The sequence below is a fragment of the Serinus canaria genome (genome assembly GCF_022539315.1).
Source record: "Serinus canaria isolate serCan28SL12 chromosome 7 unlocalized genomic scaffold, serCan2020 HiC_scaffold_29, whole genome shotgun sequence".
NCBI classification, from domain to species: Eukaryota; Metazoa; Chordata; class Aves; order Passeriformes; family Fringillidae; genus Serinus; species Serinus canaria.
Window position 1 is genome coordinate 1 of NW_026108147.1, and position 144,179 is coordinate 144,179.

The window sequence follows — 144,179 nt, forward strand, 5'->3', positions numbered from 1 at the left end:
CGCAAGTGTCCCCGAGCGCCCCTTGCCGGGACTCGCTCCCGGCTGGCGCCGCTCTGCGGGGCGGGCGGCACGGGGACGGCCACTCGAGCCACGGGAACGGCGGCACCGCGCCCTAGGGCGGCCCGGGGATCCCGGCACACGACGGAGCGCGGCTCCCGGCAAGAAAGCGGCTCCTCCGGCACGCAGGGGCAGCGCCGCGCCGGGAGACTTCCGACCGCTCCCCCCTGCCCGGCGGGGCCGGCACCGGGCCCGGGGACCCCGGCGGCGCCCGAGCCCCGCGCCCGGAGCGGACAGAACGGCCGGCACCGGCCGGGCCGGCGCAGCGCCCATGCCGCCTCTCCCGCCCGCCGGCCCGGCAAAGCTGCCCTCGACTCCGCACGGCTCGCACCGGCGCGTCCCACCTCCACGCCGCCCCGCCGGGATTTCCGGCACGCGGTCGCTTCCATCGCCTGGAGAGGGCGCGCGCGGATTCGGGAGGGGCAGCCCTGTTCCGACGCCGCTCGCCCGCCCCCGCCCGCTGCCCCCGGCCCGTGGAGCACTGCGATCGCGCCCCTGCCGCCCGCCGAAACTGGCCCCGCCGGGCCGCCCTCGCCGCTGCCATTCACCCCAGTCATCGCGTCCCGTTGTACTCCTGAATCTCCTTCACCCCTACCCTCTATTTACAGACACCGCCACGCTCGCCGCTCGCTCCCGCCCCTCGCCTTCCCTCGATGGGCAGCGGTCCTTTCCCCGCCCCCCCGGCACCCAGCGGCGCGGGGCAGGGCGCTGGCTCGGGGGGCTGCAGTACCGCTGCCTGTCCACAAGGCGGCACTTACCGGGGCAGGGTGTTTTGGATTTTCCCGCCCTTTCCTCCGCCACCTCGAGAAGGTCAAGCGAGTCCGCGACAGTAGCGACACGCCACTCCCAACATAGCGGCCGCAAGAAGACCCGCAGCAGAGAGAGACGTGGGTGTACTGAGGATGTGGTTGGTGGCTGTCAATCAATCGGGCAGTATTGATTAGTGCCAGCTGGGGCATTGATTAGGGAACCTATAGGGGTATATATTAAAAAGAAGAAAAACTGTATGTGCTAACCCTAACCCTTACCCTTACCCCTGACCCTAAACCTAACTCCTAAACCCTAACTCTAACCCCAACCCTAATTCTCTATTACATAAACACAGAAAAGCTGCTTTCTGATAAAACAGCCTGGAAACTTGAATTTTGTTCTCTCTTTCCATGGCAGAAGCCATGGCTAGATGAAAGCCTAGCTGTGAAAATGCAGCCTGCTATAGCTGCAGGGCTGTGGCAGAAAAGCATGCTGCTCCTAAGAGCATCCCTGAACTGCACGGGGCTTGATTGCAGTGTTGCATTTAAAACACAACTGTGACCTACTCCTGGCTGCAAGAAAAATCATGGCATTTTCATCTGTCTGCTCTCCAACACACACTGATGTGCCTCTTCAAAAACACAGAATAATAACTAAAATAAGAGGACATTATTTTGACGGAAGTGGTTTGAAAAAACCAGCTGTATGTTGTCCAAACTGAAAATTTTGTGATCTTAGTCACTTCATTGATGGTCATCTCTTCTGAAATGTGGGGGAAAAAAAAAAAACCAAACACTAAAACTCATTTTTCCTCCCACATCTTTCACCTGGTTTTCTTTAAACTTGAATCCATTTCCAAATATATATATTGAAAAAACCCCAATATGTCATTATCACGAATCTGGTATGTAGCAGAACAATTACTGCCACATCTGTTAATATTTAGTTTTCCCCAGCTCTTCATCTTGTCCCCCTAGATTATGGTTTCTTTGATATGAGACTAATTTGTTATGATAGGTTTTCTCTTTGCAGGTGTTCCTATGATGCCCAACACACCTTGATTCAATTTTCTTAGAGCAGGCAACCTTTTGGTCATGAGGAAAGTTCTGCTCATGGTGATTACATGTGTAATGCACTAAATTGCTCCAGACAGCAAATTAGCATACTTAACAGAAATCATCCAATTAGAGGAACACTTAAGTAACCCCCCATTTTGGTTCTGCCCCCCACTGAAGCTCCCCCACCCCGCCCCAGCTTCTAGCCCCACATTTATTATGCCTACAGTATGTGGAAGAAACCAAAACGTCCTTGGTTCACTCTAGAGGAAAGACTAATTAAGATTCCAGGAAGGTTACCTTGCTGTTTTAAAATCTAAGAGAAAAGGTAGGAAAAGTACTTGAGTTAGTTAGGAGCAATATAACTATACAATAGTAGTCTACAGAGCTACAAGTTAATGAAAAATGTATAAATGTATAAAACTAAAAATCTTCTGGGCATCAACTTCACCTAGAGAGAAGACAACATATGATTTGTAAACAAACATCCATGGCAAACATAGCAGATGTTTTTAAACTTGCTCTTAGTGCAGTACATCTCCAAATGATTCTGTAGTGTGCATTTGGATTGTGCTTTTCCAAATAAATACTTTAGCTATGACTTTATCATAAAAGGGTTGAAAACTTTTAAAGCTAGCTTCTTATTCTGCTAATGTGCTTTTGTTTGTTTGCAAGGAAATTGTCTCCAAGGTCCAGATGAAGGCTACAATAAGTTTTTCTTCACAAGAAACAGAATAGAGAATGTGACTCTATTAGAATTGGTAACCTGAGGGAGGATGACATTCCTTTGTCATGGGAATTATAGTGATGACAGAAATACCTTTAATGATATTTTGAAAGAAAGTGTTGAGAGATGTCCCTACAAAACATACGTCTTCAAAGATAAACAAATAAAAATTTAGGCATTGATAACTTTTTCAAATTTTTATTATATTGCATAAGCTGTAACATTTTACTAACCTTAATTACATTTTCAGCAACAGAAACACGGATACTGTAGTAAATACAGAGATGAAAAGACACCTCTGACAAAATATAAAAAGGTAGAAATACTTAAAACCAGGATGCCGAATATCAAGAATGTTTTACATAAACAATATCCATTCTAGAGAGTTTTTGAAAATAATTGCTGAGGTCATGAAGCATTTGTTGAATATGAGGCTCCAGAATTCAAGGTGGTGAGTACAGTCAGGGCCGTGAGTTCACCTGCCTTGCAACACCCAGAGCCAATCTTTGCATGAGTAACATGCTCTAATGAGCACTAAAAACTGCCTTTCTACACAGTGACATGTAAAAATAGTACTGTTCTAACATGGTCTGAAGTGCGACAAGTGCTTCAAAGGAACTAAATCCATTACCTGTGGAATGGTAAGTACCAGGATGTTTTGGGGAGGGGGAATATAGGAATGTTCAGTAAGTCCTGAAACTGACTGAAAAAATTCATTTGGTAAAACAGTTTTCAGGCTGAGAGTGCTAGCAAAACAAAAAATGGCAGAGTTTTGCCCTGCCAGTCTTAACAAAAAACCTGAAGCTTTCTATTTTTTCAGAACACAATGAATACTGCTTTTAAAAGGAAACAAAGCTCAGATTCAAGTCATTTAAATCACCTTTCATATAAACTCTTTAACACAAATGTAGCTGCCTACTGCTAGAAATATGGCACAAATTAGTACAAATTACTATAAAAGAATGCTCACCTTTAGCTCTGTAGGCATAGTACTGTGTTCTCATAATACCACTGAATTAAAAAAAACTAAAGAGCTATTAAAGACCAATGCAGATTAGGCTCCAAATTGAGATACAAATTGGTTCTAGAAAATAAGAATCATATACCCATCTCCATACAATTTCTGCTGCTACTGACAAGCAAAGTTAGCAGCTGAAAAAAGGACTTTTATCATTAAAAGTGTTTATATATAAACATAAGTTATTTCATTTTTGAAGTTAATATCCCAGTCAGTTTCATACCTGTAAATCCAGTGACTTCAAGATGCTTGCACTTGACACACAAAGTTGAATCAGATCCCATATGAGCATTTTTAAAAGACACTACTGTTCAGATTGCTAAAGATATATTTTTAAAATTTCTTTTCAAACATAAAATATCAAAACTAGGTTTTACAACAACTACCATTATCATCGACATGCAGAAGTCAGTATTCCAACATAAAAAGCACTAGATCTGCCTCTTAAAATATTATAAAAGCTACATAATTTTATGAATTCAGGGGGTTTTGGCTAACAGAAAATAAAACCATAATGTGCTTTTCAGATAGTCAGGTGTCCCACTGAAAAAATAGGTCAGATGAAAGAGAAAGGCACTTCAGCAGGCTAATTTATCTCCAGAATTTCCTAATGTAAAGCACTAGACAACAGATGTAGTGCACTGCCTTTTCATTTGCACAGTGTTTGATCAGTAGTGTTGTGAAACTTTGTCACTTTTTAACTAACAAGAATTTATACTGGTGCCAGTTCATTTTATCCTCTTTGGTACAAATTACTGCATAAAAACAAAGGAGACAACTAAACATTCCTACATCCTGGATTATTTTTGGTGCGTCCCCTCTAGCTTTATGGTGGTAAATAATGTTCCTAATCAACACATAATTTTTACTTTCAGGTTTGTAATACCAGAGCTCTATTTCCCGATTGCACTGGAAAGACTTTTTTCTCTTAATCAAATGTGATTTTTAAGTGATTCCCCCACCTTTTTTTTTTTTTTATCTATAATATCTATCATTTGGTAACAATCTAAAAATTACTGTCAATGAGCTTGCATTTAAAACTATATGTACACAAAAAATGTCTTTTCTTGCAAAAGCTGACAGCTCAAGAAGTGCCTTGTGAAGAACTGAGACATAAGTGTTGCAAACATTTGTGTTCTTCAGAAAGAACTGATTCCACCAAAGCCCAAACACATATCAGTTTATAAAATAGCATCAGAAAGAAGCTGTATCCCCTCTCCTGTGTCCTCACAGACATTTCTCCCTTCTTATTCTCAAGGTAAGCAACCTCCAGATTCAAAGAAGTGAAAACCTCTGAATATTTCTTCACCCTTTCCAAGAGCTGTGTGCCACGAATCCTTGCTAATTTTTGTATAGGCCTAATTCTGGCACCAGCATTTTAACTGTCTGTTAATGCCACAAAGAGCCAACAGAAAAAAAACCCTAAAAATAAATTCAGTGATTCCTATAAATTCATATGCAGAAATCATATAGAGAAATATAGAAAACCATTAGTTTGTGACACTTCACTGTGACATTCTGTCTTCTCCACATGTTAGACATCATGTAGAATGCTTTGTGGAATTAAAATTTGTAGAGCTCAGTATAGTCAAACTCCTTCTTTAAATTATCTAAAGCCAAAAAGAATTTTAATCTCTAGCAGGCCACACAGGTTTTCCAGTGCATAAATTCTAGCATACAGCTGGAATGTGAAGACTGATATATTTGGAAATATTCTGTATGAATATAAATCATAATAATTTTAGAGTTGGATTTCTAATCCTTTTTGTTTAACAACCAGATACTTGTTCTGTCAGAGAATGAAAAGAACGGAGTGCCAAACTTGTTTCCTTTGAATTCACATAAATAAAGCCATTTATAGTAGTCTGTATTTTTGATGATACAAGTAAGTTTGAGAAATTAGGTCTTTTGGTATATACAATGAAAAATGCATTAAAAATCTGAAATATTACTGTAGGTGAACAAAATTTAAAGTAAAGGCATATGAACTTAATATGAATTCCTCAAAACCATTAGCTTGTCAGGGATTTTCTATTATGTTCAACAGAGTGCATAATAATCTCTTGTTGAAAAGGGAGCCATCAGGACCAACGCAACTCTGCAAACAGGGCAATATTGAATCTCAAGGGCAGCTTTCAGAAGAAATGTGCATATATAAATTGATTCCTACTAATGTATACAACAAAGCAAAGGATGAAATTATCATTATATGGGCCTAGAAAGTCATATAAAAAAATCCAGTAGGACTGTACATTAAAAAAAGTTTTTTGCGAAAATGTATTTGGTGCTGGAAAACAAAATGCCTGTTACCTAGAAAGAGAACCAAAGGCATGCTAATATGACAAGCCATTTTCAAATCTGAAATAGATGAATCAGAATTAAACCTCTTTTAGGTTCTTGAGGCCAATTTAATTACAGACTTATTTACACACTGTAGTGGTTTGGCCCTGGCTAGATGCTAGGCACCTGCCAAAGCCACTCTTACCAATCCCTTCCACAAAGTGGACAGTGGAGAGAAAATCCAATTAACTGAGGCAAGGACTGGGAGAGATCACTCACTGAATACTGTCACAGGCAGAACAGATCCACTCACCTTGGGGATATTAACTGAATTTATTACTGACACAACCAGATCAGGATAACGACAAGTGAAATAAATCATAGAAACACCTTCCCTCCACCCCTCCCTCCTTCCCAGCTCTGCTTCCTCCCCTCAGTGACACAGGGAGACAGGAATGGGTCAGTCCATCACGTGTGGTTTCTGAGACAAAAATGGGTTTCTGAGACAGGAATGGGTCAGTCCATCACACATGGTTTCTGCCAGTCCTCAAGGACTGAAGTTCTTCCCCTGCTCCGGCACAGGGTCCCTCCCACAGGAGACTCCTCTCCATGAACTTCTCCAACTTGAGTCCTTCTCAGGGACAACAGTTCTCCACAAACTGCTCCAACATGGCTCACTCACTCTTCCACAGGGTGCAGTCCTTCAGGAACAGCCTGCCTCCAGTGTGAGTCCCCAACAGGCCCACTGGTACTTCCAGGATACCTGCTGCAGCAGGGGCTCTTCTCTCCACAGCTCCTGCCAGGAGCTTGCTGTAGCACAGCTTTCCCATGGGTTCACAGCCTCCACAGGCTGCAGGTGGATATCTGTACTCCAGGGGTTGCAGAGGGACAGTTGCTTTACCATGTGTATTGGGTTTGGCTGGCCAGGGGAGTCTACTGGGGTGGCTTCTGTGAGAAGCTGCCAGAAGCTTCCCTGATGTCCAGCAGAGCCAATGCCAGCAGCTCCAGGAGAGAGCCACTGCAGACCAAGGCTGGGCCAGTCAGAAATGATGGTGACTGTGGTAACAGATTTGAGAAGGAAAAGAAGTTACTGTGCAGATGTAATTGTGGCCAGAGAAGAGCACGATGAGAACATGTGAGAGAAACAACTCTGCAGACACCAAGGTCAGTGCCAAACGAGGAGGAGGAGGCGCTCCAGGCGCAGGAGCTGAGATTCCCACCTGTGATGGTGATGCCCATGGATACTGGGTGTGGCTGAGGATGAGTTCATTCCCCATAGCAGCCTTCCCAGCGCTGTGCTTGGCCTTGGGAGCTGGAAAGGTGTTGATAACACACCGGTGTTTTGGCCACTGCTGGGCAGGGCTGGCACAGCATCAGTGCTGACTCTCAGCATTCCCTGCCAACCAGCAGGCTAGGGGTGGGCAAGATCCTGGCAGGGGACACAACTAAGCCAGCTGACTCAAATTAACCAAAGGGATATTCCATACCACATAACATCAGCTCATATATAAAAGCTAAGGAAAGGAGGAGGAAGTGGGGATATTTGTTACTTACAAGGTTTGCCTTCTGGAGCAACCACTACAAGTGTTGAAGCCCCACTTCCCAAGAGGCAGCCACACATTGCTTGCTGATGAGAAGTAGAGAACAAACCTATTTTTTTTCCTCTTTGTGCACATGCAAACTTTTGCTTTTGCCTTACCAAACTGCTTTATCTCACTCTAGGAGTTGCTTTCCATCTTATTTTCTCTCCCCTGTCCAGCTGGGAAAGGGGAGTGACACAGCAGCTTGATGGGCACCTGGCATCCAGCCAAGATCAACCCACCCCACACACACACACCTATCTCAAACTTAATTTGCACTTCCATCCTCATGAATTCAATAGGAACATTTTGTTTGTGAAGCAAGTACTCACTTTGGAATGATGCATGATGCATTGCTGGTACCATCCTGGTTACCTTCCATATTCTTCTAGAAACAGCAACAGACAACTGACAATCCCAACATCACAGACATATTTCACAGTAATATTTCCTGAGTAAATATTCCCAGAAGCCCAACTGCATAGGATACTTCCCAACTCTTGAGCGCACTACAGGGCAGACAACCAAGCACCACTCACCTCACAATTCAAATATAGGCATTGTGTGTTAGGATCTTGGTACAGACCTTTAACCAAGCTCTAGGGGAAATATTTATAAAGCCTTTTTAGGATGATTTATAATCAAACTGCTAAAGCCAAAATGCTGGAACTTATTTCACCAGGAAAACAGCCTCAAAGCCACAGAAATACATTCTGTTTACTATATGAAGCACATTAAGAGATGCATCCATTTTTCTGTTAGCCAAAGTTCAAATGATCACTTTGACAAGATGGGCATTAAAATTTAAGAATATTCTGTTGGCCTTTCCTTCCTCTATACATATCTTAGTTACAATTCATGCATTCATGACTTTTGGTAAATTTAACTCTAAGATGAGTCATAAATAGTATTTATATTGTATTATAAACCAAATTTTTGCAATCTGCTGTCTCATGCTCATAACCCTCCCCCCCCCAACTTTTAAAGCCTGTTTAACTCCTCTGCAAATCTAGACAAAAACAGCTCAGGCTGGCAAAATGTAGGCACATAAACCTCGAATAATCTCCCATTGTTTTAAACATAAAATAAAAAGCAATGGTGCCAAGCTTTCCTGCTCAAGAAACTCTTTCCAAGGCATAATTTGTCTAATCCTGCACACTTTTTCATCATGGGCCAAACTCTTAGTTATAAATAGGCAGAGATTCAAGGCTCTATTCTGGAACACAGCTGGCCCAACAGCATAGAGAAGAGAAGATGTTCACTGACAAAGAAACCAAAATGAGACACTGGGATCAGGAGTAGCTGCAGCTCCAAATGCTACCAGAACCAGTCCTTTTCTGCTGGACATGGACCCTTCATAGCCCATGCCAGTCTTCAAAATCCACGGGGCATAACAAAGCAGGTCTAAACAAAGCAGATGGGCAACACCTTAAGGTAGTGGGGACCATGAACTGCAGTGGCCACACTTGTAGACTTCCCTTTCCACCAGTGTTGTATGGGATTGCACATGGATGGACACACAGGGAGGGCAGTAATGCTATAGCGCTCTGCTGATAAATCCAGCAGAGCTCATCTGCTGGTGTCGTGGGACCAACGGGTGAAGCATTTCACATTGTACAAAGGAGTAGTAACAGATAGCTAGAAAAGTTCACATATAAAATACTGTACAGATGGTCACGTTGATTAGGAACAAGGCTAGGAATGGCTTTAACTAGGCTACCATTGAATTAGCAACAAGTACAAAAAAATTAAATCATGTGCCTACATTTCTCATTGTGCGTTCCCAAAGGTGTGTCCAAGAATGACAGGCCAAGTGAAATGTGGGCCTTCCTCATACTGTTAGTAAAATTAGGAACTGGAAAAGTTTAATAGTAGCATTTCCCTATTTTCAATTCACATGGAATATCAGTTGCCCAGCTGAAGTTTGGTAACTCAATCTTTACATTAAAAAATGAAACTTTTCTTGATACTAGAAAGCAACATTTCCCTTGTAAACCCAACACTGCAGAATTACAGAAGCAGGCAAGAGATCAACAACCAGCAGGGAGAGCAACAGCACAAAGCACACTGTGTTTTAATTTATAGGAATAAGCGGCCTCTCCTCTCTTTTCTTCCAGATATTGGTTTTGCTATCTCTTTTCATGAGAGGTGGTCTATCCCTTTTTTTAGCAGAAGGGATACAAGATTCATGACTTCCTGGCAGAGATTTTTTCCTTAGACCTTCCTCATTATGTTGTTCTAGGACTGCCCTGTTCCCTCCTTCCATAATATGTCTCACCACCTGGTCCTCTGGAGTGCAAACAGTGGTCCCACTTTCACTGCTACTCAGATCCACATCTTCCAAGTAAAGAATCTTAGAATGTGGCATACTTTTAATGAAAGTTTTCTCTCTCTCCAGTTTCCTGTTAGGATGATGCTCATTCATGTCCACACCAGAGTCCAGACTGGTATCATTACTCTCAGTTTTTTTGCCCTTTTTCAGATCTATGAAAGAATGCCTCACTTGAGCAATTGGCTTTCCATCCAAGGACACAAACCATGCTCGAGGATGCGGAGATGGTTTTCCTTTAGAGAGCTCCAGCAGCGTTTGCTCTGAAATCCCTTGAAGTTCAGATGAAAATGGAGTCATTACAACTGCTTCATTCAGTGTCCCAGGAACAGAGACAGATTCCAGTAAGCTGTTGGTGTACCTGCCCCAGCTGGATGCCTGGGAAGGCAAGCCCTCTTCACCATCCAGGGCACTGTTCTCATCTCTGCAGGCAGAAGGCTGGGGATGAGAGTGCACTGGCATTTTGGGGAGTGTTTGCATGTAACTGTCCCGATTCATGGGCTCCGTCATGGGGCCATACACCAGCTGCCCTTTCCTTGGCAAAGTTGCTGATTTAGCAGGATGCAGTTGTTCTGGGGAGTGGAAAAGGTCTGAGGTTTGAAGAATAGCAATAGGCTGATTGTAAATATGCATTAGATGTTCTGGGATATGGGAAAGGCCGTACATCTCCTCTTTCAGTGAAAGGTACCTGTTTTGGTCTGAAATGTCCCTGGGAGCCTGGGAAATAGTACTGTTACTGTGCTTTGGCTGCTGTAAAAGCCTCACTCCAGCACTAGGCTCCACTGAATGGGCTGAATTTCCTACCTGACCAGTCTGACAGGATGACTGATAAGAAGCATCCTCTGAGTAGATTTTAAAATTGTCTTGTGATTTTCCATCCTGTGTGTCCATGGACAGTCTCCTTTGAGGGCTGTATGAAGAAATCTTCGGTGTATATAACTGTGACTTATCCTCCACCTTTAAAGACCCTTTGACAGCACTGATGTGATTTATGTGAGTTGTTGACGTTGTCTGGTCTTTTTTTATGACCTCCAGCTTGGTTGAGTTTTTTTCCTTCTTCTGTGTCCGATGACATTTATCCCTATGCAAAAGAGAAGCAAGGTGATTGCAGAACACATTAGGAAATACTGGACTGTTGACTACAAAAGCTGGAGGTTGGACTTTGGTTAAGAAGTTGTGGTGCAATTTGACATCAGAAACTTAAAATTAAATTCTGTAACAACTGTAATTTAAAAAAAAAATTAGGCTGTACATTACAATTCAACTAAGAAAACAAGTCTTAACCTCAAAAGACTATTTTATCAACCTCAAATTCTATTCCTAATGAGCTCACTGGAACTTCTTTTGCTTACCTGCAGTAACAAAGAAGAACAGCAAAAAATCCAATGATAATGACAACAGTTCCTCCCAGTATGGCCGTAAGGAACACGGTGTGATAGGCTGTTATGTCCTTGGAAACAGCACTAATAATGGATTCTAGATTACCAAACAAAACCAGACAAGCATTAGTTCTTAAAACCAAATGACATGCAGAGCTAATGAATTGAACAGTACTTTTCCAGTGATTTTGTGTTCCAATGGCATTATGTTCATCCTGCCCTTTTCACCTTGCTGTTTCAGCAGGATAGGTGAAAGTGACAGGTTCATCTGGAATACCAAAGGCTTACCGTGACATCTACTTCATTCCAGACAAATTATGTTTGTATTAATTGTCCAAACTAACTTAGAAAATTGGTCTACATTTTCTACTTAGCACTCTGTTAGAGAGTGCTATGTGTTTCTGCAGTTTGCCACACTGTTTCTCTGACAGATCCCTTCATATGAATTTACAAAACATGCAAGAAAATCGCTGTAAGAGCTCAAACAAAAGTTATCCAGGTGGTGAGGTTGCATATCACTTCTCCCTTCCTGCTGTTAAATGAAGCAGTCAAACTGACAGCCTTATGGGGCATTCATAAGGAACTGCTTGGCCAGTGGTTGCCATACCTCTTGCTCCAGGCAGTGGAGCTGCTATCCAGTAGCCCAAGTGCTGAGCAGTGTATGTCCATACTAACTGGCCATCCACTTCCTTCACCACTCCTAGCCCACGGTTTACCCAAGCACCTGGGGGAAAAAAAGGACAAAACATTGCACATGCCATGCAGGATTCTTCTATACCTCAAACCATCAGCAATTAGTCCATTATCAAAAATATACAAGGTGACAGGAAAAACTGAAACTTCTGAGAGCCACTGTTTATTACACAGCTTTAGTTAAATGGGCAAACTTCCTCTCCTGACAATTTCATTTCAAACATCCATCTGCAGCTTTGAAACATTTACTTTGAAACAATGCATCAGCATTACTCACCCGCAAAGTAAACTTAATATGATTAATTTTCTATTGATAACTCTCTTTCACATATATGCACATAAATAATTTGAGAAAACCTATTATAAGACCTTCAGCATGCATGAAGGCCAAGACTAAAAAATGAGGGAGCAGGTAACTGATGCATATGAACACAAGTTCAACATCAGCTAGCAGAACTTATTGGGAAAACATTTTAATCTTATTAAGCCACAATAGGATAAATTATGTTTGTTTTGAATGTTTCCTCCTCCCTGCCCCCAGGCTGTAACGGTTCAGTTAGCCCAAGGAAGCATTATTGTTAGGACACAGATTCCACACCATCTGTTTGGCAAGGCAAAGGAAAGGTATTATGGTATGCCAGCTCCTACAATTAATAAAGCATCCATTAGAAGAGAGAGAATTATACTTAACTCACTTAAATATGTTTACTGTGGGCCATTTTTGAAATTCTAAGGACAGAAAACAGCCTCATGTAACCAACCTTCCATATTCAACCTGCAAATACTGAAAGGCAGAGAGAACCACCAGCTTTTTTAAAACACCAATAATCAAAGTATGAAAACAGTATAACTCATGTAAGCTGGAGCTTATATGAATTTCAATTTGATTTACTTTCAGCAAAGGAAAAGTAAATATCTCCCAGCCAGGAAATAATGGTAAGGATGGACACCTACTACAGATGCAGAGAAAATAAAGCATTGGCCTTCTCCTGGTGCTTGTGATGGCTGGCAGAGGGGAAAGGCAGCAGCAACCACCCAGAGCTCTGAAAGTGCTTTTTTAGCCACCTGAGAAATCCTGTCCAGAGTCAGGAGTAATACCAGCAAACCTTGTATAAAAGGCAAAAATCATTTCTAGATCTCCAGAATTTCTATCTTGACTGAAAAAATTCACAAGAAGCTACACAATGTTTACTGCTCTTTTCAGGAAATTAGATCTTCCCCACTATACTAGATAGAAAATACATGGTATTAAGGAAAAATATTAAAATGTGATTCATGAGTAAGACCATTTTCTCTATGGTTTACTGCCATTCAAGCAGAAGGACATAGTTCTCAATTTAATGTTGAATGCAAGCTTTCTGGTTTTTGTAATTCTATTAAAATTCACAAAGTACTTTTAGCACTAATGCAGCAAAATATTTCGTAAGAAGGAAGCCACACTCAATACAGATGAACAAACTCTGCATTTACAGCAGCTGAGTACAATAACCAAAGCTCATTTTCCAGGAAATCTCAGTACTACTCCACTTGGAGTAAGCCCCAGGAGCACTGCTCAGGCAGACCTGTGAAAGCAGTTTCTATCTTTTTCCTGCTGCATATGGGTCAGCCCACATCCCAGCACACACAGACCTGTTCCCTTGCCACTATCGCTGCTGACATGGGAGCTCTGATTACCATCATAACACATTATCCAAGGACTTCAGAGTTAAAAATTGTGTCAGTGTCTTGCTGGGGACATCCCACATGCAGCGTCTTGGAGACCAGAGCCTCATTACTGAGTGCAGCGGGAGCTCTGCACTCAGCTCAGATGGGGGCCTGCTGCTCCTTATGGATGCTCTGCAATGCCTACTGCAGAGCTGAGGTGTTCAGCTGCCCTCAGTCACCAGAACCTTGACTAAAACACACCTTGCTATTACTCAGTTACCTTGGGAAAAAATAATTTTGCGTGTGTCGGATCAAAGTAAAAAAATAAAAGGAATATACTTAAGAATAAACATCCAGAAAGCGAACACAGTTGCAAATTTTTATTGTTGGAGAGGAAGAAATGGGAGGAAAAGCACAAGTGAATTTATGCGCCAAAAGTTGCTGTCCTTTTTCGTCATCCTTCTGTCCCTCTCCTCAGCAAGCAGCAGTGAACAGTACACCTCAGAGAGCACCCATTACAAACAGCGTGCCTTTGTGGAATCTCTGTAAAGTACATCCCACTGGAGAGGAAAAAACAGCTGGTTTTACTGGGGTTTGCATCAGCAGGCCATACTCCTGGCTCCTGTTTACTCCCAAGGCCAACAAGCCTATGTAGGGATGCTGAGTAGGACCCTCAACCCCCACATAAACACCTCACACTGGTTTGTATTCTAACCCCATCCTGTGCTGCTCCAGTTCTGTCAACTCCTTGTTTAACAACAGTGTTGATTTAGCTTTGTTTAGGGAGGTAGAAAAGCTCAGCACAGGATGAGCACAGGAGCTGGCTGTGGCAATGGCAATAAGAAAAGTGGCTGTGGCAATAAGAAATTTAAACCCTGGGAGATATTTTACCACCTCAGACTAAAACCCTCTAAAATGCCATCTCTTTCCACCAATTACCCCTCTAAAGTCTTCTAGGTGTATAGACAGACCTAATCTTCTATGCCAAAACTTATCCTATTTACTTTTCCCCCACAACACAGCCTAGCCAAGTTTTATTAGCACATCCTTCATTCAAATCCATGTTCTTCAGGTTTTTTTCATTAGGGTGATAAGTTTCTTTCTTGAATGTGTAAACAACACTTTGTTAGAGCCGGTGTTCCTCTCCTGTACTTCCAAACACTGTACAAAAGCTTTTTGCCTTGATGAGGAGCAAGATATGACCTCACTCACTTGCATACTTCAAGCCTGTATATTCAATATAAATTCATAATTCAATGGTGATGGTGACTGTGAGGTGCAATGCAGGACAATCAGGACACTAATGCACCACACCTAATACAGGTCAGCTAAATGGGTTACATGGACATAGCTCATTACTCACTCCTGACTAAAATTAGATGTGAAGGGATGACAAAAGGTTTAGAATGACTAATCCCCAGCCTCCTCTTTGCATACTGGAAGAACTATGTTGTTCCCTTGGATAGCTCTTATTTCACCTTCATTTCACTTTCTGAATTTTTTTTTTTAACGGAAACAATATCTATTCCAGTTCTAGCATCAAAGGATCTTTAGAGCTAGGAGACAAAGCATCCAAGCCTTCAGTTCAGGTTTGCTTTCTTCTAGGAAGGAATTCACAAAATTACTAGGCTTGATATTTAACATCACCTAAAATATATGTTCTGTGAACACTCAGCCTCCCATGAAAATAAAATCCAGTACATTAAAGGCAGGCGAGAGGAATGCTAATGAATTTTACTACAGCTTTTTGAACTAATGAAAGCGGGGAAATACCTTTGAACAATTCAAGCTGGTCCATTAAAATAAATGACCACCTATTGACCATCACCTCATAGAATAATGCCATCGCTGTTCCATGACCCACAGTGCCATGTGCCCAAACCTACAGGCATGTGCTAGAAGGCATAATAACAAATAACCCGCTTACCAATTTTCATATCAAATGTCCAGGCAGGTACAGCATCTCCTGATTTTACAGCAGTTGTGGGAAGAGGAAGGGTAATCTGAATGGGACCCTTTATGTTCAGTTCTTTCCCAGCCAAAAGAACATTTACACATATGGCAGCAAGAGGAGTTAATTCCATGCTTTTGAAACCTGAAGGCAAGAAATATCTTGTAATTCTTCTTTCGCAGTTTATTTTAAAAGAAATAAATGAAGAATTAAGCTACTAAAGGCAAGTCCTCATCCACATCCAGGTACACAGTCAGCTGTTACCAACTTGGTCAAATAAAAATCAACATTCCTTCTGAACTTTTAACAACTTATGATTAAAAGAAAACAGAGTCATTTCTATAACAATGCTATAAGAGAAACACGTTTGCAAAATCTGGATTCTGTGCTGACCACAGAACTAACCATGAGGCAAAACTTGGTTTGGGGTGGGGGAGGAAGGGTTTTTCCCCTCAGATCATCAGATTACAAAGCCCCTTACTGATGTGAAATACAGATCATACAAGAATTTTGGTATAATCACAATGTGCATAACATTGAATTAAACTGAAAGCATATGGAACCTGTCCTGTAAGGTATAATTTCCTAATTTGACAGCCAGAATTAACTGAATAGGTAATCATGAGGCTTGTCAAAGCACTCAGAGGAAATGTTGCATTTACAAGGCAGCCTGAAAGTTTCTTTCCTTTGTTTTCTTTTCACCAGTTTGCAAATGCTCCAGAATGCCCAGTATGACAGGATGGTGAGAGAGGCTGAAACAGAATTACTAAGTAGCAGAAAAATGTTAAATCTATGCAGGCTGTTAGAAGCTGGTTGTGAGAGAACTCCTGGCACATCAGATATCAATTAGCTTCCACCTGCCCTAAAAGGAAGCCTATTCCTTCAGGGGTATATGAATAATTTAAACCACATGCCAGACAGATTGAAGGGAGAACTCAACAAGGATAAACACTGCTTATTCTCCTTTGCTTCTTTCCTTCTGCCTTCCATTTAAAGAGGTGAAATAGATAAGAAGGATTTTAAGATATCTTTGTCAAAATATCAGTATATATGCTGCCTTTAAGGAATGAAAATAAAAGAATAGGGTATGATGACTTTAAAAAAGCCATGTATTTCCCTCTCCCTGCACCACGATGAATTTAAGAGCCTCATGGCTTCAGATCCACTGGGAATAGAAAGAAAAGAACAAAAAAAAGATTGAACTGCACACAGTACAACCTACCAGAGATTACTGTACCTATGCAGATTAAAAAACTATCTGATAGAAGGACAAATACTAACAAAACCCAACAGTAAAAGAGCAGAGTTACAACTCATAAAACCACTTAGTGCTTCTCCAGCAAAACCGATGCACAGAAAACATTATTCCAGCTGCACTCTGTACCCACAGGGACCACTCGGTCCCAGACTTGCCCAGCCTGACTGACTGTGAGCCAAGAGGGATTTCCATGCAATCTTTCTGCTGGGCGCAACCCCTAGAACCGATCACTTCGGTGAAAATGCAGGAACTCCACAGCTGAAGTTCATTGCTGCTGTTTCACTGATTTCTTTAGCTTCACCTACTGTACAGTCTGGCTATAATTGCATTTTTAAAGTGTTTACTAAACCAGTTCCACAGTCTCATGAAATCCTGAGCATAATAATCCTGAGCATAAACACATATACATACATATAGATGTAAAAAACAGATTCTGAAGTTGTATTTCAGTGCAGCAAGATATGTTCTCATGCTGCATGGGCCAAAATAGAGTGACACTGATTACTCACCTGATGTGTTTATAGCTCACTCCTGTGGAAAAAAGCTTTCTGATCTAATACAAGAGAAGCAGTTTCAGGCTCTCTTAAATTAAGCATATGTTTTTCTGAAATACTGTGCACTCATATGCATTATAATATTTCTTTATACGAATTCCTAACCATCATATTCACATACCTGATTTATTTAGAATAATTCCTGTTGTATACAGAAAGCTGTCCACTTTCAAAAATTGCTCTGGCACTGTCAGATACGCTGTAAGATTTGCAATGTGATTTGTTGGAAGCTTCATTAAAGATTTTGGAAACTGAACACTTGGTTGAGATTTGGCATCTGTAAAAGAGTAATATTTTGTCTTAGCCACAGTAAAACAGACAAACAGTATTTTTATCACCCTTCAGAAATCCACTTAGCATAACAACCTGTTTTCACCCATTTTCTCCATGATTTCTGTATTTCCAGTCTAGCACTTGTCACAGCCCCTCATACAGCTACATAATTAAAAGAAAATCTGGCTTTAAGTAGATAGGTATTATATAAAATGATGCTTAATTTGTTTTCCATGTGGGTGCAGATGGCTATCAGAAAGTGTTTAGTTACAGTCTGCATGCACAGAACTTACCAGACAGTTTTCCAGTAATTATGACAGTATCTTCAAACAGCCATATATTAGCTTGACTTTGTGGGAATAATGAGAGTGTCACGGACGAGTAGACTGTGGAAAATGATAATATCTGTTATTACACTGCGCAACCAAAAAAAATCCTCCAAGGCCTCCAAACCTAAAGATCTATTGGACAAAGCAGTTAATATACCAGAGAGCACATGAAGACTAATTAAATTACTCCTTTTATCCAGAGCAGATATTTTAGTGTTTAGGCAGAAAGACCTCTGTTGAATGTTTGCTACTGTTTTATACCTTCTATGGATAAACAAGTGACTAGAAAGTCACTAGAAAGTGACTTAAAAGTCTCTTTGAAAAAAAAAAAAAAATAATGTGCCTTTTTTAGGATCATGCAGTAGTTAAACAAGAAAACCTGTGAGGAAACACTGCTGAAGCAGAGCTGTAACAGGTTATATCTGCTTAGAGGACAAAAAGCTTTGGCGTTCCAAGAGTTACTCGGGAATTTTTTTTTACTCAGGTCAGCAGGATTTTTGTTAGGACACATTAACAGCTCTTTGCTAACTCTAGCAAAAAAATAAAAAAGAAAAAAAAATCTAAGAATTCACTGTGTGTCACAACATAACCCACTTAGATTTTCAAAGGGCTATTTTCTGCTTTAGAGTAATCTGAATTTTGACAAGTTTAACAGACCATTCACCCTTAGATCTGCATTGACAGGCACCATCTCCCTTGACTGACTTCTCTGAGTTGTGTTCAGCTGACAGAAACCACCCAGACATCTTAGGAGAGAAATTTAATTACTGCCAGAGAGAGTTTAATAATAGGGCTGTAAGACGCTTACGTACTTGGCATCCTTGCAGTCTTCCAAGGCAAAGGTGTCAGCAGGTAGCCATCCTTGTATGAGACAATAGTTAAGCTTAATCCCAGTTTGTAGGGGACTTTTATCAACACTGCTCCATTGTTCCCCGTGAGAGTAGAATTTGTCAGGGTGTAGTTAACAAATACCTCGACCACTGCTTGGCGCAGGTACTGATGGCTGATGATGTCATTTACTTGAACTTTTAGGGTAAAAACTGATCCTGTTGACAAAAAGAGAAACAGGAGATCACAATGGTACATCACAGCTAAGGACCATGGTTTTGTAAAGAAGTCCTGAAGCTCAGGTCTTTGCGGTTAATGCACTGCACAGTGGATCCCTATCTCTGGCCAAAGGCAGGGGTAACCATGCAATTTATACCCCAGAGAATGGGGAAAACAAAACACCTGAAGATGAGGCACAAAGGTGTCAAAAAGTTTATCAAACTCAGCAAATATAATATCTAACCAGTTAAAAAAAAAAACCCCAAAACCAAAAAAACCACCAACATTGGCAACCAAATTACAAAGCGATCTTCCACTTTTTGTTTAAGCTTGAAGAATGCATCTGTGACAATGTGAGGTTTACTGTGCTCTGCAATATCACACTGATAATACAGATGGTCTTCTTGTCCAACCCTTGGCTTGGGACACACATTTCAAGGTGCACCTTGAGTTTGTAAAGGCAGAGAACCTGATGTCTACAGACAGTGGGACAACACATTTCTATTTACATGTATGACATAATTATAAATGCATCCAGACATTATTTTAAGTTACCGTCTCCCACCAGACTTTTACTGGCTACTTTTCACCTTCCTACATTGCAACTTCTAAGCAGTATTTTTCTACTCTAATTAGAGGATCTGATGGTTCATACCATACCCAGTGTCTTGTAGAAATCATAATTACAGTGACTAAAAAGTCTGTTGAAAATAATCAATCCGCTTGAACAACAGACTCGAGGCGCTCTGAATCACAATTTCTCTCTCACCCTGACGGCAAATAAACTGTTGGGCAGTCTTTTCACAGTATGTGAAAAGGGACAGAATTCCACATTATTTCCAGAATAATTTGATTTTAGAAATTAAAATACCTAAAATATTAATAAAAATAGTTTCAATAACAGATTTTCCAGTATTTTGGTTACAGATCTACTCTAGTATATCCTCAGTATCACTCCATTACTTTGTATCATAACACTTTCAAATCCATTCATCATGAATATGTATTTCTATTTAGGTCAAATGTCAAGTTAAGTTATTTGACATGTACCTACCCAAAATCATACTTCAATTTCACTGTGTTATCCCCACTATAATTGAGATTGACATTGCACCAAGAGATTACTGCCACTGACCTTGATGAAAATGAATAGGTCTTGAGGAGCTGAGTGCAATTCATCCAAAAAACCCCCAGTATGTGGTGGAGATGCCCTCCAAGTTGGGCCTCTCTGAAATAAGTATTTATTTAGATCTATTGTATGCATGGAGCATATTATATATTCATGCAAAAAAAATGACCTGCATCTAACAAAAGCTACACTGGCCTCATTTACCTTTACTACATACACAGCAAAAGCTTACCAGCTGTGCCAGATTGATTTTCTGCAATGTTGTAAAAAAAAAAAAAAAAAAAAAAACTACAACTCCTTGAGCAAACTGATATTTTCAGAAAAAATGTTAAAAAACCCAGTGGCACTCAAATGTATTTGACAGAGTTAATCAAAAAATGCACAATAATCTTGGAACAATGTTATCTGTTTTTTTTTTCTTTTCCTTATGTAAGATATTTCGAGAATAAAACTGCTTTAAATTGATGTGCTAGAGGGGTTTGAAATCATGTGATAATGGGGAAAAAAAAATTATGTCATGTCAGCAAATTACAGGCTCCAAACAGCTCCTCCAGGCATTGATCCAGTTACACAGATACCAGCATCATTCCAGTGGCTGCCAAAACTTGAAAAACAGGTCATTTGCCCCTGGCCAATGACTAGTTAAAGGCTACAGAGGAGAGGAAACAGGCTGTGTACAATATTATTATCCAGTAATCATTTGGAAGTCAGGAGTCCATCATGAAATGGTATTTAAAAGTAAGAAATATAGTGGTACAAAATTCAAGCTCATGCCAGTAAGAAGGAACACCAGAAATGCCTGTTATAAACTGGTATTTTAACAGCTGGAGTCAAGTTAGGAGAAAAAAAGCCTAGTTTTAACAGCTGAAATCAGTCATAAAAAAGTAAAATCTAAAATGTACTCAGAAAGACACATTCTTTCAATCATTTCATACTTTTAATGAGTATTTTCCATTTCCTGCTGACAAAAAGCCTAACAAGAAGACGCAGGAGAGAGGGCAAATGCCACAGCTCCCCTGCAGATGTTGGTAAATTCAGAGGTTGTTCTATGTGCAAAACTATTTCTTTCTCTCATCTCCTTCAGTTACAGCCAGATTAAACCCAAATTTCTTAGAACCTTGAGGTTCCAATTAAAAAAAAAAAAATAAAATAGAAAGCTGTGCTGTTTTCACTCTCTCATGGTGAGATGAAGAATATCATTGCCTGCTTTTAGCCATGCTGAACTTTGATTAGTTCCTTCTCCCATGGGTATAGAAATTGCCACAGCATTTCCCCAAAGTGATGCTCTGCCCTGGAGGGGCATTGAGGACATGCAGACATCAGGCTGGAAATACAGATTGAAATCCCAGGGATTGAGATCCTGGGGTTTGCTGAGGCAAAGCTCTTCAGTGGCAGCTCTGGAGGAGTCCCTAGCTAGTGAGTGTCACACACAGGAGTGCTCACTTCATGCCCCCGAACATCCAGACAGATTAAAGGTGACCCAACCCCTGCTCTCAGTGCCTTTGGCCTTTTCTTTTGTGCTCACAGAAGAATCTCCCTGACAAGAGGGAGTTGTGTCCTGCCTGCACTTGGATTTGCTAATATCAACTCTGCCAACAAGTCACTCTAAATACCCACACAATGGTTTGGGAGACACTTTTTAAAAATAATTATTCTTTGCACCCCTCAAGAGTAACAGCACAGGAGTCATGAGGACAACTCATTGTGCCTCTACCCAAATGCTTGTGAAATGATAACAAGTGAAAAGTCCATCTGAAAAAAAAGCCAGAATCCCACTGTAACAATTTTCCTCTCACGAAGCCACATTCACCGCAGTTTTTCAGATCAGTTGTTGCAGCCCAGTGAAAAGCAGGACATTCCCAGGGCCCAGAGCTCAGAGTTTGTACGCAGCTCTGGTCCTACAGCACAGATCATTTCTTTCTCACCTTCACATCCCCTGACCAGCTCCCTCCTCACAAGCCTCACATCCATTAATGTGCAAATTTATAACAAATTTAATGGCATTCAGTTATTAACCATGACACAGTCACATCCAAGACACCTAATTTGCAAAGAAAATACTGCTTTTCTTTTTATAAATACCTAAATTTACAAGCCTTTAACAACAATTTTAAGTCTCAACTATGATGGAAACTGCAGGATATTTTAATCACATATAAATATATAAAAGGAGACAAAACCCCTTTCCTTTGATATAGGACTCAACCCCGTTATGTATCCTTTCAGTACATATATATAAAATATACTGAAAACCATTTCACATAAAAATAACGAACACTTGGCTAGCTTTTTAGCAAAACCAAAGCTGAAAACCTAAACAATGGACAAACCTTCCTTGTGCTTTTTTCTGGTCATTGACACGTGCCAAACACAAGTGGGTCAGCTGTATCTCAGTATTAAACAGATTTGACAGAACTCCTACAATTAGAACTCAGTCCTTGCTAATTTGATTTGTGCTGCCTCAGAGAAAGGGATTCCTCTCTTGGCAGGTCCACTGGAAATGCCAGCTCCTACAGCATTAAAATGTTTGTGATAAACCTTCATACAAATGCAGCAGTTATCAGAGAGAAAAAAGGCCTTCTACCACATTTAGCTACTTCAGAAATGTCCTAGTCAGTAAAATTGATTTTTCTGAATTTACAGCTGATTCCTTTGAGAATAAATATCTAATGCCTGGAATTTGTCTTCAAATCACTGTCCTAACTCAGAAATCCTGTCACAGAATTAAGCCAAATAACTGCTTGGAATTGCAAGCTGGGTACAAATGTAACAGTGAAAAAAAAAAAAAAACTCAATTATGATCCATGTAATTTGTTCTTAATTCTGCAGACAAGCATGTCATCTGGTTACCATTTATGTGAGATTTAATTACCATGGTCAAGGCCAGAGCCCTCACAGGCACCAATATGTTCCAAACTCCACATAACTGAGATATGGCGGTGAAAACACACACACAGGGCACTGCCCAGGATATGGTGGTTGAAACACAACACACATTCTGCCAGCCCTAAAGCCTCTTTTTTTCTCTATTAATCACCAAGTTCCTACAGCCACAGAGGTTCTGCACCTGGAAGGAGACAGTTACTCTTCTCAAACTCACAGACAGCTACCCAGTTAATTATCTTATGGGATGAGCAGTAACTACAATCAAATTATTCCTTAGTTCCTTCCTTCAGAGGGGGCTCCTCTCACCCTTGCCCAGAGGTGTTTAAACCCATGGCAGAAAATATGAGCTGATATGAGCTCTGTGGCTCCCTCCTAACCAGGCAGAGAAATCCCAGGCTGTGCCATTTCCTTGGTCTTATCTAACTGAACAACCCTTTTTTCCATCCTTTACATTCAGAGGAAACCTTATTTTTTGGCTTTGCACAATTAGGGATATGAAAGGTGCACTGATCTGTAAAGAAACAATGTGTAATAAGAATAAAGGGTTTTACTACACATCCAATATTGCGGTGGGTATTGCCATGGCGGGGTGGAGATCAATGAAACACATAATCTAGACAGCCAACACACACCTGGCTTCAGTAAAAAAAGGTCATGCCAAAGCCATCCTCCTGCCCACAAACACCAATTGCTACTTCTTAAAATTCCCTTACAATTACTAAAATTCCCTTAAAACCACTAAAGATAGGGGGGAAAAAGATGGCGGGGGGGGGGGGGGGAAGATGGAGGGGGAAAAAAAAAGATGGGGGAAAGGAGAAGCCACCTTCAGTTCATTAAAAATCCTTTACATGAGGGGCAGTTGTGGCAACACCTGAGGGCTGGGGGTGACTGAGTGAGTGCAGGGCCAAGCCCCCTTCCCACAGGCACCATCCCTCTGTGGGTACCTTTGTTCTGGAGTCACTGGCACAGGACTGAGCTTGCTGCCTTGCACAGTGCATGGAAATGACATAATAGGTGACCCCTAAACTGCCATAACTATTTTATGGGTGCCTTGTGAGAGTTATTGCCAGGCTGGGGTGAGCTCTCTGCCTGGTTTTCAATTACGCTTCTCATAGCTATCAAATAAGCTGCAAATCTAATTAATAACCACTACAGCCAAATGCAGGCTTCATTTGTTAGCTATCAGTGCTCTTTTATCCTGTCATACTCCATGCAGTAATTTATAGACCCTAGTACAGATGGGCATGTACATGTATAAAGATCTTTCTAACTCTGCACAAATCATTCTATCTGTTCCAAATTGGTATCAGAAGATCTCATTTAGAAACTAATTACGTGATTCTTTAGAAGGATGTTTTATGTGCTATTCTTCTGATTTAAAACAGAAGCAGAAAATAAATAGCAGAACATTATTTTCCTCCCTAAAAGAGAACAGGAGCACTGCTAAAAAAAAAAAAAACAAACCACTGTAAGTGTTTTGGCCTGTGCACTTTTCACTTTGGCAATTTATGGCTCATTAGTACTTAGGCACTGAAAGGATTTCCAAAGTAGCCAATAAGCAGTAGCTCAGTGTAAACCAATAAACTGCTCTCGCCACAACTTTTGTATCACTTCCTCCAAATTCAGAAGCAACTGAAAGGCAAGATGAAATTTAATCAGGACTAAATATGGCAAATATTCAACTCTGGCAAACTTGAGCTGGCACATTTTGTTGTGATATTTGCCCAGTATAACGATGTCTGTACTCCCCAACAGACATTAAATTCCCACCCCTCTCATTCCATGACACACTTGTACAGGTACTGATTGCACCACTACCTTGAGTTCACATTTAAAAAAAAAAAAAAATTACAAAAAAAAATCCAAAAAAATGCAAACTTTTAATGCTTGCAATTATTTTACGGATTTAGATTACTTTATAATCTGGATGGCCTCAGTATTTAAAATCTGTATGATTGAATAAGCATATATGAAATAAACAGGGTAGGAGATCTTCCTCCTTTTTAAAGCCTTTATTAAAGTGATCGGCTCTGGTGGGGAGGTCTGACGGGTCCGCGCTCACCAGTAGTCCGTGGGGAGAGCTGGGGGCTCCACGGAAACACCTGGGATTCCCCATTTCTCCATCTGATATTTGATGTCCTCTGTCCAGCCACATCTTTAGGTTATGGTGAGGGGCAAAAAGGCTCTCAGTGTCTCCGCAGGCTCTGGATTCTGTTCCTCACGTCCAGACATCACTTTGATCTCTTAATTCTGTCTTGGCTCGTTGTTTTTAGGGGTTTATTTTGCTAGGTTTGGTGGGATTCTTCCCCCGTTGCATGCAGGCTCCGAGGTCATTTGCATGCCCTCTGATGTCCCCACCTTTCACCTTGGTGGCGGGGGGGGGGGGCATGCCATCCTCCTGGCAGCAGGCAGGGTGGTACTGACAAAAAGGGGAATTCTCAACAATAGGTTGTTAACGACCGACCCTTAACAGGTGATTACAACATGAAGCTAACAAAGAACCCTCCTCTGCCAGAACTGGCTCCACTTGTAATTCCGCACCCTTTAAAAAAATGGGTAACCCTTTTTTTACTCATAGGAATTATTAGCTTTTTCAATTTGAAGATCTGGTGTATACATGGAGGACTGATCTGCTGAGTTATTTGAATAAATAAACAAAAATAGCCATTTTCTACAACCAGATGTGTTCTGCCATTAGAAGTGGTTACACTTCCACCCAAGGTCTCAGACCAGAGGCATAAATAAACTGCATAAGCACAATAATCATTCCACAAATGTTGACAGGAACCAAATATTGATGAAATTAAGGTCTTGCAAAATCAATAAAATAAGCCAGATGATCATAGGCAGTATCCCTGATGATTACTGCTGCATAATCAATGAACACCTTCCTGGAAGGATGCTGCTTGTAAGAAGTGCAGCAGAATGCCATCAGGCTAATCCATAAAGCTGCTAGCCACTCACTCTCCCATCCAGTGGGAACACACCCCCAAGCACTTTGAAGTGCTCCTGATTAGAAATAGAAAATAGAAAGAAAATTCCCCTTGATAGTTTCATGGGCTACCTAAGCAAGAGCCATGAAATTCAGACAGGAAGGCAGCCATGAAGGTTAGATGGGATTTCTTTTTCCCCCTGTATCCCTTTAACATTGCATGGCATTTATGTAATTTAAAAATTTCACTGGGATAATTTTAAGTGCACAGCATGTACTGCTGCAAGGTATTCATTTGGTGAGGAGTTGCAAGATGTTTTTTCATAATTTGTGGCTTCTTCACAAATTAAAATCAGACTGTGTCACCACCCGAGCCAGAACATGGGAATCCACAGGACACAATAAACCTATGAGAATTAAAATTACCATAGCAACTCTGCATTTTGATTTGCTGCTATTTTGTTGAATCAGCCAGCCTGGCTCTCAGAGCTGTGGTTACTATGGAAGACTGGAGCAGAAATTCACCTTCCTGGGGCAAGGGAGACAGACAGCAGACAAGATGAAATGCTGCAGTCTGCAGCGCTTCACTTATTTAGAAGTAATTTATTTTAAGTATAATCTTCTGTAATTTGATATAAGTGAGATAAATTATTAATATTACAAGAATAAAATCTTAAATAAAACTTACCTTTCAAATTGAGATAAATTTGCAAGTGAAAGCGATTAAAATGAGTGAGCAAATACTAGAAAGAGCTCCCAAAACCTACAAAACATAACAGCTTTGCCCAGGCATTTCAGAGGCCATTATAAGGTTATTTTTTTCATTTCCATTTACTCACTGGGTAATATTAAACCTGTAATGCTGCTCTTTCATTTTTTTAAAATCACTGTCAGTATCATTTTACCTTGCACCAGAGCTGAGAAAATGAAAATATTAAAAATTCAGTTTGTTAGAGAATATTGGGGAAAAAAGTACAAAGGGGACTATTATAAAACCTTCATAATACTCTATTTTAAATTTATTTATATAAACCCCACAATACATCATACATCTTCAAGAAAAATGGGCAAGTGCCAATTAGAGGATAAGCCAACAACGTGGATTTCCCACTGATGAACTTTACTGTGGCAGTGTGATGTCATAGTTTGTCTCAGGTACCCTGTCCTTTCCCAGGTGTCAATCACTTCCCCCTCTCCCCGCCCTGACCCTGCTGGGTGCTGTCTGTCAATCCTGGCATTCCAGAGGGGCATCGAGTTGACTGGCAGGGTTCACTTCACAATTAAACCTTCAGCATTTACACAGCAAAAATAAATCAGCCAGCAGCTGCACCTTAACAAAATGTGACCATTTTTTGTAGAGAACTTTGAATGATTGGTCAAACCTACCCTCTAACAGTCAATATACTTGGACAGAAAGAATATTCCAGTACCCTTACAACATGAGTAATCTTTTTTTTTTTTTTTTTTTTTTTTTTTTTTTTTTTTTTTTAATCCTAATGGGTCAGGTACAGCATTTGTCCTGTGGAATTCCTAGTGGTGGCTTGTGAGTGGAATAGGCAGAAAAAAATCCTGTGCAATTTTAAACATACTCTCAATTTGACAGAAGGAGGAAAAAAAAAAATCACAGGAAAACAAAGCAGCACCTGTTCAAACACGACATTTAATGCTGTGAAACCCTAAGACAGACACACATCCACAGATTCTGTGGCATAATACAGCCCACAAACCAGAAATTCAAACATCAGTGCACATTACTCACTAATTGCAAAGGACAGCTACTGTTGCATTCAGAGATATTTTTCAATAACAACCTGCTCACTACCCTTGTCTGAGAATACTTTCCTTCCCCTAAAGCTGTAAAATCTCATACTACTTCTTCAAGAAAGATATTTGTAATGCTGCTGCAATGTCTGTCTTTCACCTGCACCGAAAGGTCCTCTAATCCCTTGGAAGAAGGCCACTGTATAAAGGCATATATGGAGAAAATAAAATTTAAAGTTTGTAGGACAACTTTCCCTAAGGGTATCTCTGTACACAGGGAATGGGAATTTTTTATTGCAAGAGTTAGGAAATCCATACTGCAGCAACAAAGCAAGAGCACCCAACAAGCGATAGTCTCTTCTATATAGAAATTTTCATTAAAGTTGAGTTTCATAAAAAGAATGATGAAAAACACAAATAGAATACAGAGTACCAGGTATTAGAAAAATGATTGCAGATACTCATTTAGATACTACTCATTTAAAATAAATATTGCTCAGAGCTTAAAAAGATAAAAGAGAAAGTTCTGTCACATCAGGTCACGGGCTAGAGCAAAATAATGGCACCAGGACTACAGCAGAAGAACTCCACTGCTCTGGGCCAAGGATGCCATGAGGTGAGCGGCAGTGCTGAATGCACTCGTGACTCAGGCACTGCTGCTGGGAATCCTTACTGCCTGCTGACAGTTCATCCCCACATCAAGTGCTCCGGCAGCCAGCTGAAGGCCCCAGCTGTGCTGTCCCCTGCACAAACACAAGTTCTCCCTTCCCAGCAGGTGCTCCAAGTCATGTAGGGAGGAATGGAAAAACGACTTAGCACCATGGAAACCTTTCTAGGAGGACAGAAATGGTTTTGTTGACACTGAGGCTAAGAACGGGGCAGCAAGCAAGTTCTTCCCCCCCCAGCTCCTCAAGATTCATTCAGCACCTCTGAGATTGTGCCAGCTGGACTGGGGGGGAAAAATCCACTTAAGTATTTCTGGGACAATCTGTCCCATGGAACACTGAAGAATCCGGCTGACAAACTTGTCGAGGGACAGTTTTTCTCTACTGTGCTGAAGAAAGAACACCCAAAAAAACCCCACAAGATGGGGAGAAGGAAGCTGACAACTAATTAAGAGGCAAACAGCCATGACAGATTCCTCATGTTTTCTACAACCAGTGCCAGAGAAGCAAGGCAGGAAATGCAACAGCTGCTTTGCAGCCTGCTGAATGCAACTTCTTGCAGCCATGTGTGGAAAGTGGCAGTTCAGGAGCTGTGCTGGAACACTCCTGGCAAAGCCAGGACTAGGCAGGAGGAACCAGACCTGGTGGCTTCAACCTGCTGAAGACAGGAGAGTTATTTGAGAATAAAATAACTCTGGGAAACGGTTGAACACAGAACCTGGGTGCTCCTACAGTGCCCCAGATGTAAAACCTATGAATTAGGAATGAAACACAGTAGCAGGAGTAATAAAGAGGACACATTTGCTCTGTCACATTGTGCCTCAAATCCCCACTCATTACAGATAGATACAGTGATATAAAAATACGCAACTTTCCAGACAACAAAGTAATCTGTGCTGTTTTGCTAAGTTTGACACACCAAGAATTGAGTTTATTTTGAATAAACTTTCCTCTCAGATCTTTGCCTGCATCTTCCAAGACTTCATCTACTGAGCTGGTTCAGAGAGAAAGCTTGCTACACATCCCCGGTGACCCAGATAGCAGCAGCATTCCAAATTCTCAGGCTGCCTTTTCCTCAGCCTGACAGTAATTCTGTGAATGTTTTTACATAGCAATTGCCCTTTGATGGTGTGCTTTCTGCCAACAGATTGACAAGAAGCAAACTTTAGCAAAACAAACAAGAGCTGCAAAAACTACCACCTTGCAATAGGTACCTTCCTGCCATCGTTAATCCCTTGTTTCCTGCCACTTCTGACCATGTATCCATGGGCCCTAGAATTCCAAGAATGCTAAAAGACATTGTCTCTCTCAGTTCTTTACAATGAAAGCTACTATCAAGGCAGGTTTCTTGAAGTCAAGCTTTCTGAAGTATAGAGCATGATGCTTTATTATGTATTACAGGCTTCAGCGAAAGCAAGCTCAGGAGAGTTGTCTCACTCTTCAGAGCTCCTCAGTAACCCTATGTTTATGCAGATCCTCTTCCTCAAAAAAAATCCCAAAACCCATAGTACATATTTTTTTCATGTGTGTTTTACCATGAAAAACCCCAAACTCCTCTTTTTCTTATGTTAGCAACTGAGTGACCTACATCCTGGAGCACGTGCATGTATGAATATTTCTTTTTCCTTATTCATTCCCATTTCCAGCTGCAGATGCTTTATCCCCTCTCAGTGTCCTAATGCCCTCCCTGATATTTAGTTTTATTACTAAGCCCTAGAACAGCACAGAAACCTCAGACACTTAAGAACATCATCTCCAACAAATCAGGACATGTCCAAGTCTTGCATTTTGTCTCACCTAGCTGAGAAGCCATCATTGGAAATACCAGAGGTGGAGAATCCTGAGAAAAATGAACAGCAGGTCAAAGGCCATTTTCTGAGCTGGTTTCTATAAGTGGAGTTAGCTTAAACCACTAAACCATTTGGCTGGGGTGTGCATGTAACACTTCTAACTTGAAAATAAGCCTTTTCCCTGACACCAGTTATATTCCAGTATCTACAGGATAAGAGGGTTGTGTGGCTGTTTGTATAAAACAAATAATGCCAGCTCTGATCAGAAGCCTCAACTCAGACAGCCCTGGCTTCTTGAGCAGGAACTGTATCCCACATAACTGCTGAGCCATGCAAATGACTGAATTTCCTTCCTTACTAGAATGCTAAAGAATCTCCCACACAACTTTTAATTCCTCACTCATTTTGTCGTGGTATCTGACTGCAACAAAAGCTCTAAACCAAAACTGGATTTATTGCTGCCCTACTAATACCCAATCCAGTGATTTTGGGGACAGCAAACCAGAGCGATTATTCCATCAAGTGACAAAGAAGACAGTCACACTACACCATGGGGTTAAGTGCATTATTATGCGTTATTGCTGAAATTCAAACCCAGACAAATGCAACAATCAGAACCAAATGCTCCACTAAATACCTAAGTATTAGCATCAGCTACACACCAATATACAAGTCATTAGGAAAAATATTCTACTGCAAGAAACATGGAACACCAAGAAAAAAAAGGCAGTAAATCACACAAACATGTTGTTTTGGATAAATGTTTTGGTGTCTTAAATAAAAAGGAAGCATGAGAAAGTTTCCTCCTACTGAAACGGTCAGGAAGACCAAAAGAGTTTAGAAAACTGAGCCAGAAATGACTTGTCTACAGCACAGCTTCACATTAGGCAGGCATTGATCACCACATGCAGGCAGACAGTGCTGAGACATGGGCTCAGAACCAAATTCCACAGGCAGCATCCAGTCAGTGCATTTGTCTCCAGCAGGTAGAAAAATAATCTCTGATTTTCTTCTGGGTTTGTCAACAATCACATATTTATCTCATCTGTCTCAACAAACAGGGGTTTGTGTATTAACAAATAAATACACAGAACAACTCCAAATCCCCTCTCTCCTTTGTTCAGCACCACTGTTAGCTGCTACAGCTTTTGAATTTCACCCTACAGAACCAAGATAATCTCCCCATTGCATGCAAAGCCATCTGCTTAAAAAACAAAACAAAACAACAACAAAAAAAAAAAAAAAAAAAAGAAAAAAAAAAAGAAAAAATCCAAACCCACAAAACACACCAAACCAAAATAAACTCCTTTTTCCCTGAATTCTGGACCAAGAGGCAGATTGAGCATGGTCTATAACAAAAGACAGGTCAAGGCTTTTCTTGTTCATGCTGGGATTACAAAAGGTGCAGGGACTACCCACACTTGAAAAGAAAAAAACAAAAACTATTTTAAAACATTGTTCAAGTCCAATTTAATGTCTCAACATGGTAAAAAGCCTCCAAGATGAAGATGCTGTATGTCACCCTGTGTAAAGTGACAGTTGCCACTGACACAGCTGCTTTTTCTGCAGCTGTTCATTTAGTACATGTCAGACCTGCCCCAGAGCTGATACAGATAACTATCACTTATTCAATTAGTGGTGTCTGCTCTATTTATAGAGCAATATCTGCATTAGAAAGAGAATAATAACGCCCCACATCAGGATAGCCCAAGCCTCATGAACGTTAAAGAATGTAACTCTCAGCTCCCGTAAACAATGCACCTCAATAAAGATAAAGAAAAGGGAACATGGAAAACAAAACCAGATTGGCCTGGATCAGAGCCAGGACTCTAATTCACTGAATCCTGTGCTCAAGCCTCCTGACCTCAATGATGAATATCTGAAGCTCCCAGCAGCTTCTCTTCAATTGCTCCTGCACACCAGAGCCCAGATTTCCAAACTGCCACAAGGAAAATGCAAAACATCACTATGAATAAGGAAGAACCAAGGCAAGTTCTCCACTCCAGCAATCACCACCCTAACCAGAGAGGCCTGTCTTTTTCACTCTCCAAAGTTTTTATTTTCTTCTTTAATTTGGAAGCATGCCTGCATCTGTGAGATGAGACAAGTCAGAATAACTCTATGAACTGGGTTCCTCTTGTATGTGTTCTCTGCCTTGTTAGAGAATTTACTTATTGCTCTTGCAGTGGCAAGTTTGCTGCTGTTTTTAGAGGGAAAGAAAGAGATGAACAAAAAACCCTTCTCATTCATGATGTCCCACTACCTTCTCCCGGCTGCACCTCCCTGTCAGAACAAAGTGTGCACCCCAGACACTGCACACAGCTGCGCTGACTTCAGCATCCCTCCTCAGACAGCACAGCAATCCCAGCGGCATAGTCCGGGAGGGAATTGATCTGTAAAACGCTGTAATGAGCTTCGACAGAACAGGGCCATCGATAGGGGAACACACGTCAAACGGCAGCAGGCTGTGAGCTCCAGCCTTGCCTTGTGCCCTGCCGGCCAGGCAGGATAAACCTCCTCTGCTGGGCAGCTCTGGGGTCACATCACTCAGCAGAAACCCAAATTCAGGCAGGCTGCTCCTCGCTCTGGGGTCTTCATCACCCTGCACAAACCCAAATTCGGGTAGGCTCCTCCTGGCTGGCAGAAGGCAGAGCCTCCCTCCAGCCCCTGCAGCTGCAGGAGTGGCCCCTTGCCCTGAGGGATGGCTCTGCTGGAAATGCAGCCATTTATCCCTCCTACCTAGCAGCTGTGAACCATCCGATGATTATTTAACACAAAAAGACATTAGTATCCATTATAGATATGTCTGGAGTCCCGTTCTCCTTCTAAAAACGTCCAAAATGTCAATAAAGCAAAAATTGCTTACATGCTTTGCTGAAATGCCACACAAAAAACCCAAAGGTGCTTAGTAGCTTCTTCAGAGCAGTAATTAGCTAATCTTTTTCAAAGTCTACCATGGACTTTTTTCAGCTTTTATAGAAGAAAAATAATTAATCAAGATCATTTAGAAATCCAGCCAACAAGTGAAATAAACCTTTAACTATATTTAAGCCTGACATAAACAAATGCTGACAACCGACTCAAATGATAACTTTTAACATTCATAAATTGAGAGGGATCATGAAAGCTATGGACTAGAAGACACTTTCTGGACTCTCATACCTCAGAAACTGTGATGCCAAATAAGCAAATAAATGAAAGCAGCAAGAGCTGGGCACATGGCCTTGCAACAACAACAGCAAACCAACACAACAGGCATCAAAATGTTAGATACCAACAAAGACCTTGGCCAGGGCTGAAGGAGATAAGGTAACAGAGCTTCTTGATAAGAAATCAATACCTGAAACCAAAGAGGACCATTGAATTAGAAAAACTGCCCTTCCTTTTATATTTGGCACTCAATTTTTAATGAGCAAAACACTCACTGCCTTGGCCAGAAATGCTGCCAATGCCTTTTAGGTGGTGTTCGCTGGTGATTAATGGTATATTCTACTAAAAGTATGATAAGACTCAAACTAATGAAAAATCATCAGTGGAAATGAAAAAAAACAAGGACAAGGTGTTCATCAAATGCCCTTCTTCAAAATGCTACAGTTTTAATGTTTGGAAAATAATAATAAAACCAAACCCAAACCCACACAAAAAGACTTGAAGAGCAAATCAAGGCATTTTAAGAGTGTATAAAGAAAAATTTAAGACTCTGATCATTTTCTATCAAATCTAGTTACCTGTCCTACATCTTGAAGAAATTGCAAGCAAATACAAGCAAAGATATTAAATTGCAGTATTTCCTAATTAACAAATACTTCAGCAGCTTGGCAAATTGGCTTCAATTCAGGAAAATATTAACCATCTGCCTAAATCTAAGCACATTTTATACCTTCCTGAAGTCAACTGGAAAGAGAAGCATGCATGCCTATATGCTAAAAATGAAACATATGCTCCAGTGATATGCTGAAATGGAGCCTTGGTGTTAAAAGGTCTTAATTCATGCTTGAAACCATCTTGAAATTCTTTGGTGAAAGGCAGTATGGCAAGAATACTGTGTTTATCCTCATCTGAGCCACTAAACTTCAGACTATACATATATTTTTTAAACCAGATGACAGAACAGACACCTCATCATTTGCTCTGGTTCTGCAAAGATGTGCCCTCAAATATTTGATTGCAAAACTAAGGCCTGAAGCTGAAACATGCCCATTATTTTTGTGGTCTTGGGTAAGCATCTGCAGAGGGGCTGCAAAAACTAACGAGCTCAGCAGCCCCATCACTCATTTGACAGGCTCAAGATGCTCGCACACGTATCAGCTGGTTTATTTTTAAAGCGACACAGAAACATACACGGAAATAAATACCCGTCTATATGACATAGATATATATTTCTATTCCACGGACGCTCGGCTATCTCCCTGTGGCGATTCCTGCCGGCCAGCAGGAATCCCTGGAGCCCCGCTAGCCAAGGCCAGGCTTGGGTGGCCCGAGGTGCGGGTCAGTGCCCGCCCCCGGAGCGGCTGCAGTCACACCCGCGGGCTCCAAACACGGAGCGCGCTCCAGCCCCGCCGCAGCCGCGCATTTTGGCGTTCCCCGGGTGAGCGGAGCCCGCGGCGGGGGGAGCAGCCATCCCGCAAGGGAGGAAGGTGGACGTAGGGATGGGGTCGGTACCTATAGCAGGGAAGGGTTCGGTACCTGACGCAGGGATGGGGTCGGTACCTATAGCAGGGAAGGGTTCGGTACCTGACGCAGGGGAGGGCTCGGTACCGGACGCAGGGAACGGGGTCGGTATCGGGGTCAGAGGAGAGTTCGGTACCTGATGCCGCGGCGGGGACGCCCCTGGGCAGCGCCGCTCGCTGCTGCTGCGGGCGGGTGGCGGCGGCGCCGGCGGGGGGCGGCCGCCCCATCATCAGCATCAGCATCAGCAGCACGGGCAGCAGCGCGGCCGCCAGCCCCGGGAGCAGCGCGGAGAGGCGCCCGCAGGTGCCCGGCATGGCGAGCAGCCCGGGGGCAGCGGAGGCATATTGCGAGAGGGCAGCAGGCGCGGCGCAGCGCTCCGCACCCGCGGCCCCGGCGGCGGCTCTGCGGCGGCGCTGCCCGCCCGCCTACGGACGTGCCGGGGCGGGGCGGAGCGGAGCGGGGCCGCCTCCCCCAGGTGCCCGGGATGCCGCCGCTCCGAGGCGGCCCCGCTCGCATCGCCACCCGCCCCGTGTTGCCGGCGGTGCCCGGGGTAGCCGCAGCATCGCCCCCGCTCCGGCAGCCGAGGTGTCAGTGACCCACAGACTCATAGAGCCACTGGGCTGAGGTGGCTACACTGTAAGGTGGGAACTTGAAACATCACTCTGTTGCCTTGTTCCTGTAATGAGACAGCTGTTGTCACTAATTTCTCAATAGTAATATACTAATTTGGAGCTGCTAGGCAGATGCAGTGGTCCCCGTGCTGCTATCCAACTGCAGGTGTCTTATTTAACAGGAACCAGGCCTGTGTTGGCTGCAGGGTGTGTTAAAAGCCATGTTTGGACTGCTGCTGTTGTGTTTCTTACACCAGGTACAGCTACCGTGACATCAGTGGAAGTGGTTTATTAAACCACAAAAAGATTTTCATCTTTTCTGTCTCCTTTATTACTCATCTCTTTAGGTTAACAAATTCTCTACTTGCAAGCCAGGGAATTCACTAATTTGGAGTTTTCTGAAGTGTTTACAAGCACATTTACTTCTCCCTGTTTGCTTTATCAATAAAACACACTCATGTATGCCTTTATTGTGACACAAAATATTGCTGTCACCCCAGTCACACAGGTGAATATGACTGTAATCAGAGAAAATGTAACACTGAGATAAAGTGAGACCAATAATACAACAAGGAAAAAACGGCAGCTCTTTGAGAATTTTCCTAACCTGAGGACAAGATGTCACCATTTTCTACAGCAATTTGGCACCTATAAAGTATAAAATGTTTATTTCTGGTATGCAGAAATTTCTGCTGGAAATCAGTTTTATGGTGATAGAATATAGTCTGTGACTAGATAATTTTTCTTACTTGTGATTACAAGATTTTTTTACTCAAGGTGACACTTGAGGTTCAAACATACAAGCTGTGTAAATGTAAGATTTTTGAATTTTGCACATGATTGTGGAATACAAGCATATACTATGAAATATTTATGGTGAATTAAATGCATTTAAAAAAATACACCTAAGAAAAAAAACCAAAACCAAACCTACAACAGAATTTCTGTTGATTAAGAGGTATTTTATTCCAAAATTCTAAATATCAGAATCAAATCAATAATTACATTTTTTGGTTTACCCAATCATAGTATTTTGAAATTTTATATATACATAGAAAAATACAACCTAATAAAAACACTCAAATTTGCATTATGATGAAAAGGATGAGTTAAAAAGCAAACCATAGCTTTAATAGCTATATATTTCATATCAGTACAAAATTACCGTGCCACAATACCCACTTCTTTGCACAATTTATAATTTAATACAAAATAAGGTGACTTCAAATGTATATTGCTCTCCTTAAATGTACCGAAGACCTTTGAAACAAGTTCATAGTAACTGAAAATATTCCCACTTATGCTGCAAAAGTATTTACTGCATGACAAAGAAACATAAAATGCAACACTCTCGTTAGTGTGTTAATTTTCTGCTTGTGCAAATAATGCTCTACCGCTTTAATGCATGAGCAAACACAAAAGAAAGGCAAAAAAAAAAAATCATTATGAGGAAATAAAATGTTACATTTTCAGCATATTTGTGTCATAGCAAATACAGGTTTCCTTCATGGACTAGAAAAGCAAAACCTGTAAAAGGATTTTTTAAGATGCAAATGCTACATGAAATCTTCCATTACTTTGCAAAAGCCAAGGGTCAAGTTATTCATCTTTAATGCAGCATATCTGGAGAAAGTCATTGCATGAAAGGTTAGATTTCCTGTGCTATGTTAAAATTCTACACATTGGGAAAAAACAGACCAAAATACCACAATCACATGAAACAGCAGTAGTACTACAGACTCAACCCCATTATTCTATAGCCTCCACTGAAATTTTCCACAATGGCCTTAAAGAAGGTGGTACCAGCTCTGAAGAACTCACGAGTTAGTAGTGACACACTTCAGAATATACACCAAGCTTCACCCAATGTGGGTGATCAAAGACTTCCAACAGCATTAATCCATCACCTCCGGTGAGCACGCTGGCTCTGCAATGTCCTCACAGAAAAAGAAACACCACAGCCCTTCTTAGGCCAGCAAAAGTGGGCAGAGGGCTGGCGGTGAACCAGGTCAGACCATGGCATATTGCACGTGGGGGTTGGAGGCTGAAGACTCAGTGCCAAGGAGTTCAGATCCCACAGGAGTGACAGAGCTCAGCAGTACCCACGATCCCAGCTGCGGCATCTGGCTGTGACAGGGCCACTGCCAACACAGCACTAACAGCTCTGCACGCCTCAGGAACAAACCAATCTCCTCTGGGCCCTGCCATCGCCCTTTTATATTTTTTGGTTTCCTGTTTTTCTGTAATAAAATCCTTTTTTTCCCCCAACTCATTAACAGCCAGCAGCACTGGACACAAAGAATCGCATGCAAAGGGTCACGTTAGTTTGGACCAAAGACCAAAACTGCTTTTCACCAGTATATTGCTGCTCTGAGACTGCTTGGGAGGGTGGAGGAAAAAATACTGCAGAGCTCGGTCAGGGTAACCAACAACAAACCCAAATGCTGCAAAAAATCAAAGTGCAGCATGATTCCTTCAAATCACCAAGAGCATGCTGATTATAGCTGAAGTATTTTCAAAATACCCTTGAAGATTATTTAAGTGTGGACTCAAGTTTAGAAACAACTAAATAATTAATACCTTTGCTTGGAATAAATGTTTTATAAAGAAAGAGCACACACAGTAAACTTCCTAAAGTTTCCACAAGCATTATGTGAATTGGAGATCAATGCGTAGATCAAGATTTAAAACAGAAAAACCCTTGATAACTTGGCAAACAATGTCAGCAAACTTACTCAAAGATTTCAAATTACGCTGATAAATATAGCCCATATTTGACTTTACAGTCATGCTTAAACAAAAGCTATTTCCACAATTTCATAGCTTCTTGAAAGAAATGTAAACCTATAAATTAGGTTCCTTGCTTTACATTTTCTAAATATTGTCAAATATAGTAATAGATAATATGCATTCTGTAACATAAATCACTTTTCCATATTGATCATGAGATGCTGCATTAATTGAAACTGGAGTGCTTATATAATTTCATATTTCATTAAAAAAGATATAGCTCTTTTAAAATGTTTTTATTGTCTAAATAATTACATAGCTGTTGATTTTATATTTGTAAAAAATCTGCTCCTGAAACATAGCTCTCAAAAGAAGGCTAATTCTCTGTTACTGTACTTGTATTTTTTAAATGCTGCCAGTATGCGCCATGTGCATTCCAATTTTGACTCAAAGGCATTAATTTCATTCTAAAATACCTTTTCTAAAGTTTCTTTAAAAGCTTTAACATCATTGTACAGTACTTGCTGTAAGAATACATCAATACCTGTAAGTCAGTATAAAATTTATATTGACACAAGTACATACATAATCTGGAATCTTATTGCTGAATCTAGAACACACTATAAAAAGTTTCCTGCACCCCCATTCAGGAACATTTCCAGTTTGGAATCTCCCTGAAACACAAATGCTACTTTAAATTGAATTTGAGGTGTTACATCTGTGCTCACTAAGTAACCTGAATACTCCATTTACATATGCTACTGTGGTCTTTTTAACCTAACAAAATTAATGGACATGGAAGAAGAACTATTTGTTTTCATCCTTCAGCAGAAGGCAAGAAATAAAAATCACTTAAATAAGTCTTACTTTATGTAACTTCAAAAATGGAAGATACTTTCTATAGCTACAGTAGTTGTACCAATAAAATGTACCTTCTTATCCTGAAAATTAGCAAAAAGACTTTCCAGTAAAATTAGGATGAAATTAGCACTGACATTAGCAATGCTACGGTATCCCATCCATGTGGGCAGGAAGGATCTTGACCATGCTTTTTTTAAATACATTTTTTCACCTCCTAATGAAGCCTACACATGCAAGTAGTCTAATAAATTTCAAGTCACCATGGAGCGTACATGTAATGAAAGCACACATGTAGGAATTAGAGCTATAATCTGTCTGGCAGTCTCTTAAACCTCTTACCCTACTGAGATTAAGACTGAGTAAAACCAAGCTTCTTGCACGCAGATAATCAGCTGACAAAGCATGAGAACCACAAGCCCATGTAAGAAACTGAAAATGCTGCTCTACCAAAGTCACATTTGAGGCCAGGATCAAAGCCTGACTCCTAATTCTCTACTACATTACTAGTAATAATACTAAAAATAAAGACAAAAATAAGACATTGGCCACACTGACGACCTTGAAAGTTCAGTGAAAGCAGAAGCATGCCCTACACCCTTTCATGTAAACTAATTTTATCTAAACAAACTGTCTAAACCCAACCCCTGTAAATGGATAAATATGCAAGCCTATATCTGGTGAACATACTGCCCCCCCCAGACTCAGTGCTCTCTCCTTTAAGGATTCAGATGCCATCATGGATCAGCAAGTAAGAATGGACTTAACAACAAAAGCCATTGGTGGGTTTTAAACTTCTGAAAGGATGCAGAAATAAGAGTTGAAACAAACTGCTCATTTCAGAAAATTCTGGGTTTAGTGGGGACTGCTGTACTTATGCGGGAAATGCAGCTATGAACAAAAACCCCAAGGTACAAAACCAAACCAGAGTTTTTGCCCTTTCAAGAGCTTGTCTACATAGAAATCTCACTGGTGTAAGAACAGTAGAAATCTTCCTTTGTGTACCTGGCTGCATACAGAGAGTTTTTAGTGTAATCTATTCTCTTTTTGGAAAAGAGAATAAACACATCTCATAGAAGGCACCTTAGTAATGGTTCAGGTACATCCACTGTAGGGTCTGGGCAACCTGTGGCTGCAAGCTGAACAACCTCCTGCTCTGCAGTTCCTTCTGTACTGAAATGCATAGACAATGTTCTGGTGTCAATCAGTGTAAGAGGCTTCCTGTTACTACACCAATGGTGAGGGAAATAAGCTGAGAGTGATGCAAACCCCTGGCTTTAAACCACTGACCTTTTGGTATGTTCAAAAACCAGCAATGAATCAAAATAGTGTCTTTTCTGGTAATGAAATGCATTGAACATAGTGAAATGTCTTGTGCAATGAAACATGCAGGGACTGAAACAATGAATGAATCCAATGAAACAAAGCAATGAAACAACAAATGAGTGAAATGAAACAAACCAAATCAGCCTTTACTTTTTGAAGCCTTGTGCACTGCCAGCTCTTCCCTGCTTCGTTTGACTCACTGTTCTCTGAGGGCGGGAGGTGAGGGAGGTGTGAGTGTGGCTAAAGTGCAGATGTAATACATGGATCCATGATGTGGCTGGCAGAGAGCCTGGTGTGAACGGCCCCTGTGTCACTCCATCCTGCACCTGGGCATGGTCAAGCAGGGAAAGTGAGGATTAACAGCTTCCCTACAGTGCACCAGGTAACCTGTGTCACACAGTGTCCCTCCAGTGCTCTGCTAGAAACCAAAATACAATCCAAGTAATTTACAGCCTTCACCTCAAACCCTGCACAGGTTTGACTAGCGGACATCAAGGGTTTTCTCAGGCATGTCTGTTGGCAGTCACAGCCCAGCGCCTTGTCCCTGGCAGGGCATGAATGCATCCATGGAGCCAAGAACTCTGAGGAACACCTGGATCCTGCCCTGAGGATATACACAGCAGAGTCTTGGGATCTTGCCCTGAATCTTTTCCCCAAGTTCCACAGAAAGTACATCAGCCCAATTTCTATCCCTCACTTGGTGTTTGCAGGCTCAATCCCTACAGTAAGAGACCCAGGACCTGGAGAACAGTTTTTACAGCATTTGTAAGGTCTAGAGGGAAACCACAAGACAGATGACTGGTGTGCAGAACAGGTATCAGCTGTGAACATTTCCACTATTCTCCTATTTCTTGAGCAGGAGAAAAAAAACATCATCAGAGCTAATGGGTAAAGAACATTCTTCAGTACTGTAAAACAAGCTACATTCATCTTTTTTTTTTTCTTTTTTTTTTTTCTTTTTTTTTTTTTTGCGCAACTGACTTTCAAGAGCTAGGCAATGAAATGTAGTGTACTCCAACCAAAACCAACCACGGAATCCAGCCAGCAGCTCTGGAGGCTGTTGGCTCCAAGGGCAAATGCAGAATCTCTGTAGCAATTCATGGAGAGTCAGTGCATGAACCAGAAAAGATGATGTGTCCTGTGTCCCAGCAAGCACTGGTGTCACTGGAGTTTGTCCCAGGCGGTCAGTGTTAGTGGCAGGCAGGAACAACATTAATGCAGGAGGGAGGTTTAAGTGTTTTGCCCTTGATTTGCACACAGTGCTGATGCCCTCTGAGACCAGCAGCTCTGCAGTGGTGAGTGTTTGCTCATGAAGGGGGAAGCCAATATTTGTAACCAAGATGTAGGCAAGTGTACACTTCAGAATGTCTTACAGATAAAACTCTGCTTAAGCTTCTGATGTTCCCTCCCCGTTCTCATGCGGTTGCAGCTGCTCTCTTTCTTGTTCTTCCTGAGGTGGCCTCACACGTTTGAAAAAGCCCATCTGTGAGTCAGAGAACAATGAAGTAATTGCATGGTGACTTGCAGAACATACACACATTCTTTCTCTTTCCTACATGATCAGATCTTAACTGATTAAGCTGTCTTTTCACTCTCTTCCCTCATTTTTGACCTCACACAGTGAGGTCACTGGAACAGGGCATGGAGCCTGTCTCTCTGGGCACATTCCAAACACACTTGAATGTGTCCCTGTGTCACCTGCTGCAAGTGACCCTGTCTTGGTAGGGGTGTTGGACTGGGTTATGTCCTGAGTAAATGTGGTAATGTCCACAGTAAATATTTTTAATATATTAAAAAATTAAACTGAGTTCAGCACCATCACAGATATGCTCTTTTATTCAGCTTCTTCCTGAAAAAGCTGAAAAGCTTTTACAGTTATTCTAAAAACTTAAGAGATTCAGATGATATTGGGAGCAAGGCATTTCTGCAAAGTGCTATTACTATATGAAATAATACATCACTAGTAGGGAAAAACAAATGATACAAAACCTCCCAGACACAGAACTTACCCTGTACATGACAAACACTAGAACAGCCAGGAGCAGTAACCCTGCTAGGACAGCCAGAATGATAACCCACACTGGCACAGGCATGGGCTGTGGCTGAATGCCCCAGGTAATATTTGTAGCAACCTGACAGAAAAACACAATAAATCACATTTTGCACCACAGTGACATGCTGAGTTCATCCATGCATTTTAAATCTTGTATACCTTTATCCTATCACGATTATAATATTAATCCAGTATAAATTATTTTTTCTCTCCAGAATGAATGAAAAGCCATAGATTCTTGGTGACATAAAGACTTCACTGACCCAAATTTAATAGGATTTTAAAGTTAAATTATAGTAGGGGGTTGGGGATTGTTTTGACTGGGTTTGCTTTTTTGCAATCAGTGGTAACATGGCAACCTATCTTCTGTAATTCTTGATGATTTCAGGAAAACTGTAAGAATCTGGACATATTTTGGAATTATGGACAAATAATTAAGGGATTTTTCTTTTTTGTTTTTTTTTTTTTCTTAAAAGGCAGTATACTTTGAAACAAAAAATCAAGTCCACAAGGTGTGAGAGAAAAAAGCCCCAGCTAATAACAGGCATTAGAAACCATATTCAAAAATTACTTAATCACAATAATTTTCCACCTTTTCTTTAAGATCTCTTAAACCTATAATGCTTACCAAAAGCTTTCAATTTGCCAGCCCAAACAAATGGCCTTTATCTTCCTTTCTGTTTGCACCCTGTCTCCTTGGCCTTTGAAACCCCCTGAGAGACAGAAGGTCTTTTTGTTCCACCCTCACATATAAAGTTCATATATAGTGCCTCATATCCTATAATGAAAGCTCATTATTCAAGCTGAAAGTGCTACTACAGTTGAAAACAAATTTCAGGTAAAATATTTCTCTAACTACAATGGCATTAACAGGAACATGAGGACTGTTCACCATAATTTTTTTCATTTTCAATTAAGTCTTTCAAGCCACAAATATTGTCAGCTCCAGTCTGTTTTACCCTCAACTGTATGTGCTCAACTGAAATAAATACATGAAAAAAAATAGCTGATAAAATTAAAATTATACCAAGTCATAACTATGTTACTCAACAATAACTGTCTTTACACTATTTTTGAAGGGATTGTATATGGCACCTCAAGCGGGATGCAAATGACTTACAACTGTAGAATTGTGAATATCTTCAAAGGAAAGGTTCTTATAAGGGAACTCTATAACACTGAAGGAAGCAGATGATTTGAGAGAGTAGGAATGATTCTGATTTTCTTTCTGTGTAAGAAAAACAAAATCAGTATTGCATGTGGGTACAAAAATCACTTTTAATGTTTCAGAAACAGCGACAGAATATTCCCAGTCACTCACATTCATGAAAGTTTGGGTCCAAAGGCGTGATTTTAAATACAATATTGCACTCTTTCCCCGCTCCAGGTGGCCAACTTGACAGACAATCTTTAAACAGTCAGCAGTTCCACATCCCTGTGTATAAAAATAAGAAGAATATTTCAAGTATGAAAATATTTGAAAAATCCTTAAAGGCACTACTTTACCCATACATCTACATTGGCAAGGCACCATAAACTATTAAAATACATTAAATAACCTCCAGTATTGGGACAGGTAATTTCCTATTAGAGATTTTTTTTTTCCAATCCTGTTTAGGGAGGAAAAATCTTCCTTGTATTTGTTTTTAAGGACTCATAGAAGGCCAGGAGTGCAGGTGTGTGGCCAGCACCCCAGTGCTGAGCGCTCACCAGCGTGTGCACGTCCCCCTCCACGGCAGCCACGTCCCTCCGGCTGACGCGGTGCCCACGGTGCTCCTCCCTGCCAAGGGTTTCATTCCTCTCATCATCCTTGGAAGCAGAAATCTAGCACACACCAAGGGAACACAAACAATGGCTCAGTATATTGCAGACTTCAAGCTGAAGGCCAAGAAAATACCTAAATGCAAGTTTCTTTCTATCCTAGCTATACTTCAGATCCTGGCTGAAAATAAAACACTACAAATCGTAGAGCAGAAACAGAGGAACTTTGTATTTATATATTCACAGAAGTTTCTTTTTGATTATCAAAGATACACAAGCATTCTTTGTTGTTCTGTACACTGAATATCTTCCCTCAGTCCTTTTTTTGCTCTTCAACTAACTTACAGACATTTTCCTGAACTAACACACTGACTTTTATTGCTTGTTCTAAACTATCCTAGAAATCAAATCTCCTTACACTCAATTAAACTTGCTAGGTTCTATCTGGTGTTTCTTTGCCGTGCCCAGCCCAGGAAAAAGGAGTTTCTTCTGCTCTGTAAATCCCATGTTTTGCTAGCAGTGATAGCTAACCCCTATTGTCCTTTGTGACCTTTGGATGAATAGATAAATTCATCCAAATTGGATGAATTTATCCAATTGGATAAACAGATAAAGTAACATAAAAATAAAATACCATCTCCTTCCAAGAAACAAAACCCAGAAAATTTACATAAAGAGTCCAGAAGAATCTGGTTTTATTTCATTACCACATTCATTATAATTCTTTAAACTCATATAGAACAGCCTTGAAGTTAAAAAAAACCCAAAAAACAAACAAACAAACAACAAAAAAAAACCATAAGAGAAAGACACAAGACAAATTGATCTTTGAGTTGACAATTTTGAGCTGCTGTTCACCTTTTATTTCACCTGCTACATACATTGACAGGTAGTGTGGAAAAGTGTAGACTTATTTGTCAGCCACAGATGAAAAACCGTCTCAGTTTGTCATATTCTCAGGGATATGGCTATTTTGAGAACTTACAAAACAACCAAGCAAACTACATTCCACTCAAAGGGAAAGTCCTGCTTACCTTAATTTTCAGTGGGTTGATTTCCATGTCAGAAGTGCAGTTCATGGGACCATCAATTTCATACTGCACAATGTACAACAGCGTGTTGTTTTTGTATTTGTAAGGCCACTGCAGAGTCATCATCACCTTGCTGAATGCACTTGGACCATTGTTTCTCAGCTGATTATGAAAATAAAATTTACAGTTGTAAACGAATAATGCTACTCTCCCTGTTAATGAGCATATAGTTGTTACTTTATATTTGAGCCACAAATGTGATACTGCCATTACCCCCACCCCCAACCACTTATGCAACAGCATCAAAACTTTACCTAAAAGTGGTAAAACTTTTAACTACTAATATTCACACTGCTGTCTGGGTAAGTTTTCCTTAATTACATAATCTAGATTAAATCTGTGATAATTCTTCAAAGGAAATTTTGAATACTTAACATTTTTTCACAGCAAAAGACTTCAGAGTAGTGATTCAGAACACAGTACAATAATTTACAGCAATGAGCCATTTCCTGAGCTCACATTACTTCAAAAGATTTATCTAGATTTCAAAAGGCAAGAAAATAAAATATGTATAGTTATGTAGGTAATCAAGCCCTGTTACACTATTTTCAGGCATTCCAACCCTCTTGGATATGCCTATTGGCCCAGCATTAAAAAATAAAATCTCTCCTTACATACAAGACAAAAGAAAAGAAAAAAATCATAATTTGCTCCAGAGAAAAGCCACACCAAAAGATTTATTTTCATTTATCACAGAACCATGTCACAGAAATCAGCAGTAACTCCCCACCTCATAGATGTGCTGAACTACAGGCCCAATATCATCTTCTGTTTCAGGGTTCTCCTTTGGCTGCCAGTTGGCAATGGGAAGGAATATGTGGTCAGGGGACGACACACTAAACAGCAGAACAAAGGAGTTGTTATTAGCAAGCATGGAAAAATAAATGTGATTCTCTAGGATATCTAAAGGAAAAAATCAACATGCTTAAAATACAATCTCCACTTCATCCTCTATGTAAAACCTGAAAGAACAGAAGTGGCTTGAGTATTAAATGTTCAGTTCTGTTCTCTAAGTTAAAAAAAGGAAAAAGGACACACATGTCATCCAAACCAAACCAGTGTGAAATACTGTGATAATGAGAAAGGTTGGCAGACCCTTAGCAGTACAGTCCTAAGAGTAATTCAGCCCTGAAAGCAGGGAAGATACCAGTCATGTTTTTCCAGTGTGCCATCGCCCACCTCTCAGATATTGAACAAATTTGTCGCAATAATGAATGTAGTGGAAGATTTTAAAAATTGTGACTCAGGAATCCAAGTTAATTGGTTAAGGAAGAGGACTTCTAGGTGGGACATAGAGGTGATGAAGTAACCAAGTCATTATAATATTAATACTATGCTTAAGACTGAAGGTGAGGATATTACAAACTTAAATTCCATAGAATCTTCAGCTTTGGTTTCAGGGGTTTTCAGATGAAACCCCAGTCAGTTTGTGGAGGAGAAAAGTGACCTGCAGAAATGTAAAACTACAAACAAGAGGGGTGATTTTTTTTCTAAAAAATATCTCCAGTAATGGAGGCACAATATTCCTTTTTGGAATAAATTTTGAAGTTATTAGAATTATTTAAGAGCCCAAGGTCCAAAGGCTGGTTAGAGAAAACACTATTGTCTTTATGATTAAAAATTCCCTAAAACTTCCTGGAAAACTTATGCAGACCTGAAAGGAAGTTCAGTGAATATAAAGAAGCAAATATGCAATGCTCCTTAAAAGTGTTTATTAAAATAGTATTGCTTACCCTCTAATTTCAACAGCTGCTGAAATAGCAAGGTCAGCCTGATAATATGCTACTGGGCTCAGGTTGTCATACAAGTTGGAACTGCAGGGAAAAAAGAGGTAAATTCTTAAATGAAATAAGCAAAGCATTTAATTAAAAAACCCTCCACACTTCAAAGGAATTGTATGTAGCATAGGATGACTCCTGAACCCCTGCAGGAAAGCCCAGTTGCTAAAAACTAAGGACCAGGTTCCAGTGAGTCCTCACCTAAATGCATGGAGCCCCCCCTCGGCACAGTTTGGGGGAGCCCCAGCAGGGAGAGGTTGGTGAGGGACACAGGGTTAATGCTGACTCTGTTCTGCAGCTCTCGTGTAAGAAAATACAGGGGACACTCCCCCCTCTAAGTGGTGCTGGGAGACGAATCTTGATCTCCTTTGACACATCTGATTATCCTGTCCCCCTAACCAACACCGTCCTTTACAAAGAATCCTGAATCTTCCGATCATTCTTCACTGCCGCTGTAATCTCCAACACCTGCAGCAGTGTTTGCCTCCTGACCTGTAAATACCTCACTCTTTTAGAGACTAGACCTGCTCTGCTAGGAACTGAGCCAGCATTGGAGATCTAGCTTTGTGAGTTTAAGACAAGCAGTGTGATCCCTAAAAGCTGTCCCAGATAATCCCTGGTGATGCCTGTCACTGTGAACTGTGATTACTCTGTTCCATGGCACCTCTGCTCACCTTTCCTGCACCCACGAGTCACTGAAGGAATTTCCTTCCATAAAGGGCTTGAAACACTACAGGAACCTCCCTTCTCTTCCATCAGGAGACAAGCATGGCTTGAGCACCCTCCCTGACTGTTTCTGACCCTGTGACAGCAGCATGTGACTGCTGCTAGCCTCAGGAAGGTGACAGACACTCCAGAGTAGATCACCTCCTGCGAAGAACAGTCCCATGCCACTGGCACACCTTACCAGCTGATGGAGAAGGGAAAACTCAACAGAGAGCAATGGGAGACCAAAAAGATATTTCATGTGCCAAGGCCTTTGGGTGGTATGGCAAGAAACTCTATCATTAATATAGAATGGCAGCTTTAAACTTTCCTAACTCCCAGAGATGACAAATGCATATGTGGATGAGATTAATTTATTCACTACATTAAAAAAAAAGCCCCTAAATGGAAAAAAAGGTGTTTTTGGTTCACCATGGGGAAAAAACAAAACAGCTATTTTGTCCATTAAAAACAACATAAAACTGCATTGGCTAAAGGTACTCCTAATGATCACATCTCCAACTTCAAATATCATCTGCAGAAGTTACAAATTCAGATTTATGTATCAGGTTTTCAGATGAAACCCCAGTTAGCCTAAGGAAGGTGACAAACTCCCCAGATGTGATGGTTCACTGCAGGTTTCTTCTGCTTGGACTACCCATACAGTGCCTGCCCTGGAAGACACTCCTCCTCTAAACACATTAAATTCTGGGTTTACATCAGAAGGAATTCAGAGTTCAAGCATCAGTTTTAAAAGAGGGCTGTAAACCCAAAGTCATTCTGTGGGACCACAAGTGTCAGCAGAGCACGGTGATATGCACATACAAATACTCTAAATTTCTTCCTGTATTTAAGGAAACCTAACTCAGTGTGATTATTTTTCAAGCCATTACAAGGCAAAGACAAGAGAATTAGGCCAGAGTGATACTGGTTTGCAGTCTATTTGCTGTATGTGTCCTCTCCCAGGGGAGGTTCATCCTCAGAGATTTCCATACCTCCGGATTTGCAAGTCAAACTTGACAGAGGTGTCCATCTCAGACTGCTGGTGCACGCTGAAACGCAGGCCAGCCAAGAGCTGGGGGAAAAAAACCACTGTGGTTCAGTTGGAAGCACAATGAAACACACACTAAAAGCTTCTCAATGCTATTAGACTACATTGAAATTGCTTGAGACTCCTGGTGGTGAGAGAACACACACACAGAACTGGCAAATTAAAGCTGTCCAGTTCATCCTGGCTGGAAATGTACTGCCCTCTCTTTAGATTACAGCCAAGGCATCACTGCCATAAAATACAAAATTAGGATTGCTTCTTGCTCCCCACCCTTTCTTCAGCCATTTCTACACATAACTGAGCCTTCCCAGGTGTTGCAAAAAATATTGTCATCTAAAGAGCAGGGAATGCATTAATGATTCAAAGTTAATTCCCAAGGTTTGGTCTAAGTCAATTCATATTTGCTTTAATATCTGTGCAGTTCAGCTTGATACACTTCAAAAGATTTTGGAAATAGCATTTATTCATCTGTACAAGATGGCTCTTAGAAGAAAAGCATCATGAAATTGTTATAATTGTGACTGATTTTCACTTCATTTCCTCAGAAAATAAGACTTACTATGTCATATCACCTTAAAATCTGTCTCACTAACAATTTTTTAAATTCTTCCAATTTCAGCTACATTTGGTGAAATTGTAGAGATTTCAACTAAACAAAACTCTGTCCTTCCTCATGAAAGTAGGCAGAAAAGAGATTAACTAAGAGAAATAAGTGTCATGAGCTAGACCTTGATTATATCCTAAAAGATACACATCAGATAAATATAAAAAAAATCATCAGGGACCAAAGTCCATTAATTCCACTATTTAATGAATGACTCATTTTGAGTTGCATCACAAAACTCATGAAACACCTCTTCCAGCCTTTAATTTAGCTGAAAAGTTAAAACAAACTACCTCTGAACTAACCAAATGAGGGCAGCTAAATGTGAGGTTTAATCTTAAATTCCTGGGAGAAAACTTCCTGCCTAAACACTGCTGTGATTAAGGAAAATGACATCTGCCCCCTGGGTGACTACCAGGCACCTGTTGGACCAAACCTTACCTTAGTTCCTGCTTTCATGGGATTGCCCAGGTCACAAACTACCAGGCGAGTCTGATTCTCTGTTTTAAAAGCACATGACAGTCTGGCCAAAGCCTGCAATAAACCAGAAAGAAACAGTAAGGAATGCCATTCTTTCATCTGAGCACCTGGATGAAAGTCTGGAGAGAAGTCCTAGATGTGCTGCATTAATTTTCATATCATTTCTCAGCCAAGTAATAAAATGAAATAAAATCTGAGTATGGAAGACTCCAAGGAGACAAATGTTTCTAATACAAGACAGACCTGTTCTCAAGGTTATAAAAGAGAGGGGCTTTGAAAAAACTGAGCACTTTTTCAGTGCTTTGCTCTAAGACTGAAATAATAGAAGCCACTAGAGATTTCCACAGCAGCAGGTGAAATATGACTCCTGAAAAGCAGCTGGAATTTTACCTCATTGTTGCGAACAACACCGATGAAATCTGCCTGGGGTGGAACCACGACAAAGAGCTCTGCTTCATAGGCTCCCTCCCCCTGGTTCTGGGCACTGACAATCAGGGTCAGGGGGTTGTCATCACCAATGTAGATCTGCTTCTGGTCACTGCAAGAAAACAGTGTGAAAACGAGTTCTGCATTTGGGTTTTAGATTGCATGGAAGTGGCTGAACTTAGAGAAACAGGAGACATTCTGAAATTTCAGAAAGATATTGGAGCAGTCTGGAGGCAGTGCCTTTGCTTCAGGAGTGTCAGGAGAGCTCTAAGGCATTTTTAAAAAACCCTGTGTCTATAGAACATTGCAAGGGCTTCGGGCAGCCGTCCTCCATTCCCCCACCCCCCCTGCGAGGGAGAGAGAGACAGAGCCGGTGCCTGTGGCGGCTGTGATAGTGGCCCGGCGTGAAGGAGAAGGGGGGGGTGCCCAGCAGGGCAGACAGGCGTGGGAGTTGACGAAGTAAACCGGCAGAGAGAGAGAGCTCGGGACTTTTAACCCCTTTGAGGAAGATGAGAACCTTGCAAAAGCTGAGTCCTCCTGAAGTTGATGAGATTGAGAAGATGTTGAGATTGAGAAGATGTTGAGGAAAATTCTAGGTGGGAGGAGATGATGAAGTGGCTTTGGGCTGGACTTTTCTTGTGTAGCCACAGCAGAACCACGGGTGTTTCTGTGCCACAGAGACTGCGTTCTAGGGGGAGGCGATGGCTCAGAGCCAAGAGAGTGCAGTGATGTGGAGGAGTGAACAGAGACGACGGGTGAGGAGGGTGTGGTGGTGCCCTCCACTTCGAAGAAGAGAAGAAGAAGAAGACGATCTCTGTTCAAGAGACCCCTCGGCCCCAGGGGGTGAAATTTGGGGGGGACAAGTGTCCCAGAAGGAGAAGGACTGTGCTCCCTTTGGAACTGGTCAAAGTATCCTTAAAATGAAAAACCCCAGAAGCAGCTCTGATCCATGTGCAGTGGTGAGAGCACTGGACATGGAAGGCGTGTGGCGCAAGAGGGACTTCTCTCTCCTCAAGAGACTGAGAATCGACTGTCTGAAGGGTGGCAATGAAATTGGAAATTTGGTGGGGGGAGGAGGAAGAATTTTGGAAGGTTTTCATCTTATGTTCTATTGTGTTTTGTGTGTCTTCCTTTGTAGTTGTAGGTTAATAAATGCTTTTTTTTTTTTTTCTTTTAACCTTAAGTTGGAGCCTGCTTTGCTCTGTCTCTGATCATATCTCACAGTAGGTGCCAGGGAAGTAGGTGTTCTCATGGGGGCACTGGTATTGTGCCAGGCTTAAACCATGACATTTTTGGTTCCCTGACCGGGAATCGATTTTTGGATGAGTGATAAGGTGAACTGTGAGATGTGATCAAGAAGAATAAGAGCAAAGCATGTAATGTATTAGGTTAAGATGATAGATTAATAGAGGTTTTATTGTTTAAGTAGAGTTTGTCTATTGTAATTTGGATGATAATTTTAGAAAATGTGTTCTCAGAGGCGAAGGGTGGAATGTCGTGGTTTGAAAGGAAATGAAGTTTTTTGTGATGGTGTGGGCAATCCAATCAGTGTTCAGATTTAATATTGGCACCTGGTTTGTCCACTGAGGGCAGGATACGCCTCTGAGAACACAGGGGTTAAAAGCTGTGATCTCCCAAGGGAACTTCCTCTTGGAGTCCCGCTGGAGAGTGAGTAGACCCCCCTGCCCAGCTCCTTTGGCTGGGCAGGGGGGGAGGGGAGCCATGTGGCCAGAGAGAGAGGTAGGACAGGCCTGGGCCCAAGGGTGGAGGAGAACATTGCAAGGGCTTCGGGCAGCCGTCCTCCATTCCCCCACCCCCCCCTGCGAGGGAGAGAGAGACAGAGCCGGTGCCTGTGGCGGCTGTGATAGTGGCCCGGCGTGAAGGAGAAGGGGGGGGTGCCCAGCAGGGCAGACAGGCGTGGGAGTTGACGAAGTAAACCGGCAGAGAGAGAGAGCTCGGGACTTTTAACCCCTTTGAGGAAGATGAGAACCTTGCAAAAGCTGAGTCCTCCTGAAGTTGATGAGATTGAGAAGATGTTGAGATTGAGAAGATGTTGAGGAAAATTCTAGGTGGGAGGAGATGATGAAGTGGCTTTGGGCTGGACTTTTCTTGTGTAGCCACAGCAGAACCACGGGTGTTTCTGTGCCACAGAGACTGCGTTCTAGGGGGAGGCGATGGCTCAGAGCCAAGAGAGTGCAGTGATGTGGAGGAGTGAACAGAGACGACGGGTGAGGAGGGTGTGGTGGTGCCCTCCACTTCGAAGAAGAGAAGAAGAAGAAGACGATCTCTGTTCAAATCAAATAGACTAAGTATTACATGGATCAAGTAAGTACAAATGGAGCAAGTATTACATGTTCTTTTGTAAGAATCTTGTCTGTAAAATGTACCACAAAACAAAAAAACCACAAACACCTCTTTCTCACAAGGAACAAACCATTATGGGCAGCTAAATCCCTGTGCACATTTTGAATTGCCACTTTGCAGAGGTACAAGCACATATTTATAACAAAACTCAAGGGAAGGCTCAGCTGCCCAGAATAGAGCCGAGACCTCTGCAATACCTTTGGTTCAGACACAAAGAGATTATCTCAGCAAACAATGTGTTTTCATTTCACCACCTACAAGCATACATCAGGGTATCTGCACTGATGTCAAATGTTACTGAGGTAGGTGTTTGTGTGAATTAGTGCTTGTGAAGTGTCCTGTCTACAATGTGCATATGCTATAATGCATTAAAAAACAGATTATGAGATAATACAGTAAGAGAGGTTTTAGGCCACACAAAATAAAAAAAGCTCAGACTCATGAAGGAATTACCACAGACAAATTGTTTCTTTTTTTAAGGTTTGATAAAAGATAATACCAATACCAACAAATTTTTTTTCATACATGTGAGAAGAGAGCCCTACTCCTCCCCTTGCTGGATAAAATCACATCTTCGCGTGTCTACCTAATATTAAACAACACAACAGAGATACAACGGCAGCTAGCAGTGGTTTATTCTCACTACACATGCCCAGATTAGCAAATAAATAAATAATATGGCCTACTTATAGTGGAGGCTGGGGTGGGAGTGGGAGTGGTGCAGCACATGCTGAAGACATTGGGTTACAAAGCAGAAAACAGGTTTTCTTTAAAGCATATAAGCCTGAGTTTGGATTGCATACGATGAGGAGTCCTACTTATTTCAACACATCCCTTAAATAAAAGTAGTACCAGCTACTGAATTCTAGAATTCAGGTAGGGAAATTGCTTTTCCTTGTATTTTTGTCATGCATTTACCTTTCTACTGACACCTCCAGCTTTGGCTTGCAGATATTATCATCCCCACAATCCAGCAGAATATGGGCCTATGGAAAAATCAAACACATACTGTTGTAATAATTCCTTCATCTGTTCTAACATACATCTTCAATAATACTGTTCCACCAGCACATTAAAAAAAATTCTACATCGCTGGCTATGAAATAATTTCGTGTCATTAGTCTCAGAAGAGAATAAATGAGTTTTTATATGTGGGGGTCACTGTGCCTCATCCTGCCCTACTGCAATTCCAGGACTTAACCTTAACCATCTTTCCATACTTTGAATAATCCCTTCATATTAAGGGATTAATGCTCTTTACAACCAAGTGTAAAAATTTGTAAAAAAGGGCAGAAAAACTATTTATATTACCTTAATAGAACTACAGGGGAAAACAGAATGTACCTAGAGCAGCATAGCATGGGAATGGATGAGAGCCTTGAATATTAACACTTGCAGGACCAGTCTAACTGATTCTCTCCCTAAGATGAACCACTGCTCTGAGTTCTCCGATCCCGGCTGTGTAAGCAGTGTACCTGTCTGCTCATGTTAGCAGGAGTGAACTGGTTGAGGATAGGGTGCAATCCTGTTGCATCTGCAGCTGTTCTGTAATCCAGACGGTATTCCATGAAAATAGTGATGGGAGTCAGCTTGTCTCTGAACTCAGATTCATCCTGAGGAAACCAAACGTTTGAATCACAACTCAAATGCAGTAGAAATGGAGAGGCCAAAACATGAAAACTTCTGAGCTCTCTTCAAAGCAGAAAATCTCTTGTCAGAAAACCTGCACAATTTTAGCAGTAACATGCTTGTTTAAAACATGGAAAACTGGAGCATACAGAAATATTAAGTCATGGAAATCCAGTAGAGCCTAAAGGCTACACAACTCTGCTCTTTCCTGTCAGACCAACCTCAGCCTGCTTCTAAGATCCCTCAGAGATACTCATCTTTGGACTTACAATTTTTCCTTCCTGAAATTATTACTTGGCACTTAGAAGCTGCTGACTTTCATGTTGTTCATTTGAAATCATTCTGCTTATCAAATGCTGATCCTGCCTTTCAGAGAACTTACAAACCATCTCTCAGCTTTACATTAGCCACAGGTTTGCTCAGTGTAAACTCTGCTTCATTTCTGAGAGTAATGAGAACTACTGACTCTAGCGCAGCTCACTTCAGGATCTTATTTCAGAAGATGTCTTCTATGGGCAGAAACTTGTGATTACCTATAGTTTAAAATGGTTTTACACCTCATTTGTGATCATTTCACATAGGTCATGTGTTATTACTTTCTTTATGAAAATATCAGGTGAAAATGTGCTAAATCTTTACCAACCCTGAAATCTGAGATGTCTAATTCTGTATATAACCCACTCACAAAAGTCAGGTCAAAGAAAGTATTATCTACCCTCCATGAATCCTTAATGATTGCCAGCATTTTTATTTGGTTTTTTTTTCTTTTTTAGTTGGAAGCAAGTATTGTTTATGTTTCATTTATAAGTGCTCAGAAATAAAGCTGAGCTGCAGAGAACTTACATAGCTACACACAATGTTTCTTCTACTGATTAAAACTTTTTAATTGTGCATCTGCTCACATTTATGGGGATGAAAATAGAAAGACTGAGAAAAAGCAAACTTTATACTTCAGGTTTCTCCATCTCCTCTGCTATTTGCTTATTTTGGCTTGTCAGTTGTAGGTCCATATTCTTCTTCAATTTTTAAACCCCAAAGTAAACGGGAAAACTTCCGCTTATTGACTTTCATGTTCCTTGGAAATTACAACCAATTTGGTGCCTGGATGACTTATCCAACAAGTCCTTAACAAAGACCTAAATTGAATTTCCAATGCATTTAGGGACCAGGACCTTAGCCAGAAGAAGATTCATCATTCATGCTGTGACAGCAGCACTAATTCAGGACAGATGTATGGTTTTAGTAATTTCAGGTCCATCCACTGAAAACAAAGATTTTTTTTAGAATTTTTTTCTTGTTTTATTTTCTTTAAACACCTAACACAATGAACTTATAACAGACAAAGCACCAAAAATTATTTGCCTAGAACATGAATGGCTGCTTACCCTCAAGAAGGCATCGAGCTCCTCACAGTTCATTTTGCCCCCCTTTGTAATTGTCATGTTCTTAGAGTGGCTGGGCTGTTTGCTGTGCAGAAACAGAGCTCTCCTGATGGCTCCTTTCTGCTTCAGCTTGTCCAGCAGCAGCTCCACCTGGAAATCTGGCCAAGCCAAAGGGTTTGGGTTAGGGATGTTTCATTCCATTAAACACAGGGCAGAAGGCCCTCAGAAATTGAGCTGACCACTGATTTCAACTGCAATGAAAAGCTAGTGCTCCCCCCCTTAAAACTTCCAGTTCTCTCCATGTAAAATCTGTCACTACATTAGTTCTCAAGCACTGCTGCTGTTCTAAACTGGAGACAACTTAAACACTTGTTTGAAACAATCTTTTCCTGATTCTGATCCAAGAATCTGATGAAAAAAGTCACTGCTATCAGTCAGAGAGTCACAACCTCAACAGGACGTGGCAAGTTCCCTGTGGCTTTTCTGTATCTCTCAGGCCTAGCAATGCACATACTTAAATATTCTTGTCTGAAACTCCCCTCAGTGACAGTTACTGTAAATTCTGAAAGATACAATGGGCTTTCCAAGATTGAACACATAATTGAACATATGCTTAAAGTCTCAGGTATGGTCAAATGACTTCTACACCACTGCAGCCAAAAAATCCTGCTGGAGTCCCATGCCACCCAAGTGGCAGCAGCGGCTGCAAAGAGCACCCAGCTGTTTGTCATGAAAACAACAATGACCAGTGCTCATGTCTGAAAACAATACAACAAAACTTCCAATTTTTAAATGAGCAGAACTTACTGAGTGAATTGGGGAGTTTTCCTTTGCCATCCGCCTTTAAGCAGAACTTTACTTTGAAGCTGTTTGGGAGGAACAAAAATTAATTTCACACACTTTTTCTCTCATTTTCTTCTAAAATTCCTCACTATTTATTTCTGTTCAGAAGGAGCCTCTTTTGGAGGCTCTAGCTCATTCCCAAAAGCTATTTTCTACTGATGGAAGAGAAACTAATCTATTAATAAGTAGGCAGAATTGCAGGCACTGCAAAGCTTTGGAGTCTTGACTCATCTAGGGACAATCACCTGTGGACTGGAATGTTTATTTTTGTAATCAAATGAGTCTGATTTTTAAACCTATCATACTGACCCTGAAAAGAAAGCAGTAGGAGGGTAAAGTGGGTTGGGATGATAGCCTGGGAACCAGAAGCAAAATCAGTTTACAGAGCAGCATTGCCCCAGTGTGTATGTTAGTGGGTAAAAACACTGCAAATACCCTGTGATGTGCTGATATCTTGGGAACACCCTACTCTGCTCAACAGGGACACCTGGCAGTCTCTGCAGGTTTTGGGACTCAGTCTGGCATCTAAAGACAGTGCTGGTCCTCCAACTGCTGTCAGAGAGTTCTTATTTTGTATTGTCTGCTCTTTCAGAAAAATCTGTGTTTGTCCTTTTTTTTCCTAATTAGCTGACTAGACTTCCTGACACCTTTCAAAATTGGAAAATTACAAAATTAAAACCCAAGAAGTCCCTCCCCTCAAAGGAAAACATAGATACTCTGCTTACCAAGAAACTTTAACATCTCCCAGTGAACAGGCTTTGTTTTCTGGGTTTAGAATGGTTGGATTAACTTCCAGGGCAGCATTTACTCTAATAACTGGTCTAGCCCTGCAAAGAAAACATCCTCTTGAAGAGCACTCAACACCATGTTTGACAATGTCCCCCCATCAAATCGTGCAATATACACAAACAGAATTCTGCAAACACACAGTATTTAGTGAAACCACAAGAAAAACAAGTAACCATTGACTAGATGAAGTTTTTCTGTGCCCTTTCATTTCCATCAGCCACAACATGGACAACTGTGTGAAGAGGAGGTCCTATCTACTTACAGCACAAGCCAATATGTTTTCCCAAAATGAGTGAGCTGGGATGAGAATATTGGGATTGCAATGTAACAGCTTGCAGCTGTTGTGTCAGAATCTAGAAAACTGTCACTCAGAAAGCCTTGAAGACAGCTTATTAATGTTTTTTCCTGACTACATATTATTGAGAAAGATTAATTTTAGGCAGCAGATAGGTTTTCTCAGTAAAAAAAATGCAGTATAGTGATTTTTCACCTCCAGAAATTTATACAGCAGAGTGCCAGATTTTCAGACTTCCCTGATAATGCTTTTTTTTGTAGCTCCAGAACTCCACTGAGCTCTCCCTCAGGTACAAGCACAGAGGGACCCTTACCTGTACAGAACAGCTGTGTCAACACCAAAGGCTCCAACAATCAAGTCTAGAAAGAGAGGAGACACATTACACATTACAACTTGCTCTGTGAAATATGCTGTTTCTCAAGGGTGGGGCTGCTACTGAGTTATTGCCAAGTGCCATTTGGGGCAGAGGACCTGGATATCCATTTTTGTCCACATCTGTGGCTCCTTTCAGTGAGTAGCCAAAGCTGGGGGGCATAGTGCGAGCAGCCCACTGCCCTTCCAAGATCTGGGATGGGATGGCATTCAAACCACTTGCTCCTCCATTGTAGATGTACACGAGTCCTCTCTTGTCCTCTCCACCATATGGTGCAGCAACTGCAATGTCTGAAAACCAAAAGAAGAATCATCAACATCTCCAGACAAAAATTAGAACACGTTTGTGCTTACATCAATCAATAATTTCTGAACAGAGACTAGACTGAGCTAAAGAATAAAGTAGGGCTTTATTAGGAGGCCTCAAAGGATGCACCTTGGGCAGCACAAGAGCCCAGCCAGGGACACACCCCAGGTGAACCCAAAAGGGTCACAAAATGCACGACTGGTCATGGGGTCTCTCACTTTTATAAGTTCTGGTCCATTTGCATATTGGAGTTAATTGTCAAATTACAGTTTTAGTCCACAAGTCCCACCCTGGTTATTTTTCTCTCTTCAGTCCATGTTGTTTATGCTCTTGGGCTGACATTTGGATCATTTGTCCTTGGTCCCCAGCTAGGGAAGGAATCGTTACCATTTCCTAATATGAAGCTCAGCATTACACACTAAAGCAGAACAGAATCTAAAAATATAAAAGCTAAAATCTGAGGCGTCACCCTCCACAACCAGAAGATCCTAATCAAGAATTAATATTGTATTTGCAGGGAATGCCTTGATGAAGGTAGGAATGATGAATCTGACTCCGTGTTCTCAGAAGGTTAATTTATTACTTTATAATACTAAAGTATATTAAAAAATACTATACTAACTATAGTAAAGAATACAGAAAGGATACTTGCTGAATGTTAAAAAAATAATAATGAAAACTCATGACTCTTTCCAGAGTCTCGAGACAGTCTGGCCCCAGCTGGCCAAAGAGTTAAAACAACTCACACCAGAATCCAATGGAAGAATCACATCTGGGCAACCAATCTCCAAATACACTCCCCATGAGCAAAACACAGGAGAAGCAAATGAGATAAGAACTGCTTTCCTTTTCTTGGAAGCTTCTCAGCTTCCCAGAAGAAAAATGCTTAGCAAAAGAATTTTTTCAGAGAATGGGAATACCACAAATCAACATCCTACCATTGAAGCCATCCTGATCCAGGTCCCCCAGGGGTGCGATGGAGCTGCCGAACCGCGCAAAGATCTCAAAGCCGTTCAGCTTTGCTGTCTGAAACCCTCCCGAGGCCCGCTGAAGGCAGATGGTTACTTGGCCAACCTCCTGAAGCTTCCCATCTGAGCTTCGATCCATAAAAAGAGGGGCTCCAATAAACAGATCTGTGTAACTGGACCAAAACAGGACAGAGCTCTTCAGCAGCAGCATGAAAATTCATTCTCTTCAGCACTGTTAGCTCAGCACTGAAGTCAACACTCAGATGAAAGCTATTTATCTTTAATTTCAACTGAAGGCAAATATTTATTGGCCAAGTAAGCACAAACATACAAAAATTCAATGGACCTTAAGCATGTGAATATACACATGTATTTATGTAGATAAATGCAAAAACAAACCTAAAAATGTTAAAACAAATGTGGAGTGTTAGCAAAAGAGTCATGCAGATGTGTTAAACCAGAAATGAAGAAAAAAATCTAGATTGTGGGAAAGACCTTTCAATAAAAGGTTTTTTTTTTCTTTCCAGAAAAAAAGTTGGGTGGCATTGGTGAGAAGAGGGAGAAGAGGACCCTTACTTGTCCCCGTCGATATCTGTGGCAGCCACTGAATACCCAAAATAGGCAGCCATCTGGAAAACAAAATTCAAACCAAACCTATGAGTTGTAGTGACACAAACAACTTTACACAAATCTGTACACAAAATACATCAGGGTGATGATAATATATGCCACAATTTTCTTTTGTTCCTTTCTTTTTTGTTTCTCTTCCATACTCTGTTAGAAAGTAAACCCACGGGTTACTTTTCCCATTTCCCCTTTCATGATCCAGCTCTTTCCCAGCTCTCAAAACAGGCAGCATTTCCTTTATTAAAATAAGATTTGAATTTCCTCAGACTTTATAAAATGCTGCTTTGGCAATCAAGCCAGTAATATAGAGACTATTATCTGGTATCCTAAATACTGTTGCAACATAGGAAAGGCTTGCTGGTCGCCCACCACAGTCAGAGGCACCCACCTGCTCTCCAGTGAAGTTGTACATGGAGGACATGTTCTTCCCATTGTAAATGGACACCTGCACGTGAAGAAATGCACATTACAGCATGCCAACAATAGCCACCTTTTTTTATTTATTGTAAAGTTTTATGTTTCAAATTTTTTACCATGCCCAGAGTTCTTGCTGCCCGTGGGACTCCTGACACAAAGTCTGAAACATAAAGCAAGACACAGACAACAGTCAGATCCCAAGGCACAGTGACTTTGTTGAACAGAGCAGGTCATTCCTAGCACTTGATGCATTTCCCTGTGCACTGTACCACTGATTTGAAAGATCTGCCCAGCCAAGTAAGATGATGTTCTTACTGAAGCAAGGGGCTTACCTTCGATGCCATCACCATTGAAGTCTCCAACAGCCACTGAATAACCTGCAGAGACAAGATGAGGCTTTAAAAACCTTATTAAACCTTTCATCTCTCTTTACACTGCGTCTCTGAGCACAGTCTTCCTCTCTTCATCTTAAAATCCACTGGTAAAAATATTGCCTTGCAGCAGCTTTGACTATGAAGAGCTCCAGGAGTGGCTGTAACTCATCAGTATCCAAGAATTTGAGATCAGAAGATGAAAATTTTAAAAATTATCATCCTGGGAATTGTCCTGGTATATCCTTGCTTTTTTCTTGAGCCTGGTTAGATGTACATGAAGCAAAATGATGATTTCCCACTCCTCACTGGCTTTCTTCCAAAACATAATTCTTTATTATTTTTTATTTTGTTTTAGTAGGTTATTTAGAAACAGCTGCTTTTAAATAACAAATAAACAAACAAGTCACCGATGTGACTAACCTCTCATACAAAAATCATACCTCTGACATTCCCATATTCAGCCTGAATCACAGACCATGTGAAATCATGAAAATACTTCCATTTATTTTGTCACTGGGTGCTTTTTGAATCAAGCCTATGGCAAAATAACTACAATTCCATCATACATAAATGAGTGCAGTTTCAGGAATGGAACTCCCTTGTTATGTGTTAGATGTGGAATTGCTGGTTGTGTGATTTAGATGCAAGCACCAGAAGTGCAGGGAGTGTTGCAGGTGGAGGTTTCTGGTTTCCCACCACATACCCAAGTAGCTGTCATCAAAAGCAGCACTGGCAGGCCTGGTGGCTAACTGGTCATCATACTTGGTGCTGTAGACTTTGGAGTCATACTTTTCCACAATCTCTGTCACTCTATCAGAAATCAGCTGGCCTAAAGAGAGAGAAAAGAGCTGAAAACCACGACCAGAATTCACTGCCCTCAAAAGCAGCAGCTCTTCCACAACACCGACCAGAGAGGAGCAAACTGCAGCAGCACCAGGAAGGACACAAGTGAAAATATGGATCCCACTCCAGCAAAAACATGCTCACAGACTGAATCAAAGGCACACACGGGGTTCTCACTGAAAACAGAGGCCAAATTAAGGCAGGACTTAAAAGGCAGGGGTGAGATATCATACACTCGTGGTTGTGCAGAACTGAGCACTTTGGGTGCTCCTTGCTGAAATACCACAACAGGAGAGCCTGCTTTGGCAGACAAGAAGCCAATAAAATGAACCAAAATGAGATGAGCACAGTGCAGTGCCAAGCTCTCCATTTTCACCTCATCAGCCGCTAGGTGGTGACTCCTTTACGTTCTTTTCTTCAAGTCTAAATTAAAGCTTGAATCACCAAAAACCCCATTCAGAATGGCACTTCACATACATATTCATACATGCGTGAAGTGAAGGGAAAACTCCTCCCAGCAGCTCAGCACGTGCAATAAATGTTTAGGATGAAAAATCTTGTTCTCAGAAGCATACTATTGTCATCTCTTCAGAGGCAAGTGGGCTTTTTTGGCAGTAGTAGAAGAGGATGAGGTTGTCTTGGCAGATAAAGTGTCACTTTTGCCAAAAAGCAATAAAAGGAAACCTAATTTATATGATATTGTATCTGCAGTTTAGCTTTAATCATTCAGTTTTGTTTGTAATTTAAAACACAGGACTGGAGCAAGCCTCCTGTGCTGCTGCACCTGCATGTAGGCTGGCACGATACAGAAAATCTATTAATAAATGTTAGAAGTTCCACTAAAAAGCAGGTGGAGTTTGGCAGCTGTGTCCTGATTACAGCAGCACCCTCCTTTAAACAGAGAGCTGCAGTTAAAGGCTGAATAACCCTGAATCCCAGATGAGTAAAGTAGGTAATGCCAGGTAGAGGTAAAACATGCCCCACAGCACAAACCAGTTAAGACAAATGCAAAACATCTTTGTCATCAGAGGGAAACAATGAAATTCCCTTTAGAGGGGATATTTCTCATTGAAAATGCACTCTTTGTTTGTGTGTCAAATTATGAAATATGTACATGGCAAAACAAAATACGATAAAGGAAACTTTTCCTGCAGATAAAAACAAATCCCAGGTTCCAGGAAGATGCCCTTATAATGATCATGGAATTATTTAAAACACAAAGGACATCTATGCTATTATTACTACAACCATCATCTGTGTTGCCTTGACTATTCAGGAGATATTCTTAAGGACAAAGGAACATTTCTGTCAGTTTTCTTACTGACAAAGACTCTGGAAGACTGTGGATCAAAATGACTGAGAGGATAAAGAGAAAAATCATAAAGATCACCTTCTCTGTGACTTAAATGATATATCTCACCTTGCCAGTAAAAACTTCCAGGTCCTCCCAGCAGCACCCTGTCTCCCTTGGAAGGGAAGAAAAAAAGTAAGACAGAAAGAAAAATTAAAAACACATGAAGCACATCTAAAACCAGACAGAACATCCTGTGTTTGTGGGAAGAAATCCCACACATGTACATCACTGCTGACCACCACACATTTTCCTTTTTGAAGGAGTGATTAATTAGAAGTGCATATTGTAAAATGCTAACAAAAAACTTCAGTGACTATTTCACCCATTTAGAATTCTAGGCAGAATTCTGTTTTTATTTTAATAGACCCTTCTCCCAAAAATGTATGGCAACAGGAACACAATTAGGAGAAAACTCAGAGTGTTACATCATGTTTTGGGGTCAGTACACAAAATAGTGTCATCTTCTGCCTCTGCCATTTTCTGTAATTTATCTTTAGAAAAGCTTAATTCAGAATAACTGTGATGCAATTCCCCCACTCCATATTTCCTGGCACAACTCACAAATTCACAAAACTATTTTATGAAACTTTAACCACATTAGCTATCCCAGGGTTGGGAATTTGTCCTGTAAGTATTGAATTAGGCCATAGGCTTTGCTGCATAATTAAACCACTTATTCAGATTTTAATCCTAAAAACTCCTGTATTCACCACTCAGAAAAATCTGGGTCAGACATTTGGAGATACACCCTGGCTTGCCCACTCTAAGGTTTTGGATAAGAGCCCAAAGTTGGTTTTAACTGGGCCTGGAAGCTGCAGTGAGTGAGCACACAGTGACCCTGAGGGTGTGTGCAAAATAACCCAAACACTCACAGCCCTCTCCTGCACTTGGCAGTGTTCTCTGGAGGAAAACCAGGAGTGGCCCTGGGCAAAGAGTGATGGGATATGACCTCATCTTGAGATGTGAGAACCCAAAAAAAGGGCCACATCACAAACAGGGCTTGCGTGGTCTTAGCACGTCCTGACTCTGCTCAACAATTTCACTGCACAACATAAAACACTTCAGTACCTTCTCAGATCTGTGCACAGTTTTACTGTGCTTGGATTTCAAAAGTAATTGTGAATTTGTAAAAAAAGAAAAAGAACAAGAACAGGCAGGGAGAACACAGAAGAAACACCAGTCAGTAAAACCCCCTTGTACTTCTGCTGGCTGATGAGAAAATCAAACATGATTCACCAGCACATCATTTACCAGCTCCCTAAGCTGCTATTCCTCAAGAAGTAACAATAGCTATAACACCAATCTCATGTCTCAGAAATCCTGACTATCACACTGAATCCACTTGAGGACCAGCTGCAGCAGAGGGGTATCGCAGGCAGCTGGGAAAGCAGATTATTTGCTCAGGACACGGTTCATACAAGAGGGGAAAGTGTGCTGCTCTGAAGATGTTGGGAGAAACAGGTTTATAAAAGCTCTTGAAGTGGTTTCAAGTTATTTTTTTGTTTATTTATAAATTTTGTTTGGCTGTGGGTTACCTCCCCATGAGGAACAGTAACATTTGGTTTCATAATAGCTGTGATTCTAAGTGCTCTGTATCAGGAGGTTTGCTAACTTGCAGCTGTCTGCTGACCCACAGAAATGACAAAAAAATCACATACCTTTGTGAAGTCAATGCTAAATCCACCTTGGCAAAATCCCTGTCCATCTGCATCGATAGTTGCTACCAAAGAAAAATAGGATAGAGAAGAATACTTAATTTATTTTTCTTTGTATCAGTACTCCATCAGCTGCAGTACTGCAGATACTTTTCAGTGCATCTCCCTATGTAAACCTTCACTCCTAAACTTGAACCTTGCAATACTTTTCTCCTTAATCAGTATTTTCTCTTTATCAACAACTCCCAACCAAATGCTGTAACAATTTTAGGGCTGGCCTAATAGACACGTAACATTAGCATGTGTTCTAGCCTAGCACACTCAAAGCAAACAGCAACCCCATGTTCCTTTGTATTTAACATTCTAAAGTCTTGGGGAAAATGTATCTGCAATTTCTATTCAGGAAATAACTAGAAAAGAGAGGATAGTTTTTTCTTTTGGTATGGAAAAGAAAGCTGAATTGGCTTAAAACAAAAAGAACATACCTTGCTGAAAAAATATCTCCATACTGAGACTCATCCCAGCAAAAATGGTTATGGCTGAATCAATTTGAGGATTATACAGCTTCAGAATAGAAATGTTGGGAGCTCCTTATCTGAAAGTGTGACTGCTTAACTAGCATGATTTAATTTAATACTTGTTATTTAACTTCTTGTTATGTTGGACCAGGCTGGATTTTATTCCTGCTGTTCACAAATTATTTTCAGCAAATAAAAAGTCAATTCTAACTTCAACATTCAAGTTTTAGGTTATAAAGTTCTGAATAATCTATCAGCCCAACTAGAGGAAATAAAAGCAAAGCATTTGGAAAATAAGACTCCAAATGTCCAACGGTTAATATAATTTAAACAATGCATCAGTACACGTGTTTACACACAGGGACATCAGAACCTACTTTTGCATAACCTTGTCTTCTAAAATGAGTTTGAACCTTGACGTACCTGAATAATGATAAAATACTTGAGATTCATAAGAATTCCAGAGCTGTTCTTTGAAAAAGCACTTGCTACATAATTTTGCTTGAGTGATTACTACAGAATTGGTCCCTTCCACAACAGAAGTCCTCAAGTCCAATAATTCCTGGACCTAAGATTTTCCTCTGGCCTACAGCAGAGAAAACAAGGCCTGCATCATGAACCTCAACTGGAGGAGAATTCAGATGTCTGGATCTAGATTTTAAGTTTTGTTCTAATTGCTGTACATGGAAGGGAGAAATAGCTGTAAAACATTCCATTCCAAAATGCACACACAATGTGACACACGAGGAAGTCCAAAGAGAAAAGCTCCTAAGAGCCCCATACTTACTTGACCTGCAGGGAGCATATTCCACAAATTTTGACCCAGCAAGCAGGTAACAAGTTCCTACAGGCTCTCTCTCTTGTTTTGTTTCAGTTCTCCAGTGGTACAGTGGGGCACAGGCCTAGGGAAGAGCACACAACAGTGAGGAAACAAACTCCTCTTCAAAACGATGGCGGTATCAAGTAAGACAATGAAATTCCAATTTTCTACAGAAAAGCAACAAAAAACCTGGCAGATGTATCTTGTGTTATTAGAGGACATGTATACTATCAGCAATGGGGCAGAATTACCATCAGTTTTATAAATAGCTAATTTATATCAAGAATTTTAGAAATAATATTTTCTTAAAGCAACAGCTGTGAAGTGTTTATCAAGAATTTATAACAACTTCTAACTTCATTAAACTAATTTACTACTTTCCTTAAAACTAGAAAAAAATGCTCCTAGCTTTGTTTATAAGGAGTTAAGCAAAGCCTAGCTAAGAAATTCTGAAGAAAAGACAATTCATGCTGATTAGTGGGATTTTGTTTAAATTCTAAGTAATCTCTTCACATTTTCTTCCACTGCAATATCTCAGTACTGATGCATCTGAAGGGCGTCAAAGACCTACCAGGATTTTATCATTTTGGGATCTCACAGAGGCTCCAAACCACTGATGAGACTTAAATTCCAGCGGATCATCAGGAGCAAAGTCTCTGTTACCTACAAAGAAAACAAAAAAGCAGCATAATTTCACAGGGGCCTGTACAGTAAAAACGAAAAAAAACCCAAACCACACTAAGCCATTGGTTTTGATGCATACAGAGAAAACCAGAAACAGCAACATTGGAGAATATCACACTTTGATGGAAACAGGCTTTAAAAATTATTTATTAGTATTTTTTTATAACAAGGGCCCAAAACAGCTATTTTTGCACACAGAGCATTGGTACAATGCTGATTAGCTGGAGAAGCTCAAAGTTTATAGCATGTTTGACAGCCACACAGTAAATACCTCATAGCTGAGATATTTGGCTTCCAAGCAGATTACAGCACTGCTCAAGGAGCAGAGCCAAAGCCCCGCCACGACTGATGCTTCTAAAAGAAATATTGCCTCCATTAAATCATGTGAGCTTTGGCTACAATCAGGAATGAGATCCTTCTCCTAATTCCATCAAGTGGTAACATCTCTATTCTGAGTGTCCCTGCAATGCACAAAGCAGGAAATTTACAAACTTAAAAGATATGGGGAAAGAGAGTAAGGTAAAGGCTGAGTAATTTGCACTGGTGTCTGTTCCATGATGCTGGCTGGTAGAAACAAGCAGTACTTCTGTAGGTGTGAAAGGTAAAATAATAATAATAGAAGATATATAGCAAATACATATTTAGCAAATAATACAATGATATAATATATAATAATATATATGATAATATTTTATATATACACATATATAAAATAATGGAATTTTTTGGTGTTTCTTGTGTACTTTCATTGGCAAAATGAGGGGAACCTTGCCAGCATAATGAGAAAATTGATGTAAGACTTTGAAAAACATACCTTTGCTAAAAGTTCCCTAACTGGCTGATTTAGAGAGCCTAAAACTACAGGAATTGATGAGGCAACAGCCACACCTCACTTGCAGAGTGCCAGGGGATCCCCTAACCCAGCCCTGCTATGAATCAGAGTCTGTGGCCACTTGAACCAGAATTTCCCGCTTGTTTTACACCTTGTAAAGAATGCTTTGTCTGCAGAGATTGTGTTACTTCCTTTAGGAAAGTCCCATGGAAAAGAAAAAAGAGATTTTAATCTGCCGACTCAGCCAAAGCAAGCATCTGGACTATTTCTGCTCTCAGATTAGAACTACACAGAAACCAATGCCAAGCACATTGCAACACAGAGAACTATTGAGGTTTTTTCTAATGTCATCAAAGGCAACTCAAACCCCACCTCCCTCTGTCACCTCCCCTCCATCTCTTACTGGGCTGGTGCTAAAGGCTTGGAGGGTCTGCACACCTTCACAGATTTATGTACATTGAACATAAATCATTGCTGATGCTCAGCACACCTGCACAGATCTATGCACATTCAACCTTTATGCTCTCACCCTTGCACAGGCTAAAATGTAGCTTGGAGACCTGCACGTCAGCTTTTAATGGTACAGAAAAACAAAACCAAATCAGGATCTTTTCCAAACAGGGAACTATCTCTGACACACAGATTTTTCTGTTCCCTGTCTTTAACTATGGTTATCCACCCACAGATAGTTTTGCTCAAAGGCATGACTGGGTGAGTTTCAGCTGAAGCTGCCACCCAAAGGAGCAGCAGTTCCCATTTGCTCTTGTCCCCAGGTTCATTCCTGCTGCCCGTGCCTCTCTTGGCAATGCTCCCCTGGTCCTATCATGAACCACCTAAGAATGAACCCTCCTAAAATGTATTCAGCAGGATGAGGTTCCAGCCCATGGCTGCATGGGGAGGGGAGCAGTGCTAAGCTCCTGGGGAGAGGACAGCAACACAAGGCTGGGAACTATATCCTTTTTGACACCAACAGAGATTTAAAAGTGGTTAATTCATCTTTTAACCACACCCAGGGTTACATAGCCTGAAAGACAGATTTGGCTTCTGCCCTCTACTTGTCCAGCTACTCTTAGATACAAAGAAAGTCTCAGCTCTATTTGCCAAGCACTGCTTTAAACAATGCTAACCTTGGGGATAGTTGTAGAGTGGCATTTGATACTTTTCTGTTGGATAATAGTACAGCACTATGTGTGCATGGCAAAAATGAAAGCTGGTATAGCAGTTCCATAGTGTAAAGCAGAATCCTATTGTCCTAGGTACTGTAAAGGTGTCTAGGATGCAAACCTCCCACTTAAGTTTAAAACAACAGGCAGGAAGTAGAAGGAAAGGCTGTGTTGTGATAGGGAGTAAGCTGCCATTCTGCATTATCACCCTGATTTTATCTCAGCTGTCAAGGAAATGAGCTCCTTGAAGTCTGGGCTGAATAATCAGAATTAGAAATCCAATAAAAAGAAAGCCAAGTACTGGTTACTGATGCCACCTGCCCATGGTCTATGCTGGCTGCAGGGATATAAGAGGGGAGCCAGCAGAGCAACCAGCACAGGCTGCCAGAAAAGCTCCTCTCTGCCCTTTTCCTGTGCACCCTTCAGCTGCCAAGGAGGACAGCGTCCAGGACAGCATCTCCCTTGGTGTTTAGGGGACAAAACTATTTTACTGCAGTATTAAAAAGCCCTGATTCAGCTCTAAATTGAGGATAATATTAGAAATCACTGTGCTTTCAGATACAACCAGAAGCTGGCACATAAAAATCCCAAGTTCCCAAAGCGGAAAGCAAACGAACATGACCACAAAGATAATGATGTGCCAAATGGAGTTTATGTGCCAGATGTCATGGCTTCAGAAGCCAGCATCGTCATTTCTGAAGGCCTGAACAACAAATGAAGAATTCTTACAAAACCCCACCACCCCACAGAAAAATGTGTTCCATGAGGCAATTTGGCAAGCTGGATTTTATTTATTTATAGCACCTCTATTGTAGCAACATTCCGCAAACATCTCAGTCAGGCTGCCCCGTGTCAGAGCAAACATCACAAACCAAGACGTGCTACAAGGCCAAGATGCCTTAGATTGAGTTTCTCTTGAATTCAAAGCTTCTTTCGGTTCTTTAAAGCTGAGTGAGGGGGTCTTAGGGAGAGGGCCTTGAGTTCAGCTTGAGAATGGCTGCAGCACTGGAAGGTGCATGAGGACAGAGGATCTAGATCAAGTGGAAAGTATGTACATTGGAAACACTGACAGAAGTCTCAGATAAAAAATTGATACAGGCCAAATCTGATGTTAACTCCCCACTAGAGAAGAAAACTAACCTTTTTTTACCTATTCTAACTCAGAATTCTCCCCAGGAAAAACCGTGCAAATAGATTATAAGCCTTTCTCTCAGATCCAAAGAGAAACTAATTTTATGAGGAATTCTGGAAAACACACTCAACAAAAATCCCATTGCTTTAAACAAGAAACCATTTGAGTTTTTCTTCATGACTGGGGAAAACAAACATTAAAACACTTAAATGTGAGCCCTCACTGAAGCAGTTTTAGCCACAGTTAAATATTGGGTAAAGTAGATGTGTCATGGGAAGGTACAGGACTGACTTCAGTGTTTCTGTGTTTTATTACAAAGAGCCTGACTTGATTATTACTTTATCTTTGTATAATTTTTAGTGGTAGTTATATATACACATATTTAAAAAAATAAAAAGAACATAAAGAATAATACATAATAAAAAGAATACTCTTTAAAAACCAGTACCTACCTTAAATGAACCAAACTGTACTACAGGTAAGATTTAAGCATCCAGGGATTTATAAATCCAGCCCAATGCTTTGATATATTAAAATCAGCCTTAGTACTATAAGGGTTCTTGTAGCCTTTTCTTGTATTTCTAGAATTTCAGAATATTCCAAAGATACCCTACACATGTCTTTAAGCCAATTATGTACATTTCAATCATAAAATCACAGAAGGGTTTGGGTTTGAAGGGACCTTAAAGGTCATCTTGTTCCAACCTCTCTGCCATGGGCAGGGACGCCTTCCACTAGACCAAGGTTGGATAGAGCTCAGAGCTCCATCCAACCTTGGCTTGAAAAAGCCTTTAAAAAGGCATTCAAACAAATATATCTAGGCAGGACAAACTACATTCTGACTAGATTTATAAAAGAAAACATTCAGAGTTTTCATACAATACCATTTGTCAGACTAAAATGCAACTCCCCCAGGGACTTGTACTTGGTCATTAATTCCAGGATTATGTCATATGGCCATGGGGTATTATTTCCTGTTTGTAAAGGCAGCTTCTGCCCTGGTCTCTCATTTCTCCTTCTGACTGTAGCAGGCACCACATGATGATTTTACGTGACTCTTTCCATAGGGAAAAAGGGCTGACATGTCAAGTCAACAGTGCTGTGTCTCACAAGGCACTTTCTAGGTGGAGGGAGGGGGTAGTCAGGGCAAGAACAGAATTAAAATTAAAACAAAAACAAAAAGAAGTGTGTTGCCTGTGGACCAATGGAGCACCGTCTCTTTACCACATTCCATAGGATTTGAACTGAAAAATGAAAATTAATGTGGAGAGATGCTGGGTAGAAACTGCAGAAAAAAATAAAAGAAATCCATCTTCCAAATATAATAAAAAGATCACTTTCTTTTTTCAGTGATGGATTTCTTTTAACTATCACCTTTGGATAGTTGGCACCTTCTTTTCCCAAGGTGAATGCTATCAGCTACAGGAACAAATGAGTTACTAGGAAAGTCCTGCTGTTGAGTAAGTGGATCCAGTTGTAACTTGCAGCCTGCCTGTTTTTATGGTAATGAACAAACTGAACTAAAACATCTACCCCATCTTCAGACAGACTTAGCAGAGATGATCATGAGTCAAAAGGCACTGAACTGATGCAACCTGGTTCAGTGTCATCACACTAATAACACTTAAGGAGTTGTAAAATGTAAATAGCCATCCAGTTGACAGACCTCTCCTTAAAATAAACCTCTCTGTAACTATGCCGATTGCACGGAAATGAAGCTGCCCTTCTAGGTGAAAGGAAACTGTGCAGCTAGCCAAAAGAAAGACAAAGCCATGAAATATGCAAGAGCCCTCTTTTCATAACAGGAGAACTCTATGCAGTGTCAAGTATCTTTCATCTATCATTACAACCAAAATCTGAGCGATTTCAACCTCAGCTGATGCAGCAGGGGCAAGCGAACCCGAGCTCATCTTGACTTGAAACTCCCCACACTGGGAGGCAGCTGATGCTTTAGCAACCTTGTTTAATCCACAGTGTTTTGCAGTGACTCAGGCAAAGGGGAATAGAGACCTTCCCACTACTCCCCTTCCCTCTCCTGAGGTATGAATCCCACGTTTTCCCCCGGGCAGTGCTGGAACAAAAGCATCTTTTCCCTTGCCTAACAGAAGTAAGCCGCCTTTTTTTTCCAACCCGTCATCCCCCTGCGAGCCAGCCACATCCACACAGAGCCAGCAGTGTTCATGCAGGACTCCAGCTAATCACTAAAGCATGAGCAGTTCTCTGCTGTCAGCTCTAACAGCATGGGCAGGAGTTTCCATAGGTTCTGCTGCTCTCTTCTGCATTCAGAGCAGCACCCGGATCCCAAGGCACGCTCCAGTCACCCAGCATTAGGAAAAGGATAACAACCAAACTCCAGGAAGACCGAGCTAATGAGAGATTTAGCCAGATAAAAATCAATCCATTTCACTCTCAATCAGTGCATGGTCTTCACAAGATTTATTGCTTTATTGTTGATGAAATCAATGGCCTCTGAGATTGAAATTCCACTGTGGATTCCGTGGAGATACCAATAAAGCAATCAGCCAAAAATAAAGCAGCACTTTGTTAGAACAAGCTATTTTCAAAGAATGCTGACCTATCCCACACTTCCTTATTTTGTAAGTGGAAATGATGGAGTTTTGAACAATTGACTGTTTTGCACAAATGATCAAAATCTCCAGAAGAGAAATGTAAGCTCATGGCACCCACTCTAGCCAAAACTTCATCAGCAAATCTTACCCGGGGCAGCGCTACAGCTCAAAGCTGCCTGAGGCAGTTAAAATACCCACTTCAAGTTAAATAGGTCACAGATAGATCAGCCATGCCAAACTGGTGGTTTAGGCTTCCAAACAAAGCCTCCTATTGTCTAGGATCACCCACTTGGGGGATAGAAAAAAAACCAAATCTGCAAATCTGTAAGGAGTAATCAGGAGAGTTCTTTACAAGGGTATTTCCTTTGCAAAAATCTCCTTCTCCTCTTTTAGAACAAAACAAAATATTCAGTCTCCAAAGAATTGTATCCAAAAGCATTTAAGAACGAACAATTTCTCTAAAATTACTTTGTTGCATCAAAACATGGGAAGGGGGAAGAGGAGGGACCGTACAAGGGTCAGTGATAAAACTTTCTCCAGGCAGAGGCCACACTGAATTCTTTTCCCAAAGCAGCAAAAACACACCACACTGAGCTGAAAACATTTGAGATGCTCCTAGTTTCTAGCATTCAACAGCTGCTGCAAGGCTCCCCAGTCCTGAATTTTGAGATCTGCTGCAGAGAATGAAAGCAGCAGGGAAAGCTTTCCCCAGGAGAAGGAATGACCACTCCGCCACACGTCCCTGGTTTACCACAGGTCTCAGAAAAGCAAAACAACCCATTGTCTGAACAAGCAAATCATCCTGGGCTAAACACTAAATCTGCTCAAGAAATCTGCAATTCATTAGCACAGAAGTTAAAATTGGCTTTTATGAGTATATTTTGCTTTGTAACAGTTCGTAGAGCTATCTGCATTCCATCAGATCATGCTAAATGCAGGAGCTCTTGGGGCAGTCTCAGGACTGCACTTTCTGGTGCTGACATAAAGATCCATGGTTTCAACCCTGTACTGCAGCAGATACATTTCTCAATTATTTTTTTCTTTAAAAATCAGCAGGTAATAAAATAATTTGGTTAAACTTTTATGAAAAGTCATAGAGAGAGGAGGAAACATTATTTCTACCAGACCACTTCCCACACTATTCTTGACTGATAACGAGCTAGGACCCCAATAAGAAAACTAAAAGAATATAAATAATTATGAAGATTGTTTCTTTTTGGAAAGCAAGCACATAGGAAATTTTTGATTTATATTAATTTGCCACATGTGTAGCCTGATTAACTCCAACTGGTTTTGTTGTCTGTCTCAGTGAACTTATGATGATCCTGTTGCACAGAAAAAAAATATGTTTACTTTTAAACATAGAAAATGGACAACTACACAAAGTAAATTTAACTTGTGCAATACCCTTTAACTTTCCAGGAATCTTTTTCATGGGGAAGATTATGGAAACACTATTGCCAATACCTGGTACTGTCCATGAAAAATTTGCTGTGCCAGTCTGTGAAGGCTGTGGAGGTGAAAAAAGGAGATGGAGACTGATACATCTTTAAAAAAAATGGGTTGGACCTTGGCCTCAGATCGGATCGGAAACGGAAAATGGGGTGCTTACTAAGTACATTCCCTTCAGGGTTTACCCACAAGAAATATGTTTTTCCTGGGAAAAGCTGCTAAGAGAAAGCTGGCAGAGAAAGCCAAGTGTTAAACTTTCTAAGAGGAGCCACATCTCTGGTCAGTCTGGTGGAAGGGGCTCAGCCAGGTGTAAAAGCAGTTTTTCCACTACTTGATTTCCCAGATACTTTCTTCTTCACAAAATTCAGAGCATTCCCCTACTTTGATGGTTTTAAACTAAAAATTAACTAAATTTTTGGTCACAACATTATCCAGTGTGGAGAACAGAAAAGAATGAATGAAGATCAATATTTACCTTGAACTACAACCTGTGATTTTGGTTTATTTGAATGTAAAACATTGCAGAGGGGAAAGGATTTATTATCATTGCTTGTGTTTATGAAAATTTTGAATAATATGCTATCTTGAGAATATAAATTCCCTTTCATTGCTTGTCCTGAAAAAATAGGGCCTCCTACACATTCTGAAAGTCTGAAAGTTAACTGGGACAGAGGGGAAAAATTCCAAGTATTTTACATAGCAATTGAATTGTAATTGTGGTCATGCTTTGTCACTTGTAGAAAGAAGTCAAGATAGAGAAGAAAACCAATGCCAGAAATTTTATTTTTGTGACAGAGGCACATTCACTGCTGAATTAACAAGGTAAACAGGAGTAGGGCTAAGAAAGTGTTTAAATCAGACCTGATTCTATCTAGACTTGCAGGATAAACTTTTAAAGTAACCTCAGCAGTGCTCCATATTTCAGTTTTCAAACAGGACCAGCAGAGGTGTGCAGGTTAGGGAGCTTGCTGTGGTGCTTGGGTCTTTCTTAACCTACTACCTTGAGGTGCTCCTGAGAGCAGAAGCCAGCCTGAAACACTTGCCTGATGACATTAGAAAGTCTTTTTTAAAAGAAGTATTCAATGTCTAGCCCAGTGACACTTGCACGTGCAGCACAGCCATGTGTACCCTGAATTCAGGGCAGGCTCTACCACACACGCCTGTCATGCCACTTTCACTCAGTCATAACTGTGTTAAATCAAAGCCAACTGATGTCACTGCTGAGAGGCTGAGCAGCCCCACAGCAAAGCATCTTTGCATTTGGGAAGTGTTAATGTGCCATATAAACATTTTGCCTTCCAAAGCCGCCATATACACCAGAATGTCAAAAGCAATTAGTGTAATGTGCACAGAAACACACAGACAGAATATTCTCCAGTGAATTTCACTGTGCTGAGAGATGCAGGACAAGGGGAGATTCCCTTCCACAAATTCTCCCTGCCCATGGCACAGGGTGGGAACTAAATTGTGTTTAAGGTCCCTTTCAATCCAAACCATTCTGATTCCATGAAATATATTGCTGTTTTAAATGAGAAAATATGCTGTGAAAGAACATTGCTTTTTTAGCCAGAGGTTTAAATGTTGTAAGAACTGCTTTTGTTTGATTTTGGTTTTTGTTACAGGCTGATGGGAAGGGCATGAAAGAGAGGGAAATACATGTAATTTCAGCATGAGAGCTGCATAAATGACATTGTACAAATGGACTCCTACTGCCCAACTCCCATCCTGACAGAGCTGAGTGGTCACCCACAGGAAGGAACACACAAAGCAGCAAATTCTGCAGTACAGGAACTATCAGCTCAGTGACTTATCACCCTCCTCCAGGGCAGCTGGGGTGAGGGTAAGTGCAAGTGAGCAAGCAATGCTGCTGAACTTCAGGGCTGGAACAACTCTTCCAAAGATTATTCTCCAGCAGCTGGTACCTTCCCTCCTGGGCTACAGAGCAGCTGTGGCATTTGATCACATAAATGACCGTGCTGCCATGTTAATACAATGTTAAAGCCAAAAGCAAGACCTAGAAAATAAAACCCAGCCTTGTCCAGCCAGTGAGCGGAGCATGGCCTTTGTACAGACGGGGAAGAGAAATGGACCCATAAAGCTGCAGGAAAACTTAAATAGAAAACAAGGAATGTTTAAGAAGGAATTGTCCTAATTCACAGTAACTGAACAACATCTAGAGGACAAAACCTTGCTTGCCGGACCTCTGTAAACCCCTAGTCTCATTTATTTGGGTAAAAGAAAGGGAAAACCACAACTCTACACAGCCAGAACAAGGCTTGCTCCTTCCTCCATTCCCTTGCCCCGTTGTCTCTGGCCTGCTCTGGCATTTCCAGCTGTGCTACCCGGCAGGAAGGCAGCAGGAGAAGGAATAGGGTCATGACTCCTGTTAATTACAGGGCATCCAGCCCCACATACAGAGTTTGGCATTGTCAGGCAAACAGAGGAAAGCCACAAGTACAAGCATCCTCACTATTTTCACAGGTCAGATTTCTCACTGGCTGTAAGCAATTAGAAAAAGACTCTGAAGAAACACATCTAAGTAATGATGCAGAACTGGGTTTTTCCAGTGAATCTGGGAGAGAACAAAAAATCTGCCTTGTATGGCAGGGCTAAGCAATACCTCTGGAGTTACAGCTGATGAGCAGTGGTGGATGAGCCTGGCTTCCTGCAGAGGCTGCATTTAGTCATCTACAAAAAGCCCCTTTGCATCAGCACCACAAGTTAGTGGTCAGATCTTCCACTTCCTGTTTCCCAAAGTGGGTCAGAAGCCTTCCCTAATCCCTGTTCCCTAGCAAGGCAGGGGCAGACAGGAGCAGCAGCTCCCAGGGCTGGCACTGACTTTGTCACCAGAACACAGGGAATCAAGCATTGTGTTATGCACAAAGAAAAAGACATTTTCTTTTTTGTCTCAGGGCATTCATTATTTTATCAAGCTGAAATACAATGCCCCTTTTCACCAGGATAATAATTGACAAATGCAGTATTCCCCCATTCATTGCCTCAAAGCTGGAGTGAGTTAAAGCCTGCCTGAAAGAAATCCTCTTAGGCCTTTATGACCTGCTATTTCTACTGTTAAATTTCAAGCAATTACCATGCCTGATCCTTAAAGGAAAATGACAAGCAAAACACTGTCTGTTTGCCTAGGAGCAGGCCCCTTAAGCACAGACATGCAGGAAAGCAGTGTGGCCTCTATCAATGCCCCCTGGCACATGGATCTGCAAAAGATCATGGTATAAACGCATAGATGCACTGCCATTCCCCTCGGAAGACGTGTCTAGAACCTACGCGTGTGGCTCATCTTACCCCACCAAAAGTTTTTGGCTATGATATTAATGATGATTATTAATTAGGGACATTGAGATTCTTGCTTAAAAGTACCCAACTAACAAAAAGCATACTTGTATTCTAGTAAACAATAAGCCCAGAGAACAACAACAAAAAGAAGATAGTTGCAATCTGGTTTTGCTGACTTGACACTGATGCAGAAAAAAAAGTCAGACTTTGCAGCTTATTAGAGATGTTTAGTAATCTGACAGATATGCTCCTATAAAATGATATGAGAGATTGACAAATGAGTGAAGGAATGATAATACCTTGGGGTTTGTGGGTGCCGTTACATACTTTTTTCCTTTTTGTTTTTTGCAGGGAAGCTGGTGACATAGTGGTTTTCACAAAAAGATATGAAGATTTCAGAAATCTGAACAGCAATAACATTTTGTGGCATACTTTGACAGTGAAATTGGAAGAAGAGCTTCTCCACTCTACTGCACACGATTTAAAAAGGCTGCATCAATCTAGCAACTTTTAGGCTGCCAAGCCAAAATATTGGCAGAGGCAAGAATGAACCCAACCAGACCTCCAAGGCACAGGTGTTTCCTCTCCTTTTCCACATGGGTCTTGCTAATCCCCTCCCGTGACAGGGGGAGGTTTTTCCGCTGCCCTGAGACATGCTGTGGAAAGCAGGATTCAGCACCGAGTGGCTGGAGCAGAAAAGCACATGCAGTGCATTCCCATGACCTGCCACAGCCTGTGGAAATCACTGTGTGCACCGGAGCATGAAGAGTGACTGAAATATTTCATGTCCACACTGCTGCTGCCCAGCTCCTCTGTGCTTCAGCCATGGGTAAGGAGTGCCTATGACCCGAGTGCTGCTGTCATAGAAGCCACAAACACTGTGGAGCTAAATCTGAAGGGAAAAAAAAAATAAAAAGCCATTTTCCCACAGTTTTTAAGCCATATTCCTGGTTTCAGATGAAACTTCTGGGTATTTCTGCCTAAACCACCTTTGCTGATAATGAAAAGCATCTTTCCTCGTATGACACATTCTTAAAAGGAAGAAAACCCCTCGGGGTTCATTGGGAATTAGGTTGCCAAATGTTTTAGGATTGCTGAAAAGTACAGAGGAGAAATAGAAATAGGTTTAAACACAAAAAGAGTAATGTTTGCTCACTCAGGCTTTCAGCACATACCAGGGACAACAATTCTAAAAGAGAGGAGTGGAAAAGGAGAGCACAAGCAAGCCTTGCCGAGCTGCCAGTCAAAAACCAGCCATGAAAAAATGGTCAAAAACTGACCATGAAAAAATCCCACAGGGACCTGAAACCTTTCTGTTTCCCCACATCAGAGCAGAGACATTCCACCTTCCCCACCGTGACCCACATGTTACCTGTGGCATCAAACACAATGGGCTGGCAGTTCCTGTTTGAGTTCCAGTTACATTTGAGCACCTGCCCTCCCTCTACGATGTTGTGCTGGCTAGTGTTGGCTTTTGGAGCTCCCACCAGAAGATATGTCCTGCAGGAAGAAGAAGCAAAACAAAGGTTTCAACACCTAAGGCACAGCTGTTATAACTTTATGACACCTGAAGAGGTTAATAAAGCAGAAGTCTTGCCTACTCTAATCTAAATTCACTCGAACTACTCTCAGTTACCAAAAGAAGAGAGAAAAAAAGATATGACAAATTTAAAGTATCCAGGCCTCCTTAGGATTATATTTTAAATGAGAGAAACACCTTTCATATTCTTTCATTTTTTCCTTTCAAAAATCTGTATGTGTACAGCAGAACAGGAAATTGTGCACTTCTGCACCTTACGAAAGCCATCAGGTGGCATAATTTCTGTTAATTGTGTGAGTAAGAGTAATTCAAGGAAGTCAGTCAAAAATGGAAGCAATGTATAAACAAAGAAGCAGAGCTCAGCATGTACTGAAGGTGATGAGTCAGCCCTGCCTGAGCAAGGGCTCTTGTGAAAACAACCCCCAAGTGCCAGCCACTCTGAGCCACAGATCTGCATGTTAATGAATCCTCACTCACATTCATTGCACAGTCATCATTTTCTTATTAGCATCTGCTGCACTTTTCTGAGTCTCTGCCTCTACAGACACTTGTGCACCCCGAGTAGGAATTGCCTCCAGACTGTTCCTGCACAGGTGGCAAAATTCAGAAGTGCCAAAGTAAGAAACAGACTGAACAAGGCTCTTGGCGTCTTCCAGGACCTTCCAGGAGCCCCAGCACCTCTGGGACTCACTCGACACATCAGCTCTTGACTGAGGAAGTCAGTGTGAAGCATGAAGTCATGCTCAGAAGACAAGATCAAGTGCTTCCTTTCATCAGAGTGAGTCTGCTCTGTCTCTTCCCTTTGACTGCTGAAGAGGGAATGCAGCTTGCAGGAGCAAGTCTTGTCAGGCACTACAGTTCTCTGCTTTGGAAACTGGGTTAGCTGAACAAGCTGCAGGACTGGTCGGAGAGAATGTCTACAGGCAGGCAAACCCAGGCTTATCAAACTTGCTCTGGTTTTCAGAGTCATCTCCAGGCTCCTTTTCAATAAAGAGATAAGCAAACGTATAAACATGGAGCACCTCATCAAAGCTCAGTTTGCATGAAGACCAATTTTCAACCTGTGTGAGTTTTCAGAACCTTAAAAATGTCCGGGCATGGACCCTGACAGAAAATCCAGGCTAGCTGGCAATCCACTTATTTTCCTTAGTTGCCATTCTTAGACTGCCTAGATTTTTAGAACAGGAATTTGAAGCATTTTAATCAACTTAAAATCAGCTCTCTGGGCAGAACAGAAATGCTTAAAAATGAACATTACAATGCCAAGTAAAGAAAAATATTAATTATTATAATTACAATCTATATAACAAGTGGTAGCTTACCTCCCAGTTTACTCTTGTACTACTGACTTTTGAGAAGTCCCCCAAATGAAACACTTGTTTAAAAGATTTCTTCATTCCTATTCTAATGATATATTTTTATTTTTATTAAGCTAATATTTGTGATAAGGTTTATTAGAAAGATTACAAATAAAGGAGCCATTATGTGGCTCCACAAAGGTCTTCTCCCCAAACAAAAAAATGCATTTTCATCATCAGAGACCAAGCAAGCAGATTTTGTCACAGCTCTTGTAATAATATGCGAACTATCCAAGTTCTCAGAAGCCTCTAATCCACATACTTTGGGAAAGAGGGAATAGAGGGACAATTGTATTTCCATGGGAATACACCAGCTATGCTTTGGTCCTGCCAATTTCCTGAATCATGTTCCTGAACCATCCACCCCCCCCCAACGCTGGGGCAACACTAGGAGTGTTCTGGCACCTCTGGTGTGCCTTTCCAGGGCTTTCCATGGGCAGCAAAGAAACTGGGCCTTCCACAGAGGTGCATCCCGAACTATCCAGTGCAGCTCCTCTGGAGCAGAGGGAGTGTGAGAGACCTGCTTCATTTGTTATGGAGCTGTGCCCACTGCCAGGCACCCTGACACAACACCACCACTGCCACTCCTGGAATGGGACTTTCACCCTGGACTTCTAAATATGCTTCAGTTTGGCATCCAGCAGGTCAAAATAGACTGTGAAACAGCAGCTTGAGCAGTCAGGAACTAATAGCATGCCTTTGTTGTCAGGCTAGACAATCCAAATAGCTTTAGCCCAAGGAAACTGACTTAATCTCTGATACTGAGGTATAAAACAGGTGATGAATAAAAGCTCACCAAAGCAAAAGGAAAGGCTTTTTAGAAACCACGTGACACTCCATACGCCTGGACACTGCATACAAGTATTTCTGGTTATTTCAGGAGGCAAAATATCAGTGTCCATAGGCATGAACTGAAAATTCAATGCCACGAGAGCCTATTCCTGTGAAAGTTGCAGAGCTACTTGGTTCAATTACAAACTTTAATGTAAAATAAAGTGTTTAGCTTAGCAGCTACAAACAAAATTTTAGTGTTGCCAAAAAAAATCAAAACAAAACCAAAAACCAAAAAAACAAAAAACAAGGAGAGAATTCCCTTTGAAATATACAGAAGCTTTTCATGCTGCCTGACAACCACAGTGTTTTCTTTACCAGCAGTGCTCTTGGAGGTCAATCGTTCTCATAAAAATAATGGAAAGGTTCCAAATAGTGATTTCATGGAGAGCCGTGTCACATAATTCCTTATCAGAAAGCAAGAAAGTTTATTACATCCATTTACCAGTCTCTTGATAACTCTGCAGCCACACATGTGGACTTAAAATTAAAGGGCAGGACAAAGATAGAAGCTTTTTTTCTTTTAGTACCAAGACTTAAGATAGCAGAGAAAGATGGTGCAACATGTGCAAGTTAAGACAGGATGGCTTCTAATATATGTAGGTAATAAAAAAAATGCAAACAAAACTAGATGATGTACTGCAGAAGGACTTGCTCAATACCTGTACAATTTGCTTATTAAGTTTCATAAGCTAAAGATTAAGGGGGAAGAGAGAATATACCTTCAGCAGGATGAAAGCCAGCAGCTTTTCCACTCCTACAGCCCTTAAGATGGGAGAGGAGTGGGAGAAAAGCGACCAAAGCTGGATGTTACTGTAGCCCGCATTTCAGAGCCAGAGCCTGATTCATTCTGGCAACACCGAGGATTCAAAGGTCTGAAACGCAACAGCGACTACACACTGCCTAATCTTTAACATGAAAAGGGAACATATTCAGGAAGCAGACGTGGAGAGTGCTTTCATGGAACTTTTCCTTCTCTAGACTCCTCAGCAGCTTGGTGACTCGCACAGACTCACCACAATTCAAACACAGCACTCCCGCAAAGCACACTCAAGGAGAGAACAGCAGATCTTCTGAAATGCCACGGGACGCAGCTTCAGGAACCAAAATACCATAACTACATCTTTCTACACTGTATTTATCACCACCAACATTTGCATGAGACCAGGCTATGCAGAGAATCCCGCACCACAAGGTTCACGTCCCAGCGGAGCCGCCGGCTGCTCGGGATCGGCTTTGGCTCCCCGGCCAGGGCGTCCCGGCCGCCAGAGCCGCCCCAGCGGGCCACGGATGCGGAGCGGTCCCTGCCGATCACCGCCGGGGCCGGCACCGGCCCCACCACTGCTCCGGGGCCTGAGCAAAGCCGCGTCCCCTCCGAGAGCCGCCCCGGCCCGCCCGGCACCGGCTCTGCCGAGGGAGCGGGGGCAGCTCCGCATCCCCCTCTCGGCTCTCGGCTGGGACAGCGCCGCTCTGGGCTCGGCGCCGCGGGGAGAGGCTCGGCGGGGCAGGACGGGGCGGGGCGGGACGCGCACTTACGAGAACGGGTCGGGGGCGAAGAAGTCCACGGCGAAGCCGAAGTAGCTGCCCGCCGGGCCCGAGTAGACGGCCGGGCGCTCCACGTCCAGGTTGAAGGCGCTGCCCGGGGCCAGCGCGGAACCCAGCAGGACCAGCATCGTGGCCAGGCGCGCCATGGCCCGGCCGCGCTGCTCCGCGGGCGCGGCTCTGCCGGGACGCGCCGGCCCCGCGTTTCCCGCGGCGGGGCGGGGAGCGGAGCGCAGTCACTTCCCCTTTCTCGCCGGGACGGGGGCGGCAGGAAGGAGAGGCGGCATCATGTGGTGCCGGGGGCGGGCCCTGGCCGCTCCGCGCCCGGGCCGCCGCTCTCTTCCGCCGGGAGCGGCCGGCACAGCCCGGCACCCGCGGAACTCCGGCCCCGGAGCTGCCCGCGCTCCAGGCATCCCGCTCTTATCTCTGCCCGAGCCGAAGGCTGGAGCAAGGTCAAGGAAATTCTTTCTTGTGACGCTGGTGAAGCCCTGGCACAGGTTGCCTAGAGAAGCTGCCCCATCCCTGGAAGCGTTCAGGGCCAGGTTGGATGGTGCTTGGAGCAACCTGAGACAGTAGAAGATGTCCCTGCCCATGGCAGGGTGTGGGATGAGATGGGCTTTAAGGTCCCTTCCAACCCAAACCACATCCGTGCCTGGTCTTACCGAGTCTGTTTGGTGAAGCCTTTCTGAACAAGTCTTTCAGGAAAGCTGCTAAGCAAAGAGTGAAAGGAGTGCTGATGTGCGCTCAGCCATGAAGGTGGAAAAAAAACCAAACAAACCCTGATTTTCAAACACATAGGCTATTAAATGAAGTATTTTAAAATTCCAGGGTCCCACATCTCCCCAGCCACAGAAATGCCGAGCAGCAAGAGCAAGGCTGGGAAGGGAGAACCTGCAAATCCTCCCCGGTGGAAGTCCCTGTTACTGTTGCACTCCTGCACTGCCCACCTAGGGAAGAACCGCCCGGTGAAGCTCCAATCCCTTTGGTCGCACTTTGTAGCTCCTGTGTCATCTGTCACTTATAACATTTTAGCACTATCATCCTGGCTGCAGCCTCGTCCTCCTCGGCCCATGGAAGAGTTCAATATCTGCTGAGAACAGCACGGTCTCAGGTAAAAGAAAACATGCTGAACATGTACAAAGAGCAAATTCATATTTATTCAGAATATTAATTTGTACAGCATAACAGGACTGGAGTTTATTGCCACCAAAAGTCTAAACTTTTTGCTTTTCTCATTGTGAGCATGATAAAAAGTGACAGAACAAACAATCATGTTTCAAGCCTTAAATAAAAGTTAAAAATACCCCATATATATTTATCAAGGGGCTGATTTAGTTTAACAGGAATCAGAAAAGAAAAACATTTCCACAATAAGCAGAGGCAAATCCAAAGAACCACCAGCTACTCCTGTGTTCCATTCACCTGTTCTTAATTATCATTTCTTCAAGAAGCCTCATACAAATTCTACCAATAAGAGGAGTTCCTATACATAAATTTGATACTTGTTGCTAATTTTTCTAACTTTGCTGCCTCAACAGGTTTAAAACAAACCAAATCCACCCAACCAAACAAACACAAATTCCATATTACTTTTATTGTTATTTACTGACTTATCTCAGAGCTTTGGTACTACAGACTTGATCAAAGCAAAATTGCAGATGAGTTAATAAGTTTCCAAACTCTAGTAAATAGGGCAATAAACTAAAAGAGTGGTTTATGAGTACTTTGATAAGTAAGTAACTTAGGGAAAAAGAGGATAGATTTTCTCTACTTGATTGCATAACCTCACAACATCACACAAGCAGTGAAGGAAAAGTTATCTTTAAGATACTGGATTTTTTTTTACAAAATGATCAATTTTAGCTTCCTAGGGACTGTATAACCTCACAACACCACACAAAGCAGTGACTAGAATTTTTTTTTTTTACAAAATGATCAATTTTGGCTTCCTAGGGACTGGCTTTGCAGCACTTCTTGTTGTCGGAAATTGCAAAGCCGGTCCATAGGAGCGTCTCAGAGTCAGGGGCACTCATCCCTCATCCCAAAGGCTTTCCTCCCTTCAAGAGGGTTGTTGTTTCGCAGCTGTTCCGTGCCTCTCTGGGCTGTCCAAGGTGAGGTCTCGTCCCGCTGCCCTGACTCAGCACCGCTCCGCTCCCAGGCACGGAGTCACGGGCTGCCGGCGGAAGCGGCGGCGGCGCTGCTGTCTGGCCCTAATTCCCATCACGATCGGAGTCAGGCAGTCTAGACAGCCCCAGAGCCGAGCCACAACTCCCTATATGGCATCGCAGCCCCCAGCCTACACGTGGGAAAAGAAAATGAAGTGTACAGGCTTGGGATACACTTCTAATCAAAGCCAATCTTACTGGAAATGAGGGAAAGCGCTTCCTATTGCAGGAGAGGCTGAGGGATTGATTCCAGTGCTTGCTCCAAGCTACCCTGGCTGACAGGGTGTCTGACAGAGGTATTGGGGTATCTGTCTGACAGATTCCTGGACAGAGGGGTGAAAGTCAAACCCAGGCTTTGCTGGTTATGTACAGCAGCTAACACCCTTCCAGCGAGGATGTGATTTTCTTTCCTAGTTGGTTTAGTTCTCAGCATGACTAACAAATAGATAAGGAACAGCCAATGAGATCATAGTGCAGAATGTAAACAAGTTAATTATGTGTTTCCATATTTACTTGTTACCTGTAGCTTTCAGTTCTCAGGCTAAGATAATCCAGTGGTGAAAACCGACAACTGAGAAGTGGGCAGGACCCGGATTCCTTCTAAGCCACCAAACTTTCTGTCTGTATTCAAAACAGAATGCAATTATTTTGGAATTGATTGGAGTCTAAAGACTCCAACTCTATCCAACAGATCGAACTCATATTTCTGTTACAAGTTACTGGTGTTGTTAGCTTTTATTCAGACAACAAGCTGTTAATGCAGCTGAATTAAACTTTGCAAGATGCAAAGCACTTTTGGTAGGCAGGTATTATTTTTTTGCTATTCCAGAGTGTCTAGCCTGTAACAGAGTATTTCAGAAGGTTTTTCCTTTGAGTCTCCACCCCATGACATGAAAGGCAGCAGCAGAAATGGACCAAGTGCCACAAGTGGCATACAGGCAAACCACTGTGGTCCTACTTCAAGGGGCCAGCAAGGGGTCCTGCATGTAAGCCATAAACTTCAGCCTCTAAGTGGATTCAGTGCTTTACGGTACCAGCAGAAGGAACATCTGGAGCAAAGAAAGGATCACCACTCATTTGTTCATGGAGATGACTATTAGTGTCCCAGAAAAGCCTTCATCAATGTGAGGGTTTTAGTTAATATTTTGCTCTCCAGCTGTCCAGACATTTGGACCTTTCAAGAGGCTTAGCTGCTCTGAATAGACCTTTTAAGAAGTAACTCAGTTTCTAACAGGGCAGTAGAAAACAAAGTAAAAGATGTACTTCACATATTAGTTTGCTTTGATTGATTCAAATGCTTCATTCATGAAGCGTTTGTGTCACAAAAGATTCTGCTTATTACAAGCCCATTTATAGCAAAAAATCAAGTATGTCAAGAGAAAGCTTTTAATTTTGAAAAAAGCCCTGTTTCTAGCACTGAAGTACATCAAGATCTTGTGTTTTTCACAAGTGAAATACATCAGCTTCTCTTTTGACACCACCCTTCTCTATTTGGCATTCAGTCAAAGCAAAGCACAGGATATGGCTTCCTGGAAGAACCCAAGCCAGCTGGAGTCATGGTCCAAGCAAGATGTAAGAGGTGTGAAACTCCCAATTTTCCAAAAGTTGGTTACAAAGTCGAGGGATTCAAGGGAGAAAGAGGGAATGTGCTCTGAAGAGAGAGGCCCCACAGGCTCCATTTAGCAGAGGAAATGTTCCAGATTAGGAATTCTTGGAAGCTCTGTAAAAGAAGTGCTCCTGAGCAGTGCTCAGGCCTGTCCTTCTCCCAACTCTTTGTTCCTCATTTTAGAAGTGTCATAAACAATCCCTTGGTCTGATGCAGCACAGCTGCTGTCACATGGGTTTTTGCAGCTCCTCTGCCCTTCCCACATCTCATTTTTCCAGTTCTCTTCCAATTCTTATTCATATTATTCAGGGGTAATTGCTCCTGAGACACTTCAGGTGAATATGTATGTGGAATTTGCATATGAGAACAATCCCTTTCTCTCAGCTTAGGGCTGTAATAATTTCACTGTGAGGAAAACAAAGGCCTAACCTTGTAAGATTTCTAGCTTAGTTGCTTAAACACTCTGCAGTTTTAGTAGGTTTTTACAAAGCAGCACGTGGAACAGGGATATCAACTGATGTTTATGAAACCTCCAAGCATATTATTTGCAAGATATATAAGCTTACCAAAATTAAGCCTGCATTACTTACTACATCCAGGTAATTTTTAAAAGGGGCATTAGCATTGCAAAAGAATTAGAATTTAGCATTCAGAATGTCTTGAATTCAGCATTCAGAACACAGTTTTTGACAGCTTTTATTCCCCATCCAACTAAACTGTGAAAGAAAACATTAATAAAAACATACTGATTTGAACGTGTACGTTCTTTCTGTAAGCAACACATTAAACAAACATAATGTATTATGAGAATAGTAAATTACCAAGTTAAGTACCACTGCTTGGCCCGATGTTTTATCAATAATAAAACCTCCTCTTGATATAAAACAGTTGGGGAGCACTTTCCATTAAGAAATGGCAACACTTCTATTACAAACAACTCATAGATAAGGTAATATTTAAGGTCAGCCTTAGCAGTTAATTCTAAATATTTTTCCAGGCCTTTGTGAACAGTGTTCATTACAAAAAAAAGTAGGGAGCTGTGAGTAACAAAGCAGTGGCAAGCATAAAATGTAATCACAGAGGCTTTAAAAAACTCCCAGAACTTCAAAGAATTTAAAGCTAGCCAGTTTCAGCAGTCCAAGCAGATTGTATGACTGAAATGGGATTTTAACACACACCCAAATTGAAAACCAACCAGCACTACTCCAGCAAATACCAGGAAGCAAAGGCATGGGTTTACTGCAGCACCTTGGACTGGTTCTGTCCACGCACATGGCTACTACCAAAGGTGCTTTCAAGGCAGTGCTACACCAGCGTGCTCCCTCAGGATTTGCTCAGGCCACAGCTGCATTTCTCACCTAGTGCTCATGTAAGTTAGGAGCAGCACAGGGTGATACAAACACTGGGATAGAAAGCAAGGTTATTGCAAAGGTGTTTCTGACCTGGCTTATGAAGCTTTACAGCCTGATCTCAGCACAGCAAGGGTCCTGCACTGAGCCTGTCTGCTCTTTATAACACTGAAATACTGCATTTTTGACCCATACTGACTGGGTAGTCACTGAAATGAAGATACCATTATTTTTGCATTGAGATTATATCTCATTCTTTCAGAAGTGACTCATTGACTTTTATCAGAGTAATTTCAGAGGAATTATCAGTAATTTATCAGAGGAAATGTGCATCAGTAAGAACCACTTAGTGACGTCACATCCAAGTCAACTCCCTTCTATCACTGCTCATTTCCTGAACATTAATACTTCATCTACCCCAAGCAATGCCCTGGCATTCATTTTCAACTGAGCATTGGCTGAAACCCCATTAGCTACAAAAGCAAGGTTCTTCAAATGAGAACTTCTAGCAGCCCCCATGAAAGCAGGAGGAACATGCAGCAGCACAGGGTTCCCCACCCTCACAAGTCTGAATGTTCCCCTGACAAAGGGCTCCTGAAGAGCAGTCACCCTGCTTCCATGGTGGGAAATCTGGGCAGAGGAAGCCCAGCCAGGAGCGATGCCAAAGTAAGTGGAGAGGAAAAAAGAGTGAAAACCAAACAGGGACAGCCAGACATTGTTTACTGCCCACCTGAAGTCATCTGTCAGCAGCTACTGCCTAGGAAAATCAGGTTTTCTTCAGCTAGCTTACAGATGTTCAGTGGGTTTCAGTGGCATGCAAGGTTACTGTCTGAATATTTAAATGATACCTGTACAAAGGAGTTGTGCACCACAACCATCCTTTTAGACCCAAAAGGGCACACAGGCACTCTCTGCCTATCCATCGGGGTTTTATTAGCTGAAATTACTGAGTCACCCTGACATTCCTCCATTGTAAAACTCAAGTAACATGAACAAAATGCTGGACAAGATTTAAGCTATTTACATCAGTGAAACAGATAAGAATTATCAAATGAGTAATATATACAATAAACCAACCCCTAAGACACAAAACATAGTCATTTTCTTCCTTGATAATGATTAAATTACTTTTATTCCCATTTAAAATATACAACTTTGAAAAATTATGCAACATACATTCAAATGAATTGCATCCTTAAGTGTCCTGATAGCCAGGCATTCTATTGCTGGCCAGTATAATACAATAATCCATCAAATCTGTTTATTTATGGCCACAGGAGAAAAATCTGCATAAATAAATATTTATATTTGATAGTGCAGCTTTTCCTTAAACACTTACATTTAGAAGTCAGTTTCAGTAGGCCTCTTTCTCCCAAGCACTGCTTCTTGCTCCTACAGGAAAAAACAAATTCCACAAAGATCCCAAAAAAGGCCAACAATTCTAAGTCTGCTATTTTAGAAACAGCATTCAAGATGCAAGAGTCAATTCAGCAGTGCCAGAAATAACCAGTAAAGCTAATATTACCACCCAAAAGCAGCTTGGGAAAACTCACTAACAATGCCATAACTCCTACTGGTCTGGAAGCAGTGATTCAAGAGCTGTAGAAAAATCAATACAAAGGGTATCATCAGTACAGCAGGAGTGTGGCAGACACCACAGGGAGTATGGCAAGGAGGAGCAGCCCCCTGGAAAAGCACCACTGCTGAGAAATCTTTGTGGCTGACACTCAATCCACTGGAAAAGGACACACTGGCTTGAATGAAGTGCAGTCTGCAGGGTACAGCACCCGAGGCAACTTAGCCCTGCACAACCTCCTGTTATCTAGAGGACACCAAAGGGATGACAGGCATGTTTTGGACTGTAACATCCCTGCCCTGCAGAGCCTGAGGTCTTCACTAATCTACAAAAGACAGTGGGGAGAGAATGAGGCTGGAATAGCAGTCAGTGATGTACAGCAGGTATCTCATCAGTTAATGGGTGGGCAGGGAATAAGAACAGCAACGGAGAAAAGCTGGCTGCTGAATTTTACACTGCATCAAGAGTAGACAAAAAAACTGTAAATGGCAGGTAGCCCAAACGTAACTGAAGCCAACATCATCACTTCTGTATCAAGACTGCAGAGAAAAACATCTACCACTCTATTAGAAAATCCAGCTCTTAACAGTTTGGTATGATATCCTTACTTAGCAGACAAAAATCAACACAGGAATTTAAAGTTGATTATTTTTATTTACAGATTTATTGGCAAAAGGTGGTGGGAAAGTTTAAAACATTTTAAACAGAGGGCACCGTACTGGTATTGTATGAAATATCAGTTCACAATCTTCAGTATCCAGCTGATCAAATAAAGCTAATCACCACTTAAAGAAGCATAATCTGCATCAGCTCCATTAGAGTACCATGCCTAAAAACCTCTTCAGGCAGTTTCTAAATCAACACAATCACTAACAAAAATGTGGGTTTTTTTGTGAAGAATGTATACTTGGATTTTTGTACTGTACCTGATGTCAAATTGCCCACTTGCATACTGGCAAAGCAGTTACACTTCCTACTCTTAGTTGGAAGTTTAAATCTCACTGTCTGCAAATTCAGCTGTCGGGTAATTCTGCACTACTCTGAACGTTTTACTGTGAGCATAGCCAAGACTGGAGTAGATGAGATTGAAGGAAAACATTCCTCGTATATCACGTGCCCATCATATTCAGCTGCATAACCATAAACATCTTGTTTAAGAATTCTATTCAAAAAGGAGAAAAAAATGTAGTCAGTTTTCACATAGGTTTAATTCCTCACTGGAGCTTTTTAGTTCATTCTTCTAAATCAAGAGTGTTTAGTTCTTCTTCTAGTTCATCCAAGTCCTCTCCAGTAAAGAGATTTTCATCAACTGGAACTGCATCAATGACTCCATTTTCCAGTTCCTCATCTCCATCATTATCTTCATCTAAATCATTTTGCTCGCTGTTGTTTATATCACCACCAGAAGCTTCATTTAATTTATTATCTGAAAATAAACATAATTCTTAGGCATTTCAGTGTCACAAGTTTCTTATTCACCAACTGAATTCACAATCCTACTAAACATGCCTTCAAATTTTGAAACTATGAAGCCACTTTATTTGAAATTCACACAGATTTATATTGGCCAAATTGCATGTACCTGGTTAATATGCAAGGCTGGATAATCAACTATGGAAACAGGTTGGAAAAAAATAACTTACCATCTTTTTCTACTGAAGCGTATGTGCTGAATCGCTCTGGACTAGCCACTGTAATACCAGTCTCCTCTACTGCCTTGGGGACATACAGGTTCAAATCTACATCATTTATGCACACGGGGTCTTCTGTCTGGAAAATAAACCAAGATGCTCTACATGAATTACTTTTCCACAAAAATCCTCACTTCTGCAAGATTTCTACAACATTTGTCACCTTCAACAGGAACCTTCTGATAAAATATACTCTGTGGCAGTATTAAAAACCAAGCCTATTGATTTCATTGTAAGGGCTTTCAAAATGACATTTTTCAAACTTGACTGCAACTAAAACATTCCTTGATTTAATCCTGTTTCCTTTACCTCATCATCATCTCCTGCTCCTTGAACATAACGGGTGTCATCTGCTTCTTCATCGTCTGCATCAACCAACTCTGGCCGGAACTCAAACACTTCACGTCCACTGATCTATTCACAGCAAAAAACCCTTCAGTTATCCCTTCATGCCATTTATACTGCTTACAAAAACCACAAACAAACCAACCACATAAAAATGAAAGAAAAATGACACACAATAATAATAAGCAAAACAGTTTCAGGCCAGCTACCTCTTCACAAAATTTTATTTACTTGCTCTTCTTACACTAAGAACTGGACTGTAAAACTTACCACCAACGCTTTGCCAGCTTTAAAATCTGCTTTCCTCCTCTCCATATCTTGCTCAGCCTTATCAATTTTTTCTTGTCTTTTTCTTCTCTTCCATGCAATAAAACACTCTAGAGTAATTTTGGTAACATTTGGTCCTAAGGCAGCACGCTGTCCAGAGAAGAGACTGATTAATGCTAGAAACTCTTTCCAAAGGCTATAACAAATTAGATATTTAACTACTCTTTTCTAGAAACTAATTGAAAACATTTCTTTCCAAGTCCCTCTTGAGATTCTTACACTGTTAAACATGCATCACCTTCTTAACATTTGACTCAACTTAGGATTTTCCAGTTAGTGAGATGAGTTAGAGTGAAAATCAATAGGAAAAGTGGAGGAGAAAATAAAGGAAAGACAAGAGCTCAGCTCTGCTCAAGTAACACTGCCAAGCAATGCTGACAGAAAGAAGCAGAGCAGGAATGTCTTCAGAAGGCCTTGTGCTCTTGGTGTGAGCGCCTCATTAGAGAGTTGAGAGAGAACTAAGGAGACACTGAGCTGGGGATGAGAAAAGCCACTCAAGCAGTTGTAATGGAGAAACGAGGAATAGCAGTTAATAAATAGAAGCCTCCAAAAAAAGGGTAAGCAACAGCTGCACTGAGCATGTAGCTATAGTTAATTCTGTTCACTAAGTAATAGTTTCTAAACAAAACCATGAATCAATGCTATGCATCTTTTGCCCCAGCTCATCCAGCTCTAAAAACATCTAACAGATTTTTATCATAAATCAGCAAATTTTTTACATCTCTCTTCAGAGTAATGAAAACAACTACCACCAAAAGATACCTAATAACTTTACCTCCTTTTCTATTAGATCTTCTAATGAAATTTCATCTTGCTTTTCTTCCTTCTTTTTGTCTTTTTTTAATACAAAGCCTGGAGGGAGGGCATGGCGATACATACAGTTGTCTCCTCCACCTGGACAGACCCAAAACCATCCGTATTTGTTGTTTTCAATAGCATCAAGGAAGTATTTGCAGACCTGTAAAAAAGCAAAGATTGTTAGCACTATGTCCTCTTTCCATCCCCAGCATTTTACGCCCCATGTCAGAAACTCAGTCAGTCCAAGTCAGGCGTGCCCAGAACAGAAGGAACATGTGAAATACATTGCTACTAAAAACAGTAGACAAATGAGTGCAACTGAGTATCTAACACTCATGTGGTCAACAGCTTTTTGTCCCTCCAAATGATCCCAATCAAAAAAAGACAAGATGACAGAAGACTGGCAACTCTGCACTTGTGTAAAACCAGCAGCACAGCTCTTTCTGCTCACCAATATTGGTGCAGTTTTCAACAACACAAATTGCATTTGCCTCACATGTTGTTAAATCTTCCAGCTCTGGATCCTGAGGTAAAGATGCCATCCTAGGACCTCTAACAAGCAATTCATAGTTTATATTTAGCCGCAGTAATGTTTAATTTTTGCAAATTTAGGCTGTACCAACAGACTATTTAATTACCTGGTATTAAAAATGAGGTGAAATAGTCCCAAAGAATGAAAACAGGATTAACTCATTACGCCATTTAGTGCAGAACTAAAAAATATTGTTTAACTTAGAGCCTAGGAATTACTAATTATTCTCAAGTCATAAATTTATGTCACCCAGTACACAGATAAGTCAATACATATCACAGTCACTGCAATAACAGATTTCACTAATTACAATACTTAGATTTTCTAAGCAATTAGGATGTATTAAATATGCTGCTGAAACCTTGAGCATTTCTATAAAGCACTTCACCTACTATCCATTTGTAATGTAGAAAACTTTTTATGGACTGAAAAGAGCTGTTGGGTTGTGGTTTTCTTTCTGGTTTTGGTTTTTTAATTTTTAAAGATATTACAAGAAATAATATCAGGCCAGCCATCTACTCAGATCATTATTATTAATATCCCATTCTAAATTTTTACATCATGATAAAACACATCTAATGCCAGACTGCACTGCACTTAATTCCTTCTAGTACAGCTCAATTAAAAAAAAAAAGGTAAAAAAAAAAAAAGAAGACATACTATTTGGGTTTTGGGTTTTTTCTTTTCCGCCTCACCATGCTTCTTGTTCACCACTTCTTCCAGCTTCTTCTCATCCCAGTTGTCCATTGTATCTAGAAAAAGACAACAGATGGTTTCACAGAAAAATCCAAATACTGAACATTGCCAGGAAGCTGCTTTTCTGCCCAGTAAGATTTAATATGCAATTCTTACCTTTAAAGTAGCTTATACCCCTAGGAATTATCATTTGAAATGCATAAAGTGTGTTTCAGTTAAACACTCAATAACATGTCATTCCTTTTCCAAGGGAAAAGAAGAAAAACAAGATATCTGAACAAAAGAGAAGGTTGGAGGGTAGCATCCAGAAATACAGCTTATCTAACTGGAGGCTTGAAAGAGATAATACAAAATTATCTGTGTTAAAGTTAAAAGAAGCTTCCACCAAAAGAAGCAAATCACCAAGGACAGCATTAGCAGTGAGTCTGTGGGATCCCATCAGATACATTTAGGATGACAGAGGCTAAAATTCAAATAAAGACTGTGACTAAGGAAATGTGAAAAAACCAAGTTCTATAAAATCTCTAATCCCTGCTAAATAAAAGTAAAATCCAGAGTATTTAGCCAACAAGTCATGTGGGGAGAGAAAGTCACAGAAAAAATTCCCAAGTACCCCTAAGTGTAGAACTGTGCACATTTGGCCAAACACTAGTAGCAGTTCTGGAAGACAACTCTGACTGCTCACTGCACTTCCCCCTTTCCCTTGTACAGAGCTTAAGAGGGAAACAGCAACTGCAAAAAGTCAAATACTGCTCAACATGTATGACAGAACACATGACTGGCACAGTCACTGTTCTCCAGGGTCATAACCACAATACAGAAGACACTTAATCATAACATTCCAGTTTCAGAATCAGAATGGCTAAGCAGTAACTTTCTACAATTTGTATACCTTTTTCAAGGTCTTCATCTCTTGCATCAATGTAGACACTTCGTTTTTCACACTTCCTTTCCAAGGACAAATCATGAGAAAACTTGCACTTGTCTCCTTTAGTGCACTGGCCTTGCTTGAAGAAAGCACAAACTACAGATTTTGGGTCAGCACCTGAGTGAAGGAAGTTTTTATATTTTAATACTGTTTTTAAGCAAAAGTTATATATTAGAAATTCTGAGAATATCGAGGATAAGTAGAGAATGAAAATATATACGTTAAATATATGAAAATTACACTTCTTTTGTCCAAAATTATTGCACATAAACTCCAAAAGACAGGTCAGTAAAAACTTGGTAACATCACAAAATTTGTTTGTTCAATAACCAACCTCAAGAAAGACCCAAACCAAATGCTACTGCTAATCATGAGGTTAAATACAAGTAACTGGGAAGCATTTACTGCTCTGATTTGAGTACAAGTCTTCTGTTAAGATAACAGTTATGGTCTTAAGTTCTTTCTTTGGATGTTCACACTTCCCTGGGGAGACAGGCTGTTTTAAACAAATACCATCACACACACACAGATCATGCCACACATCCAGAAGTAGCTAATTGATGAATCAGAACACAGCCAAAAATCTTCAGCTGTGCTGACCAACATCAATGTAGCTTTTAGTATTCTAATGATCTATTGACCCCAGAGGACTTCTTGGAACAAGGTCAAGTCATGACTGACAAAATACTTGGCACACTAGACAGAGAAGGAAACAGTCACACCTATTTCATTAAAATAACAACTGGTGTTTTTGAAGGGTTATTATACCTAAAGTAGCTATATGAATAAGAAAACATAAATGAAGATAAATCAAATAGTCATACCTTTGCTAATTTTCTGTGCAGCCACCACGGGCTTGAAGAGCTCATTTAGTTCTTGTAATTCCTTTTTCTTATCTTCTTTCTTTAGTTTCTTCTCACTTTCTGACTGAGCAACCTATAAACATAAGACCAGGATGCCAGGACTCACTTCACACAAACTGCACATTGAAACAGCCAATAATTCAGAATCAGTTTACAAGGGCAGGAATGAAACAACCTGCGATGCCTACAAGGCTCAGAATTGCTGCTCTTGGGTGTGCAGCTGGTGCACTTTACTGGCACTGACGAGTCTCACAGGAGGGACAGCAAACCTGCCAGGGAGGAGAAGGGCTGGCAGATCCCGTCAGTGTCACAGCGACCCCTAGTGCACCTTCGCAGGTAGGAAAGCCAATGAGAGCACTGAAATTTCTCTTTCTGCACTGCTACTACTTCTAGATCTGCACAAAAAAAGCCTCACTTGAGTCCCCTACAGGTTGCTTTGCTCTGATCTATACAACAAGCAGAAATTCCACGAAATCTGTCCATAGAAGTTGAAATGTTAGACATTTAGAACATGCTTGCTAATCCTTGTTATGCAAGAAATGTATCATTACATCATGAACGGAGCTAATGCAAATGTTATTATTTTATAGGCTTATTCACAGGACAGAAAGCTGTGTAAATATGCAACAGCTAGCTTGCACTAGGAATAAGAGACCTGGATCATTTCCATTAAATCCATGCTTTCTGACTGAGTATAATGTAAATACTGTATCTCATTTTATTTCATCATACAGAAGAGCCAGCTTGCACACAGCGGCTCAAAATTTCAGATTTTTTGATCAAAGAGTTCACCAAATAGACGGAGACTTGACAGACTTGTGTCCACTTAAAATTGTAATAAATACTTCTGTAAGGAGAAGAAGGAGAACATATAGGTTTATACTTCTATCTTCTTTCAATTCCAGTTTTAGTAACAACTCTTGTTAATTTTAATTGCTCATTATTTCTCAAATAAGGTGGGAATGAAGAAAAAAAAAAAGAGAAAGAAGGTGCAACTGTACTTTGCTGACAGCCAGTATCTACAATTTCATTTCAGGTATACCTTGAACTGAATTATGCTACCATCAGAATACTGTGGAGACAAATGCTCACCCCGACTGGATGAGTTTGGATGGGATGCAGTTCTTTTTCACAACAAAAGCCAACCAAACAACAAACTGAAAACCAGTGATCCCCCATACTCTGTACTGCCTTGACACAGGCACATCATTTACAGCTAGACAAAATTTGCACAACAACTGTTGGCAGGATCTGTGCCAGTCACAGGAGGCAAGGAACAGCTCAACTTCTCCCTCAGTTCCCTGACCATCTGTGTGCAGAGTGAAAGATGATTTGACTATGCAGTGGGAAAACACTCCACAATAAACACTTACCTGACGTGGATTCTGCTGACCAAACTTAACCTGGTGAGTGACAGCCTTGATAAACTTCTGCTGCTTTGCACCTTTTTTATTCTTTAGGCCAAATGTTTTGTCCTAAATCAAGAGATAAACACAGCCATATTAATAAAAAAAAAACCAACAAAACGAAACCACCAAAACAACAGAAACCCCACCCTTGCCACTCATCTCAGGCTTTCAGTAAAACACAGATTGTTTCCTCAAGCAATGCAATAAACAGTAAGGACAAAATTCAGACTCCTCATATCGTCTTCAGAAGTGGCTTTTCAGCAGACCCTCCTGAACGTGGCCCTTGTGTGAGCTCTTGTTTTCACCAGCAGAGCTCCTCGTGCCGGCTATCAGTGTGAGAGTGGACACAGCACTCTCAGGCCTCTCAAGGCAGCAGGACAAGATGGTTTTGGAGACTACCCAGGGAACAGCTGAGGAAAACAGGACAACTGACTAGCCATAACTACTGCTGGTTTCTCTTCTATCTACCTGAAATCACTCACTACTTCCATCTTCAACTATGCAGATAGGCATCTTTACAACACACCTCACTCTTCTATTAGCACATGTGACATATTACTTTTTATTTTCAAGTATTGGGAGCTTTTTATTTTCCAACTGTACTAATTTGAAGTTAAGTCCTTATCTACATCAGGTCTGAACAGGTGTCCCAAAATCCACTACTTGAAATTTCTGTTTCAATTTTTGTTTACTGCCTAAATCAATTCTTCCTCTGTATCTTCAGCTTAATTGTTAAGCAGAAGTTTCTATACCAAACCTAAGAAAAAAAATTCACAAAAAACTCCAAAAAACCAGCTTATTTTCACATAAGTAGCTGAGGCAGAAATTATTTTTTGTAACTGAAATACCAGCCTCAAAAACTTATTCATGCCTTTGATTTGATACCAACATTTTCCTCTTTGAAGGAAAAAGTAACAGATGTTCATCTAGTGAAAACAGATCAGTGCAAATATGGTTTTGGAAGTCTAACAATCCAAAAGCACATTACAAATTAATTGCAAAATAAACAGGCCCAAGTTTCTAGTCATGCTGGTTTCACTTACAACATGCTCCCTATCTTACTTGGTGCTAACTGGAGAAGTCTAAACAATTAGTTGGGAAAGAAAATTTATCATTTATACTATTGATTTCTACTGAAAGTACAGCATGGAAAGTATAATTCCTGTCTATTTGATTTATATAAAAATCTATTTTTAACAATCAATGCCAGCTTTTCCCCTTTCAGCTATATTTCTTTGTAATAAAAAGCAGAATTTTTCCAGGGCAGCTGCATTCAGCAAAAACCTCAGGAACTCCAATGTCAGGAGAATACAAGACCAACTGTTCTAACCTGACCTTTCCAAAAAAGCGCAGAAACGACAACCCACAACCCCAGATCTAAAGGAACACATTCATTACCGGTATTTCACCTGACCAGCATCCTTCATGCCAATAATTCAGGCAAATATTTAAATTTCTGTAACTACTCTGGTTGTATTTTCAGCATAAATTCACACACAGCCCTCTAGCAGTTTTTTTTTTTTTCCAGTGTGGTCAAATTGTAACAGAACCCATCGCAAATCTGACTAAGGAACCAAGGAATCGCTAAGATGTGAGGCGATCTCTGTAGACCATCGGGTCCTACCCCCAAAAGCACAAACCTACACCCCAGGCAGCCGGACTCTGGGCACACAGCACACCGGGATGCACACGAGAAAGGGAGAGGAAAAGAGACAGCACAGCAAGGTTGTCACGTCACGTTCCGGCCCAACGCAGCTCGGGCCCGGCAGTGTCGCGGCCAGAGCCGGGTCCAAGCAGCCGCGCCGAGAACGGAGAGATTCCGGCCCCGTGATGCTTCCCGGGGCCGCTGCCGCCGGGAGGCCGCAGGGAGCGGCAGGGCCCAGCGAGAGGCCGCGGCGGGAGAGCTGCTGCCTGGGCCTACTCACCTCGATGATCTTCTCCTTCTTCTTCTGGTCCGCCTTCTTGCTGCCCCCCGCCGGCTGCTGCTGCTTCTTGGGGGGCATGGCGGGGTGGGCCGGGGCGGCTCCCGCAGGGGGCCGGGCGGGGCCGGGAAGGGCCGGGAAGGGCCGGGACGGGCCGGGACGGGCTCGGGCCGCGCCGCCGCCGGGGGGGAGGGGCAACGGGTCCCGTGGGGCACGATGGGAACGCGCCGCCGGCCAATCGGCTCCCGGCAGGCAACGCGCGCCACGGGCGTCACGGGGCGGGGGGGTGCGAGATGCGTCACGGGTGGGGTGGGGCGAGACCCGTGACGTCACGAGAGGGTGTGTGGTGTTCGGTGGCGGGAAGAGCGTGAGGGCATGGGACAGTGCTCTGCTGGTCAGAAGCGGTGGTTTTATTGTGAGGAGAAAGGGACAGTGCTCTACTGGTCCGAGGCGGTGGTGTCATTGTGAGGAGTAAGGGACAGTGCTCTGCTGGTCAGAGCCGATGTATTCCGTGTGAGGGGAAAGAGACGCTGCTCTGCTAGTCAGAGGCGGTGGGTTCTATTGTGAGGGGAAAGGGGACATTGCTCTACTGGTCGGAGGGGAAGGGGACACTGCTCTGCTGGTCGGAGGCGGTGGTGTTATTGTGGGGAGAAAGGGACACTCCTCTGCTGGTCAGAGGTGGTGGTTTAATTCTGAGGGTAAGGGACACTGCTCTCCTTGTCAGAGGCGGTGGGTTCCATTGTGAGGGAAAGGGACACTGCTCTCCTTGTCAGAGCGGTGGGTTCCATTGTGAGGAAAGGGACACTGCTCTGCTGGTCGGAGGCGGTGATGTCTTTGTGAGGGGAAAGGGACACTGCTCTCCTTGTCAGAGGCGGTGGTTCCATTGTGAGGGGAGAGGGACACTGCTCTCCTTGTCAGAGGCGGAGGGATCCATTGTGAGGGAAAAGGGACACTGCTCTCATTGTCAGAGGCGGTGGGTTCCATTTTGAGGGAAGGGGACACTGCTCTGCTGGTAGGAGGCGGTGATGTCATTTTGAGGGAAAGGGACACTGCTCTCCTTGTCAGAGGCGGTGGGTTCCACTGTGAGGGAAAAGGGACACTGCTCTCCTTGTCAGAGGCGGTAGTGTCATTTTGAGGGGAAGGGACACTGCTCTCCTTGTCAGAGGCGGTGGGTTCCATTGTGAGGGGAAAGGGACACTGCTCTCCTTGTCAGAGGTGGTGGGTTCCATTGTGAGGGAAAAGGGACACTGCTCTCCTTGTCAGAGGCAGTGGGTTCCATTGTGAGGGGAAAGGGACACTGCTCTCCTTGTCAGAGGCAGTGGGTTCCATTGTGAGGGAAAAGGGACACTGCTCTCCTTGTCAGAGGCGGTGGGTTCCATTGTGAGGGAAGGGGACACTGCTCTCCTGGTCGGAGGCGGTGATGTCATTTTGAGGGGAAAGGCACACTGCTCTCCTTGTCAGAGGCAGTGGGTTCCATTGTGAGGGAAAAGGGACACTGCTCTCCTTGTCAGAGGCGGTGGTGTCATTGTGAGGGGAAAGGGGCACTGCTCTCCTTGTCAGAGGCAGTGGGTTCCATTTTGAGGGAAAAGGGACACTGCTCTCCTTGTCAGAGGCGGTGGGTTCCACTGTGAGGGAAAAGGGACAGTGCTCTGCTGGTCATAGGCCTTGGTTCCATTGTGAGGGGAAAGGGACACTGCTCTCCTTGTCAGAGGCGGTTGTGTCATTCTGAGGTGAAGGGGACACTGCTCTTCTGGTCAGGGGCGATGCTTTCATTGTGAGTGGAAAGGGACACTGCTCTCCTTGTCAGAGGCGGTGGGTTCCACTGAGAGGGAAAAGGGACACTGCTCTCCTTGTCAGAGGCGGTGGTTCCACTGAGAGGGAAAAGGGACACTGCTCTCCTTGTCAGAGGCGGTGGTGTCATTTTGAGGGGTAAGGGACACTGCTCTCCTTGTCAGAGGCGGTGGTTCCACTGAGAGGGAAAAGGGACACTGCTCTCCTGGTCAGAGGTGGTGGTGTCATTGTGAGGGAAAAGGGACACTGCTCTCCTTGTCAGAGGCAGTGGGTTCAGTTTGAGGTGAAAGGGACACTGCTCTCCTTGTCAGAGGCGGTGGGTTACATTGTGAGGGGAAAGGGACACTGCTCTCCTTGTCAGAGGCGGTGTGTTCCACTGTGAGGGGAGGGGACACTGCTCTGCTGGTCGGAGGCGGTGATGTCATTTTGAGGGGAAAGGGACACTGCTCTCCTTGTCAGAGGCAGTGGGTTCCATTGTGAGGGAAAAGGGACACTGCTCTCCTTGTCAGAGGCGGTGGTGTCATTGTGAGGGGAAAGGGACACTGCCCTCCTTGTCAGAGGCGGTGGTTCCATTGTGAGGGGAAAGGGACACTGCTCTGCAGGTCAGAGGCGGTGGGATCCATTGTGACGGAAAGGGACAGTGCTCTGCTGGTCGTAGGCCGTGGTTCCATTGTGAGGGGAAAAGGACACTGCTCTCCTTGTCAGAGGCGGTTGTGTCATTCTGAGGTGAAGGGGACACTGCTCTTCTGGTCAGAGGCGATGCTTTCATTGTGAGTGGAAAGGGACACTGCTCTCCTTGTCAGAGGCGGTGGGTTCCACTGTGAGGGAAAAGGGACACTGCTCTCCTTGTCAGAGGCAGTGGTTCCATTGTGACGGAAAAGGGACGCTGCTCTCCTTGTCAGAGGCGGTGGGTTCCATTGTGAGGGAAAAGGGACACCGCTCTCCTTCTCAGAGGCGGTGGGTTCCATTGTGAGAGAAAAGGGACACTGCTCTCCTTGTCAGAGGCGGTGGTGTCCATTGTGAGGGAAAGGGACACTGCTCTCCTTGTCAGAGGCAGTGGTTCCATTGTTGAGGGGAAAGGGACACTGCTCTCCTTGTCAGAGGCAGGGGGTTCCATTGTGAGCGGAAAGGGACACTGCTCTCCTTGTCAGAGGCGGTGGTTCCACTGTGAGGGAAAAGGGACACTGCTCTCCTTGTCAGAGGCAGTGGTTCCATTGTGAGGGGAAAGGGACACTGCTCTCCTTGTCAGAGGCGGTGGGTTCCATTGTGAGCGAAAAGGGACGCTGCTCTCCTTGTCAGAGGCGGTGGGATTCCATTGTGAGGGAAAGGGACACTGCTCTCCTTGTCAGAGGCAGTGGGTTCCATTGTGAGGGAAAAGGGACACTGCTCTCCTTGTCAGAGGCGGTGGTGTCATTTTGAGGGGTACGGGACACTGCTCTCCGTGTCAGATGCAGTGGGTTCCATTGTGAGGGGAACGGGACACTGCTCTCCTGGTCAGAGGCGGTGGGTTCCATTGTGAGGGGAAAGGGACACTGCTCTCCTTGTCAGAGGCGGTAGTGTCATTATGAGGGGTAAGGGACACTGCTCTCCTTGTCAGAGGCGGTGGGTTCCATTTTGAGGGGAAAGGGACACTGCTCTCCTTGTCAGAGGTGGTGGGTTCCATTGTGAATGAAAAGGGACACTGCTCTCCTTGTCAGAGGCAGTGGGTTCCATTGTGAGGGAAAAGGGACACTGCTCTCCTTGTCAGAGGCGGTGGTTCCACTGAGAGGGAAAAGGGACACTGCTCTCCTGGTCGGAGGCGGTGGTGTCATTTTGAGGGGTAAGGGACACTGCTCTCCTTGTCAGAGGCGGTGGGTTCCACTGTGAGGGAAAGGGACACTGCTCTCCTGGTCAGAGGTGGTGGTGTCATTGTGAGGGAAAGGGACACTGCTCTCCTTGTCAGAGGCGGTGGGTTCAGTTTGAGGGTAAGGGACACTGCTCTCCTTGTCAGAGGCGGTGGGTTCCATTGTGAGGGAAAAGGGACACTGCTCTCCTTGTCAGAGGCGGTGGGTTCCATGTGAGGGAAAGGGACACTGCTCTCCTTGTCAGAGGCGGTGGGTTCCATTGTGAGGGAAAAGGGACACTGCTCTCCTTGTCAGAGGCGGTGGTTCCACTGAGAGGGAAAAGGGACACTGCTCTCCTTGTCAGAGGCGGTGGTGTCATTTTGAGGGGTAAGGGACACGGCTCTCCTTGTCAGAGGCGGTGGTTCCACTGAGAGGGAAAAGGGACACTGCTCTCCTGGTCAGAGGTGGTGGTGTCATTGTGAGCGAAAAGGGACACTGCTCTCCTTGTCAGAGGCGGTGGGTTCAGTTTGAGGTGTAAGGGACACTGCTCTCCTTGTCAGAGGCGGTGGGTTACATTGTGAGGGAAAAGGGACACTGCTCTCCTTGTCAGAGGCGGTGTGTTCCACTGTGAGGGAAGGGGACAGTGCTCTGCTGGTCGGAGGCGGTGATGTCATTTTGAGGGGAAAGGGACACTGCTCTCCTTGTCAGAGGCGGTGGTTCCACTGAGAGGGAAAAGGGACACTGCTCTCCTTGTCAGAGGCAGTGGGTTCCATTGTGAGGGAAAAGGGACACTGCTCTCCTTGTCAGAGGCGGTGGGTTCCATTGTGACGGAAAGGGACAGTGCTCTGCTGGTCGGAGGCCGTGGTTCCATTGTGAGGGGAAAAGGACACTGCTCTCCTTGTCAGAGGCGGTTGTGTCATTCTGAGGTGAAGGGGACACTGCTCTTCTGGTCAGTGGCGATGGTTTCATTGTGAGTGGAAAGGGACACTGCTCTCCTTGTCAGAGGCGGTGGGTTCCACTGTGAGGGAAAAGGGACACTGCTCTCCTTGTCAGAGGCGGTGGGTTCCATTGTGAGGGAAGGGGACACTGCTCTCCTGGTCGGAGGCGGTGATGTCATTTTGAGGGGAAAGGCACACTGCTCTCCTTGTCAGAGGCAGTGGGTTCCATTGTGAGGGAAAAGGGACACTGCTCTCCTTGTCAGAGGCGGTGGGTTCCACTTTGAGGGAAAAGGGACACTGCTCTCCTTGTCAGAGGTGGTGGTGTCATTGTGAGTGGAAAGGGACACTGCCCTCCTTGTCACAGGCGGTGGTTCCATTGTGAGGGGAAAGGGACACTGCTCTGCAGGTCAGAGGCGGTGGGATCCATTGTGACGGAAAGGGACAGTGCTCTGCTGGTCGTAGGCCGTGGTTCCATTGTGAGGGGAAAAGGACACTGCTCTCCTTGTCAGAGGCGGTTGTGTCATTCTGAGGTGAAGGGGACACTGCTCTTCTGGTCAGAGGCGATGGTTTCATTGTGAGTGGAAAGGGACACTGCTCTCCTTGTCAGAGGCGGTGGGTTCCATTGTGAGGGAAAAGGGACACTGCTCTCCTTGTCAGAGGCGGTGGGATCCATTGTGAGGGGAAAGGGACACTGCTCTCCTTGTCAGAGGCGGTGGTGTCATTTTGAGGGGTAAGGGACACTGCTCTCCGTGTCAGAGGCAGTGGGTTCCATTGTGAGGGGAAAGGGACACTGCTCTCCTTGTCAGAGGCGGTGGGTTCCATTGTGAGGGGAAAGGGACAGTGCTCTCATTGTCAGAGGCAGTGGGTTCCATTGTGAGGGGAAAGGGACACTGCTCTCCTTGTCAGAGGCAGTGGGTTCCATTTTGAGGGGTAAGGGACACTGCTCTCCTTGTCAGAGGCGGTGGGTTCCACTGTGAGGGAAAAGGGACACTGCTCTCCTTGTCAGAGGCGGTGGTGTCATTGTGAGGGAAAAGGGACACTGCTCTCCTTGTCAGAGGCAGTGGTTCCATTGTGAGGGGAAAGGGACACTGCTCTCCTTTTCAGAGGCGGTGGGTTCCATTGTGAGGGAAAAGGGACACTGCTCTCCTTGTCAGAGGTGGTGGTTCCATTGTGAGGGAAAAGGGACACTGCTCTCCTTTTCAGAGGCGGTGGGTTCATTTTGAGTTTTAAGGGACACTGCTCTGCTTGTCAGGGGCGGTGGTTCTCTCGTGAGGGGAAAGGGACACTCCTCTCTTTGTCAGAGGCGGTGGTGTCATTGTGAGGGGAAAGGGACAGTACTTCTCAGAGGCAGCCGTTTCTTTGTCAGGAGAATGCGATGCTGCTCTGTTTGTCAGCGGCGGTTGTTTACCTCATGTTGTTGGCATGGTCTCTGTCCAGGAATGCTGAGTGGTACCCTAAAACCCACTTTGTTTTTACAGGATAATCAGTACTTTTTGGTATTGTGGAAAGCTTCAGTCAATACTGAGCCAACCTATTTCAGTTAATTTTTTTGGGAAATGAATCCATAACAACAAACTGTTTCAACTGATTTCTTACTCACATTCTGCAGGGGATGTTCAGATATGTTGATTAGCTCAGCCTGCTTGGCAGAGTGCAGACTATCCGCTTTGCTATGACTGGGTCTTTTCTTTGGGCTTGTGAGCTCACAAGGACAATGTCCTTCAGCTCCCACCCTGACCTAGATCAGCATGAAGAACATTATGGCATAATTGTTAAAATATTTTTTTTTAATATTCTAAGTGTATTTGAGACCTGCACTGCTCCTGCATAAGGTCATTAGGAAGCTTTATGGAATGCCCAGCATGGCTTTGGAAAGTGAATTTTGCAGGTGTGGACTGGTAGAATTGCAGTTTGCCCTTCAATATGTTTTATTCTTTTTTGTGTGCCTTTCCCCACTACTCACCTGGCTGTAATATGTATAAGTGCCTAACTGAGCACTTATTTACCCATGGCAAGTCTGTTGTACATAAACTCAGGAAATTGTGCACCTCCTGGCTCTATTTACCTTGATCTTATTCCATAAAATATTCATGCTGATAATCTGTGCAGCTCAGAGGCACTGAAAGATTATCCACAAAAAGAGGGAATTCTTGCTCTGAACTCTGTAGAGGCCCTCAGGAGTCATTCTGATTCATGTCTGGGGATTGCACAAGGATTTGACATGCTTGATCTTTAGCTTCTAATTAATTGTCAGAGCTGCTATCAGCTTTAGAAATTGGTTTCTACTAACTGGCCAAAAATAGCAGTGTTGGTCTTTGAAACTGTTACCTTTCATGTGTGAAATCAATTGCACCAAGAGCATGTTCTTTTCACAAGTAACAAAAAGGATCCTGTTCTGTAATGTCATCCCATTTGTTAGAAAATGTTAGCACCTCTCATTCCACAAGGCTTTTTTTTGTGCATGGCAAGGATGCATTAAATTTAGTCACGTGCAAAAAGAAATCTGGATACTCCTCATAAAGTTACTAGATATATGTGATTACTCTGTATTTTAAGCTGTAAGTCACTGGTAAGAAGACCAGGGTCTGTGACACATGGACCCAGACTTAGCTTTTATTTCTAATTTCTAGCTTGGGCCAGCTGTTGTTTAACTGTCATGTGGCCTTCCCTGGAGGGTGTTTGGTCCAGCTTATAACTTCATGGATTTTCTGCAAAGAACAAAGTGGGGACATCAACAAGGTGGAAGATGCTGCCATAGTCAATGGCTTCGCTTGAGGTTTATATGATTTTCAATGCTTGTATTATTAGAAAGATATAATTCTATGAATTTTCTTTTATTTAGACTGAAGGCAGGATAAATAGAGATAAATCTGCAAGCAATTCAAAGCAGGTTTCTGAGGAGCAGCATTTTTTTAAGCAGGTTCAGGTGGGGCAGGAGTCATGATCCTGTTATGTTTTGGAAGAAGGGCAAAGATGACACTGGTAACTGAGGGTAAGTCAACTGTGTTATGTACTGTGAAGTGTAGAGAAAATAAAACTGAAATGTAGGAAGTAGTTCACAATTTACAGTTCCACAAAATGACAAGAGCTGGCTGTAGGTCCGTCAGTCATGTGGCTGTTATGGTGTTAATGATTTTTCATTTGCATTGCTCTACAACTTCAGTCAATGAGACAAAACTAAGCTGGAGCAGGTAGTGAATATCCCATAAAGGTGCTCTGTGCTTTACAAACATGTGCTTTAGAGAGCAGCTATGGGAAATTTTGAATCCATTTTTGCAAAGACGCTACATGGCCCAAGCATTTCCTATCACTTTCTCAGAAATGGTACAAAGATTATATACCTCTTTATTCTGCCCTTCCCTCCTCCTCGTTTTTTTCCAGGCTGCTTCTATGTGTACATGCATTATACAGGTAATAGGGATGAATTGGGTTCCTGACAGTAAATGGAATTAGTGTAATCTTGTTCAAAATTTGTGTGTAAATGCACACAGTTCCACATCTTTTTTTTCTGTCTATACTTGAAAGAAAGATCAGGTGAGTTGATGCAGATATGAATTACATATGAATGTAGACATGGACTTTAAAGAGTGTTTTATGCTTGAGATGTCTCCTAGGCTGAATGAAAATTTCTCATTTGATTCCTTGTAGAGGTTTTTGACTCATATTTTAACTGAGAGTTGTGTTTGGATGCCTGAATTTTTTTTTTTAATAGCCATGAGAACACTATCAGTACTAAGGAAATATTCAAGTTGGAATAGCTCCTCCAGCTGAAAGCATTACTGGAATTGTTTCAGAAATAGTCAGAACAGATGATCCTTAACCTTTAAAATCCCATTTTGTTGTATGGTACCTCTTTGGATGGGAATGTTTTAAAATTGCTCTTAAGTACCCAAAAGTAACAAAACCTGTCCAAACAAGCAAACTCCATTTACTTAAAAAAGAAATAAAAGGCAGACTAAACCTTATAAATAGACGTCTCCCATCAAAAGGGTGAAAATGTTAGGATGAAGAATTCCCCCATGTAGAATAGTATTTCCAGTAACAAGAACTAATTGCTTGGAGCACCAAACAAATAATTAGCTTGTAGACAGAATCCAGAAATGCAGATCATTATGTGCTGTATCTTTGAAGCTGAGTGATATTTTTTCTTCTAATCATTAAAAGCATATACACAAGTTATTTATGCAGGTGGTACTAATGACTTAACCTAAACTTGTAGTCAGCCAGACTTTTCTTAGGCAATGTATCTGGTTTAAGGATAAATGAGTACAGGTGGTTTCAGAGTTGGAGCTGAAGAAGCAGAGCATTACTAAATGTTCAGCTGCTCTTGACTGAGCCACAGTCAAGAAGAAAAGACCCCTGACTAATTACAGAAACATTGATTCATAATTTGTAATCACTAAATTAATTCTAATTCTGGCTGGTAGATAAACTGTGCTTAATTCTTCATGTTAACACAGAATTGGTTCTATTGTCTGTGATTGGGTAGCCTTAAAATATAATCCAGAAGCTTTTTAAAACTTAGATTTTTGTTGCTTGTGACCTCTGTAAACCTTGCATTTATGAGAATTTCTGTGAGAAGTCTTCTTAAATGATTATAAGTTTGCCCACACTATATCAACAATAATGTTAGACTTAAGAAATCCATACAAATTGTATTTGACATGAGTTTAATATTTTACATGTGTAAAAAACATAAAATAACAGCTTACTGTTGTACTGATAGTGTGAATTTTGGTGTACTAAAGGGTTATGTGCTGGACTTCTTCCTGATTTTTCTGACTTTTTCTGTCAGAGTGAGTGGGTGGCATGTTTGCCAAATAATTCCCTTCAGCTTGCCTGGGCCTCTTAAACAAAGTGAAACAAAAAGCAATTCCATAATAGAGCTTATAGAACTGGGAGTCAAATTAGGGTGTTCATGTGAACAGACTCTGCTTAACTTCAGAAAAAATACTGAGGTATCTCTGCCTTGCTGTCTTTGTGTTTGAGGAAGGGTTCATAGGTTGTACTTTTAAAGTAGAAAAATGTACTTTTTTAACAAGTCTAGACAATGTCTGAGTGGATTGAAGCCTGGCAGAATCCACGATCTCCTTGGTGACTGACAACAAGGGTGACAATTAACTCCAGCTGTGTCTGTGCTTTTGTGTAATTGATACCTTCTCACTCAAGACCGGAATGAGATCATTGCTGTATTTTCTTAGGCTTTTGAACAGTAACCACCAAAGGTCAGTACTGTGTTGGATTATGTCTGAATCACTCATGATCTAATGCTTTGCATCCAGTTACCAATCTCCTGAAAAACCTTTTCTGTACAGTCCTGAAATGGTCTGTTTTTACAAGCACTGCTATTAAATGCTTGTGCTGCTTGCAGAGAATGCCACTGTGGAAAGATTAATTTTTCTTCTCTGTAGCCTGGTTCGTGTAGTCCTATTTAGAACCCTGGAAGACATGGCTTTTGCCTAATCAATAATCACTTCCAATTTTCTAAGTGCCTAAAAATGGCAACATCCACCATGACTTGTACATGAACTCTTTGAGAGGGGGGTTGATATGCAATAATAAATGTTTCTAGGGCTCCTTACTAATTAAAATTCAGTGGAAAACCTCAACCCAAATCAAAATCAGCAAACAGTACCAGTAGAGTGTTGGTTGATTTTATTTTTTGATGAATCAAAAATTAGTCCTCACTTGTTCTGTGGCTAAAGATCTCTGAAGAATTGGGCAGTGATGATGTAGAGCACTGTAGGGGGATACAGTACGGGTCAATGAAGGTGGTGTAGAAGGCAATCTTATCCCCCAATGAGTTGCAGCTGGACCAACTACTAAAGATTAAAAGCAGGCCTGATCTTAACAGGCCACACCTGTAGCCAGTAAGAACAAGTGGTATAAAAGAGTGGATTGGTGGGATCTGGAGGGAGGAGTCTGATGACTGCTGTAAGGACCAGGAATAGTCAGTGCTTAGAGGAGCTCCTCAGGAGAAACGTTGTAGAGGTATGCAGCTCTGGTGGTATGAAATCCTTGCATTATAATGACGTTAGAACTCATGTTATATAAGACAACAGAACACCAAGAGTAATTAAATCAAAGTAAAATTCAGAAATGAAGGAAAGGAGTGGTTTAAGCTGACAAGAGCTATTCTCTTGTGCTCCTGATTACAGGAGATTTTCTAGAGGACATTAAAATTTAATGTAACCTCTTCAGCATGGTGGTAACTCAATTTCAAATAAACAGTGATGGACGTGGGGAATACTAGAAGGTATTTTAGTATTAGTTTCCAAGTGATGGTAAATTGGAAGACTGGATCAGCTGCCACTAGCAGGAATTGAATTAGAGGGTTTAACAAGTTGCTCTTTGGCTTGTTGAGGCTTTTATTCTGTTTACCTTGTGCCTGATGTGCTGCCTCTGTTCCAGTCTTTAATGAAGCTGCTTTAAATATGCTCCTGGCAAGACCACTGCGGGATTCAAATACAGTGATTTTATAAATGCCTTTACCTTGTAGCTTATCATGCTGCTCCTATTCTTGGAGGGCATGATTTTGCTTTTATGAATTGTTTCATATTCTTATTTCTCTGCGTCTTATGTGTCTGTTTCTATAACTGGATTTGGTTTGCTGTTTGAATTTGGTATGTGGAGAAGTTAAGGGTGTTTTTTTAAAACCTATTAGTTTTTGCAGATTTCTAATTCTTTGGGATGCTTTGCATACTTGCACTACTGTTACTGTTTCAGAATTTCACATTAGTTATAAGTGTTGATAGAAATCTGTTCCTTTTTTATTAAAAAAATAAGCCATGAGCTGATGAAAAATGTCTGTTCTGCTGCATTTCTCGATCTGAAAGGTTACAGTGGTATTTTGAATATAAATTGAATTTTACCGTGGAAAAAGCTAGTGGACAGACAACTATCCACCATTAAGACTATAGTTTAAATAGCATAGTTTTTAGAGGGGGTTTAGAGGCCAGCACTTTCTAATGCTGGCCTTGTGAGATTATGCTGCTGTACTCAATTAGACAATAACAGAAGAATTTCAGACAGCTTTTTATACTACTTGACTATCATTAAAAAAAAAATTGTGCTGATGCCTCTGTGAGAGGTAGGATTTCTGAGCTCAGAAAGGAAAAGCTTTTACCTTCTCAGCTTTCTGGGATAATTTATTGTCTATCTCATTAGCATGGTAAAAAAGGAGGATGGGATACTTATGATAAAAATAAATATTGAGGGAGTACTGATGCATGACTTGGCATAGGCAGGTGATGATCCAGTGGGAAGCTTTCTTCTGGTCTTTATCTGGTCTCTAGGCAAGCTGGTTATTGAGTAGGACTCATAAATTACTGTGGAAAGGCTGTAATTCCCCTGTTCCAGCATGTTTTGAATCCTAGTGGCAGTGCTCATTCTATGTACATGCCTCCGTAGAAGACCATAGAGGTTTTGATTTTGATTAGTTTTTTGGACATGGCTGTTTAAGGTGAGCAGCCTTTTGGCTAAGATTTCTCTTCTGTCACATTTTTTTCCCTGTAAACTCCATTTTAGCCAAATAATTTCATTGCCCTGTGAGTGTCAGCACCAGAGTGAAGCCATTGTCATCTTTTGTGTGATGCTGCTGGTAGTGTGTAACTTGAAGCAGAAAATGTATCAATTGAAACTTATAAGGTCTCAACTTGAAACAGAAAATATTTACTTGAAGAGAAGAAACTTGCACATACCAGCTGGGAAATATTCCCTAGATTTAGAGGGATTAGGATGTTGCACTGATTTTTAGGGAAATGGTCTGCTCTTAAGTGTGTAACTGTTGTCTGCTTTAAGTGCTCAAGTCTGAGCACTTACCTGCACTGGGTAATCTATGGAACCTCTGTGATTCTGTGGCTGCCAAGTACAGAGACTTTCTGCTTATATTTTTATATGGATTTCTGGTTCATAGTTTATCAAGAAAAAGAATGCATTTCTCAGAGATCCCAAACGTGCAGTATGCATGTCAGGCAAAACTTCCAGTATCTGGTAGGCCTTTGTTGGGAATAAAGCTGGGGTTTGTGCCAGTAAGCTAGCTCCTAGTTCTGCTTAATGAAATCTTTCTCTAGGACACAGAAGTCAAACTGCATCTTGCCAGAAGATGTCAGCCTTGTGTGTGTAATGGAATGTATGCAAAAGTCTGGCAGTAGCCCTCCCACAGCTTTGCTGTGTCTCTGCTAACCCCACTGAGCCCCTTCTGGTGCTCTGGGAAAGGCAGCACTTGGATAAAGCTTTGTCTGGAGGCACTGGGAAATGACTTCAGGCATTGGCCTCGATGTTGCACCCAGTGCTGCCTATTTGTGCTGCTTGAAACAGAAAATGCAAACTCCCTGGCATGGTGCCTAGGTAAACAGCCTGGTGTGGTCCTAGCAGTGTGCTCATAATCTGATACAAAATCTCTTTGTGTCCTGGTCTGTTGTGTGCCACTGGTGACCTTTTAATAGTAGTAATTTAAGGGAAAGCAAATTATTCTTCCTCAGCTCTTCCAGCTGGTTAATAATTTCTTATAAAACTAAGACAGAGACATGCAGCAAACAACTTAATTTTTCAGTATTGAATTTGTTGCTTCCAATAAAATTCTTGGAGGGGAGGGTAAGATTTTGCTTGGGGTCCCTGTCAGATTGGGTGAGAAAGCAGCTGGCATTTGTGTGAGGAGGGGCATCTCTAAAAGTTACAGATATTGAACTTAGTGGAGTTTGATCACTCAGCATTATTTATTTTATGTCTGAAAATGTTAATTTCTGGTAATCCAGAGAATATAGGATTTCTTAATATAACCTTCATCTGGGGGATAGAGCAACCTTTGTTCCTCCTGAAAAATATGCCTGCCTATGCACCCTGCTCTTTATGCATGTAATAGTAAATTGAAGGTCATTTTACAGCAGTGTGGTTCATCTCTTTGATCTTCACATTTTCTGGTAATGGCAGACTCAGAAGGGTGGCTGTCACTGCATGGCAGGATGAACAAAATGGATGTGTACCATGTGATGTGGCAAAAATGTGGCCACAAAAGCATCTATTGACCTCCAAGTTGAGTAGGTTCTGTATTTTATGACCTATGCAATCATTAGCTTCAAAAATGCATTATGGTATGAAGAGGCACTTCAGAATATTAACCACTAGGACTGAAGATATCCTTTGCTCTCTATTGCTGTCTTGATGTACCTGAGTGACTGTGGTGAGCATTTTGGAGAAGGAGAAAAAATGCATGTTGAGGAAAATGGAGCATCTTAACAACTCATGGGCTGTTGGGTGCCTTTTTAAAAAACAAAAGAAAAAAGCTGTCTTGTCAAAATTACAGAGAATTCAGATTTATTTTCTTTAGTTGCATATGTAACAAACTCTAGACTGACTGATGTTTCAATGACTTTGAGGGAGAAAGGGAGAGAGAGGGTGAAGAGAGTAAAAATCTCTCAAGGAGCACAATTTAGTCTGTGCACTAATGAAAATGAAGTAAAACACATGCTGACCTCCCTATAGGAAACTGGGAGACCCTCACTTGCGATTTGTTAATATATTCATTTTAAAGCAGGAAACTGCAATAAGGGGAGAGAGAAGGTAGATTCCATGGCTTCTCTGCAATGCAGTTCTAATTAGAAGCTCTTGCAGTTCATTTTAAGTGCTCCAGAATTAAGATTTAGGAGTAACAAGGGCTAAGTAGAAGAGGACAAGACATAAATGATTCTGTTTCCTTTTTGTCTCTCTTCTCTCCTTCTCTGTTGAATACAAGGCAGTAGCTCAAAATTGCCAGCTGCAATTTTGAATTGAGCTTGAATTATCAAAGTGTTGTGCTTGTACTGTCAGAACCTTCTTAGAGCATCTCTGCCATGTGATTGGAAAACAACATTTGTGCTGGGCACCCTCATGGCCGAGTTACTGAGGGGAAAATGAAACACTAACAAAGTGGATGTGGCTCTCAGGCACTCTGCAGGCATTTTCTCTGTGTAATTTTAACATTGTCATTCAAGGCATGTCACTTGAGGATGGGGATCTCAACTAAAGTTTAAGAACTTTATTTTCAACACAAGCTTTCATCCAGGAGCAGAGGAGCTTTGGAGAGGTGGGGAAATGATCACTCCTGATTTCTATCCTCTTTGCTAGTAACTTTTCCTGCAATGGAAATTGAAGGAAACAGCACTGGGGAGATGTCAGGATCCATCCAATTTGGAAACAGCCATTTGGCTGGTAACAAGACCAAACAAAGTGTGTGACTCATGTGCTGCAGCTGTTGGTGGGACTCAGAAATTAGGCAGTGACTCTCCCATCCGTGACAGCCCTGGCAGCAGGGCTGCGGCACATCTTTGGTGTTGATTTCCTGCAGGGCCGTGTTTATGTTGGAGGCGGTGCACAAGCTGCTGTGTGGACATCAAATTATTCTATTGGTTTGAGGATTAATGAGGCTAAATTACCTCAGTCATTTAGTGCACATTTTATTGAAGTTCAAGCTGTTCACACTGTTGCAGTTAATATAAGCAGCCCAGAATGTTGCCAGTTAAATGTAAGTTACTCACCAGGGATCCAAAGTTCATTATTGGAAGGAACAGGACAACTTGTGATAAAGTTAAACTGGTTGGGAATGCTCTTCCCTATGTTATCTGGGGCAAAACTGGAGGGAGTAGTATCATTGATCAGCACGGCGGGATACCTCGATGAGATGTTGAGAGATGTATTGCTCTCTTTATACCTGTTGTACAGATGGAAGTTGTTGTGGTTTGAAAACTTTAATCGTGTAATGTAATTAAAAAAAAAACAAAAGAAATTATTTTGAGTTGAGCTGATCTGTAAAAGTGTTTAACCAACACTATAATGTATTTTTAACAGACTAGTAAGCTAAGTAAGTTTCTAATAAGTAGAAACAACAAAACTGTTGGGGTTCTTGCATGCAGCTAAATCTAATGAATTTTACTTGAATTTCTTAGTCTATAATTCTATTCCTTTTGGTAGGGCAAGTAATTTTAAGTGAGGAAGATTTGGCTCATTTAGACATAAGGAAAATATGAATATGAGAAATCAGTATATATTCAGAGTATTACAGCAATCAAAGTTGTATTACTGAATGAATTTGGAGAGCCAGATTATGTATTGTAAGGTACTTAAACATACTTGTTAGTGACTGAAAGTCTGGAGTAATTGTTGTCGTTTCTGGGTGTGGTGTTTCTTTTTTACCCTATTCCAACCAGTTAGGATAGCTTGAGGGATTTCTCTGTGTTTTGCAAGCTGAAGAATACCTCACCCTCAGGTTTCATTGTTACATTTTGACTCTATTATATTCGCTGCATTCTTCCTGGGAGCTTGAGGATCTTTCCTTGTTTTCGTGCTGAAGGCAGCCTGCTGAAGTGTCTGTCCCAAGAGTTGGTCCTGTTTGTGAACATATGGAAGAGACATTCTTTTTGTCTTCATCTTCTCCCCTCTTTATTCAGATGTACTGCTTTTAGAGCAATCCTGGTAATACTTTTTAAGCAAAAGTGCATTATATAATACATGGCATAAGTATGAGTACATGGCTGTGGAGCTGGTTAAATGTTAAGGAGAAATTATTGAATATCCCACATTGGACCGCTCTTTGCATTTCTGGATCCTTGGCTTCTTTAAAATGGCAGTGCTATAACTGAGTGCAATTAAGCTGGATATGTCAAATAGACTCTTTGACTCTCTTTAACTCAAGAAGCCAGAATAATACTGTATTAAAGACTTTGTAAGCTTTCCTAAGCATTATTTTGTTTGGCACTGCATGCTTGCTATGTTTTTTACAACAATTTGCTATCTTTTTTGGAAACTCAAAGACTCTCCATTGGTTGCTTTTTTAAATTTTAAAGTTTTTTTTTTTAAATTGTAGCTTATTTGCTTTCCTATTCATGTGCATATTAAAAACACTCAGAAGCTCCTGGGGAGATTAGTGGTCCATCAGCGCAGTTGATGCAGTCAGTGACACCAAAGCCAGCACATTTGCAGATCATACAGTCAGGATTGGGTTCAGGAAGCAAACTTGAATACAAATTGTCTTCGTGGAAATGTTAGTGAGGTTATGGGACTGAGAGGCAAAGGCTGCTGAAGGCTTTTCCTCAGGTATTGTCCCTTGATCACTTCTTACTTGGTGCTTATGTTGAAGATGCTGTTAGTTATGTCTAACTCTTCAGATTGGTTGGGAGGAAGGGTCATGCTTAACCAAGTCTTTGTGATCTCCTCTCTTACCTGTTTTACTTCATCAATCCAGAGTGCTTCTGCACCAGAGAGCAGATATCCCATAGAATGGATGCTCTAAAGGAGCTGACCAGGGGTTTTCTAATTAAACAGGATTTATCTGGGGTGTGGAAATGTGCTTTCGTCAAAATGGGAGCTTGTTTTATGTAGTCTATTTCAGTGAAACTTCAAAGAGGGCAACCCTGCCACTCTCCCAATTCCAGACTGTCAAATGTAGGAGTGAAAGGGGGAAGAGATCAAATCTTGCATGTCCTACTTCTAGTTAATGCTCTGGCTTATTAAACCAGACTCTTGCATATTGCCTGGGTACACATGAGAAGCAGCCTAAAAACTCCTCAGTATTTTGGGAATAGTGGCCTCTCTGTGACTCTTGTAGCAGCTTCTGATCTTCGTGGATTTCTTCCCATCTGAATGAGGACAAGTTAAAATCTTCGGCAAAAACTTATGGAATGTTGGAACAATTCTGTCAAAAGCTCAGTAATACTTGAGAGCTTTGGTTACAGGTTTCAAAAGTTGCTTAACACTTATATTTTAATTTATAGTGGCTTTAAAGGAAATATGTTCTGAATAAAACTTAGCATGTTCTTAATTTTTGCAAATTTCTTTTGCACAATTCCCCCTCTAAAATTCTCCTTTTTTTTCTGCTCCATCTTAAGGGAGATGGCCTTTTGTTTATCTGAGTGGGTCATGTGGAAAAAACTTGGATACACTTGTGCCAAAGGTTCCATGAATATGCAATTTTCTTAAGTAGTTGGACATAGGGAGTAGTAGAACTACTGTGTCTTCCTGGTGTTTGAAACCTGACCAGAAATTGTCTTCTGCATGTGCTCTGAGCCAAGCAGATGTCATTTATATGCAGTTGATTAGTGCAAGATCAAGCTGAAAGTGGCCTTTCAGCAGTGCTTTCCAGCTCAGGATCAGGATTGTGCTTTCCACGTTCCTGTGGCTCCTGGCTGCCTTTACGTTTGGACATTGCTCATGTTTTACCTGTTACACTAACGTAGGCCTGGGTTTTTTGGCCCAAAACTTGTCTGCAAGGCTGGAATAGTGGTTGTTGCTCTGCTAAAAAAGGCAACATATGTATGGATTGCAGGGATTGTTGCAGCAAGAGCCTGACAATGCGGTAGGAAAAGTAGTGGGCAGAATTGACACAAACCAAAGAAGGGTTTAGCAGTGTAGTACCACTGACTAGGAGCAGAGAGGGAAAGATGGACAGTAATTGGGGGACCAGAATAGCGATGGTTTCCTACCGTGAGATGCAAGGCACTTGTGGCATTAGAGGATGGAGCTGCATGAGACTTGTGGGGAAGTTGTAGGTGTGGGACTAATGATGCAGGATTTTGTAGAATGGTGTTTGCTTTCAAAGGAAAAGGCTGAATAAGTTTAGGAAAAGGAGGGCAGACAAGCTCTACTTGTACTTTAAACTAATCCAATATTTCTCTGACATCAAACATACGTCAAGATAAAAATAATTATAGCCAGAAATGGAAATTAAAAGTTTTCAGACATCAGTACAGTGGAAGATCTACAAATAGTCTCTGTATGTAGGAGGGTGTGAACATTGTGTTTAGGTAAAAGTTCCTTTTTTGATTTAAAGATCGCTAATGTGACTGACTTGTCAAGTAGATCTTCCTCCAGTTTGAGGGAACTGGTGTTTTGCCCTTTGCATTTTAATTTTTCATTGGGCGAAAAGTGATTTGTGGCGAAGTCAATGTACTAAAAGTTAGCCCATTCTCAATTTTTCTGTCCCAGAGAACACTTTTTTTTAAAAGCACTGTTGTGCTATTTTCATACCTTGATATACTAAATGAGAACAGACAGGTGTGAGTGCATATAGTATTCTTTGTATTAGAGATTAATTTGAAGTGTTTGTCACTTTGGAAAGGATAAAGTGAAGGAAAATGGCTGCAGATTTCAGGGTCACTCATAAGCTTCATATTCTCAAAATAGAGAATTACACATCTGGTAGATGAGGATAAAAAGCCTGGTATTCTGTAACACTGAACAAAATCCTGTATCTTATGCAGGTGGCAGTTCTTCACTGGGTTGGCTTAAATAGAGCTGTCGTTAAAGTTGTGCTTTGGATTTTGTTAGTTGGGTTTTGACTTCCTTATGTCTGCTTTTCCTTTTCCATTCTGTGCTGACTTGGATTGATGCAGTTCTGTGTTTACCTGCAGTTGTTTCAGAGTGCGATGTTTAGGCACTCATCTTAAAAAAAAAAAACCAACCAAAAAACCCTCATGTAGCGGTGGATGGTTATGAAGGGGGTCTGTGACAAACTTGTGTCTTAACATGGAAATGTCAAATTTAAGTAAAATAATTTCCTCTTTGTGTGAAGCTACCTAGAGAGAGCTTTATTTGCTGCTTCTATGGGGTGAGGATTTTCTTTTCTGTACCTTTGATACCCTCTGAAGCTCAGATCCGATCCTTCAGAGAGGCTGTAACAGGATACTTTATTGCCCTCTGGATTGGACACTTGTGACAGTGATCACTGCAGCTTTGAATAATCATTATAGGTGTGACCTAATACATGAAGCTAAGTTTGATGCTGGATGATAACCCCTGCTTTCAGGTTAGACCAATGGCCTTTGGTTACACCAGGGAATTAGAAAAGGCAGAGTGGCAATGAATAATGTGACTTGTTTTACTTAGTGAATGTATTGCTGTGTTCTGCTGTGGTTAAAAAAAAATCAATACTTGTTTTCTTAGGATGTTTTTATGCTTTTGGGAACTTGGATGTAGCAAGATACTATCACAGAAGTGATAAACTTTTCATACTAGAAGTAGTTTTAGAACTAAAACATTTTACAGGGGAACTCTTCTTACAGTCCTTGCAGTGTTCTCTTATCATGTTAACTTTCCCTGTTAGTGTGCAGAGGTTTGTATATAAAGAGTTTTTCATAATTAGGGTCTCTGTAGCGCTGCTTTTGGGGGGTGAGAGAGGAGGTGCTGTATTTGTATGTCTCAAAGTATTTCTCATCTTCCGACTGTAGGCTGTGTCTGCAGAAGCACTATTTTTCTCACCTCTGCTAAGCTGCAGCTAAAAATGGTTGAAGGCCTGTTTATTTGGAAGCAGAGGACACTGCAGCAATTCTGCAGAGCGGCTGAGAAAACTTGTGATCATTTTAAAGTTTTGTGAGTTTGTCTTGTGACAATTTGCAGTTCCAGTATTTTCCTTAAAGAGAACAATTTGAGGTTGTATGGACTGCTCTTATTTTTTCAGGGTTGCTCTAATGGTCTTCAAATCCTTGTGCTTACCTGGTACTTCAAAAGTCCAAACTATGGATGAATTCTTTGAAGGAGTATCTTTAAAAACATATTTTCCAGGCCTGTGGAGACTTAGCTACTAGATGTAACTGTTCTGTAGTCCTGCAATGTCCTGTAGGAAATATTACTTCTTGTTACAAGCTTCAGCTTGTAACCAAGTTTTAATATCAAAGCTGTCAATAGATTAAAAATAATTTTCTGGCTCTGGTTATACATTCTGTTCCAGAGGTTTTGTCTCATTGTTCTGCCTGGCTGTGTTCTGAAGAAATGAATTGTTAATAGGAGCTGAGAAGCTAAGTTTCTGAATTTTATTTCAAGAAGGCTTCTCCAGGGATAAAGTTGAAGTGAATTACACTGGTTTGTTTTCATATCTGGATTAGTAATTGGACGAGTATGAAGACAATTGGAAACATAGAAATAGTGGGGTTTTTTTATTTTTGCATTGCTACAAATTTAATTATTTTAAGGAACCAGATTTTGCTATAAGTTTAGTTTTTCATGACTCCTGTCTATTCTTTCTAGTAAGTGTTTTTCACTTTTTTTAGGGCAGCTGTTTCTTCATGTTTAATTGTAGTGTGTCCCTTACTTGGCAATATTTTCCTCAGGGGTGATTTGCAGACTAAAGTAGCTTGCTCATGAAATTTAATTTTTTTTATCATGTCTGTACAGCCATGTGCTTATGTGTGGGGATGAGAAGAGGGCAGAGAAAGGGAAGGAGGCAAGGATTATGTGAGTCTCCATATACACGCAGGAGGTGACCTGAACTGCAGAGAGATTAAACAAACCAAATAGGGGATCTGCCTGAAATGGGAAATTAATTATATTTGTGACAAATGTTAATATCTATCTCTGATTTTTGTTTACTCAAGAACTAGATTCTTAGAGACTTGGGAAATCTATTGGCAAACATCATGATTACATTTTGAGACAAAAAATGTGTACAAGGAAGGAAAAAAAAAGGGGAGGGGGAGAGGAATGTGTCACTTAGAACATCATGGAGGCATAAATCCACTCAGTGAAGGCATTTACCATGAATTATTTCACTTGAAGATAATTCCATTAAATATGGTATGTGGAAGACTTGCTGAAATGAGTGTTTTCTCGGAGCTGTGGAATCAACTGTAGCAATCTTTGCAAGGAAAGTGAATTATTAATGTAGTTGAGGAGACCCTGGCAACTATTTAACAAAGACGCCCTGAAGGCTTCTCTGAAGTGGGTCAGAAGTTAGGCTGTCTACCTGCTTTTTCTTGTTTGCATTTGTCTGGAGTTTCCATTTAAGGTGAGGAAAACTTTGGTCTGGCACTTGGATCAGTTTGCACAACTGTTATAAAAAAGACAAGAAATTTTAATTTTACTCTGGTCCTGTTATGTGTAAAATGGGCTAGGAGGTTGTACTTTTCTTAGATAGCTGCTTTCCTTTTCCTGTGCACTTATAATTTTGAAATCTGGATAGTTCAAACTTTTCTCCTCTTTCATTGTATCTGCTTCATTGGCATGTACTAGAGAAAATATTAAAACAAGTGATTTTTATTTAAAAGAAAAAAATAGAAGAAATTATTGTAAAATTAAGATGATGTATAAAGAAAAATTATTCTTTGAGTATATTTTCATTGCTCTGGATAGAAGACTGAAAGTATGAGAAAGGGACAGCAATTTTAACTCCAAGATATGTTGTGTTTATCTCCATAGCAGGCAGGTTTTCTAGGGAATCCCAGTTAATCTAATATTGGATCATTGGTGAAAATCTCCAAACCAAATAATAAAATAGGTAAAAGGCTTTAAAATCCTTATCATAGTGTAGTGGAGGATTGGTGTCTTAAGAACAGAGTTTAGGAATCAGAAGAACATGTTGGACTCAACAATGTTTCATGTAGAAGCAATAATACAATAGCTTGAAGAGCAGGGATACTTTAAAGGGATCTCCTCATCTTTCATGTGAAATATAATCCTGAAGGAATTTATTTTCTTTTATGCTTTGATGTAAATTTGACTAATCTGTTTCTCTCAGATAAACATGGGTGATCTCTGAGGCAGCTGGATATCAGTTCTTGGATTCTGCCGGCAGTGTCATTTTCATTCCTTGAGGGAGAGAAGGGAAAGGGACAAGGCATAGGGTTGTGAAGCAGTATAAGCTCATCCTTACATAGGCCTTCTTAGAATACCAAAAAAATCAAACCCAAATCTTCTGTGCAGTTATACAGTTGTTGTACTTTCCTGATTTCCATCACTGTGTGTGATTCAGTGCTAACTGCTCTTACCAGCCTCTGCAATGCTGCCCTAACAAAACAGTGCCTGGGGGTTGTTCCCTTGGGGACCTTGTCCTGGAGGTGAGCTCCCAGTACCTGGAAGGGGTCTGATGATCCAAGTGCTGCCTCACTGAGGTGCTGGGCTGTCTCAGGGTCTCCTCCCAACCTCCAAGCTCCATGGTGATGGCTCTGTTTGCATCCCGTGCCTTTTCCTGCATCCTCGCTCTTGACAGGCATCAGGGGAATCACAAAGGCAGCAGATGGTCTGTGCACAGCTCCCTCAAGCATAAAACAACATTTCTCTACATGTTGTCAGGACCTTAAATTGCACACTGTTCTCTTTGATTATTTTCAAACCCTGCATTGGCCATAGGGGCTCAGATGAAAAATATTTGCATATCACAAAGTGGGAGCAAGGGCTGAATTAAAGTGGCAAGCAACTGGATTGAAACTAAATTCTAAGTGGAAGTTGTATGTGCTCATTTTTAACAAAGGTTTCTTATTTTTAATGAAAGCAATGACCTCTGCTAGAATTGAACTAGACACAGGTTGTATACAGTGAATTTATGGGGTTTTTGCTTTTTTCCCCCCTCACTCGCCAAATATACTGGAGCTAATTTCTGCACAAAACCTAGACTGACAAAAACCTGTAATAGTGTAACATGTACACCTAAAATGTATATTCAAATGTAAGGTAAAGAATATAAATTCCAAATGAGTTTATTATCCTTAATGTTATTCAGCTGCAGTTCAAGTAAATATAATGTATTAGCTGCTCATTGAATGTGGTACCACTTTTAAAAATTCAATTTGCTGTGCAGGATTTTTCCCAAGACACATTAGATAATGTCAAGTTTAAATCTGTGTGTGAGTCTACAGAGATCACCATGCAGATGGAGCTGCAAAAAGGCAAAGGAAAGATTTTCATACGCACACTGGGCTTAAACAAATCTGTTTAATTTGTTTTCCTCCCAGCCCCTGTTTTCAACAACTTAAATTCCTCAGATATTCAAAGTTATTTTGGAAGTATTTAACATAGAAAAAGTGGAAATGCAGCCTGAAGAACAGGATTATTTTAAGGGGGGAATATTTTGCAAGTGGTGGGAACAAGCTAAGGTACAAGTTCATTATCACATGAGTTTAATCTCAGACTCATTGATTTTCTTCTGTGTCCATGCTAGGACAAAGAGATTTGCTTCCCCCAGTTTGTCCTCCCCTTGCTGCAAGAGGAAACTGCAGTAACAATATACAGGATCTTGTGCATTTTCTTATGTTTTGGTACATAATGGCAGTTTAAACACTTTTCTTTGTATAGTTGTGTCAGCAGATGGGATGTTCATGCAGTCAGTTTTGCAGACGCATGGATAAACTTGTCTATGGGTGTGTCATACCCCACTTGTGTTTACAACCTGAGACTGGTACAGTGAGTAAAAACAAGCTGAAATACTTGTAGGAACACCAAAAATCAAGCAAACCTTGATAAATATTTGGAATGAAAATTGTGTGTTTACGGCCAATGCCGTGCTAACAGAGCCAGGACATGTGGGATGTTAATGTTTGGGTTTGGTTTTTGAATGTCCACTTAAAATTAGTGACACAGCTCAGATATTTCAGTACACATCTCTTGGGTACTGGAGGTAGTTAACTGTGTCATACTCAACACTCTTGGAGCTGAAAATGTTCTTAATGAGAGTGTTTATAGATTCTGAAACTCAGCTGTGCATGCTTTTTGTTTGCTGTTGAAATACAATGGCCACAGTATTCAATTTCAAATTGAATTGAAGTGGATTAGTTCAAAGGAACTGATACAACTTTATTTGTTTTCTTAGCTGTAACTCACAGCAAGTAGAGGGCACAGACTCTGGACTCGGGGATGTTGCACTAATATATTTGACAATTTGGGTTTGATAGCTGAAGTTAGGAATCATGAGAAAACCTTATGAACAGAGATCAAATTTGTAAAGTACTCATTATGTTTTCTTTTGTGGCCTTTTATGAACTGTCTTGCAGATCAAACTTCTAAATCCTTATATGAGAGTGGATTAGCATTAGGAATAAGTGGCAAAGTCCGTACTGTTCTTAGAAACTGGAATGCTGTGCAGGGTAAATTCACCTTTTCACCCTATTGGTTGGCTTCTCTTCTTACTGTTTCTGTAATCATCAAATATTGTGGAAATTGCAATAAATGCCCAAGAGCATTTTGTGGTTGTCGTGCAGCCACACTTGCCATTGTGTGTGTGTACGTAAATATGTATTTAATGGTACCAAATGAGCTTAGTAGAGATTATAGCTTGGATAAATGTGGTGCTGAGGAAGTAGCACAGGCACTGTCTGGAGCAGTGTCTCAAACTCATGAAAAAAATCTACACTTAAGGAAAGCTGGTAAAGTGAAGAAAAAAGTGTAAGTTATCCTGGCTTTAAAGAGGTCTTGTGGTCAGAGAGTAGAGAAATAACCTTCACTTTTTCCTTTTGAAAAGTGCCTTTTTCATAACTAGTGCAAGAGCTGTACCTTGAGATGTGACCTTTGCGGTGAGCAGTTTTCTGAAACATCTTACATGTGATGTGCCCAGTGGCACTGGCAATGAAAACACAGTGTATTTTTAAATACTCTTAAACTAGAAATTGCTAAACTACTTCTTTGAAAGCATCTTACCTTCAGTTCACCATAAATTACCAATTTGAACAGTCAGTTGTACTGTCTTTCTGTTTCTGCTTAGTATTTTTATTTCTCAAAACTGAAACTCCATTTGAAGGGATTGTGTGTTGCTCGGCAATGTTAGTATTGTTCAAACATTGTAATCTCTGTGTAGAAAGCAAGAAATGTCTGAACTGTAGATAGCTTGTCTGATACACAGCAGAAGATCGACCTCCCCAGCTCAGTGTGTGCCTTACGTTTTTGGCTTATTTTTGTTCCTATCGTGCAGCCACTGCTGTAAGTTGTCAGGCTGCTGTGGCCAAGCTCCTTTTTTTGTTTAGGGCTCACCTGTTTACCTGACATTGAAGCAATTTTATTCTGGGATGTTTGCTGTGGTTTTTTTTAGGTGTATGGAGCACCAAGCTCTGCATGTGCTGCAGAAGTGTGCTGCTTTGCAGCAGAGTGTTGAATCCTCATCATGCAGACATTCAAGTGCTCTCACAGTTTCAGCTCCTTTGGTTCAGAAACACTGATTCTGTGGGAGTTCTGCCCAGTATTCTGATGCTTAGAGTATCTATGTGGAGAACTCGAGAGTCCTGGTTTTGGAATGGGTTATTCTGTTTTCCTTTAGGTATTGCCAGAGTGGTGCTTGAGGAACTGGCAGTGTTAAAAATGACACACAGCAAAAGTACAAAAGTGATCCATAACATGAGTAACCCTTTGAGACAGAGTGATAAAGGAAAATACTGAATTTGTGTGTTCAAGATCATTTGATTGTAGAGCTTAGTGGAGTTCTCACATCTGCAGTGCTGATTTATAGACATCATCCGTGGTGAAAGGCAAAGTCATCACGGACGTTAAGTGCAGCATATGGTTCTGTATAATAAAATTTATCTTGTGCTCTACCCTTTAGCCTCTGCCATATGGTTTTGACTTAATTCGTAGCCATTTGTTATGCCAGATAAGTTTCAGAAAATGTTATTCAGTGATTTGTTATTTGAAGTGCAAGAAAACCTCCATGTTTCCTACACTGTCATTGATGAACTTTGATCAATTCTTTCTGATTCAGTCTACAGAGCAAAGTTGTTTGGGTTTTCCTAGTAGCTATTAAACAGTTCTGTTAAAGGTGATAATAGTGCAAATAAGCATATAGTTCAGCCTGTAAGAGAGAATCTGATATAGAAAACTTTGTATGTGATTCTTGTTGTGACAGGATGAAAGGGTAATTTAGAGTTTGTTTGGTAGTAAAAGTATTTAATATTTTTTAGAATAATTGTATGGCCATTGAGTGTGTGTGTGTAAATACTAATACATGTCTACTCTAAGAAATGAAGGGTCAGACCAGTCTCTCCAGGGCTTTGAACATAATTCAGCTAATAGTTCCATGTTTTACCCCATCTTAATTTGAATGCATAGGTCAAAGTGAATATTTGAATTCTGTAATGTAAACAGTGACATTTGAGTATTTTTCTTAACTATCATACATGAAAATATAATATTGAAGAAGTAAGAGTTGCCTTATGTAGGTTGAAATATGGGAGTCCGTTGATCTAGCAAAATTTGTGCTTATGAAATATAGGAATTATGTTTATTTTCTCCTGTTGGCAAGAGGTTCTGTTAGTGAGTCCTTCATGGATCTTTAGGAGAGTGCATGCAGTCCTGACCGCTCTGCTTTCTGACAAATTAATTTGGTCTTCTTTGATGGAAGATTAAAGTGGAAGATATCCTGGTACACTGGCTTTTCCTTGGGGACAGCTTGTGACTTAGTAATTTGGAGCAAATGCTTTCCATGTGGAATAGGCAGGAAATAGCTCCTTCTGGAACTGTGAGTGATAGTGAAGGAGTGCTTGTCACCTGATGCTTTGTTGCTTTAAGTATTGTGCATTTAGGGTATTTTATGCGATGTGTGGGTGTTTACAGAAATGCTTTTAGAAGTTTGTGTTTATTTGAGCCTAAAAGACAAGTCCTTATCTGGTGTGAATGTGTGAATGTGATGTTTGTTAGTGGCTCTGTTAGGTAACAAAGCTAGCTGCAGTGCAATACAGGACAAACATGCTTTCACAGATGCTGGTTAGATTATTCTTATTTTAGTGTCTTCCTGACTGACAAGACAGGATTTATTCACCATGGCTTCTTCTTTAGCATTTAATTACATATTAACTGGCATTTTCCACTTAAAACAACAGTGTTAACTGGCCCTCTGTAACTGTATGAACATGACAAATGTGAAGAGTTGAATCCAGTGCCTTGGACAGAAAGCCAGAGCACTGGAGGTGCTAATGTGGGCAATGACTTCCTGTATGTGTGAAGCCAAATTTTATCTTTATACATTGTATTAGGATTTATAAAATGTGATTGAGCAGTGTTTTGCTGGATTTGATGCATTTGGAAGGCAGTTTTTCTTCTGGGCATATCCAGGTTTGTTATTTTTGGAATTTTAAGACGCCTGTCTAGGTGGGAAGTCAGTTATAAGCATAATAAGAAAAAAGCCAAACCCTGTTCTTCAAATTAATTCACAAGCCCACCGGAACTCCTTGAGTTTGATGGAAAAGAGACATTAGTCAACAAAAATGACATTCCAGTCTCACAGCTCATGTATTTTTTGGCACACTCCTGTGTGCATCCTGCCTGCTGCACAGCAATATTGGGAACATCTGGAAATAAATTTGTGGGTAAAAGTGAGAATTAATGATGTGCTTAACTCATCTCCGCGTGCAGTAAATGATGATAGGGAAGTATTCGCTCTGTTAAATGCTAGGCAGGTATTAGACTAAGTGAAGGCAAAATTCAAGGCAATGAAATGTTTAGGTACTACCAAGGAACTTGACCTCAAAGACTTGCCAGTCCTGGGGAAGTGTGAACATCAGCAGCGAGACTGCTCTGGTACCTAAATTCTGACCAGGAGTAGAAAGACTGGAAACTGTACTTGGATCCTTGAAAGGGAATATCAAACTGATGTGAATTCTCTTCTGTGTTTGTAGATTAGTATGCCTGAGTAGCCCAAGGGGTGATTAAAATTGGATGATTGAAGGATGGGGTTGCATGGAGGGACAGTTGGAATAATGTTCACATGCTGTGGTTAGCTGTGTGTTGGGTTTAGCTGCATTTGCTTCCTTCACTACCTTGAACTACCAGATATTCCCTGTGGTGCAATGAAATGCTTCTGTCCTAACTTCCCTGTGTTTCCTGTTGGATAATATTTTCATTCTCATCATTGCAACAAAGAAAGATGTGGAGGCAAAGAAAAGCCTTCAAAATGAACAGTATGAGCTTTCTTTGTATGAAGCTCATTTTGTGCAGCTGATATTGCTCATTCTGTATGCTCCAGCTGTGCTTGTAATGCTGTATGGTAGTGAAGTATTATATGTGAGACTGTTGCCATGGGGAGGGCATTGCAATCTCCTGGGACCAAGTCCGGTGTTTCTGGGGGTGTTTTTTGGGAGTTCTTTGGCATGTAGAATTTCAGAGAAGTTTTTGGTGACTTTTTTTGAGCTCTGACTGAAGAGGGAATATCTGGCTTTACTTCCAGGACAAGCGATAAGCTCAAAAAGTGTATGTGTACTTTGTGAACAATACCTACTGAAATTTCCCCACGTGCTTTGATTGAACATCAGATGTAGCAAACCACAGAAGGAGAATGATTAATTACTTTTATTGCTTTTGACTAAAAAGGGGAGAGAGCAAAGGTTATATTTTATTCATTAATCATTGAGAATTATATTGGCATGGGGAGAACCAGTTTTAATCTTTTGTCTCTGTTCTTTATTTGACAACAGCTGCAGTCATTTGAAGTAAATCGTCCATTAAAGCACTCTTTTGGCTTTTGACAAATTGTATCAAGCTGCCTCCTTCAGGGAAACACAGCCCTGAGTAGTTGTGCAAGTTTATTCTTCCTGTCAGAGACATAAATTGCCGGAATTTCAGAACTTGCATGCACAGAGGGCAGCAGAAATAAGCAAAAGGAAGCTATATTTCTGGTCAAGTACAAGTGGAGACATAAAAAGCTTGTCTTCCTTTTGTTTGATGGCACAGAATTGCATTGTAACTCCCATTTGTATCAAACACTTTTCAGTTTGTAATAATTTGATTAACTGTTAGAACTATGGAAATATTCTTGGATGAGTATCAGTCCTGTGCTTGTGTGTCTCACCCCTGGGATAGTCCCCCTTACCCTGAAAATGAGGAGCCCAAAAAGGTGCAGCACTGGGAGGGAAGTTGAGATGAGATGGCTGAGAAATTTAGGGGTAAAACAGAGGCAGTCAGTTCTTTAAGCTCACAGTTATCAAAAGTCACTGCTGACTTTCAAGTCTGCATCTTGGACACCTACCATAGAGTGCATGAAAAATATTCACATTGATCAAGCAATTAATTTACTGTAAAAGGAATATGTCTAATAAGCTCAGAATGTAACCTTAATTAGCACAGGAAATTTAGTCATAACATTCTATTCTTATGAAAATTTCATTGCCTGATCTCATTAGTCTGTTTTGTCTCATTTATATGCTCCTTTAATGTATCAGAAGTCTGTGTTTTCCCTAAATATGCTTTTAAGAGAAGCGATATCAGTTCAGCTCCTGTTCTTCCTACAGTTTATGCTTGGACAAGGACATTGACCAGGCCATCCAGCTTTGCAGAGTGATTGAGCAGGAATTTCCTGGGTGTTGGTAGGTAGTCAATGTACAGCAGGTCATTTGTGATTAGGGCTTTGAGGAAAAAATGCAGAGGGAAGGGAAGACAACTTGAACTTGTGGCTCAGGTGGAGTTTGAGCTGAGAACAGACTGCCAAATGGATGATCCAGAACGAGTAAAATTGGATGTCTTGAAGGGAGCAGATTCATGTCTGTACCTTGTGCAGTTGCCAGTCAATGGGTATTCCTTCAAGAAAAGTATCTTTCTCTGATATTAAACTTTTCTGTGCTTGAGGAAGAAGGTTGCTCCACCTTTTTGCAGGTAGTATCTTGTGTGTAGGTGGCTTACCAAAGCAATAGGAACAGGCTGAGTAACTCTTTCAGGAGGTAGAGATGCAAAAAGAGTTGGACAAAGTTATGTGCCTCAGGCTTTCTTAGCAAAGAAAAATTCCCTGAGGGGGCCCTAGAGGAAAGTAACAGGGGGAAAACCCCAAACCCAATATTATAAAAAATTTCAGGTGAAATTCATTCTCACAGCAAACATTTACAAAGCGTTTAGCTTTGAAAAGTGGTTAGACAGTGGAATGCTTTCTTATGTTTGCTAAATTGCATTCAGAAGAGAAAAAGCTTTCCTGGCCCTTAATATACTTCCTTAAGAAATATTTGATCATGTGGTTCAATTTGAAGATCTGCTGTGTGAGACAAGATGTGACAGCCTGGGTTTTGTCGGACTTCTGTGAAAAACAGAAAATCCATAGGGTTTTTTAGTGGCACGTAATGAAAAAGTGTGCAGTTGTCCACAGTGTCTGTCCAAAAGCTAAAGGCAGCTGCTTCATTGGGATGTTTGTGGTTGGAAGGCACTTCTGGAGGTGTTTGGGTCCAGCTGTTCTGCTTGGAGCAAGTAAACTGGAGAGGTTGCTCAGTGCTGTGTCCAGCTGGTTTTGAATATATCCAAGTTTTTGGGCTTGATAATTGTTCTGATGCTGAAGGAAGTTCTTTCTCTGGTACAATCTGTCTGACCACTTCTCTAGCCTGGAAAGGTGGCTTTGAAAGGCAGCACTGCCATCTGTTCTCCCTAGTTTGGTGTCTCCAAAGTGGTGAAGGCCTAGATGATCCCATCATCGAGGTCCTTAGTGCATGGCAGCAATATTTACCCCGGTGTTGGCCCCTTGGCTGTGCCACTGATGGTCTGTGGTGCTGACAGAAACCCTTTGAATCCAGCAGTTCAGCTAGTTTTAATCCAACTTAGCCAGCTTGAACTTTGGCAATTTGATTGTCATCTTTGCACATTTTACCTTGGCAGTAGAGATTTTTTGTTGTGTAACTTCACTGTCAGAGTGAAATTATAGAGGTTGAAATGCATCCTCTGCCTTTAGCAAGTTAGGGGTAGGTGCCATTGTATAACAGGATTTCTTCCACCCCTCTGGAAAGGAATTTTAATTAATGCTTTAGGTGATATTTAAGGAGTGTGAACTCTGGCAACTTCTTGAACATTTTCAAGTGGTTTAAACACATCCATACTGACTTGTGTTTTGAAAACTCACACTTGAAATGTACTAAAATATAACAATCTGAGAAGCACAAGTTGAGGATCAATAGTGATGAAATAATTTTAATAGGCAGGAGTATTTATTTAGCAGCAAACCTAGGGGCTTAGCAGTTACACTAATGTGTAGTGAAAAACCTCCCTTCTTAAAATATCAGATGATCTTCAGAAGTTGACTGTTCCAAAATACTTTCTTGAATGCAGAAGCACAGTGCTGCTGAATACTTTCTTGTTCATTTAGAAGATATAGTCTTTAAATTTTTAGTCACCAATGATGGATTAAAGTATTTTTCCTCATACTTTTCAACAAATATCTTAAATAAAACTGCAACTGAAGAGCAAAAGCCTTGTAGTGGGAAATTAGGAGGCTGGGAAATGGAGGAAGAACTTTTCAAGTCTTTTATTTTTTTGTTTAAGTCACTTTTTGCTTAATGCTGGTGCATGATGCCCTGTGGTTATTCCCTAGTGGGTTCCTCTGCTGAGATTAAGGTTCAAAGAGAATATTCCAGCAATTTTGTGGTCCCCTGCCAACTTATTAATTTAAGGAGTGAGCTTCCTGAGCTTGTGGGATAGGAGTTGTCTTATTCCTTCCAAAACTCAGCAAACAGTCATCTGCCTGTTGGTCTGTTTGTACCTTTGGCAGTTCAGTTTTCAAAATGCAAGGATTTGCTCAGGTCTCGTTTAAGATGATCTTCAAGAGTGAGGTAATCATGTGTAGTTAACTTCTTCATATTGTGGATGAAGACTTTGCAACACAGCTGTTCAGGCTGAGAACAGGAAAAAGCTTCTCAATAATGAGGAGTAATAACAAGGCTCAATATGCTGCAGTGCCTCATATCAACAGCAGCCCATAAATTATTAAACAATTTACCTCTTGTAATGTCTCTGGAGGGCCGTGCTGTACTGTGACTGACAACTGGAAAGCCCTCTTGGTAAAGCTTTCAAAGAATGTGCTGGATAGCGTAGGACTTTTGTCTGCTGTGAAGAGAAACCCAGTAAGAGAAATTATTTATTTATTCCAGTGGCAATATCATCTTCCCTCTGACCTCAGTGCATTTTGCATTGAACAGAAAGATTTTTCTGGGGGATCTGGAGCTGATTGCTTTATATGAGGTTTGGAATCAACCTTTGCCAGTACTATGTGGGTTGTTACAGCTGTATCTGTGACCTTGGAAAAGCTGGGGAAGAAGGGAAAGGGAGAGAAGTGGTTTTGAGTCTATAAAATGCATATTTTATTGTTTTGTTAAGAAAGAGCCATGAACTCGTTAGTGAATCATTGTTAAAACACTTGCACAGTGTGGTTTCTCTGACACACCATGTTGTCTGTAGCAGAATAACAATAGTCCTAAATATACTCAATGACAAAATTACATTTATTGTCAAGAAAACACTGTAAACTATATTCTGAGGCCCTAGAGTATAAAAAACCAGGCATAAACAAGGGTGCTATTCAAAAAGGCTGCTAAATAGAGAGATGAGAATAATTAAGTAGTTAAGTATTAAACATACAGGTATATTTAAATAAATCCATAGCTTTTTTACTTAGAGGGAGGAAAACCAAATGGGAGGAACTTTAAAACTGAGGTAGAGGCAGCATCTAAGACACAAAGATCCTTCAAAATCTGGAGCAGAATTTGGTAAATAGCACAAATGTACACTGAACAGTAAGAGGAAAATGAAAAGGACATGTATAACCATGGCTGCAGCAATAGCCTGAGGGATCAGGATGGACAACCATCCCATACTGGTATTGCCTGGAATGGAACACCTGGATTTTCTGCTTAGATCAAACAAACAATTCTGTTTCATGTCAATGTTGATAGAGGAGGTGAAGGATCTGATTCTGGTCCTCTGGACTAACACAAAATGAATTTTTGATTTAATATTCCTAGCTATAAATGTAAATCTAAGGCTTTCAATATTTATGAGCTAATTATGAACTTGGTGTTATGGAAGATGCTCTAGAAACTCTGTTTTATCAAATAATTAAACTATTTGCAGGTGATGCTAAGGATTAACTGAATGATTAACTTATCCCTGTTTCACAGATACAACACCTAATATTTACTTCATTTTTTTTCTTAAATTGTGAAACAAAATACAAGGGGAGAGAGGAGAAGAAAAATAATCCCTGCTTGATCCTTTGCAGTTCAGTAGAAACATTGAGTTTTGTGCAGTTTGGGACTTGGAGAAGTGCTTGGTTCACTTAATTTTTGTTACATTTGGTATTCATGTTAGCAGCTACACTTTTGATGTTAGGAATAAGACATAATTTTTATTATGCACTGGAAATTTTCTTTGAAATATAAGTATCTGTAGTGAAAATTGTTGCTAAAATCAAGAATGAATAAGCAACTTATTGCATCTGTCTGGAATTAATTCTTGCCTGTTGTAATGATGCAGATTAATAGATATGTTTGAGAGTATTATGAGAACATAATGAACCTAAGATCCCAGTAGTAATAAAACAGTAGTTCTGTTTAAAGAATAATTTTATAGTTTATAGAGATAGCCTGTTAATTTGAAAGATTGCATTTAGCTGTGTTCATTTCCCTGCTGGCTGAATCCAAACTGTGAGCATTAATTAGTCATCAATGTTTTGAAAGGGAAGAGTAATACTTAGTTTATTACTAAATGCTTTTGAATATAGAATTAGATCTTCAAGCAGAGTGCCAAATTTTCAAGCTAATGTGAAATTAGTGCTTTTAAAATCTTACTTTGGACTAAGCTTGAGGAGCTTTTTACGCTGTCACAGGCTTCACCTGAGCACCAGGTTTTCCTGACTGTACCTGACTACAGAAGCAAGGACTAACTCTGGGTTTTAGAGATCTTACCAGTTTTCCCGTGTCCATCCTGATGTGTCTGAGAACCATTCTCTTGCTGCTTTGGCAAACTGGAAAACATGTGCAGTAGTATGGTATTGAAGGTGAATGAAATAAAATTTTAATAACTGCACTAAAAATCCTTTTCTTGGAGTAACCAGTGTGTTTGACTGGCTTTGCACAGTGGTAAAACATTTTCATTTTTATGCTCGTAGATACTTTGTCATGTCCCTAAGTACCCTGCCCACAAGCATCTAGACTAATATTCAATTACTGCTGTACTTATCTGGTGCTAGAATATTCAGCGTTCTGTAGCCTACAGTAAAATGTCATGGAGAACTGGGAAAATACTGAATTAACCTAAAAATAACATGATGACTCATTAAATAGATTAAAGCTGTTTATATTCGCAATTATGGAATTTCAAAATAAAATAGGAATGGTTGAGATAAAAACTAAAGAGTGTAAAAGGGCCAAATAAGGATGAAATAAGTTCTTTTTTGGAATCAAAAAAGTAGAGTTTTGTAGCTGACAACTGGAAGCAGTTTAAAAACCTGGGATTTCAGCATACTGAGCAATAGTCTACAATAGTCTGGTTCTGTGTTTACTTGAGTGCTGGGAGTGTGTGGTCATGGAATTAATGGTAGTGTGGGTAATTATATACTTAATACATGTAAATTTCATTCAGTTTTTTTAATCAGTTTTTTTTAAATTGTATTTTTTAATCACATACTTAAAGTACGTGAAATTACTTCCATGGGATAGAATTTTACTTTCTAGAGTACAATAACATTTCCAGCATATAAAGCAGGACGAGATTCAACAGAATTTGTTTTTTTTTCCTTTTCCATACAGAAGCAGTGCATAAGGATGTTCAGGATCTCTGCTGGTCCTGCTCAGTGTAACTTAGAGTCACTTGGATGTGGTGGCCAGTTGGACAGGTGCTCTTTGCTGCTGTGACCGTCTCTGCTTTGATGGATTAGACTGAGGCTGACAGCATTAATTGAGTGCCAGAAGTTTATTTTGCATTTCTGATAACAAGGTTTTTGTAAATTGAGGGAAATCACCTGGACTTGAACTGTATCAGTGATTTTAGATTTAAATATAGGTGACTTGTAGCTACTGGAACCAAGTGCTGTTTCCTGTCTGCAGAAATTTTCCTTTAATTACACTTTCATACACTGTCTATTTGGAACCTGTCTTCTTTCTAATTCCATATTCGGTTTAGAGCTTATATGATGTGAAATGGTGTTTGACATAAAATACTGATGTGAAAATACGAAAACACAATTAATGCATCCCTTCCTATGCAAGAAAAAAAAAAGAGCATGTTAATGTTAAATTAAAAAGTTTGTTGGGGTCTTATCTGATAATGTGTTAGTAACTGTTGTATTTCCATATATTGTGTAAAAGATAGGGCTGGATATGGATATGTGTGGGCTTTCCCATGGGCCTTTTCTAAAGGCTTAGGTTTTGCAATGACTTCAAAACTTTATTCCTCTTGCAGTATCATTAATTACATACTATTGGTGGTGAAAAACAGGATCAAAATATAGAGGGGAAAATATGAAAGTTGCAGCTACAAAAGGATTTGTGCATCCAACAGTTAATGTGATTATAGTGTTATACCCAGACTTGTGCTCTGCTTGCCACATACAGCTGTCTGCCTTTGAAAGGGAAATGTTCTGTCAGGTTTTCCCTTTATATTGAGTTAAGCTACTCTGTGATCTTCTGCACAAAACAATTTTCTTATGAACCTTGCTGAGAAGTCCAGTCAATCAGACCTGTAACTTGATATCTTTTTTATCTTGTTCTATTAATTCCCCCTGTGAGCCATTACAGGGCTCTTAATGCCAATGAAACAATTTCTTATTTAATGGTGGCTATCATCCTGCAACTGGCACCCTTTTAACTTGCTCTGACTTTGATGTTTTTACTGTTGAAGCATTTTGCTTCAGCTCTGCAGTGGCTGTTGCTTGGAGCCTGTGATGTGGCTTGGGATGGGTGTACAAAGGTGGCTTTCCATGGGGGCCAGCAGGAGGGACAGCCAGATGCTTCTATAGAGAAAAGACAGTATTCTGCATGTGTTGGGGTAACTGAGACATTTCTAGTTGGTAATGACCTGTTAGTCTGTTTTCTGCACTGAAAAAAGAAATCAAGGTCCTTTTCTTGATAACTCTCATGCCACAAGCCAAGTCAGTCAGGCATTAATGCAAAAACAGCAGGAGGATACCTTTGCTCCAGTTTGGTTAATCCATGTCCTTGTCTAGAATCTGCCAGAAATGCATCTGCATAATTTAACTCGGGCCAAATATGGAAAATTGCAGTAGTGTCACCTGGGCTCTGAATCCAGCTCTGATATTGAGCAAAGCACCTGTGAGGAGCTGCTCTGAAAGCAGCTGTGTCCCTAGGGGATGTGAATTGCAATTCCATTAGCTCCTCTGAGGAGTGTTTTTCCCCTCTGTAACAGGCGCTATCTCTGGCAAGTATATGTAACAGTCTGATTTTTGGTAGCCAGCTGCAGTGTTGGAATTATCTGATGTGGATGTCTACTTCTGTCTTTAACTGCATTATAAATTACATTGGCTCTCAATTTTACCCAGGCTGAATGGTACCTAAATTAACAACCCTGCCTGGGGGCAGTGCAATGTAACATGTTAGTAAAGTTGCCAATCATTTTTTTCCTAAAGTCCATTAAAACTATGGCAGCAGCATACCCTGTTTGTGTCAAATGAGTTGGCTCTCAGCTGTCTGGGATGATGGACTGGAGGATACCCCATGGAACAGAGGAAAAGCATGGGCAAGCAAGGTGCTGGGAGAATGGGTGTGGAGATTTAGGAATGACTTGTGACTGCTGTCCTGACAGGGATCAGGCAGTCCAAAGAGCAGTAGTGCTGGTGTGATGCTGCATTTGTCCATCTTGCAGATCCCCCTTGCTGTGCATGTTAGCCTGGGGGGTCTGCTGACCTAATTTGGAAGGGTTTGTTCTGTTTTGGGGAAGAACCAACTGATATAATGACCAAAGAGTCGCAGTTAGATGAACATGTTAGCTGTTGGGGAATGCTTGCTTTCTGTGTCATTTAGACTTATCCATTTTTGAAATACTTTATTAATACTTTCAGAACATGTTTAGTTCTTTTAGTTACTGAAATGATGGAAAACTATTTTCATAGTGAGGTGTTGGAACTAAAAAAGCATTGACTTATTTGAACAGACCAAATGAATTCAGTGCTGAAGGCCCTTGCAAACAGAAGGCTGAAAAAGGCCCTCAGTGATAAAACCATGTGACAGAGCACAAGTGAAGCTGGTCTGCAATCAAGGCAGTAGGATGGCTTTTCAAGTTAGCTGCGTGAAACCAGTCTAGCTCTGCAAAAATCCTGGATTTTTTAGCCTCAGTTAGCACATTTTCAACAGCAGTTGAAGTTCCCTGATTGCTATGGTTTGTGTCTTGCCACTCACGTTGCTCTAGATGACAAGCCCAGTGCCGTAATACAGCTGCCATGCCTGCAGTGTGGTGCTCCATCTCCGAGCTGTGTGCTGCACCCAGCTGGCAGTGCTGACTGTCAGCTGGACTCAGTAGAAGCTGGGCTTAGTTACTCTTGATTCAATTGCAAGGAATTCCTCTGCTGCACTCGGGTGTCAGAGGCAATAACTGTCCTGTACTGCTGATGCACTGGCTTCTCCAGGTTATTTAGTGATCTGTCAAAAGAAATTATCATAGTCTGATTTGAAAAGCGACACGCTGAGCAGATCATTCAAGGTATGAGGCTATTTCACATTCGGGGGAATAAATGTGCTTTCAATGTTGCAGTTTTGAGGAAACTAAATATAAACATGTTTTCTTCTAGCTAGAAGGAATGTCACTCTCTATTTTCACATAGTTGATAATAGGTTGGAAAATAATTTAGTTTCCCAACGTTCAAGGAATGCCAGAAATCTGGCAGGATTTTCTGTGGCTTTTAATGCTCATTTCTAGTGTAACTTGAATGTGTTCTAAGATTACATGTTGATGGTATGTTCAGGCCAGCATTGATGTGATTGGAGTGTGTTGGTGGGTCTGTATAAAGGTTTTCCACATATTTACATATACCTTTTTAAAGAAGGGAGTTGCATTTTCTGTGACTCTGAGCACAAAGTCATAAATTTGGAGATTCTGAGGGCTTAAATGACAGCCTGGGGAGCAAAGCTCTCTGAACCTCATGGATTAGACTTAGTTGGCCATTAATTCTTCTGCTGTCCATGCCTTAGAGCCATAATCTCTGCTTGCTGCAGGTTTGTCACAGCCCCTCATGGTCATGAAGGCCTTTATGGGATGAGTAATGCTGGACTGCTTGTGCCCTGCTTCCCTCTGCTCAGAGAGATTCAGTATTGACTAGTTCAACTGTCATGCAGAAATTTAATAAAAATTAGTGTTATCATTTTCTGATAGAGTTAAATGGACCTATAGCCTGAGGGTACACTTACATTCCTAATGGAAACTAATACCTGTTATCAATATATTAAATATTAGTATTGTTTCTCGGCTATTGGTTTTGAGGGTTTTCTGTTGTTTAGATAACTTCTGTCTTTCAACATTATCAAGATCAAGATATTTTCAAAATTAATCTCCCCCATTCTTGTTTCTGTATCTTTGATACTTATACACACATACATATATTTTTAAAACATTACGCAGTTCCTTAAAAATGCAGCTTTTAATTTCCCATTTCCCCTTAGCAACTGTTACAATCCCCCAAGTACATTTTTGAAGTCTGCTTTATATTAATATTTCCAATTATTCTTTTTCTTGCTGTATTTCATCTTGATTTGTTTGCTGTGTCACCTAATTTACAAGAGCATTCACATTCAATGTCCATAATTTTCGTGCCAAGATTAATCTGATGTGGTGAGGATGGATTAGTGCATGAGCCAAGACCATTTGAGAACATTTCAATTTTTGCCATGTTTGCTAGGGCTGGTTGCATCCAGTTATGAAAGAGATTGACTCGAAAATGGCAGTGGTTTACATGTCCTAAATGTTAAGACTTTGGTCAAAACAAAGGGAACAAATAATTATTTTTATTTTAGCTTGTCATGCAGTTTGTACTAAGGCTTTCAGTAGTACTTTATCAGGACAGCTCATTTTCCTTTTCGTTTGATGCCCTCATATACACCTTATTACTCTATTAAACTAGAAAGATTTCGTTTCTTAAAGAGCCTTCAAGGAAGCTTTATAAGCCCTTTTCTCAAAACAAGTAAAAACTGGAGCCTGAACACATGAGATTACATTGAGGTTTAGTATGTTGCTTTTTTGAGGAAATAAAAATAGGAGGGAGCAAGAGTTTATTGCTTAATAAGTATCAGCTATTATCATAAAAAAGGATCATAATTTTGAGTTTCATTTTTATTTTGACTGAAACTCTTTTAGATAATAAATGTTGCAATTGAATCTTGTCTTTTATAGAAAGCTGTTAAAACAAGCTAAATGTTTTCCATTTGTGGATAACAAACTGATGGTCTAAGTTTAAGAATTACTGTGCCAAAAATGTAGTATTTCTTTGATTTCCTTGTATAAAATGGACTTTTCTTCTATAAAAGGGACTGTTTCTGATAATTGCTGGGAGCTGTAAATTAAGGGCATTACCTCATGTGCAATAATATGTAGACTCTGATGCTGTGCTGTCTCCATCAGTAAGAACAGGTTTTGGACTGGGCAGGTTCTGATTCAGATGCTGCCACTAGATTTCTACTTGAGATTCTGCCTTTTGTGGACTATTTTATGGGTATTTTCACCTTTCTCACTGCAAGTTTTTAGGATTTTCTAAGTGTGTGCTTATTAAAAAAGCAGCACCCAAATTAATTGCATCTTATATGTACACAAGAACTACTTTATAGTTTTTTAAACTGCAAAAGAAATGATAGTGTGTGTGGAAATGGGATTTAACTCACTTGGTGGACTTGAAATATGTCCCTAAGCAGTTATTGCAATATCTTATCAAATTCTCGAGCAAGAAACAAAGCTTTTCTAAATGGAATTTTTATGAACTGTTTTAAGGACTGTTTACTGGAAAGCTGCCTAATCACTGCATTCCCTGGGTAATGGCTGGGATGTGCGTGCTGAATTAGTAGCAGGAATATGCTCAACTACAGTGGCAGGGAAGAGTTGATGCTGCTTTTGCTAATGCATGTGAATCACAGAACAAACTTTGAATATGGAGAAAATTTCTAAAGTAGCCCAATTCAATTTTATCAGTCTGGAAATATGATGGATGAATGCAACAAGGTCAAAAAATCCTGTTAATCCAGCAATTCCTGTGCCAGGCATTCTGCAGAGTTATAGTGTTGGGCTTGGCTTTGGGAACAAGGCAACTCCCTGGGAAGAAATTTTTTTTCTAGAATTATCATGAATCTAGAAGAAACTTAAATGTGGGGAGAAGAGTGGAGATTTTGAAAATATGAGAGAGCTTTTTCTCCCATCAGTTGTGTTTTCATGCTGTTTACTTGGGGTAATATAGTTCATGCTTCACTTTAAAACTTTTAAGAGCCTTCATCATGTTGAATAAGAAGCTGTAGTTTTATAAAACAGCATTTATTTTGTTGTGGATGTGCTGTTTTATCACCTGTACAAGAGCTTTAGGGAACTCCATGGAGTTCAATGAGCCCATTTCTAGCTGTGTTCACAGCAGACTTCTACCCAGAAGCAGGATAAGCATATCTGGTATTTTTTAAAGGCTTTTCCAGACTTCAGCTCTTCTAAAGCATGCACTTAATGAGTTTCTGTGTATTTAGCAACCTTCATCCGATGCCTTTATATCAACTTCTGCAGGCTGCCTTTGGGCTCATGTGAAAAACCAGAGACAGGTTATAAAATGTGAGAATATTTTTCTCTGTGAATGCTTGAGAAATCTCATGCTCTTTTAGCACAGTTTAGTGCTTCAAGCCTGAGAAGCTCTGGTCCCAGGGAAAATCGATAGGATTTTGTCATTACAGTCGTGCCTGTCAATTACAGCTAGATTCATGTGGTCATGTAAGATTATGAATTTGTGCCAACCTCTCAGTCACAGATGTTCCAGCTGTGAGGACATGTGGCACTATTTATTCTGCTCTTTTTTTCATAAAGACTACAGGGGGAAAACATTGTCCCTACCCAGAGACTGTAACCGTTATTCTGAAAGTACCTTTCAATCTTCCTCTCCATGCTGAGATGATGGCATTAGGTCTTTTTAGCCTTCACATGTTTGTTTCAGACTCCCACAGCTCACAAAATTAATTTCTGTTGGGAACACAATGCCATGATGAGGCAGGTTATTCTGACTGGGCTTTTTCTTTATCTGCTGTACAAAGCAACTGATTCCCTTTCTATTAATTACCACCAGCTATGGGGACTGCCTGGTGCTTTTCCTTTTGGAGCTTTTCAGCCATTTGAGCTCATTCTCTGGTGTGCTGTTTGGAAAAGTAGAGATGAAAGAAGGATGTAGTAGAAAGAGGCTAAAAGCACATCCCAGCTGTAGGATGGCAGGGAATGGTTATTGTGTGTGGAGCACTATATTTTACTTAAATACAGAACAAGATTACTTGCCTCAACTTTTTGGGTTTTTTCCAAACCCTATAAGCAAAGGAAATTTCAAAAAATTGCTTTTTAACTAATTATAAGAAATCCAATAACACTAGCAGCTTATTTCTTTCTGACTAAATATAATGAGATTGGAGCATTGCTTCATCAGGAGAATGACCTAATACAATAGCTTATTGAACCATGAAAGATTCATTAAAACTACCTTGCAAAGGTTTTTTTGGGCCATGTTTTATGTAGTGGACTTTTTTTTTTTTTAAAAACAACTCCAAAGTGTTTCTCCTGCTTGGGCTAGAAAAATGGTATTTACTTCTAAGAGCTCTGGAAACAATTCTCAGTATAAATGGGATGGGGTAGAATTAAATATGAGAGTGTGAGGGTTTGCCTCTCATGGCAACCAGCAGTCAGAAATGTCTCCCTTGTTAAAGAGCATGTAAGTGAAATCTTTTGTTCCACCCTGATTTTTCTGGATGTAGGAGGCTCCAGACCTATTAGACATTTGTTTTTAGTCTTCTCTATTGAGCTGTCATTGAGGAGTTCTTCTCTCTGCCAGTTATTTTCACAAATTTAGTGTTGATTGTATAGATTTATTATAAGTTTATTGCTAATTAATGCAAACAAATCAGAAGATTGGTGTTTCCTTACAACTGCTATCTCAATGCATTCTCCTGTGGCCTCTTGTGAATTCCTCAGTAGTTAAATTTAGTAGCATCGTTATGTCCTTAAGTTAATAAAAGAGACTGCAAAGTTAAATTGCTGTTAAATAATAAATTATATTGCATCAGTTGAAAGTCTAATACAGTAGTATAAGAGAATGGCTTGAATTGCCTGAATTTTCACAGGGAACACGAGTGCAGCTTGATTCAAGCTGTGAAGAATCCTACAACTATTCTATGTAGGAATTATGGCTCCTTGACAGGACCTTGCCTGGCATCAGCAGGAGTGTTATCAGCTAGCAGGGTATTTATAATCAGGCCAAGGCTGGCGTGGATCTTGACAAGTCCCTCAGGACTGAGCCTTTTGTGTGAACGGTGCAGCCTCAGTGACTTAAAAGGATGAGAAGCCTTGGCAGTAAAGGATTTATTGATTATTATTTATTTTACTCTGCATCTTGAGGGTGCCTGAAGCTGCCAAATCAGAGTGCAGGGGTGTGACAGCCCACTGAGCAGCAGCCAGCCTTTTTACTGCTTCCCCACCCACTCATCCAGGTAACTTTGGCTCACTGTACATTAACCTCTCTCTGTGTGTTTGGCTTTTAAGGACCACCCTAAACTTTTAAGGACTGCCACTAAAAGGCAGTGATGTGGGAAGTCCCTTTCAAGCCGGATGTCCTCATCTTTATCAACAGTTTTTTGCTAGAGCTCATACTCTGAAAGTGTGACTGTTTTAAGGAAATAGGACCATGGTTTTAACTGATAAAAATTCTTTAAAATTGCTACCCTACTCTTAAGAAATACCTGGTGACAGCTGAAGCTTCTTGCACTTATTCAAAACTGGAAGCTAAAGTGTGTTTTAAGATCAAACATGATGAGAGGACGACTTTGTAGGTCTATAGGTGGTGCTCTTGTCACTAGAGAGAATTCAGCCTTGGCGAGCTGCTGCTGTTAATGCTGGTTTTTTATTGCTAATATTTTTGAACCAATCACTCTCATCATCAAGATTAGATTGTTACTTCTCATCTATTTTTTGCGTGTGAGGAAAATGAGACACTGTAGTTCTGAAATACATTGTTTGGCTGCAGCATATCTTCCAATTACTTTAGCAAGTCTGATTTTGGGGCAGGTATTAGGTATGCAGAGATTTTAAGTAAAACACATTGCACATAATGGAAAGCTTTCTGCAGCATAAACATCCAGGCTGATGTTTTTGTAGGGTTTAAGGATTGCCATGGCAATTTTTAGACATCCAGCCATGAATAAGGAAGAAAAACTGCTCCTTTACTGTGTGTTTGCAGATCAGTAGGAAGGAGTGGCATTCAGATATGTACAGATACATCCATCTCACACTTCAGTTCATATTTTTCTTTGCTTTTTTATGAACTTGATACTTCATTGGAGTGTAGTGTATGGACTAGATTTTACAATGATTGTGGAAATGAGCTGGAAACTTTTGTATATGTTCAGAAGCAATGTCTACAATACATGAGAAAAAATGCACAAAAAATGCATTTTAAAGGAAACCTTGTGGACATTCCTCCTTATCAGCTCTTATCCCTATGCTTTTGGAGAAGAAAAGAAGATGAGAAAGATGTGGTGAATATCTAAATACAGGCTCTATTGGCATATGATGGATTTTAATTTACTGACTAGGCATACTTTCTTTTTGTGCCCTGCTTTTATTGGTGAATTTTAACTTGCACTGAAGCATGAGCTTGGCTCATTGTGTTATTGGCATTTTAGCTAGTAATTAATTCCAATTTCCATAATTGAAATAACCTAAATTTTCTAACTTATCTTGGCTAGAATTCTGAAGCAACATTACAGAAGAATAGTGTAGTAAAAACTAAGTTAGTCCTTAAATTATTTATGCTTCAAAGTAATCAATAAGTAATTAAAAAAATAATTTCTAAAGTACCTTGATATAGCATAAGTTGTAATATTTCAACTGTCTGTCCTGGAGTAGCTGTTGTGTATTTTTTAACTTTAAACTGATTGCAAAAGTCTAATTTGAAAGGAAAATGCAGGGTTGTACTTCCCTGTGTGATATTTATACAGGGTGGCAAGGAGTCAGCTCAGACATGCACATGTTTTACACTCTCAAATTATAAAAGAACCTGACCCAGAAAATGATTAGGCACAAAGGCAGTAAAAATTCCAGAGAAGCAAAGTGTCAAACTTGGGTATTTTCTCTTGGGAATGTGGAAGTAGAAGAGATAAATCAAACTCTGGCTACTCCAGATGTTGTGTGTTGCCTGGAAGAAGCTCCCAAGTGTCAGGTTCAGTAAGCAGAAGCCCTGGTTGTGGAGGAACTGCAGTCAAATGGAACCAGAAGGGTATTACCTAAATCTTCATTAGGACTTCTAGAAAATGAAGATCGCAAAGGGGCATCTGATTCAATGGTTTATAACACTTACTAAGGGATAAACCTGATAAATGTGACATCTTGCTGTATCTGTAAGAATGGCCAGAATCAGAGGGGTGGCCTATCCACAGGACTTGTAAAGAATGCTTTCCCCCATTTGCAGTGTTTCTTGGTTAAGCTCTACCATAGATCATATTAAATCACTGCAAGCAGAGAGAAAAATTATACCTCCAGAACCTTTTGCCCTTGGTAACCTACTTTCTAATTAACCTTCAAGTTGAATATAACATAATAAGTCTTTGTGTAGACATGGAGGTACCTCTGATGATTAGGAAATGAAATTGGTTGTTCTCTGTGCTCAATGTTTGAAATTATTCCCTGACGTCTCCTTGGGGATTTCTCATTTGTTCTCTTATTAGTAGCCCTAAGTTACATAAGTAGTTCCAATATATTTTCAGCAGAAATTTAGAAGCTTAACATTTTTAACGTTGTATGCTTAATATCAGCATCAGAAAAAGCAGCTCTCTTGCAGGTGAGATGGTTCTAGGGGTAAACTGGATAATTGCATACCTAAGTTGCATTAATTCAGGTCATATAACAATAACTATTTGAAGATCTTTTATGAAGTTGCATTAATTTATTAGGAAAGAAAGCTGCTCAAATGCATATAAAATTTCTTTGTAGCTGGCAGGTTGAGGAAAGACTAGACTGTGCACCATGTTTTGGTTCTGGTTTTCTTATTTTGTGGCTTTATGCAAGATGTGGAAATCCATGCTCCTGGTGTATCAGAATCTGTTACTCATGACTGAATAGCGTATGTTTATGGAAGATTGGGTTACACCTCCTTTAGAAACTGCAGAGTCTTTCTAGGCTGTATTTGCAGTTACTGATCATTTTGAAGGAGCACTAATACTGTAAAGTTCAAACAGATCCAAGTAATGAGGAATTTATGCAAGTAAGATCCAGAGGCTTGTTTGGCTCAAATAGAGAATATAAGCAAATGATTCCTTGGTAATTTTCTTTTTTCCTGTTGGTGTTTTGGACTAGATCTACACAGCTGTTGTGTCACGGTACTATTTCAGCAAACCTGAGCACTCTGGGGATGGAGAGTTGAGTTTTTGTGCTTTGAATTGAACAACTTCATGGAGCACTGAGATGTAAAAGTGCTGTCACCCCCTGTGTCTACAATAAACATTTGCTTTAGCAGCTTCTTCAGACTTCCCCACCCTGATCCGTGTGCATTTACAGTAAATAATTTTGCCGCCACGGTGCTCCTGAAGGGCTCTTGATAGAAAATGTGAAGAAGTTAATT

The 144,179-nt window shown here is 41.1% G+C and overlaps 3 protein-coding genes across 3 annotated transcripts; all 3 read right to left on the reverse strand.

The window, feature by feature from the left end:
* Nucleotides 1-8,854: 8,854 nt before the first annotated feature.
* Nucleotides 8,855-34,996, reverse strand: FAM171B (family with sequence similarity 171 member B). Its single transcript, XM_009088150.4, has 8 exons — nt 34,895-34,996; nt 18,690-18,923; nt 17,842-17,934; nt 17,397-17,552; nt 15,440-15,607; nt 11,783-11,899; nt 11,149-11,272; nt 8,855-10,877 (listed from the first exon to the last, which is right to left on the reverse strand). Exons 1-8 carry the CDS (start codon nt 34,992-34,994, stop codon nt 9,542-9,544), a joined length of 2,328 nt encoding a protein of 775 aa, XP_009086398.3. The 5' UTR covers nt 34,995-34,996; the 3' UTR covers nt 8,855-9,541.
* A 1,676-nt stretch (nt 34,997-36,672) lies between these two features.
* ITGAV (integrin subunit alpha V) lies at nt 36,673-82,378 on the reverse strand. The gene is made up of 30 exons (XM_009088151.4): nt 82,182-82,378; nt 78,289-78,416; nt 66,361-66,452; nt 65,757-65,871; nt 64,455-64,516; nt 62,863-62,908; nt 61,303-61,428; nt 60,558-60,602; nt 60,342-60,385; nt 60,197-60,253; nt 59,758-59,810; nt 59,152-59,354; nt 58,006-58,197; nt 57,848-57,893; nt 57,176-57,277; nt 56,415-56,473; nt 55,611-55,765; nt 54,072-54,209; nt 53,515-53,582; nt 50,197-50,344; nt 49,768-49,860; nt 48,667-48,746; nt 46,922-47,002; nt 45,919-46,024; nt 45,132-45,290; nt 44,047-44,160; nt 43,658-43,771; nt 43,457-43,564; nt 42,293-42,415; nt 36,673-41,766 (listed from the first exon to the last, which is right to left on the reverse strand). The coding sequence occupies exons 1-30, from the start codon at nt 82,334-82,336 to the stop codon at nt 41,671-41,673; spliced, it is 3,108 nt and encodes a 1,035-aa protein (XP_009086399.1). The 5' UTR covers nt 82,337-82,378; the 3' UTR covers nt 36,673-41,670.
* Nucleotides 82,379-89,517: 7,139 nt separating this feature from the next.
* Nucleotides 89,518-98,558, reverse strand: ZC3H15 (zinc finger CCCH-type containing 15). The gene is made up of 10 exons (XM_009088354.4): nt 98,398-98,558; nt 96,437-96,538; nt 95,025-95,136; nt 94,165-94,317; nt 93,237-93,328; nt 92,022-92,204; nt 91,190-91,336; nt 90,884-90,988; nt 90,527-90,653; nt 89,518-90,309 (listed from the first exon to the last, which is right to left on the reverse strand). The coding sequence occupies exons 1-10, from the start codon at nt 98,473-98,475 to the stop codon at nt 90,116-90,118; spliced, it is 1,293 nt and encodes a 430-aa protein (XP_009086602.2). The 5' UTR covers nt 98,476-98,558; the 3' UTR covers nt 89,518-90,115.
* Nucleotides 98,559-144,179: the final 45,621 nt, after the last annotated feature.

Coding starts and splice junctions, on each gene's coding strand:
- FAM171B (XM_009088150.4), bottom strand. CDS start 34,994: ATGCTGATGATGGGGCGGCCGCCCCCCGCCGGCGCCGCCGCCACCCGC. Junction 15,608..17,396: donor AATTATTCTAAATAAATCAG/GTATGTGAATAT, acceptor TCTTGCCTTCAG/GTTTCAAAAGCATGGAATTA. Junction 11,900..15,439: donor GACATTTGATATGAAAATTG/GTAAGCGGGTTA, acceptor TTTTTCCCCCAG/GTGCTTGGGTAAACCGTGGG.
- ITGAV (XM_009088151.4), bottom strand. CDS start 82,336: ATGGCGCGCCTGGCCACGATGCTGGTCCTGCTGGGTTCCGCGCTGGCC. Junction 62,909..64,454: donor TTAGCATTGACTTCACAAAG/GTATGTGATTTT, acceptor TTCCCTTCCAAG/GGAGACAGGGTGCTGCTGGG. Junction 47,003..48,666: donor TTTGACTTGCAAATCCGGAG/GTATGGAAATCT, acceptor TTTTCCCTGCAG/TTCCAACTTGTATGACAACC.
- ZC3H15 (XM_009088354.4), bottom strand. CDS start 98,475: ATGCCCCCCAAGAAGCAGCAGCAGCCGGCGGGGGGCAGCAAGAAGGCG. Junction 96,539..98,397: donor AGAAGGAGAAGATCATCGAG/GTGAGTAGGCCC, acceptor CTCTTGATTTAG/GACAAAACATTTGGCCTAAA. Junction 91,337..92,021: donor AAGATCTAATAGAAAAGGAG/GTAAAGTTATTA, acceptor TTCTCTGGACAG/CGTGCTGCCTTAGGACCAAA.